The sequence below is a fragment of the Myotis nattereri genome (assembly GCF_964212035.1).
Source record: "Myotis nattereri genome assembly, chromosome: 1".
NCBI classification, from domain to species: domain Eukaryota; kingdom Metazoa; phylum Chordata; class Mammalia; order Chiroptera; family Vespertilionidae; genus Myotis; species Myotis nattereri.
The window spans coordinates 176,626,941-176,747,883 of NC_138075.1; the positions used below are offsets into that span (position 1 = coordinate 176,626,941).

General features: G+C 41.1%; 1 protein-coding gene and 1 pseudogene across 2 annotated transcripts; one reads left to right on the plus strand and one right to left on the minus strand.

Annotated features, from left to right (window-relative positions):
- Window positions 1-35,198: 35,198 nt before the first annotated feature.
- GPAT3 (glycerol-3-phosphate acyltransferase 3) lies at window positions 35,199-107,547 on the minus strand. Its single transcript, XM_081090751.1, has 12 exons — window positions 107,258-107,547; window positions 89,372-89,438; window positions 53,201-53,471; window positions 49,068-49,142; window positions 48,471-48,560; window positions 46,664-46,757; window positions 43,044-43,159; window positions 41,799-41,854; window positions 41,248-41,333; window positions 40,548-40,676; window positions 39,704-39,783; window positions 35,199-36,445 (listed from the first exon to the last, which is right to left on the minus strand). The coding sequence occupies exons 1-12, from the start codon at window positions 107,396-107,398 to the stop codon at window positions 36,334-36,336; spliced, it is 1,317 nt and encodes a 438-aa protein (XP_080946877.1). The 5' UTR covers window positions 107,399-107,547; the 3' UTR covers window positions 35,199-36,333.
- LOC308529765 (protein-tyrosine sulfotransferase 2-like) lies at window positions 62,748-64,034 on the plus strand (annotated as a pseudogene). Its single transcript has one exon. The product of its transcript is annotated as a protein-tyrosine sulfotransferase 2-like (transcript).
- Window positions 107,548-120,943: the final 13,396 nt, after the last annotated feature.

Genomic DNA, 120,943 nt, shown 5'->3' on the forward strand with positions numbered 1-120,943 from the left:
CACCTTGCTGCTCATTTTGATACTTGGACCTTTGTACTTGTGCCCTGCCTGGATTACTCTTTCCCTTTACATCACTGTCTGCTTAAACATCAGTACTTGTTACATTCAACTTGACCTGCTTTATTTGTTTTCATTCCAATGTCCACAACCTTGCATCATATTTATTATACTTACATACATTTGTATTATATGTCTTCTTACTAGAAGGTAAGTTCTGTGAAAGCAGGGATTTTGTCTGTTTTGTTCTCTGCTGTATTTCCAGCAACTGAAACAGTGCCTGGCATATAGCAAGTATGCAAAAATAATTCTGGAATGGTTAGATGATGAAATAATCCCTGATCTGCTTACCTAGTAATTTATCACATTCTTTCAAGGACATAAATGAAACACCATAAGAAAAGACTGCTTGTAACTCATGTCTTTGCTCCTAAAAGAAGTCCCATATGTAGAGAAAGAATTTGACTTTATAATGATACTAGAGGCCCGGTGCATGGATTCGTGCACTGGTGGGGTCCCTTACCTGGCCTGTGCCCTCTCACAACCAGGACTGCTCAGGGGATGTCAGATAGTCAGTTTCGGCCAGATCCCCGCAGGCCCAATCCAGACAGAAGGGAGCCTGATCCTGTGCATTGAGCATCTGTCCCCTCGTGGTCAGTGCACGTCATAGCAACCGGTTGACTGGTCATTCAGTTGTTCACTCACTTAGGCTTTTATATATATAGATTGCAGCTTGGAAATATCTGTTGTGGAACACTATTCTGAATCTTTCATTGCAAAATCACTGGGGGAAATAATTTGTAGATTATCTACAAAAGAAAATCTTGCTTTGCCCACTGTTCTTTGCAAAGGTCAAAAAGGACAGCATTGATCAGGGTTCAGGAGGGGTAAGAAATTCTGAATAAACAGTCATTCTGGGTTGAATTATTAAATCTAGGAAAGCATGAGAGCATGCTAAATACTGAAGAGAAAGCTACAGCAAGGATGCTACTGGGAGAATGTGTTTCTTCTCTGTGTCCACACCTACATCTTCCAGGGAATGAAAAACCCAAATTATAATCATACTGTGAATTTTGTTTAACATAGGGTCTGAGCTGGAATAAAAGCTTAAGGGAGAAAAAACTGTCTATGATATGCATGCACTGTTTTCGTAAGGAGACATATATAATACTCTTTGTAATACTTTAAGCAATAAAACAATTTTAAAAAGCGGTAAAATAAATGTGGCAAACTCTAAAAAAAAAAATTCTTGTTTAAAAAAAACTCAACTGTTAAGTCAAAAATGCATTTTTTCCAAATGTTTCACCACCATTAAAAATCAAGATGGGATCTATTTAGCAATCAATCATACATACATTCCATTATTCATTTAAAAAATGATCAACAAATAGATGTTGCACACTTACTATGTCCTGGTACTGGAGAAATAGCATTCATGGCAGTGGGTATAGGGATAAGGAGAGGGTTGAAAGATGTAGTCTCTGTCCTCATGGAGATCACAGGCTGTCACATTGGTCTTTAGGCTTCAAGCATCCAAGAGTAGCCAAAGGGTCTAAAATAGAGAAACAATTTGGACACTTATTTGATCACGGCTGCTGGAGAAGTGATGGTTTCTCAGGTGTATTACAAAATAAACAGCTCCATTAAATTCGTGAATAAATATGCTTCTCTATGCTTGTCTATGTCTAATTATTTGGTCTCCAAATAATTCAGGTTCTGTGTTAAGGTTCATTGAAATTAGTCAGAGGATCACGATAAGGTGAATGTGTGGTTATGTTTACAAACACACATTCTATTCTTTCCATCAACATACAAAAACAAGTTTAACAGAGAAGAGAAAACTGCAGCCTTCCCAACTTTCCACCGTGTAAACCACTGCATGGGAAATAGATGGGTTAGCGCAACATTCACTCCAACCTCTGTCCATCATGCCTTCCTGCACTGCAGAAGCTGGAGAGATAAAAATATCTCCTGACTCCTTTGAAGATGTCCTTGGGCAAGATCCAGATTCAGCCCTGAGTGAAATGGGGAGAGAGAGATTTGTTTTGCTGGTGACAAGGTAGCAGGCAGATCATGCTCCAGAGCCTGTGTTGGAGCCGGCTTTCTGATTTCTAGATTTTTTGCCCAGGTGGTGTGTTTCTGAACCAACAGTGGAGGCAGTGGCGTCCTGCTCCCAGACTCACAGGTAAGGGAATGTGACCCTGGAAACAACAGCAAGCCCAGTGGCCTCCTGATTCCCTAATTTCCTGATTGTATGGAAGTCACAGTTCCTTTGCCAGGTGGGTTTGGTTTGTCCTTTTGGTGGCAGTCCCTGGAGGGCCAGCTGGAGCCTGTTCCTCCAATCCTCTCAACAATTTTGTAAGCACACTGTGTTAAATCACCTGCTTAAAGCAGCTTAAGTAGCTTCTCTGACATCCAGCAGAGCCCTAACTGATAGAACCCTGAACCGTAACTCTACCCAAGGGGTAAATTATTATAACCAGTAGCCTCTGCTTTTTCTGTCTACAGAAAACATGCTCTGAGTCTTATCTAAACACTACTTTGTGTGGTATTTTAAGGGTGTGTGTTTTTTTTTTACACTACTTTAATGACTCCTAAAAAAGAACATAAAATTCCTTTTATGTCTCCTTGTCCTCTCTCCTCCTCCATTTTTAGTCAGCCTCCATTTCCTGGGTCATGGTAAGCTCCTTGAAGTAGATCTGTTAATGCAAGTGTCATAAAAACAAGACGTGCCCTGAAAACATCGTACGGGGGCTGCGTGGGGCAGGTTGGATTCAAGAAACTCCGTTTTGCTTTAGTAAAAATTATTTTGTTAGAAAACTTTGCACCTGAGAAATATCAAAATCTGGGATTCCATGCTTAGGGTTAAGACAGAACACTAAAGACAATGTAGTCAGGCCTTCCCAAGCTGACTGAATGAGGCACTTACCATTAGTTCTTTACAAGTTTTAAATCAACCACCACCTTCCAGCAGGTGGAGCAAAAGCATCATCACCACCACCACCATCATCATCATCATCATCACAGCTCCTACCTGTTGAGAGCTTATGCTATGGCAGACTATATGCTAGATCAACAATTATTCCCAAACCTCATATCACCCCGGAGATATCATTTCCTTTCTATAGATGGGAAAAAAACTGAGGCACAGAGAATTTAAACTGCCCAGGGTTTTAACCCTAACTCTCAATACAATCACCCTTCCGGTATGTTCATTCAGTCCATCATTTAGTAAAACTTTTCTGAGCACCTCCGTGGGGCGCTGCTTCCCTGGCCCACGCTGCCCACAGGTAACACGGGCGATCACCTGCCACAGGTGGGACAGCTCCACAGCCCGCTCTCCTCTGGAAACCGGGAGGCCAGTCCTGCCCACTGCCCCGCCCGGAAACCTGACGCCACTTCTTTTCAAGAACGCCTTGCTCTGCTTCTGACCTTTTCAGTTGTGCTTGTCATGCCTGAGCTTGCAGCTCAGCACCGCCTCTCCTATGTAACTTGGAGCAAGCTATTTAAACCCTCGGAGCCTCCGTTTCCTCTTCCTTAAAATGCACAAAATAACACTACCTACCTCGTGGGGGTTTCATAAGGACTAACAGAGGATTGCATATGGGACACTTAGGAAAGTGCTGGCAAGCGCCGGAAGCAGCTGGTCACGCGAAGAGGCCCAAGGGCGGGCTCGAGGGTAGAGGGAATCGAAGCAGCTGGCCAGGTGTCCACCCCCGGGTGAGCGCACCCAGAAGCGGAAGCGGAAGCGCTGGAGAGCTTAGGGGAAGGGGCGGGGCAATGCCAGACCCTAAGCTGGCCGCTCAGGTCTCGATCTCGTGTGGGCATCTAGCAGAGCCTCTCAGCCCGCCAGCACCCACAGCCACCAAGATTGTCCTCTGGCTGCTCGGCTCCAGCTGGGAGCCCAGGATGCCCGGGAAAAGCTATTGCAGAACGATGCCCGGTTCCAGATCAAAGGGGACGTGCATGATTCCAGGGAACTCGCATGGCAGCCAGAAGCCTCCCCCCCCCCTCCCCCGCAGGTGTCTGATGCCGGGGAGAAGCTGTTCGAAGGGGTTTCCCTGCTGCCTTCCTGAGTCCTCCCAATGAGGACGGGGACCCCAGATCTGCAGCTCACTAACACCAGGTGCCACAGCAAAAGGCATGGCCCCACTTCATGCCCCTCGTGCAGGAACGAAGATCAATGTCAATAATCACCAGGCTAAACAATTTATACCACCTGGATGAAGACAATGGTGGTGAGCTGATGCTCACGTGGCTTGCCCTATCCACAGGATTTACACTTAACCTTATGTTGTCTTCTGGGAGGAATAAACATAAATATTTGCCTTCTGAGTACAGTATAGTCAAATTCAGCCCAGTTTGTAGCTGTAATTTTTAAAAGACTGAACAGTTCCTAGTTCCCCTTGAAGGCAAAAGAATCATCTTCGCAGCAGAATTCACCCGCGTGAGGATGAATTCAGGCCTGTGTAGTTTCCAATAAGGAGGGCATGACATAAATTTGCTTCACCCAGGGCAGGTGCGATAAACGTGTCTTTGTCCTCCTTGAGCACCAACCAGACCTTAGTTGTGTCTGCTTCCTGCTCTCCTCTCAGCCAGAGCACCTGAGGAAGATGAATCCTTGACACCAGGATGGCTTTCCTCCATGCAGAACGTCAGCGGAACTGCCACATGGAGAGGAGAAAAGCAAAACAAATTGGGTGCAGGGGTTTGTGTGGACAGAGTTGGTTTGCTGTTTCCACTGCTCCCGTTGCCAGTCACTTTCATGCTGTGTGGACAGCTATCCACCCTGTCCCTGCCGGACTGAGCAGACCCTTTTCCCTTCCATCCTGGTTTTCAGCCCAGGAGAGCAGGCTTCACATGGGGAGGATGAACCAAATGCAAGGAAACCCCAGACTTTCTCCCAAGAAGAAACTTGCTGCTTACTACTTCTGAAGAAATCTTCCATCAGACCTTTTTTAACATTGGTCAGATTTTAACTTAAAGGAATTTATCAAATGGATATTTTATGTTTTTAATAAGTGTATCAGCTAGAACATGGTCCTCATAGTACCTATCTATAAAAGGATGGTTTTAGTTCAGGAGGAAAAGAAGATTGCATAAACGGATAAGGAAGAACTACCATGTGCTAATGTATTATAGCAAATGAATTAAATGGCTCTCCTTTTATTAATAACTAGAGGCCAGGTGCACAAAATTCATGCACTTGGGGAGGGGAGGAGGGTCCCTCAGCCTGGCCTGCACCCTCTCACAGTCTGGGAGCCCTTGGGGGATGTCCAACTGACGGCTTAGGCCTGCTCCCCATGGGGCGTGGCCATAAGCTGGCAGTCAGACATCCTTAGCGCTGCTGCAGAAGCAGAAGAGGCTCCCACCATCACCGCTGCACTCGCCAGCTGTGAGCCCAGCTTCTGGCTGATCAGCGCTCCCCCTGTGGGAGTGCACTGACCACCAGGGGGGCAGCTCCTGCATTGAGTGTCTGCCCCCTGGTGGTCAGTGTGTATCATAGTGACCAGTTACACTGTTTGGTCAATTTGCATATTAGCCCTTTATTACATAGGACTAGAGGCCCCTCATTTGGGTCCCTTGGCCTGGCCTATGCCCTCTCCCAATCCAGGACCCTTGGGGGATGTTGGAGAGCCAGTTTTATCCCGACCCCCGCAGGCCAGGCCAGGAACCCCACCAGTGCACAAATCCATGCACCAGGTCTCTAGTATGCATATAAGATCTTTGGTTAATCTCTTCCTGCCCTTCCCCCTTCCCCCTTCCCCCTTCCCCCTTCCCCCTTCCCTCTGAGATTCATCAGTCTGTCCATGTTTCCTCCTGTGCATTGAGCATCTACCCTCTGGTAGTCAGTGTGCATCATAGCTAACAGTCAAACAGTCATTTAGGCTTTTCTATCCTATATAATAAAGAGCTAATATGCTAATTAGACCAAACAGCAGAATGACCTTCTGGACAAAGCTGGAGCTGTGAGGGCCAGCCAGGGCTGCGAGGGCTGGCCAAGGCAGTTGGGGCTGTGAGGGCCAAGACCATTGCATGAATTTCGTGCATCAGGCCTCTAGTATATAGATGATAACTGACATACCTACTGTTTGTTGAATACTAACTATATACCAGGAATCGTGCTAAATGAGGCTACATTACCTCCTTTTATCCTAATAACTATAGTGAAGGTGTTGTGTCCAATTTATAGATAAGGAAACGGAGGTTGCAGGGATTAAGTGGATTGACCCAGGTTACACAGCTAGAAAACAGTGAGAAAAGGGATTCCAGTAAAGGACTGTCTGACTCTGCCCTTAACCTTACTCATTGACCATTGGTCACTTTGGAGCAAAAACTAAGATAGGCATCCTGCACTCAGCCCTGCTTTCTCCTTCTTCTGTGTAATCTGTGCCAGGCCTGCCCGTCCTGAGACTCCACTAGTGCACTACGTGGCTCCATTCCCGAGGCCTCCTGAAGTCCCTCCCCTGACCAGCCTGGCTGCTCCACAGATAGGACACCTACCTGGCCAAGTGCACAGTTCCTTTCCCCTGCGTCCAAGGTCGCTGCAACCCGGACGCACTTCTCAGGCATAACAGTCATTTTCAGTAAAGCCCCATGCAGCTTTCAATAGAGCAGAGACTCATCTTAAATTGAAGACAAACTCTAAAGGGCTTACTTTAGACACACAGTAAACACTGAGTTATTTGCATGGCATTTCTGAACAACTACAGGTATTTTGCTTTTAATTGGAAAAGGACTACCTGAGCACAGATCTCCTCTCCTCAGAAGTGACCATTCCATCCTCGTACCTCGTGGCCTGTGGGAGGGCTCCTCGGCCTGCAGCATGGGGGAGCCTCTCCAGGCAGAGAGCCCATTGAGAACATATTTGTTTTGCTCATCTTCTGTCCTGAGAGGCCCTTTTTATACAGGAAGTTCTAAAAAAAAAAAAAATCTTGAATTTTACCTTTCTCTCTTACAGAAACAAAGTCCAGAGAAAACCTGTCCTCTAGAGTAACCACATCATCCTAGTTTACCAGAGACTTCCCTGGTTTGGGCAATGGAAGTCACATGTCCTGGGAACTTCCTCAACTTGAGATCACCATATTGTCCTCTCTGGCATTTGTATGCGTACTTAAAGGGCAGTACTCCCTGCCCATCTCAGGGAATACTCCAAGGAAAAGACAAGATTATCATACACACACATTTGAACTATTCCAAAACATGAAATGGAATCTAACATGACAGTTGTAGAAACATAATTACCTACAAGATAAACTTAAAAAGAAAAGAATTTTTAGCCCTAAAGATATTTCTCTTCTACTTTCTTTTTTAAAGAACCTAATAGTTACATCATAACTATGGAAAGATACAATGGGGGTAGGGAGGTGACATGATGGTAGAAAGAAGCGAGACCCTCAACGTGTACTGTCATCTCTTCGAACACCAGTGTAATGTGAACTCAACTGCACCTGTGTCATTTTAGCAGCATACTGTGCACATGTTTTTTAAAAAATCAATTTTTCTTAAGAGCCAAAGGGTTAAGGAGAGGTCGCAGGCACAATTGGAGAGCCTAAAAGCCAGATATTATTTTTGAGAGACTATAATAGCCTGGTGATCAGTTCAGGAAAATCACAGTCATTCAAGATGATGTCTTACATGTACTAGCTTCTCTGTAAAATGAATTTACCTTTTCATTATTATTTACTGAGTGAGCCAGTATTTCATTTGTATGGATTTTATCCAGCAACTAGGGAGAAAAAAACACAGAGAATCTAATAAAAAGATGAAGCTGCTCTATAATATTTTGAGTCTGTATCCTGCCTTTTGAGGTCACGTTTCTGTCTTTTTTATGATGTTCATTTTAGAAAATGAAAAAAAAATTTGTACATATGGAGTTATGCATGTTATGTGTTCCAACTGACAGCAAATTCAACCTGACAAGTATGGAGACATACCTACCAGGAATGACAGCCACAAAATAAAAAATAAAATCACAACCTCACAGCAGGTTGGTCACACTGGTTTATCATTTGAGTGATAATATAGAATCTTGTCTTTCTGGTCCAGGCATTTCAGTTCTGTCGTTTCAGGATGGTGGTGGGAACATGATACAGTTAGATTTGACACATGCCATTTTTGATGTGGAAAGTTGAACCTTTGGAAAGTGTGTTCACTAGCAAGTCCCCTCGTCTGTAAAGTGACTTCACTAAACCCCCAATCTTTCCATTTCTCATCATTCACTGTTAAGTCCTGGTGTGTAGGGAGCTTCATAATTAAACATCTTCTTTATAATATCATTGCACTGTGCTGCCGTCCAGGTTAAAGTTCATTAAAAAGTCTTTAAAAATTAAAATCTCATATGCGATGATTTTTCCAAGTGGCTACAGAGTCACAACTAAGAGTCTGTGGCTCTATTTTGTATTTTCCTAATTAATAGATACAAAAAAATCTGGTTACTGAAAGCAACCCAAGTGTCTATCAGCAGATGAATAGATAAGCAAAGTGTGGTGTATACATACAATGGAATATTATTCTGTCTTAAAAAGGAAGGAAATTCCAATACATGCTACAACATGGATAAACCTTGAAGATATTATGCTAAGTGAAAGTGAAATAAACCAATCACAAAATATAAATACTATGATTCCACTTATTGGAGGTAATTAGAGTACAGTAGTCAAATTCATAGAGACAAAAAGTAGAGTGGTGGTTGTCAAGGCTAGGAGGAGGGAGAATAAGGAGCTATTAGAGTTTCAGTTTTACAAGATGAAAAGAGTTATGGAAATAAATGATAGTGATGTTTGCATTTATCATGACTGTATTTAATACCATGGGACTGTACACTTAAAATGGTTAATATTATATATTTTATGTTATGTGTATTTTACCATACCAATTTAAAAATTCGAAAAAATATATATATAGCTACTATCATATAAGGGTTATTAAACTTTTTAACACAAAAACAGAGTCCTCATACTCAAAAGTTTAGGAACCTCCAGCCTAGTGGGGAAAGTATGGGTGGGAAACATAGAGCTTTGGTTTGTCTCCTATCTCAGACACTACCTTTTGGAGCTTAACTGAATCATTGGTCTTTTCTGTGCCTCGGTCTCTACAGTAAATAAATGAGAACAGGTGAAGGGAAGCTCATTGAGAAGCTTAAAAATAGCCTTCAAAGGAAATAGTTATGACTTATCCAATTTCCTGCCCCATTGCTACTAACCATGACCGAAAGTATCCAATTAACAATACTCATTTCTCAAGTAAATACCAAATCCACTTGAAACCATAACTATGAATCCCAGATTTATTAATTAGGGTTATTTATTTTAATCCTATCCCTGGTTGTCAATACTTGACCACATTGTGGTTGCCTAACTCTTCTGCTTTGTGAGTGGTAGAAAGCTTATCTGTCAAATGACATTGCTTACGGCATCCAAATACAGGAAGCAGTATTCCCTTCTAATCCACAAACCATCTGGGTGTCTGTATTAACCAGGTCCAGGGCCATGGAGGCAGTCCCAAACCTCCTGGGTCCATCAGGAGAGAGTCGACAATCACTGGGTCCTGGAGCCTGCCGCAGTAGAGGTGAAGGCTGGGCCATGTGTCGCTGGGGTGGGGATGTGAGAGCGGTGTTGGCTTCTTTTCCATGCCAGCCACTACAAAATACCCAAGCTCTTATAACTCATTGCTGATTTCCCTTAATTTTTAGAAGTCAGACTAAATCCTAAATCTTAGCTTGAGCTGAACATCAAAATTCAAGCTAAGAGCAACAGTAAAACTTGCAGTAATTCTGAACAATAGCCATCTTTGAAGCAACATAGCACCTGTCCACTTTAATTTAAAGATGCGCTTCAGAAATTCAATACTAAAAAACCTATTTGAAACCACAGCTCTGTGGCCCATCTTGATGGATATAAAATAACATTATTGTTCATATGAAATAACATTAAAGAGGAAAAATTGAATGTAAAATGATATTTTTAAGACAAAGTGATTGATTATAACTATGCAGAATGCTTATATGTACATTAGTAAAGATTGATTATTTTGAATAATAAAAATGGTTTAATACTTATTATTTCATTAAATATGTTTAAGTTTGGAAGCACATTAGCATGGAAGAAAAAGAGGCTCAGAAAGATTCAATGCAACTTAAATGGGACCAGTTTTAAAGAAGTGACCTGGAACACTAGCCCGTAAAAAGGCCCCCTTAGAAACCTCGGGCATTCTCAGGGTCAAAGGTTCATACTTCAGTGGCCATTTCATTATCTGAATCCAGTGGGTGCCATCCTAGCCTCATGCTCCACCATCACCTTCATTTCTGTTATTCCTCACTCTGTCCAGATGAGAAGCTGCAATTTGTTGAAGAAGCAAAAATGCAACCCCCCTGGAAATGGGTAAAGCCCCCAAATGTCTGGACAGGTAGTATCATCTCTCAGAGCCGGAGGGACACAAAGCCCGTCAGGAGGGAAGGGTCTTTGCTGTATGCTAATGCTGACCTTCTTGGAGCAGCATGCTCTCTTTAGCTCCTACACATGTCTAATCACTAGGGAGTCGTCTAGCTACACGAATTTTTCACATTTGTCAGCTAAATCAGCGCTCCAAATGCACAATGCAGCACTTAGAAACATTATGTGAATTTATTAAATTCTCTGGAGGACTTTGGGTCCATAAAGCAGTAAATTGATTACAGGGAACTGAGACCATAATATTTTCATCAGCAACAAAAGCCGTCATGCTCCCATATTGTCCATGGCATGTGAAGAGAAACTGTTCCTCACTTCACTCAAGCCAGCAGGCTGAGGATCACACAGCAAACGAGGAGAAAGCTCTGAGATGCGCTAACATAATCCATCATTTAATCAGTTTCTTTTAGAATGCCAGCTTTCCCATGCACCAGTTATAAGGAAACATGTGAGAAATAAAAATGACCTCTTTCTACTCTGGATTTGCCTATGAATGCTTCCAGAATTAGCCCTTGAGATTGATCTTCCCAGGAAATTCAGGGATGATGAGTGATAATATTTTTTTAAACCTATCACTTCATTTTAATAAAAATCTAAAATGACCATAGCTCTTCCCTCTGTGTTAAAAGGTCGTAGTACAAGGGGCATAATCAGAGGGTCAGCAATTCTTACTCCCCTGTAGCCTCCAGACTAGACAAGGTCTATGTATGAGGGAAGCAGGGACCATGCTGCAGAGAGAACCACAGATTTAGGGAGTATGACTCCTCTCCTCTCACCACAGCCCTTGAACCAAGACCCTTAGTTGTGATGGAGAAGTAGCAAGGTCTTCCTAAGGCCTGAAAACAGCTGGGCTAAAGGAAGGGCTCCGTTTTATTCATTTGTGGATTCCCAGTGCTTGGCAGGCTGCCTGGTACACAGTAGACCCCCCAACAAATGTTTATTAAATTCAAATGAAATATTAAGACAACTCAGCAGTTTGTCAAGTTGTATGAATTCAGAGTATTAAGAGTTACTTTGTGAGTTGTTTTTAAATGTAGTAATTTGCAAGCATCATTATATTTCATATGTGGTAATTCACAAAACTACATCCAGCACTTGCCAGTTCATTTTAAAGCTATACTAGTATATTCAAGCGACTCTTTTTTTTTCTTCTTTGTTTTATATTTTATTGATTTTTTTTTTTTTTATAGAGAGGCAGGGAGAGGGCTAGAGAGCTGGAAACATAGATGAGAGAGAAACATCGATCAGCTGCCTCCTGCATACCTCCTACTGGGGATGTGCCCATAATCAAGGTACATGCCCTTGACCAGAATCAAACTTGGGACCTTTCAGTCTGCAGACCGACGCTCTATCCACTGAGCCAAACCGGTTAGGGCTTGAAGCAACAACTATCTTGATCTTGATCTTGTAGCAACAACTATCCATTATATCCTCTTTTCTTCCACTAGCATATGTGCCCATCCAGAATAGTCTTCCAAAACTGGAATTTTCTAGGCCACACCAGGGCATAGAATCAAAACCGATCATCCATCGTTTTTTGTGTATTTCCTCTTCCCCACACTATTACCCGCAGTTGTCTGAATTGCAAAGACTGTATCTCCCTCTGACTTTTTTGCTTATGGAAGGGGTGGAGGTGGTTTATTTTTTCCCCTATTGTTTCTCTGATGCTTTAAAAAAAAAAAAAAGCCTATCAATCCTTCAGAAACTAATCTAATTCATTTTGAGATTTATGTTGTGAACTCCATTTACACAGCCAAACCCAAAAAGCTTCAATTGCTACATGAAACAGCACCACCTACTGGCACAGTCCCCACATTACACCCTCATATTCTCAGCCCTGGAATCCGTTTAAAATTACTGCTCCCTCCCTTTGGAAAACTTTGACAAGTAACCTCATAACAGAAAAGTTTAGAAAGACTTCAAACAATAAATTTCTTACTCTACCCTATACTCAAGGAAACTACTCCCTGCTCACAATATTTGTTTGTGGGTTTTTTTAAAGGGAAAATACCTGATCTCTACCTTTTTCTTGGACCATAAAATTGTAAAAGACAGACATTTCCTTCAAGTGTTTCACCAATATCAGATGGATTCAAAGCAAGTATCTCATGTGTTTGTGTTAAATGAGTTCGCCAGTACTATTTCATATGTAGTACATTTATTTCTTACAAAACACCAAAACTAGCTTTAGTGATAATCATGTAGTTGGTTTTTTCACTGTAAACATTTATTTACTAGAGGCCTGGTGCACAAAATTCATGCACAGGTAGGGTCCCTCGGCCTGGCCAGCAATCAGGGCCTTCCTTCCCCTGGCTGCCTGCTGCCAGCCAGGGCCTTCCTTCGTTCTGCACCATGCCCTGGTGGTCACCACACATCATAGCAAGCAGTGGAACGCCAGGTAGGTCAAACTCCCAAGGTGATAATTTGCATATTAGTCTTTTATTACATAGGATTTTTGATCAGATCATTCATTCAACAAAAATTTACTGATCACCTCGGCTTGGGATACCACAGTGAACAACATGGATCTTGCCCCTGCACACATAAAGATGATAACCTAGGGCAGTGGTCGGCAAACTCATTAGTCAACAGAGCCAAATACCAACAGTACAACAATTGAAATTTCTTTTGAGAGCCAAATTTTTTAAACTTAAACTATATAGGTAGGTACATTGTTATGAACTTATTTAGGGTACTCTTAAGGTTTAGGAAGAGCCACACTCAAGGGGCCAAAAAGCCACATGTGGCTCGCGAGCCGCAGTTTGCCAACCGCGGACCTAGGGGAAAGAGTACACAACCCACACTGTTTTCTAAGTTTTATAATGGAGGAAATTATAGGACCACAGAGCAAGGGCACCTGACATAGTCAAGGAGGATTCAAGAACAATGTTGTAGCAGGAACTGTTGTTGTACCACCCATATCCCTTCAATCCACACTGAAAGTCATTTGTATCTTCAGTAGTTTTAGTCACACTGTTGGTTTTCTACATCAAGCACCCGTGTCTCCACAAAATGAACCAGCTAAAAGTGCCAGGGAATTAATACCCCAAAACAACCCTCAACCAGTGAAGGATGGGAGTTGGTTGATAAATACCCCAGCTTCCTTGCCCCTCAATAGATAATTCTGAAGTGTATTCTACTCAGGCTCTTAAGAATTACCCAGTGGAACATATATAATTATTATGTTGCTAGTACTGTTGGGATTTCAATAGGTTCAATAAATAAATCCATCTTTCCCACACATGTTGTGAGATGATTAAGAAATAAGACCAAAGAATAAGACTGAATATCACATTGTTAATATTGAAGAATGTGGCTCATATCTTTAGGTAAGTGGATTCCATTATACTCAATCTAAGAATTAAAATATAGTTGTCCTCTCCTGCCCCTACCCAGTTTTGTGTTGTGTGGTTTCAGTTATTAGGGGCAACTTCACTTTGAAAATATTAAGTGGAAAATTTCAGAAATAAACAATTCTTAACTTTTAAGTTGCACACCCTTCTGAGTAGTGTGATGAAATCTCACAGGCCCGATCCTTCCCATCCGAGACATGAGTTACCCCTTTGTCCAGTATATCCACACTGCACACCCACCCATGAGTCACGTAGTAGCCTTCTCAGGTATCAGGTCAGTTATTAAAGAGAGACCGCAATCACATAACTGTGATTACACTATACATTATTGTAACTGTTTTATTTTATAGTTAGTTATTATTGTTAACTTATTATTATAATGTCTAAATTAAACTTTATCATAGGTATGGTGTATAGGAATAAACATAGTGTACACAGGGTTTGGTACTATCTGTGGTTTTGGGCATTCACAGGGGGTCTTGGAACATATCCCCCATGTATAAGGGGGAACTAGTACACTTATCTTCTGAATCACAAGCACCATTGTAGGGGGCAAGCCTCTGAGAGGCAGGGCCTGTCCCTGGCATATTTATGGCAAGGAGCTGAATAGAATGCACGCTTCCAGAAGACGGCCTCATTCCCAAGAAAAAAAGGGAGAGGCTGAGCCATACAGTACCAGTTCCTCCTCCCACATTCGCCAGGCAGATAAGTGACTCTTCCTTCAGAAAGGAACAGAAACGGCTGAAAGTGTTACACTAGCAGAGCTCCCTTCACATAGAACAAAACATCAACAACGGGAAGAGTGTCCCAACACCACTACCAATGCTGCATCACCTACCAGCAACACTTCGACATAGTCTAGTCAGTGATTCCTCCACAAACCCACTCAATATAACAAGTAAAAACAAAATCTTTTAATTTCCAAACTCTCAGTACTTTCTCCAAATAATATAGGCTCCCAATTAAGGCCACAATGATCAATTATATGAACAGGCAATGATCAGTGAATCAATGATTTCCAATAATTAATAAATGGGTTTTAGCCCTAGCCGGTTTGGTTCAGTGGGTAGAGCATCGGCCTGGGGACTGAAGGGTCCCAGGTTCGATTCTGATCAAAGGCATATGCCCGGGTTGCAGGCTCAATCCCCAGTAGGGGGCGTGCAGGAGGCAGCCAATCAATTTCTCTCTCATCATTGATGTTTCTATCTCTCTATCCCTCTCTCTTTCTCTTTGAAATCAATAAAAATAAATAAAGTAAAATAAATGGATTTCAGTGAGGTGAATACTGATATTATCCCCACTGCTCAGATCAGAAAACTGAGACTTAGAAAGTTGCTGAAGGGCACACAGCTAGTAAGAGTGGAGCTAGGATTCAAACCTTGGCCAACCTTATGCCAAAACCCACGCTCTTAAGCACTACCCTATTTTCCCCCTGTAACCATTAAGCTAATTGTGCCTTAAAATAAGTCAGTCACGGAGAAGGACAAGAACCATATGATTTCACTCATATGTGGAATATTAAAGAGAAAGCGACAAACAATCAAACAAACTCACAGACACGGACAGCAGTGGGGTGGTTACCAGAGGGAAAGGGAAGTAGGAGGAGGTCGCAGAGGGTAAAGAGGACCAAATATATGGTGGCAGGAAAAGACCTGACCTTGTGTGGTAAGCACACAATACATTATACAGATGATGTATTATAGAATTGTACGCTTGAAATTTATATAATCTTATTAACCAATGTCACATCAATAAATTTAATAAAACAAAAAAGAGAGGAAGAAAAAATAAGCCATTCAATTTGGTTTAGATTAGAAATGCCAACTGAATGGTGTAAATTGATTCTGCTTCCATCTTTTTAGACAAACCATTACCAACTGTCTTCCAATCTAAAATTAATCAAAAGTCAGTAATATCTCTAATTTTTTTGAGATTCTATTTATCCTTATTCTCTATATCAATGAAGTTCCCTAATTTCAGCACCACTTTTGAAACATATGCAATTGTGGAGAATGCTACAAATGAAACATATACACAATTCATACTGCAATTACAGCTCCTTAGTACTTAGTGCTGTAATTGTTTTTTATGTCTTTAAATTCACAGAATACAGTGACATATCCCTAGCACCTAAACCGATACCTGAAAAAATATTAGAGGCCCAAATAAGTGTTGATTTGAATAAATGAATGAATGTCTCTGAAGTGTATGACTCACTAAAATAAGTTTCTCACATAAGTTTTCTCTTTTGGGAATTTTCAAAGGTATGTGAAGTGAACCCAAAGTTGATCAACACAAGTGAACTAACTGACTGTATTGTCAAGCTTTTTTTCTAATGGAAATAGACCGTTGGACCAAGAGTAGCCACAGTATCTGGACCTCTGAGGAATGCACATTATCCAGAAATCCTAAGCTTGTATCTTTGAGTTGTCTCCTCTTGAGGAGGGGTTGAGTCTGAGCTGTTGTATCAGAAACAAGTCGGAATTGCATACATGGGGAAAAGGTATGGATGTGTGCTGGTGTCCAAGTAGTGGAATAGAGTGGGTTGTGGTTGCTCTTCCAGTTTGCTTATTTGCCCAGCAAGCATCCTACATATCCTGTCACTAAGGAAGCATATTCATGTCACTAAGTTCCCTTCTCCTCTGCCCCCCAAATACAGTGGATGATCACCAGACTCATGCTGGCTGTTCATGGTGCCTCATTCCCCTTATCACCTGCTTGGTGCAAGGCTTGGCATGTCATCTAAATCAGGCCAGTCCTTCCTGGAGATCCCTCTATTATACCTGAATTGGAATGCAGAAATGTGGACTTCTAGCAACAATCATCCTTGAAACAAGAAGGAATAAAACCAAACAGAACTGAGAAAGAGAGGAAGCAGGTCTTGGTGACACTGAGTCTGGATCTAGCTTCCGTGGCCTTGACTCCCACAGCAACTCCTTCAGTTCTGTGAGATAGGTTCCTATCCCCTGAGGCTGAAAGAGACCTGATGAGCATACCAAGGCTTTGCCCTAGCCAGATAATGTAACCTCCCTTTATGACGTTGATTCTATTGGGAAGCATTTTTAAATCCAAACAGCCCAAAAGCCCTCATCAAGGTTTTAAACACAATCTTTCTGGCAAGTTGAGGAGTCCTCGAATTCAATACATTCATAATGCTGGCCACAAGATGGCACCTAAAGCATTCTTTCAAAGATTTAACCAGACACTCAGGATGGTTACCAATTTCTAATGTCTTATTCATGCCTCACATAGGTCCTACCAGGTTGAAAATCATTCCATTCTGGTCATTCTGTTTGCGTTCTGATAGTTACAGTGCGCCTCAAAGAGCATCTTATACTTAATGGTCTCAGGGAAATCAAGTCACTAAAACGTTGGACAACTGTTAAAAGGTGAGGTTTGATCATTTCAGGATAACAGCTCTATCTGCAAAGTGTTCAAAGCATTTAGTCTTATCAACAGGTTGGATGACTGCTGAGATCACCAAACCTTATTATACAGCCATGATATTAGCATGATTATTGGCTCTTTCTTCATGGCCAAACACACTTTATATTATTTTTAAATTGTTTTCTTTGTTTTTTACTTAGAGTCACAAGTTTATATCCCTGTCTTTAAACCAGATTTAGTGTCTAGCAATTGGCCCAAGAAGCCACAGGAGCTGCCCCCTGGTGGTCAGTGTGCTCCCACGGGGGGAGCACCACTCAGTCAGAAGCCAGGCTCATGGCTGGCGAGCGCAGCGGCAGTGGCAGTAACCTCTCCCACCTTCGCAGCAGTTAGACATACCCTGAAGGCTCCCAAACTGCGAGAGGGCACAGGCTGGGCTGAGGGTAGCCCCCCCACAGTGCACAAATTTTGTGCACCGGGCCTCTAGTATAGATATAAAAGCCTAAGCGACCGGCTGACTGGCCAACCAGCCAGCAGCTATGATGCACACTGACCACCAAGGGGCAGATGCTCAATGCAAGAGCTGCCAAACTGCCGAGCTTCCGAGCTGCAGTCAAGTGGCAGCAGTGGTTCTTGGGTGACACACCTGAAACCAGAGAGGAAGGAGCCCAATTCCAGGGTGCATCACCCGAGAACCACCCTCTCACAATCCAGAACCCCTCAGGGGATGTCAGAGAGCCAGTTTCAGCCAGGGGACCCCACCAGTGCACGAATCCATGCACTGAGCCTCTAGTAGATAAGAATATGAATACTGTATTAAGGGAAAAGTAGAGCTACAATAAATAAACCCCAAAACTCAGGGGCTTAAAACAATAATAATCCCCAATAATAATGCAGATTCCTGCATTAGGAGCTTTCCTGCCTGAGGTGATTGGAGAACCCAGGCTCCTTCTGCCTGTGGTTCCACCAGGCCCTAGGACCTTGGTGCCCTTTGCCTTCACCTGGCAGACAGGCAAAAAGAGAATGGAGAAACACACCCACTTCTTAGCAACCTCATCCTGTCAATGACCTAGGTTACTTCCATTTACATCTCATTGGTGAGAACCAATTAATGGCTTCATCTAGATGCAAGGGGGCACTAGGAAATGCAGCCCCTAGTTGGCCAGCCACTTCTCAGTGATAATGTTATTATGTGAAAGATGGAGCATAACTCTGTCGTCAACAGTTAATCATCTCTGCCACAACAGAGTGGTACTGTAGTTAACTCAATAGTACACAACTAGCAGATAAGTGTATTAGTTATCTATTTCCCTATAACATACTACCACAAACTCTTAAAGCAACACACATTTGTTTTCTCACAGTTAATCTGGGTCAGGGGCCTGGACATGGGTTAGCTGGTCCCTGCTTCACAGTCACACAAGGCTGCAGGTGAGGTGTTGACTGAGATGAGGTCTCATCTGAAGGGTCAATGAAGGAAGGATTCACGTTCCCACTCAGATGGCTCATGGCAGCATTTGGTTCCTTGCAGCTGTAGGGTTCATGGAAGCTTCCTTCTTCAAAGCCAGCAACGGAGAGTAAGCTAGCAAGAGAGCGTGAATATACAATGTAATATAACCTTTGCTATATTCTACTGGTTAGAAGCAAGTCGCAGGTCCACATATATTCAAGAGGTCCACATACACAAAAATATAAATGTCAGGAGAAGGATCATGGGGCCACCTCTAAAGTTTGTCTATCACAATAAGAAACTCAAACCCAGATCTCCTGACTATAAATCAGTGTTTCCTCCATTTAATCATTTGTCCAGCTATGGATTCCATAGTTCTTACCTGTAAAATAGGGATAACATTTCCATATAACATACTCAGTTGTTATATGAAGAACAAAGGAAATAGTGGATATTAAAGCACTCTGCAAGCTGTAAAGTACAATGTAAATTTAACGGGCAATTGCTATTATTGTTGTATCTCCTTGCTTCTGATGTTTCTTTACTCTTCTTGCCCACCTAAATCCTATTCTGCCGTCAAGAATCATCTTATTGTTGCCTTCTCCATGAGGTAACAAAAGTTTCTATTTCAGTGACAGTTGGGTGAACGAATGAATGAATGTCCCTATAGTCTTTGTTCAGAAAGTTGGGCTATAGAACAGGTGACTAATCCACAAAGTATTTTGAACTGATGCCAGAAGATCCACTTGCTTAATTTCATCCATAAGTATGATTATAGCAGAGCAAATCTCCTGAATTGGAAACTATTAAGAACAGTAATAAAGAAACTAAGACATGAGATAATTACTTAATTTTCCCAAGGACATACAGTTAATAAGTATTTTTTTTTTACTTACAGTATTCTCCTTAGAAACAAACAATAATAATAATAATAACAAAACCTCCACAAAGTTGTTGTGTTTATTTTTCTCTTACTATGCTTGCTAGGGGTTTTAGCAGCTGAAAATTTACTCAATCCTAGGAGCAACTACAGGATACTTTCACCTGTAACTATGAATTTTGTTTTCCTTTGTCGTCTTAATGAGAGGGTTAACTTGAAACGCAGGCAGATAAGGCAGGAGTCCAGTGGAAAGCAAAGGCAGAACAGCCTAACCACACGAACCAACCAAGGAGAAATAATCAAATGTTTCTGGACTCAAAGCGGGAGACATGGAAAACAGGGGAGGGCCTGCAGTCACAAGGTGTGTGAGCGCATAGAAGGAGAGAAAGTTCAGCACAGGGACCGAGAAAGGACACATAGAAACAGGGAAAGTTCAGGTCCGTTGCTGGGCGAGAACAATTGAGGGAATCAATCAGGTGAGGACACAGGTAGAGATAGAGCAGGCTTGTGGCAAATATATACCCCTGGACTACAGGGCTTTCACGGGCAGCCCATTATTGTGTGCCCCTCCCCTTGTGGGGAGTCTGAATCTGCTTGTAATAAATTTTCCACATTTTTGTTTAAATCTTCTGGTCCACAGAGCTCATTCTTCGGCGTCTGGAGACAAGACTCCCAGGAAAAACACCTCAGCTCACCTTTTCGGTTATCACTGATATTGCATTACATTTTGCATTTTCTTTGTTCCTGGGTGGATATATATAGGCATAAAAAATAAGGATGGGCAAAAGAATGAGATCTAGATAAAAGTGTCATTATGTATGCAATTGTTATATACTAAGCCAAGTACATTGTAACATTAAATCAATAAAAATAATTTCTGTATTTAATTAAAAGTTTAATGTAAGTTGAAAATAAATCAATTTTTTAAGTGTTTTTTTTTTAAAAAAAAAGAAGAGTAGACAATGGAGAGAAAGGAGACATATGTAATACTTTAAACAATAAAGAATTTTTTTAAAGAATTTATTAGCTTAAACAGTTGGGGGGGCGAGGGGCGTAGAGAGAAGGAATAAATTTAAACCCTGTATCCACATAGCAATTTCCCATTATTAAAAAAAAAACAACTGCTAATATGACATTATTTACTTTATTAATAGAAGATGAAGTTGAACTCTTGGTCTCAGACTTTGGCTTATGTCTGTGAATTTTCTTCTAATGATGTAAGCAATTATTTGATGAGACCACTTTAAAAGGAAATGAGATCAGTTCTAGGAAATAAATGGTTCTTGCTACAAAGCAAATCACATAAGAATTCACATATCCACTTAAAAATGCTTTTTAAAAAACTGAACACTTAGAAGAAAATTCTGATTTGGTCATCACTTCAGTAATTGCTATGCCTTTGTTAGCTGAATGGCTTATGCTGCCAAGACACATGATCCTGATCCAAAACCACCTCAAGAACGTGTTAAAAATAGCAAACCAAAACTGAACTGAGCACAGGCAACCAAAGCCAGCCCAGGGCTGAAGGAGCCACGCTATTAATAGAAGAGAAGATCGAGAGAAAACAAGGTCAAAAAAAACAACCAAAATGTTTTCTTTAACACAGACTAATGTTTTCTTCAATACAGTTAGGAAGTGGGTTACTGCTTACCTTGTTTTATGCAAGGCTGCCGTGGTTTACACATTCTGAAATTCTGAGAGATGTTTTTCTAGAAAGCAGCATTCTCTCCCAAAACGTGAGTGTGTTTACAGAAGAAATACACTGCTACCTGCCTGCTCCTGCTCCTGCTCCTCCTAAAAATGGGGCTACAGCATTGTGAAACCTCTACTTCCCCTTTGAGAGTCTGTTAAATAATCTCTTTTATATTCAGCTGTGAGAATGAATGGTGTGTTCTATGATGAAATTTACCACTTTATTTTGTGTGTTTAGCCTTGAATATGGGTACTTCTCTCAGACTGCAGAGGGTAGAATCAAGTGTAGATTAACAGTGAAAGATATTCAGGGCTTCAAATGCATTTTTTCTCTATCTCACTCCAAAATGGTGAATGGAGACTTCTGAAAGGTCTCCCTCCACTTCCCATGAGCTTGCCAGAACTTGCCCTGCCCCAGACTGTTTAACTGTCTGTCCTGGCACTGACCAGAGATTTTGAGCTCTACAGCTGCTGAAAGGTTCATGTATCCGCAGGCCCCATTGTCTCTGCCTCAGACAGGAGTTCTGCACCAGGCAGGAAGCTACCAGAAGGTAATAGGCACAATTACCTGTCTCAGCTAGACTCAGGTATAATTACATTAATATTAATTAAATTTAATGGTTGATACTGTCCAGAAACCTACTCTGTGGAAAATATTTAGATTCTATCAACATTCAAGAAGGTCTGCTGCAGATATATTGTGCTTAAACCATTAAAATTAGGTGTTACAATTGAGGGAGGGGAAATCTCTATTGGGATGATTGGCATCATCCGCTAAGGTTTCCAGTTCAATCCCCTGGTCAGAGCATAGTCAAGAAGCAACCAATGAGTGCATAAATAAGTGGAACAAGAAATCTATGTTTCTCTCTCCCCCTCCCCCCATCTCTTTCTTTCTTTCTCAAATTAATAATTTTTTAAAAACACACTAAATCTAAACTAAATTATAACATGGATCTCTATTTTTCTCTCTGCTTTCCTCTGTTCTTACTTCATTCTCAGAAGGGACTTTGATTAGGGCAGCAAAGACGACCCCCGGGAGCTCTAGAGTTTTTTCTATGTGCAATCTCAGAAAAAAATTAGAAATTATCTCTCTGTGACCCTGTTGTTCAAAATAATTGCTTGACACTCTTAGGTCACGTGTCCACCCTTAGACCAGAAGTCCTCTGACTGGCCAGCATGTGGCAGAAGTCGCTTGTCCAATACTAGAACATGGCAATAAAAGGAAAGACTATGGGAGTAAGAAAAGATAACATTTACCCATTGCGTCATAGCAATATCAGACCTTAGTTTGTTTCATAGTAATATCAAGCCTCAGTTTTCAAAATGAAATTTAAAACATTGACCTAAAACATGTAAATTTTTTTTTATTAAAACTCATCCAGGAAAGTGACCTGGTTATTAAAAGACTATATTTTAAATATGTGTACAGTCATCTTTCAGTATCTGCAGGAGATTCTCTCCAGGACCCCCATGGATACCAACATTCAAGCATGCTCAAGTCCTTTAGTTGACCGTTCATATCCATGGGTTCTGCATCTGTGGATTCACCTAACACCCAACCCATGGTTAGTTATTTTTGACCAACGGTTGGTTGAATCTGCAGATGGGGCACCCATGAGTACTAAGAAGGGCCAGCTGTACTTATCTATGTGTAATGTAAGTGTAAAATTAGAAGTAAAGATGTGGTGAGTCCAGTCTCCACTTGGATTCCAGAAGGTGAAATCTAATCTGTTCCATCACACTTTGCCCATCAGTTATTGGTAATTTTCAAAGAATAATTATTTGTCTGCTATCATTATTCTATATCTTGGTGGAAAGTTTATAACAAAAAGTAATGTCTTTCTTAAGTCATGAAATGAGCTTAGTGTGATTATTTAATTAAAATCTATTTAAGGACAAAAAAAAAAGAAACTAAAGGTTGATCCCTGGCCAGCATTCTCAGTGGTTAGAGCAGCAGCCCATGCACCAAAGGGCCCAGGGTTCAATTCCCAGTCAAGAGCATGTACCTGGGTTGCAGGTTCTATCCCAGGTCCCAGTTGGGCCTGTGTGGGAGGCAACCAATCGACGTGTCTCTCTCACATTGATGTTTTTCTCCTCTCTCCCTCCCCCTCCACTGTCTGTAAAAGTCAAGGGGAAAAATATCCTCTGTTGAGGATAAACAAAAACAAAAAAAGTAAAGGTTAAAAATGCTCTGCAATGAAGAAGAAGAAGAACAACAACAACAACAACAACAACAACAACAACAAAGGAATAGCTCTTCTCCTTTTATCTTCCTGAACAATTCAGTCCTAAAGCCACAGGTGAGGGGTGGGGTGTAGTAAGGCGAGCCGCCACACTGGTAGTGGGAAGTCCACAGTGGACCAGAACAGGTGTCAGAGCCTGTGCAGGATGAGGAGGACATCCATATTGGGAAGGAATAGCCTCGTGTGGGGGGGTCAAGGCTCACAGGATGAAGGGGCATCCACATGAGGGAGTGGCCCCACCTGAGCAGGTTAAGAAAAACATTGGTAGAAGGGGATGGTCCGGCATGAGCTGACAGAGACTGACTGGGAAGAAAAAGCATTCCTGTGAAGCAGTGGTGACAAAGGCAGTGAGGGATTGGTTACAAATAAGTAAATATATCAAAGACAGGGATTCAGATGTCTCACTGTCTGAGAAGGGACTTACAAAGATAGAAAGGGAGAAAACTAAAATGAACCCTATGGCATTGGTTTGGAAATGGAGATGTTGGAGAGAATTCATGGTTTTTCAGACAAACAGATATAGCTGATGATGGTGGTGGTAATGATGATGCTATATAGATAGACAAAAATAAATACAGATGTGTGTATGTGTGCATACATATATCTCTAGCTCTGTCCACTGAGAAGGTCTGCGAGCAGCAACACCCCAAGAATAATATGCATGCCTAGCACTTTGATCTTGGCTTCAAAATGCCATTCTCCCCAGAAAGAAACCAGGGCTCCCTTGAGAAATGATTGATTTTAGGGTTGGGGCAGGGAATGTAAAAGTTGAGTCTGAAACAACTTGTGCTTATAAGCAAGGACCTAAAATGATAGGGATGTGTCAAAAGGACATTGTAGCCAGCCAGAAAGTGTTCCCACAGACCAAATCTGGGACAAATTCATAATTTTTAAAAAAAATAATCATAATCATGGTAATAGATTTTAATTCATTAAATGAAATAGAAAGCCCTGAGTCTATACTATTACAAATAAATAAATGAATAAAAGTTTGATAAGCAATGGGATCCTTACCTAGTTTCAAATTACCTCCCTCCAAATGACTCATTAATCGACAATGAAAAAGCCTAGCAGACACCATGTATTATGGACGAATTGTGTCTTCTCAAGATTAGTACGTTGAAGTCCTAACACACGGTAGCTCAGAATGTGACTGTACTTAGAGAGGGGGCCTTTAAAGAGGTGATTAATGTAAAATGACATCATACGGGTGGGCTCTAACCCAATATGGCTGGTGTCCTCATGAAAGGAGTTTGGAACACAGAAGGCAGAGAGACAAGGCTATGAGGATGCAGAAGATGGCCATCTGTGAGCTGAAGAGAGAGGCCTCAGAAGAAACCAACTCTGCCAACACCTTTATTTTGGTCTCTAGCTTCCAGTGCTGTGAGAGAATAAAGTTCTGTAGTTTAAGCAACCCAGTCTGTGGGAGATTGTCATAGCAGCCCTAACATAGCAACTAATCTATCACCTTAAGTACCCAAACTGAAGATCCTCAGTAATGAGAGAAATCAAAAGAATGTGCCACCTAATAGGATGCAATGAAAGGACCACAGTGTATCACTTCTTATTCCTGACCAAACTGCATAACCCAGATCTAATCATGAAAAAAACATCAGTGCCATCCAAATTAAAGGACATGCTCCTAAATAACTGGCCTGTTATTTTCAAAATTGTCACGGTCATGAACATCAAGAAAGGACTGGGGAATGATCAAAAATTCACCCACTCATTTGACAAATATTCTTCAAACTTACAGTGTAGTGGGGAGTGCATAAAACAAACAAGTATATAATGTCTATTAGGTAGGATGGCCAGGGAGAGCTTCAAAAGAGGGGATATTTGAGCCAACAAATAAAACAGAAAGGAGCCTCACAAATACCTAGATCTTTCTAAGCTTAAGTAACAAGTGTCAAGACCCCGCAGCAGGAATATTCTTGTTGGTTTCAAAAAAGAACAAAACAGCCAGTGTGTTTGGGGTGGTTGTGGGAGGGAAGAATGACAGAAATTAGCCTGAAGGGGTGACCAGTGGCCAGATCTCATCAAGGCCTTGGACATTGAGGTAAGGACTTTGGATTTCATTCTCAGCGTGATGGGATGCCACTGGAGGGTTTTGAAGGTGGAAGTGACATGATTCAGTTATAAAATAATCACATGAGCAGAAGTGGCAGAACAGTTGGAAGATTCTTATGGTAGCCCAGGTAAGAGAGGATGGCTTGGGCTCAGGTAGTAATGGTGGAGGAAGAGTAAATGGCTCTGAAAAGAAGAACAGGCAAATTTCAGAAGCAAACAGTTCTGATGATAAAGAACCCTCTCCTGTTTGGGGTTTTTGTTGTTTTCTTTGGGGATGTTGGGTGCCCGTGCAGGTACAAGGAATTCATTCACCTGCATTTTCCCTAATTCACCAGAGAGCGCTTACTTGTCCTCCACAGCTCACTCAGATGTCCTCCTTTCCACACACTGTTCCACGCACAGCTTTGGTCACTTGTCCAGACTCCCACAGCACTTTGATCCTGGGCCAAAAAAAGGCCTTGCCACTTCCTCTTGTGGTTAGTGGTGTTTATCTCCACTTCCAGATTCTAAGCTTCTACAGTGCAGATTCCTGTCTTGGGCAGCATAGGGCTTCAGAACTGAGAGAGCCTGAATCATCACACACATTTCATAAAATATGTGTTAAATGTCTAAAGAAAAGCAGTCGAATAGATTCACCATTGGTTAATCAAATGACTGCAGAACCCGCTGGAGTGGACAAGGTGTTCCTCTGCCCCATCCTGAACACAATTCTGGCTTTTCAGAACCTGCCTTACAACCAACCAGCACTGAACACTTTTCCCAGTTAGGAAATTTGGAACTCTTTCACTTGAGCCTGATTTAGCAACAACCAGATGTCAGGGCTGCTTCTATCAAAAGGTGGTTGCTATAATAAACAGGCCTAACCAAGGTCAAGCGCTCCTTCAGCTCAGCAATAAGCATTGTCAGGTGTGCATTCCATGGAGCTTAGACTCCACCTTCTCCCAGTCACAGGCTTGATTCCATTGATGTAAGGGGGGTATGCTTTTTTGTAAACTCTTCCTAAAGAAGGCTTAGGTATTTACTATCCCAAGCTTTATAAAAATAAAAATAAAAATAACGGCCATTCTGAATCCCTTGTGATGATTCTGTCCAAACATGTTTCCTGATTTCCCCCCCCCATTTGCTTCAAAGGGCTTCCACAAGCCCAGCTACTTTGTCATTGCTGTGTCCTCGGACTCAGAGTAGTAATGGGCACGTAGCAGGCACCAAATGTATATATTTGCTTTATAAAGCTAGAAAAAGAGTAACCTGAAAACGTATCCAACTCTAACCTGTGATTCCCAATTGGTTTTTATAATTGGCAAGTATGTGTATTAATTATATTAAAGGATACAATTTTCAAAGCTTCTAAAAAATTTTAAATTCCCTTTTTAAAAAAATATGTATTGTATTTCACCTTGAGAAAAGACTAACTCATTGGTCCCACTCTTCCAGGCACTACACTCCCTAATTATAGCTTAAAACTCAAAGGGATCTGAAATAGTTTAGTTCACCAAGATAGAGCATACATATTCTATTTTCAAAGCTATCCTGGGCATCTTATCCACAAATAGACAAGAGGCTATCAAGTAGTCAGAATTGCTATATTCTTCCTACAGCTGCAAGAGGTACCCAATCATCACAGGGATTTTTGACCCCAGGGAGCACCATCAAAAGCCTTAATGGGACCTCAGCCCAGGCTGATACATGGGCAGCCAGAAGACTTGCCACTCACCTACAATGCGAATACCATTGAACTTGTAGTTGCTTTCAGCTGCCCTCATTCTGTTAGGTTATTGCATTCTTCACCAATACTAAGAATTTCATAGCTTTCCCTGCATCAGTTGTTATCTTCCTGTATCACTCTTTTTATAAAAAATCTTCAGCAGGGTATTTAGTTTGCATATTAAGTTACTAGTGGCCTGTTGCATGGATTCGTGCACATGGAAAGGAAATTAATTAGAATATTTTAATGTCGCTATTCACCCTTTCTCGATAATAGAAGTGTCAACCAAATTCACGATCAACAATGACAGATGGAAATACATACGTGTGATTGGTGCCAGCAAGAGCTTTATATATATCATGCATGTGCGAGTCAACTTAGCCTTTTATAGATACAGAATAAACTTGCTTAATGAGATCTGCTTTCTGATTTAGCTAAACTTTTTCCTGGCCAGTGAAGCACCCCAACTTCTCTTTCAGGTAATTGTCAGCAACACAGCAGTAAATATCAACATGAAGCAGATTATTATTATAGCTCATACAAGGAAAACAAAGGGTAAAATATTTCATTGCAGCAGTGTTTGGCTATATTCTGCTCAGTGAGAAAACCTAAAGTCATTTTTAAGGTCCACCATTCCTTACTTCTTTTCAGTTGGGTCAAGTTTCTAAGCTTTCAAAATCTCCATTTTCTGGCTAATGAAAATAAAATAGGGGAGAGGAAACCAAGATGGCGGCATAGGTTAACGCCGGAGATTGCTGCCTCGAACAACCACTTCAAAAAACAACTAAAAGACGGAACGGACATCATCCAGAACCACAGAAAGGCTGGCTGAGTAGAAATTCTACAACTAGGAGGAAAGAGAATATCATACCCAGACTCAGAGGAGGCGCAGTGCTGAAGTGAAATACTAAGGTGCAGAGTGCACGCAGGAGGTGGAGGGCGCGGTTGTTGTTTTCAATCGGGAGGGAGTTTCAGACTCTGAGCTCCAGATCCAGGCGAGTCTCTAGGGACCCAGACTCAAACGGGAGAAGCGGGACTGTCTGGCTTTGGTCAGAACTCGAAGGCAGCTTTCTCTCCGAGGTTTGCAGCAGTTTCAGGGACTCTATGAGGCAGAGCCCCTAGGGACGGGACTGAGAGCAGCCATAACTGCTCACTCCGGCCCGCACTGTAGATCCCCTGGGACCCGCCCCGCCCAAGCCCTGCGCAGAGCCATTTGCTGGATAGCCTCAGGCAAACGCTAGATTAGCACCGCCCTAGAGATCCAGCACAGAAGCTCTCCCACTGCAGACACAGCGGACTCTCATAGACAGTTAGCCTGGAGGTCAAATCACCCCCGGTATTGCCGACAACAATCAAGGCTTAACTACAACAAGACTGCGCACAAAGACCACTAGGGGGTGCACCGAGAAAGCATAAAAAATGTGGAGACAAAGAAACAGGACAAAACTGTCAATGGAGGCTATTGAGTTCAGAACCACACTTTTAAGGTCTCTTAAGAACTGTCTAGAAGCCGCCGATAAATGTAGTGAGATCCTCAAGAAATCTAATGAGACCCTCGATGTTGTGATAAAGAACCAACTAGAAATTAAGCATACACGGACTGAAATAACGAATACTATACAGACTCTCAACAGCAGACCAGAGGAGCGCAAGAATCAAAGATTTGAAATGCTGCTGGGGTCCAGCCCCAGCAGGTCCAGGGGTCCCCAAAGGTGTGGATGGAGTCGGCGAAGAAGGAATGACACGGAGACAGTGTTCAGTTGATCAGCAGCCTAGCCAGGATCTCTAGCCAGGATCTCCAGCCAAGTTCTGGTCTGGATCTCCAGCGAAGTTCTGGTTAGGATCTCCAGCCAGGTTCTGGATCTCCAGGTTCTCCAGCCAGGTTCTGTAGCCATTTTCCCTTGCTAGGTTCTCCAGCCAGGTTCTGTGTCCATGTTCTCTTGCTAGGTTCTCCAGGTTCTCCAGCCAGGTTCTGTAGCCATGTTCCCTCGCTAGGTTCTCCAGCCAGGTTCTGTCCAGGTTCTCCAGCCAGGTTCAGTCACCAGGTTCTTGTCAGGTTCTCTTGCCAATTTCTGTAGTCAGGTTCAGTCCAGGATCTTTTGCCATGTTCTCTCCAGCGAAGTTCTTCTGTCTCTAGGTTCTGTGTAGGTTCTGTCTTCTTTCTGTCTCCTAAGTTCTGACTTGTTACATCTGTATTTATACCAGTTGATTCCAATCCTATCAATCTCTATTCCAAAGGTTAGGGCGTTTCTTATCTCCATTCCAGGAAGTAAAGATTATGTAGCTTAAGCATGATTGTTCATAGTTAAAGTGATTAATTACCCGCCTGGCACTTAGTTAAGAGGTTTTATTCCCTCCCTAACTTCAGGGGAAAATCCCTACCTGGGGAAACAACCTTCCTCAGAGACCTTGGTTAAAACACATAGTGCCAAGAAGGTGAGCAAACATATTAAGAACAGTATGCCATATATGCCAGGTCCCTTGAAACAGCAAGCATGGACCGACTCCCGGCAAAATGCGAAGAAGCAAAAAACACCCAACCTGAAAAGCAAAATGAAAAAAGAATCCGAAAATACGAAGATAGTGTAAGGAGCCTCTGGGACAGCTTCAAGCGTACCAACATCAGAATTATAGGGGTGCCAGAAGATGAGAGAGAGCAAGATATTGAAAACCTATTTGAAGAAATAATGACAGAAAACTTCCCCCACCTGGTGAAAGAAATAGACTTACAGGTCCAGGAAGTGCAGAGAACCCCAAACAAAAGGAATCCAAAGAGGACCACACCAAGACACATCATAATTAAAATGCCAAGAGCAAAAGACAAAGAGAGAATCTTAAAAGCAGCAAGAGAAAGAAACTCAGTTACCTACAAGGGAAGACTCATATGACTGTCAGCTGATTTCTCAACAGAAACTTTGCAGGCCAGAAGGGAATGGCAAGAAATATTCAAAGTAATGAATACCAAGAACCTACAACCAAGATTACTTTATCCAGCAAAGCTATCATTCAAAACTGAAGGTCAGATAAAGAGCTTCACAGATAAGGAAAAGCTAAAGGAGTTCATCACCACCAAACCAGTATTATGTGAAATGCTGAAAGGTATCCTTTAAGAAGAGGAAGAAGAAGAAAAAGGTAAAGATACAAATTATGAACAACAAACATGCATCTATCAACAAGTGAATCTAAGAATCAAGTGAATAAATAATCTGGTGATCATAATAGAATCAGGGACATAGAAAGGGAATGGACTGACTATTCTTGTGGGGGAAAGGGGTGTGGGAGATGCGGGTAGAGACTGGACAAAAATCGTGCACCTACGGATGAGGACAGTGGGTGGGGAGTGAGGGCGGAGGGTGGGGCGGGAACTGGGAGGAGGGGAGTTATGGGGGGAAAAAAGAGGAACAAATGTAATAATCTGAACAATAAAGATTTAATTAAAAAAAATAAAATAAAATAGGATTCCACCAACTCTTCTATCTACCTACTCCAGGGCTTCTGTGAGGATCAAATGAGATGAGGCATGGGGAAATGCTTCACATTTGGTTAAAGTGTGAAATGTTTGCACCTGTCTATAAAGCAAATCGTGTTTCTGGGCTGAAGAAACTGCAAGGAGGCTAGGTGTTGCTAGGGAGAGGAAGTCAGGCGTTGCTGGTGATGTCATTACCTGGCACCCACAGCAACTGGTTCTGGGCGGGGCTGGGCTGTGGGCTGCATTTTGCACCATAGAATCTTAGCAGCATTGGCTACAATTTGGTGGGCTGTCACTCAGGGGTGGTGGAAGGGCCTGTGTCCCACTTGGGGGAAGCTGAGTGTTGCTTTGTGGGTGCCAGATCCATGGTGCCGTTTCTCTGTGCGTGTCATGGCAGCTCCTGCATTAAGTGTCTGCCCCCTGTGGTCAGTGCACATCATAGTGACCAGTTGGACACTTAGCATATTAGCCTTTTATATATATAGACTAGAGGCCGGGTGCACAAAAATGTGTGCACTCGGGGGGTGGGGGGTCCCTCAGCCTGTGCCCTCTCGCAGTCTGGGACCCCCTCGGGGGATGACTAGCTGCTGGCTTAGGCCTGCTCCCTGGGGGATTGGGCCTAAGGTGGCAGTCAGACATCCCTCTGGCAGCCCAGGAGCCCTCAGGGGATGTGCACTTGCCAGCAGGGAACCGGTCTAAGCTGCAGTCGGACATTCTTAGCGCTGCTGAGGAGGCGGGAGAGGCTCCCACCACCACCGCTGTACTGGCAGCCGTCAGCCTGGCTTGTGGCTGAGAAGAGCTCCCAATGTGGGAGTGCACTGACCACCAGGGGGCAGCTCCTGCATTGAACATCTGCCCTCTGGTGGTCAGTGTGTGTCATAGTGACCAGTCATTCCCAGTTGTTCTGCTGTTAGGGTCAATTTGCATATTACCCTTTTATTATATAGGAGTGCCTGGCCAGCCTGGGTGAGGGGCTGATGGTTGTTTGCAGGCTGGCCACAGCCCCCAGCCACCCAAGCTCCCAGTGGAGGCTGGCTAGAAGCAGATATCTAGGATTTATTTTTCTTCTATAATTGAAACTTTGTTGCCATGAGCAGAGGCCACAGCTGGCTCAGGGCAGGCAGGAAGCTTGGCTTCCTTCATCGCCCGGGCAACCAAGCCTCCTGCTTGCTCCAGCTCTGTGTCTGCTGGCTGCCATCTTGTTTGGGTTAATTTGCATATAGTCGCTCTGACTGTTTGGTGGGCATGGCTTAGGGCATAGCGAAGGTATGGTCAATTAGCATCTTTGTCTTTTATTAGTGTAGATAGATGATTCTAAAGGAGTTTTTGCTCTTTACATTAAAATGGCTCAGAGGACAGGTGTGTGTATTTTTTAAGTTAGAGTTGTTGCTTTCTAGAATTTTTATTTCTACTAGCATGTACTCACCCTCTTTCTATAATAATAATAATAATAATAATAATAATAATAATAATAAAAAGATTGGAATGCTTCCATTTACTAGCAAGACTGTTATGACTATTCAGACCAAAGATCAAAGGAGGCTAGGTTATCCTGGATAGATAAGCAGGACAGCAGGCCAGCTGTGGGGCCTTCACCTTGAGGGCACTGGCTGAACCACACTTGAGCAGCAGTTTCCAGAACCTCAAAGGACAATAGATAAAGTTGAAGGCTGGACCAAGGTGGGAAGTCTAACTAGAGACTTCCATTGAAGGTGGGATCTCAAAGGGCAACATCCTTTTAGAAGAAAGTAAAAATCATTCATCTCCAACTGCCAGATACCAGCCAGGTAAATTGTCTGTGTCAAACCTTAATACCCTAGTGCTAAGTGGAAAGGGGGGAAAAAAAACAAAAAACACTTTCTCCTAAGGATTTAAAGCCACTAGGCAATAAGAAGGAACAAACTACTTATAAACACAATGTAGATGAATTTCAAAAACATTATGCAGAGAATTCAAAACCACAAGATGGCCTTCACTGGGCTTTACAAGCTAAAGTCTCACTATTTGCATGCCTCAGTAAACCTCAAGCCAATAATGCAGTTTAAAGTTGTCCCAGGTTGATAGTGCCCGTGACCAGAGGTAAGCAAACTATTTCAGGTGAAAGGTCAGAGTAAATAATTTAGACTTTGAGGGCATCCAGTCACTGTGACATCTACTCAGCTCCACTGTCGTGGTGCAAAGCCAAACAGACCATGTGCTAACAAAGGCATGTGGCTGTCTTCCAGCATAGTTTTGTTTACAAAAACAGGCAGAGGGCAGGAATCAGCAATCTGTGATTGGCCCAAATGAAGATAAAATTCTTTGGATGACAGATCATTATGAAAATTCTCTAAACACACAAAGAAATAAAACTCCATCAATGAGAAGCCACAGGAGGGAAAAAAGACCCTGAAAAGGTGTAAGATTTTGGAATAGGTGGGGAAAATACCAAATCAATAAGCATAAGATGCTTCAAAACTTATTTAAGAGTAAGCACATTTGAAAAAGAATCAGATATAACTCATATAAATGAGCAATATAAAAATTGAAATTAAAAACTCAATGAAGAGATGTAGCAGCAGATTAGATAGAACTAAAGAGAGAATTAGTGAAATGGTAAGACTGAAATTTATCTAGAAAGAAGTCTAGAGGATCGAAGAAATGAAGACGGGAGGCTGGGCAGGGGGCAGTGAAGGGATTGAGCAACAAAGAAAAAACTCCTGGACACAGACCACAGTGTGGTGATTGCCAGGGGGAGGGAGGTTTGGGGGAATGGAGAGGGGTATGGGGGGGATACATGGTGATGAACGGAGACTTCACTTGGGGTGGTGAACACACAATGCAGTGTACAGATTATGTGTTGTAGAATTGTGCACCTGAAACCTGTATAATTGTTAACCAGTGTCACCCCAATCAATTCAATAAAAAGGAAAGAAAAGATATCAACAGAATGACCAAAGTACAACATGTGCACTGAAGGTATAATGGCGAATCACCAAGTTGGATATGCTTTGGCAAGTCTGCTTATACAGAAAAACTTTCCTCAGACTGTTTTTTGCACCAGACTGTGATCCAGGACTATTTCCCTGTGCTCTGAATATATTTACTGTTTCATACATGGCTGCTCATCTGATCTCAGAATGTGCCAGGACATTTCATAAGCCCTGGGAATTCCTAAAACCAGTATCTGTAAACAGCACGAGGACAAAGAATCGAGATTTTAAAAAGGCCATCTCATAGTTCAATAAACGAATCTGTGCAAAGGGTTAGATGAAAGGTCTTACCTAATAGGATTTTTCTACCCAATCCTGCCTACCCTTGATATCCCATTACAGTTACAGAAGACTCAGGAATACTAAACTCTGGAACAATATTTCTAAAGTGGGTATAAATAATATAAGGAAAGGCAAATGCAAAAAAAAAAAAAAAAAAAAAAAAAAAAAAAAAAAAAAAAGGAGTTCCGAGCATAAGCTAAATCTAAACAGTATGTATTTACTAAAAACATGTTTTCAGTAATATAGCAATTCCTCAAACAACTTGAAAACTAGCTATGTAAGCAAAGACCTACAAAAGTTCTGATTGAGCCCAGCTGGCTGACTCAGTGGTTGAGCATCAACCTATGAACCAGGAGGTCACGGTTCGATTCCCAGTCAGGGCACATGCCCGGGTTGCGGGCTCGATTTCCAATGTGGGGTGTGCAGGAAGCAGCTGCTCAATGATTCTCTCTCATCATTGATGTTTCTGTCTCTCTCTCCCTTTCCCTTCTTCTCTGAAATTAATACAAATATATATGAAAAGAAAAAAAGTTCTGACTGAGATAGCATGAGATTTTCCAGTGACTACACAATAGCATTATTGCTTTCACGGTGCTCTTGGAACGATATGTTTTATCAGTGTCCAAACAAGACAGACTTGCCACAGCATATTCAACTTGGGGCTTTGCCATTATCCACTGAAGCTCTCTTGGAGAAAATAACAAAAAAGGCACTCTTCTTTCTGAGAAAAAATAAATAAGACAATGAGTTACCATGGATTTGCTGATGTTCAGTCAAGATCACCCCGGGTACAGTTTGGGGGGCAAAACTTAAAGCAAGAAGGAAAAGATGAGGGTTGGGGGGGATGAGAATAGCAGAGTAACTAACCAGGAAGGTAGCCTGTTTGCAAATTTTCCTTTGGGATCAAATCCGTGTATCTAGATAAGACTCTATACCGATAACACTGTGCCAGGCCAACCAATAGTCAATTAAGAGATAGTTGCCTGAGTTCACCAGCGAAATAACTGAAGTCTGTGACTCTGCTCAAGACAGAGTCCACAGGGTCAGAGTCCAGAAAACCAGGCCAGACAAAAAGAAGAAAACAACCTAAAACCAGCAGCTCATGCTCTCATTTCCCAGATGTTCCAGTCCGATGAAATCTAACTATGTCATTGAAATGAAAAACAATCATTGGTTGTAAGAAAAAAAACCTAATTTACTCAAAACCAAAAGATGATAGAGGTGAGGGGAAAATAATACAAAACACACTTAGAAATATAGAATTTATTTATATTCACCATAAGGTAGTTTCACATTCTGTACATGGTGACCAGGAGAGATATAATACTCTCCGAGTTTAAGATGGCATTATATTGCTATCAAACATTGCTTATGCTGTGCGTCAAAAAACACTTATTTTCCCCTTTACAAAATTTAAGGCTCAGTTTCCAAAAGATCATTTTACCACTTTATTTTTCTGTTTAAGAAACTGGAAAAATTCTGAAACAAACTATAAAGTGGTGGAGGGTGAGGGGCAGTGCCACACACATCACTCATTCATACTCCTGCTGAAGACACTAAATGTGATTTTTGTTGTTATTATAAAAGGTTCCTCCTATTTGAAATGTGTTTGGTTATAGTAGATGGGAGAGGTGCTAGATGCATATCTTTAGCATACAAACCAGGAAAACTAAAAACGTTATCACCAGTTTCTGGCTAAATGTATTTATTGGCAACGTGCCTACATATAAACCCACTCACACAGTAACTTGGACTCACTTCTCTTTGGTGAAGCTCACCAAATGGTATTTCTCTCCAAACACACTAGTAAAAAATATTAACATTGTCATTCGGCTTTCAGGTCAGATGGCCACGGAGTTGTCCTTTCTCCTAAATACTGCCCTCCATTTTTCTTTTCAGGCTTGCAGGAGAACATAGCCATGATGCTAACCTCACCCCACTGTTTAAGAGACTGAAGGAAGAGGTTAAAAAATGGCATGAGAAAGCTAATCAGGAAAAAAAGAGTTTGGGATACTTTTTGAGAATGACCATATCAATGACTCCAAACACAAAGAGTTCCAAAAATGTTTTCAAGTACTTTTTCCTGTAAAGTATTCATTCAATGACATAATCATCGTACAGAAGGCAGAATCTGTTTAAACTCAGTCAACTACCTTACAATCCAGGAGGCTAATGCTCCAACAACAACAAAAGGACACCAAAGGGTTTTGCCTCTGGCATAAAAAGGTAGAGACAACCATCCATAGAAAATATTTACAATAAAAAAACAAACAATAAAACAAAACAATGCCCCCCAAAATACACACACACACACACACACACACACACACACACTCCATTCTAAGGGCTAGTCTGGGAAGCCAAGCTTTATCTCCAGGGTGGCAGTCAGTCCGATTCAGAGTTGAGAGATCCATTGCCAACAATCATCTTGCTGTAGTTCTTCTGCTGCTCTTCCTTAAAAGTGTTCTTCACCTTATCTCTCTTCAACCCACCATCCCTGGGAATAGAAAGGCAAACAAATAAAAGATACTCCTACCAATGATGTAAAAGGGTTACCTATTAATACTTGCTGCATGGTTTGCCATGACGCTTATGCAGCTGGTCAGCAATGGGACAAAGAACACAATTTTAGAAGCAGAATGACCCAGATTCTAGTCTCTGCTTTACCACTGACCAGAGATGTGTTCCTATGAGGAAGGAACAATCGCTCTGAGGCATGGTTAAAACAAAGAACAATATATCCACTCAGTTTCTTCTTTAGGGCTGGTGAATTCAATATGCAGACTCTATATTAAAACTAGAATTGTTTACCTATCTTTTTCCCCAAGGAAATCAAAATATTGTTGTTGTTCTTATCTAATTGATCCCTGTCTTACTAGAAAAACCATATAGATAATCTATAATAATAAAAGTGTAATATGCTAATTAGACCGGGCGTCCTTCCAGACGACTTTTCAGACGAAGCCAGGCCTGTGAGGGAAGCCCTGGTCCCAGGTACCTGCCAGCGATCAGAGGGAAGCCCAGGTCCCGGGTATGGGAGGGAAGCCAGTGCCGGCAGTCAGGGGAAGGAAGGCCTACTCTTGCACGAATTTCGTGCACTGGGCCTCTAGTTTAAAATATACACGTAAGAAATGGTGAGGGTACTGAATATGTACAAGTAAATTCCTTAAAGATAAATCATTACTCAAATCTAAGCCTATGTCTACCAAGTTGTATTTTCATTCACAGCACTATGTTTCAAGCATGTAAAATATAATCTTCTGTATTCCAAAACAGACTCAGAATAAAACAAAATAATAATAAGTTGCATTCAACTGGTAGGTAGTGCCTACATAAGCAGCATTCCTTAGCTCAGAGCCTGTGAATCTTTGAACTCTCTCCAGAGTGGTGAAAACACAGACCTGCCTGGGTTATGAGGACTCCGTGCGTGCCTTTCCTTCTTTGGAGAACACAAAGGAACAACAAACTGTAAGAGTTGGGAGGAGACTGGAGTATCAGGGGCCACTCTCCCTCCTAATCAAATGTTTTTCATTTCAACTCTTGGGAGGGCATCAACTGAGAACTTGCTTACTTTATACTGTGCCTGTTTAACTTTAACCCAGTTAAGCACAAATGCTTACCAAGTAAGTGCTCCCTGGTAATGATGAATAAATCACAGGTTAGCCAGTGAACTTAATGCCGTGAAGACAGAACCTGACCTAAAGCAGACGCTGTCTGAGCCCAGGGCAATGCTCTCTAGAGCAGCAGTTCTCAACCTGTGGGTCGCGACCCCTTTGGCGGTTGAACGACCCTTTCACAGGGGTCGCCTAAGACCATCCTGCATATCAGATATTTACATTACGATTCATAACAGTAGCAACATTACAGTTATGAAGTAGCAACAAAAATAATTTTATGGTTGGGTCACAACATGAGGAACTGTATCTAAAGGGCCAGAAGGTTGAGAACCACTGCAGAGTCAAACCTAAGCCAGCACACAAGTAAGTCCTCAACTTAAAAATACACAATGGGCCACAAACCCTCCAGGGATCAGTTGTAAAAATATTTCCATGGAAAAAAAGTTATAAAGCGTCTTTAAGTCCCCAAAATTGCCCACAAAAGCCTCTTTTATCCAATGAGCTGCCGCGAACAACCACATTTATGTGAACGCTGCACGGTAAGAACTGAGGAAGGGAGAGGGAGACCAAAAGAAAGGCCATTCCTTCCTTCCTGAGGTCCAGGCCAGAAATGGCAAAATATGAGGTGAGCAATGTTTGCCCTTAAGCATCCTGACATTATTTTTATGTAATTCTCCTTCCCAAGCATCCAGTAAACCTCACACTGCCCTAAGCGCCCCAGCTCTTACTTGCCACCCCTATAGACTTCGAAGTTGTGCCCAGTTCCCCTTTGCAATGACAGCAGATCTTGGTTCTTAAGGCAGGCAGCAGCCATATTTAAAAGCCAGTTTAAGATGATATAACTAAGTTTTCATTTAATCTAGGAGATAACTGATCCAGATATGCTAATTGAGGCCTAATAAGTAGATGACAAATACATCTGGAAATGTAGTGAGTCTATTTTCTTGTCAAAGAAGAGGCTATGTAATTAAAATAACCTTTTAGTATAAAATTGCATATAGCCTGATAAAAGGAAATTGAAAAATTCTAAGAATCATTTCCAACAGATTTCATTTAAGCCAATGTGATGGGAGTCTGTCCTGTGGCTGACAACCCTTGGCTGTTTTTTTCTCTCACAGCTTGCTTGCTTTCTTTCCTTTCTGAGGCTATTGAGTTAAAGCTCTAAGCTTTTCATAATGGCTTCAGGACAGGAGCAGGGCTGGGATGTCAGGTAAGAGGAAAGGAGAAAAGTTCAGAAAACAATGAACAAGGAAGCCAGTTAGTTATACAATGAACATGAACCCCTAGGGCATTTGTAAATTAAGTCATTGTAAACTAGGGCATTGGGAAGCCTGTCCCTTCATGATGTTTCATTTATTCCAGCTTAGACAGCATAATACAAATGTTAGTCTTAACCCATCTTAGCCCTAGGGCCAGTCAGTTGCCTTGAATCAAGAAATCAAACTCTGGCCCAGCTGGTGAGGCTCAGTGGTTGAGCGTCCACCCATGAACCAGGAGGTCACGGTTTGATTCCCAGCTGGGACACATGCCTGGATTTCAGGCTCCAACCCCAGGGGGGGCATGCGGATGCAGCTGATTGATGTGTGTCTCTTATCATTGATGCTTCCATCTCTCTTTCCCTCTCCCTAAAATCAATAAAAACAGTAAAAAACAAACAAACAAAAAACCTCATACTCTGGGGTGGTCAGCCAGGCATTTAATCAGAAACCACCATAAGGCTTCAGCTATCTTGATCTCCCATCAACCTCCCAAGCTTTGTCAATCAGCATAATGAATTTTCACCGTAAAAATTAGTGGCTTGTTAATTAGCATAATTAGTGGCATGTCCAACTTCTAGCCTGTGCTCTAAGGACATGGATGTGTCATGTCCTTCTTGCTTTACTTCCTCCTGGCTAGCCATCTGCTGAACACACTGAGCAGAGCTGGGCAGCCATAAAGTAAAGTGCAGTGAGGATGGTAGAGTAACACAGCATGAGCTGGAAGGAAAGGGAGAAACTTCTATCTTATTTAAGCCACTGTTATGTTGTCTGAACCCCTGTCACTGTCAGCTAACCCTCCAGCTGACTAGCATAATAAATAACATTAATAAAGTGTTTTTAATTTTTAAAAAGTGGTAGTACTTCTGAAAAATTTCTTACCAGGGAAGCTCAGTCAATCCTCCTTGTCTAGCAATAGCAGACTTAACCCTGTTAGCAAACTGGACTGCATCTTCTCCTTCCTGGGGGGGAAAAAATTACAAGTATATCCTGGGTACACAATTTTCAAATCATGCCTTAAAATGTCTCAAAATAATTTAGATTTATTTTAAAATATAAGACTCACATTTTAGCTCAAATATGTTTGAGTCTCAATCATAGCAAGTATCATTCATTTTATTAAGAAAATGCAGTGCTGTGTTGTTTCATTTTTTTTAACCAGGGGTACATATTTATTATGCTCTCTATTAGTCTTATCCAAGATACAACTTTCCACAATACCTGTAGGCCCAATAAACTAACAGCAATTATAAAAATTATTATGGAAAAAAGAGTCTCTGAATATAAAATGGCCTGATTTGAAGAGAACTACATTTTTTTTTAAAGAAAGACTTTTGCAATTTATTTATATACATATATCTCATCAATTTTTAGAGAAAGATGAAGGAAGAGGGAGAGGGGTGGAGAGAAAGAGAGAAAAACATTGATCTGCTGCCTCCTGCACACCCACTACTGGGGATTAAGCCAGCAACGTGGGCATGTGCCCTGACTGGAATCTAGCCGGCAACCTCTTGCTGCACAGATGATGCCCAACCAATTGAGCCACACCCGCCAGGGCCAAAAAAACTACATTTTTTAAAAAATGACTCCTTTTCCTGAGAAAGCAGAAAGGCAGTCCAGGTCTAGCTGATGTGAGGAAGGGAGACATCCACGTTTTCAGGTAAAGGTTTTCTCATTTTTATCTGATTAAAGCCCCAAAGTCCAGCTACTGTTTTCTATGGCCTACCTCTCTTGTCATGGGAGGCAAGTACCACACATCACAGACGATGGCCCAGCTGGTCATCATTCGAAGCAGGTAGCTCACCATGTTGTATTTACTGCTGTTCCAAAAGGCATCACCAAACTGAGGGTTATACTGAGAAAAGAAAAGAAAACACAGTTATGAATTAAGTGCTGGCTTCTCCTATCCAAGTCAATGCTTTCAAGGTGGCAGGCCCAACCTCTCTATGAGATTCAAAAAAAGAGAGAAGTTTCTTTGCTTGACAGAAATGATCAAGGAAGCAAACCAGTCCAGCAAACTCCTCTGACCGCAGCCCAGAGCACTGCAACGAGAGGCTGATTGACTCTTTTTCTCTTTTATTTTTAAGAGTTTATTTGAGCCAGACTGGTGACATACTAATAATGGTGGGTACATGACCCTTAAATGTCTGTCGCCCCACTTAACTGGAAGGTGGGTGAAAATAGGGACAATATCTGTTCTGCTCATCACTGACTATGTGCCCAGTGTTCAGGCTTTGGCCTGGCTTGAAGTTCCTGGTATATATCCTATCCATATCCATAGGGAGAGAATGATCAAGCAAATGGGCAAAATGTAAGCAGCTGGTGAATCTGAGTAATGTATATACAACTGCTCCTTATTCTCACAAATGTTTAATTATCAAGTAACTAAGCGCCCTTTTCTGGAGGGAGGAGGGAATCTGTTTTACCTTAATTGCAACTGGATATATGGTTCCTCCAATTTCAAAGCTTCCCTTTTTAAACATCATGACTGAAGTATTATTGATGCAAGTTCCTGCAAGAACATGGCGGGGGGGCGGGGGGGGTTGGCGGTGGGGTGTGAAGAGGTGTTAAGAGGAATTACTATGATATAAAATAATTTAAATTACTCAAATCATATCAAAATTACAGACATTTTACTACCATTTCACAAATTGATTCCTGCTTAAGTAGTAATTTGATAGTTCCAAGCAGTTCTAATGAGAAACTTTTACTTTATTATTGAATACTTTAGAGATACAACTTCTTCACAACAGGTAATAATTTCAACACATTTAAAATAAGGACCTTGGAAAAGTTATGGACAATATCTTTCTAAGTTCATTACCCAGAAATAACTTTTAAGATTAAAAAGGTAAGACTTCCATGCCCATAGGACAGCAGATGTAGGCTAAAAATGCCAATTCCAGAACAATCCAAATCCTCATACACTTTTGGTGCTTGTTATCAACTATAACTTGGTAGACAGTCTTTCTCTTACCTTCAGGAAAGATTAATATGGGTAATTTTTTCTTATCAGCAATGTGTTCTCGTAGTCTGTGAAGAAAAATAAAGGATCAAAATCCTATCTTTAAACAGAGAGAGATGGAAATCATCTTTGGTATTCTCTACACTCTACTATCACAAATAAATGGAAAAGCAATAAGGAGAAAAGAAACAAGATATAAGTCAAGAAAATAAACTCAGGTGGGTCCCTTTATAAAGAAGTGTAAGGACAGCTGCACTAGTTCAATTTCTCTCATCTCAAAGTGAGTGATTGGCAGTGTCTTCTGCCCACAAATGTTAGGCAGTCAGATGACAGGAGCTCTGGAGTCACTGTCATGAGCTTTGTGCCCTTTCTTCTGTATCTTTATTACTCCATCTGAAAAATGGGGATATTGATTGCTTGACCTGTCTGCCTATGGCCATTACGTGTAAAACATTCCTTAAATGGGTCAGGCTGAACTTTCCTAGGAAATACGCACCATAATAAAGCCTGTATTCTTCCAGGCTTAGGTTCTGTCCTCCCTGCAGCCAGCCCTGAATTCCAACTGCTCATCAGCAGCTAGTAAGGCTGAGACAGGGAGATTACAGCCCCCAGAGTGGCCCACTGCTAAATAATCTCCCACTACTATCCCCATCTAGGGGGTAGTTATTCTAACAGATTTCAATAAATATACTTTTCATTTTATCCTTAAGAGCATGGCTCACCTTCATGCTTATAGAAACAATGACCAGAGTGCCTTCAGTTAAAGGCCTCAGGCAAAAAAGGGTTTCCCAAAAAAGGTTTCTGGTAGCTCATCTCTATCCCAAGTCCCAGAGGGACTTATCCTGTTTCATAGAGATTAGCTCTGTCTGTCTCCAGGTAGATTGAAGTGGTAATAGTCTTTCAGCAAACATCAACCTATTAATTGATTGATATAATCTATTAATTCACCAAACAGTTACAAATTATTTAACTTTCTAGGTAGTAATTTTAACTTTGAAAATTCAGTAACTGGACTATACCTAAATCACCACAACATAAACTGATGGGCTTTCTAATCTCATCATATGCTCCACTATTCCTGCAGAATTAAAACTTTGTAAAATCTAGCTAAGACAGGTGATGTAACCAGAAAAAGCCTACCACAAATAGAGCTCCATGTTTTAGCTTTAATCTTAGCACTGTTCTGCCCTCTTGGGCAGGAAGGCCAAGATTTATCACATTTTATGCTACACAAATGGGTAGTGAGTCACTGCTTACCTCTTAGTAACCAGGTGTCGATCCTTCATTTCTGAGCGTTCAAACCAGACATGTGGGCAAGCCTTAACCATAGCTCTCTGAATAATTCCCATCAATCCACCATGAACCTGGCCAACCTAGAAATACCATCAGAAAGAGAAAAAATGTAAATGTAAAGGCACAGTTCAAAGAAAGCGTGTGTGTGTGTGTGTGTGTGTGTGTGTGTTTAAGTAGGAGTAAGTTCTTATTCCCCAGTAGAAAAGATCAATCTACTTCTACTGACTAAAGTTATTAGCCTATACAAAGGACATGAATGGCCAAATATAAGCAAAAGGTATTCTTTAGTAGCACCTTTGAATTTTAAGCTATGTTGATATAATAGCTATACTATAGGTTTAAAAAGTAGAGTAGTCAAGAGAAATTCAAATTAAAACTACACTGAAATACCATCCCTCATCTATCAGATTGAAAAAGAACCAAAGCTTAACAATGTACTCTAAACCAAGGCTATGGGACATGGGCACTGTTGTACATTTCTTGGAATGGGGGAGATTATAATCCCCATGGAAGGAAATTTTGCAATACCTTTTCAAAACTGCATATATATTTATCCTTCAACTCAATAATTCTACTTCTAGAAACTTATCCTGAAGATAGACCACTTCACTCCAACAAAATGAAAATACATGTGCACAAGGTTGAAGTGGCTTCCTTCAAATGACTCCCTAGAAAAGTACACCCATGGAGTACTACTATGCATCGGTGAAAGGAGCAAGGTTGAACTCTATGACTGATTAATGATTTCCAAGAGACATTATTAAATGTGGAAAAAGCAACCTGCAGAGAGCAAATATAGTATAATGCTTTTTGTATGAGACAGGAGGGGAAATATACATATATATTTGTTTACCTCTACAAAAATAAAGAATAACCAAAAACAATGAAATTGGAATCTTACAAGGGTAGAAAAGAATGCAGTAGAATGGAAGGAATGGGATAATATGCCTTTAAACAAAAAATGTTTTGACATTTGGAAACATATTAATGTCCTACATATTCAAAAATTAAATCAACAAGGATGGGACTGGCAAACTGAAAGCAAATGAACCCAGCTGGATTTCAAATGAGTACAAGGACAACACTGAAGCAAGGTGGAGGGAAGGGGGCACGGGAATCCAAGAAATTTATAAAGACAGTATTTGAGCACACACCGTCATCTTGGATGGGTTACTGAGAACTGCAAAATACCCTGAATTATTCTTATATTTGTTTCTCGTAGTAAAGCAGGTGAAGCAATCCTGAGACAATTTTGGATGTATTATAGAATTGAGAAAATGAGTTGATATTGTTGGGAAACAGGACACTCACTGCAAAAAAAAGGAAGATAAAATATGGATTGGGGAAAGCAAGAAAGAACCCTATAAATTTGTGTAGACTCATATATCTAATATTATATCAGTATTAACAATAACATTAGGGCCCTAATTGGTTTGCTCAGTGGATAGAGTGTCGGCCTGCGGACTGAAGGGTCCCAGGTTCGATTCCGGTCAAGGGCATGTACCTTGGTTGCGGGCACATACCCAGTGGGGAGTGTGCAGGAGGCAGCTGATCGATGTTTCTAACTCTCTATCTCTCTCCCTTCCTCTCTGTAAAAAAGTCAATAAAATATATTTTTTTAAAAAAAGAATAACATTAGGAATTTTAAATATAAATATATTAAAATATAAGTAGTTTACATGAATTTTTATAAAGAAAGCCAATATATGAGAATGCAAATAATAAAGCAAATGGGCCAAATATTACCAATAGGTAAATGTGGATAAAGGGCACATGGATGTTGTAACATTTTTATTATTTCAACTTCTATGTAAGTTGTAAAATACTACTAAATTTAAAAAAAAAAAAAAGTAGAGATCTTTGCTTAGGAGGGAAAAAACTTTGAAAAGCCACTGAGATGGGATCTTGAACATTCTTCAAATATATAGTCTAGGTTTAGCCAAAAGAAACCAAATATGACCTCTGGAGGGTAGCAATAGTTTCCTCCCTCCATTTCTGCCCCCTGCCTCTGATTGAAATTCAAATGGCTTTAGGTTTCTATCGCTCAACACATTAGAAAGTTCATAAGTACTATGCTTTCATAACCTTGACTAATATTGTAATTGCAACTATACATGATCAAAAAGCACAGAAAATGCCAACAAAATCCTGAGACCTTCAGTCACAAATGAGCTATGCTCAACTCTTGTTGACAAGGACACTAAATGAATACGGTCTCAAGGACACTAAATGAATATGGTCTCAGAAACACAAAACGATGATTAGGTAAGTTGGTTAAAATGCCTGAACCTCTGTTTTCTTATCTATAACAAAATCTCAACTCTAACTTCTCTGAATTACAGGGAAGGTCAAATATAATGGATGTGAAAGTGCCTATCCACATAAATGCAAGGAATTATTATAGACTCCCAGGACTACGCTGGGGTAGGGGGACTATCAAGGGTTGTGAACTTGAGGCTCCTTGGAAGGGCTTTCTGGAGATCCATAGACACATTGAAATTAGACACAGAATTATGTTTGTATGATGCACAAGTATGTTGTTGTGATTTGTTTATTTTCCTTAAAAAAATTACATCACTATTAACTGATTCCTAACCTAAAAAAGGTTAAGAAGTACCAATTCCCAAAAGTCTTTGCAGAAAGTTGGTTAATGCTCCCTTAGATTCAGAGAGAACCCAATGACTTATTAGTACAGTAATTTAGCAATGTGTTAAAATGTGTTACATATCTGAATTCCTATTTTAGGCAGATTAAATACCTAGCAATAAGTTAGGAGTTTTCACAAAGGCCTTCAAAACCCCCTCAGTGATTGCATAACCTGTGTACAGTCAAATACCACAATGTGCCAGAACTCCCACTCTCCTACCTACAGCAGACAATGAATAGTGGCTTCCTTCAAATGCCTCCCCAGAAAAGTACATCAACCATGACTGTCAGTCACTGGAGCTGAGAAGTGAGAAAAAAAAATCCATCTGGTCTTCCTGAAGCCCAAGCCACCACCACTAAGGGATGTGAAAAGAGGATCCCCCAAGACTGTGGATTATGGGTTTGGGTAGGGTTTTCTTTTTTATTTTAGGGTTATAGACAAGAATTGAAAAAGACAATGTGGTATAAATATTTGCCTTTCTTGTTTAATCTTTATTAAAGGGATAGTTTGTTTGTTTGTTTGTTTGTTTGTTTGTTTGTTTTAAATTGCTTGTGACTCCCTGAAGGAAGGCAGAACTAACTTGGCTGGTAAGGGATTTTCACAGATCTAAGGAGGAAGACATTAATCTCTGAAAGTGTTATTAAACATCACAGGGATTTTAGAAGCAAGATGGAATCAACTTGATAAAGTCCTATTAAACTCAAGTGTGTCTGCATTTTAGTAAGTTAAATTTTTATTACCTTAAATATAATGTTTTTTTTTCTTTCTTTTTCTTACACTATATGTTCATGTAATTATATTACATAACATATAGCTACAGTAGTATAACCCAATCACTTTGTAATATAAAACTTTATGATTTATGCCCAAATAAATTTAAAATTTGAGCAAGCCACAAAACATGGAACTACTTGAAATATCAATAAGCTGCTCTTACCATAGCATAGCATCCATCCGTTGTTAAGATCAAAACATCTATTGGGGAAGTATGGTTAGCAACACAAATGCCTCCCTTCTGGGGTTTGTACTGCCTGCAATCACAAACAATGGTAAATACTAAACATTGAAAAATGGCGACTATTTAGCAGAACAGCATGTAGAGATTCATCCTATTTTGTTTTAAAAAGTTCAGTAAAAAAATGAAGTTAGTAGTATATGAGCCCACCTTAAAAAGGTTGTCTCTGGGGGGTCTATCTGATTTAAACAGTGGTGAATCAGATTGGGGTAAGAGTATAGGAAAAGGAACCCCTGACTTTCCCTTTATATATTTTTTGTAATGACCAGATTTTCCTTTTATGATGAAAATATAATTTTAAAATATTAGACTGAGTTATAATGATTCTATAATTTTAATAAATTTTGTGATAAGTTTCATTCATTTTACCATAAGCATTTTCCTGTTATTTTCATCTTCATAGCATCACTTTTAGAGCCTTCACGGTGATCCACAGAGTAAAATTCCTATTGATTCCTTTCTCCCTTCTATCCCCCTAAAACAGAAGTTGGCAAACTTTTCCTGTCACAGGCCAGAGAGTAAATACTTTAAGCTTTGCAAGCCAGCCAATCTGTCAAAACTATAGGACTCTGCTGTTTTGGCACAAGGCAACCACAGAAAATATGTAAATGAATGAGCATGGCTGTGTTCCACTAAAACTTTATTTACAGAAAACAGATGGTGGGACACATGTGGCCGGCGGGCCCATAGTTTAGTTTGCTGACCTCTGTCTTAGAGTTCAACCAGTACTGGACACTAATGAAGCAAAGCAATTTTCTTTGGTTCTCTGCTGAGAAGAAAGGAAACCAAATGCACAGCTTTAGCATGTTTTCCTTAAAATGAGAGGCAATTCTATAAAAAGTTATGAATTCCTCTCTATGTAATTAAAGCACCTTTCCTGTGGAAGGTATCTCCTCTGCTCACATTTCTTCCGAAGCATTTTCTTCTACTCCTCACCCCAAAACTCACAGCCCAATTACAAAATCATATAATTTTAGAAATTGAAGGGGCCTTTTATGTTGGTGTCACATGGGAAAGCCAAATAATAAACTGTTTCCCTTCCACAAATGAAATAGAAGGACCCAGACACTGAAAAATTAGAGGCTTGTCCCAGAACTTTTAAAACAGTGATGTTAAATGTAAGAAAAAATAAAGTTGAGTTAATAGAAAAGTTAGAAATCAAAACTCCTCTCATTTAGCTTATAGCTTCACTTAGCTACCATTACCCTCTACAACTAAGGGTAAGGGAAGCCGAATGTCGGGGTCCGTATTAAGGCTCAGTTATGGAATTTTAGGAGGGGCAGGAATGAGACCAGAGACTAGGCCTCCAGATTCCAAGTCCGGTCCTCCTTCAACCACACTGAAGGCCTGTCACCTTCACCACTGTTTAAGTCAGGCGGATCTCATTCAAAATCTCACTGCCACTTACTATGCAATCCCAGACAACCAATCCCAGAGCCCCCGTTTCTTCCCCTGCCAAACAGGAAAACAGCGCCTCTTAGAGGGAAGACCTGGAGAAGCACAGGCCTGCCCTGCACACCACAAATGCCCAATGACCAAGTGTCATTACATGTTTATTGGTATGTTCCTTCTGCAAACGGACTGCTTTTTTAAAGAGGTTTTGTGTGTGGTTATGTCTCTGGCACTCTAAGAGGTAGGGATGAACACACAGGAAGTCCTCTCATTTCACCTGTCCACACGCACTGACCTGACCTAGAGAAAGCCAGGCCCGAAGCCAGCAGACACTCACCTGTTGTGATAATGAATGGTGCCAGAGAGGGCGCGCACACAGATCCGGCAGCAGGTCAGGTGGACCAGCTCACTTAGCCAGGTTTTTAAACTGAAGGAAAGAAAAAACATTTTATTGTGCCGTTCTAGGCACTCTTAGGAAATAATACAATAAAAGCTTTAATGTGCTTCTTCACAGCAGCAGCCTGTGCTCTGAAACACAAGCACAGTTCAATTCTCATAGTCCCACTGAGGCACTTAGGACAACATGCTGAAGGAAAATAGCTCCCTCCCGACTCGACTCTCCCGATAAGTTCCTCATCAAGAGAAGCTGAAGCTTCTTTGGTCTCAGCCTTATGAGGCTGACAATAGTATAAGACTTTCGCTTTCCTTAAGTTCTTCAGTCATTTCCTTTCTTCTCTTTCTTTTCCCTTTGAAAATACAACTTCTTGGGACTTACATGAAAGTATGTTTGAGAATATGAAGTAAGCAGGATGTTAACAAATGTGTTGAGGCCATAGATTTGATACTGTACATTGGAATTCATCAAATATTCTCTTTGTGGATATAGCTAAGAAAAGGACAATCCTATTTGCGGCTGTGAAAGGAAACATGTCACCTGCTGTCTGGAAGCTGCCCAACCAGTGTCGTTCCAATAACCAACAAGCTGATCCCAATGAAAGCCAAGGTAACCCTGTAAAAGGAAAGGGGATGCAAATGTTTAGTTGAATAGTAGGGGTAAAGGAAAATAACCTGAAACTTCACAAGTAACAAAATTGTGGATAAGTTGTGGGGCATCCATGCTATGGGATATGGTGCAGCCATAAAAACTGGATAAATCTATAGGTTCTGACATGGAAGAACAGTCCTTGGTACATTTTGAGAGCAAAAAAAAGCAAAGTCTCAAGACAATGTATGGAAAATGATGACATTTTCAAAATAACAGCAGGCACATGAATCGTCCATAATACACAGAGAAGGCCTGGAAATTGATTCACAAACCATCAAGTTCAATCTACATAATCATCAGAATGTTAAGTGGGCTAGGGAAGGGAACAAATGAAAAGTCTTGACCATCTGCTTTATTATTTTAATTTTTAAATTATCCTGAATTGCTTAAATTAATACATAGTAACTTCTATACAAAATAGATTTATGTTGTATAAAGGAGTCATTTCAGGTTGAAAGTAGTCATCGTGTTTTGTTCAGGGTACTTTGGTGTGGTGTGATAAGGTTGTAAAAGAAAATATCTTGCAAAGGTCTGAAAATCACTTGGTTTTCCTGGGTTTTTTTAATGACAGGTAAGCAAAAGGGTACAATTCAAAATTTTCTTAAGTATATTTAAAATTTATAGCAGATGGCAAAATAAGCTGTACTTACAGGCTCATTCATAATAAGAACTCCAAATTATATATTACTCAATGCAAACCTAATGGTTGTTCCTTTGGACAGTTCAAGATAACTTGAAAGTTAGCAAACAAGATGACTGACAATATTTTAAATCTCCACACAGACATTTTCTCATTTTTGAAAAGTGCTTTTAATATATATTTCAATAACTTCAAAAATAACATCACTTTAGAAATTAAATAGAATTACTCAAAAAGAAAAAGTTGAGTTTTATAATCTTTCAGAATAAATGGATTTCGTCATCAACACCTCATACGGGTATTAAAGTCTTGGTTTAACACCTTTTTGTTTTGTTGTTGTTGTTGCTGTTAATCTTCACCTGAGGATATTTTTCCATTAAAGAGAGTGGAGCCCAGCCATGTGGCTCAGTGGTTGAGCATTGACCTATGAAACAGAAGGTCACAATTCGATTCTCAGTCAAGGCAAATGCCTGGATTGCTGCCTTGATCCCTAGTGTGGGGCGCACAGGAGGCAGCCAATCAATGATTCTCTCTCATCATTGATGTTTCTATCTCTCTCCCCCTTTCCCTTCTTCTCTGAAATCAATAAAAATATATTTTAAAAAAATTAAAAAATAAAGAGAATGGAAGGGAGGGGGAGAGACAGACAGAGAAACATTGAGATGCATTAATTGGTTGCCTCACGCACAAGCCCCCGGGATGAGCCTGCAACCAATGTAACATGCCCTTGATCAGGAATCGAACCTGGGACTCTCCGGTCCACAGGCCAAGCTCTACCCACTCAAACTGGCTAGGGCGGTTTAACACGTTTTGACACAGCAATTAGAAGGTCAAATTAAGCTTCCTTTAGTTGCCATACTTTCATGTCAGTCACTGATGATAACTAAATAGCTGTTTTAATCTTAACCATCAATTATGCAAAAGTTTTAAAATGTTTTGCCATCTTGCTCTAAGGAGAATCACTTGTTCCTACACACTAAATCAGAAGGGGTGACAGTTCAACATGTCTAACAATTATGTTCCAAACCATTGAAGGTTTTTGTCTGCTAGACCAACAAGCCAGAAAATTTTGTTTTCTAGTTGAAGTAAACAAACAGAAGAATTCTCTTAGATGACACAAAGTTTTCAGCCACAATCTGTTTATGAGGTTTTTTTTTTTTGAGCTTTCTGGAGCTACAATTCACATATCATAAAATTCACCCATTTAAAATGTACAATCCAATTGTTTTTGGCATATTCACAGAGTTGTACGACCACCAACACAATCATTTTTAGCACAACCTGGGGGTTTTTTATGCTTACTTTATAGCAATTCCTTCTCTTAAACACCAGTTTTAAAGCAATTCTTTCATAATGAAGAGTTTGTAGTAAGAGTCGGAATCTTAATTTTGCCATTTCTTGCCCTAACCAGTTTGGCTCAGTGGATAGAGCGTCGGCCTGTGGACTGAAAGATCCCAGGTTCGATTCCGGTCAAGGGCATGTACCTTGGTTATGGGCACATCCCCAGTAGGGGGTGTGCAGGAGGCAGCTGATCGATGTTTCTCTCATCGATGTTTCTAACTCTCTATCCCTCTCCCTTCCTCTCTGTAAAAAATCAATAAAATACATTAAAAAAAATTTGCCATTTCTTCTTGTTCTTGGATGCTTACATTGCAGGATTATCTTAAACCTGGTTTCTTTGCAAGAATCTTTTATGTCACATCTATTTTATGTGCATTAATTTAATTTAAACTAGATAATAAAATCATAACACTATTTGCTGGACACCCACAGCAGGTGAAAGCTAACCAACAAATGAGGGAATCTCAAGACTCTGTTGTGAAATCCTCATTGTTCTCAATGGCTGCCTGGAATATGGTGCCTGATCAATGGACCAAGTAAAGATGGAAGAGCTTATATTCAGCTTCCTTGAGGTTTCATTTCTTTTTAAGAATAAAAACAATAAATGGAAGCTCTAATTATAATAAACTAGAAACTTCCAATAAATAAAAGCTCGAATATTGCCTTCCATAGCATGCAATTAGGTAGTCTTGGGCATCCCCGAGTACATGAACCTTACACGGGCTTAAGGTTCAAACAAAAGTGTATATAAAGCCCTGCTGGAGTGTGGAGTGTCTCAGCTGGTTGAGTGTCATCCTGTGCACCAAAACACTGCTGGATCGATTCCTGGTCAGGGAACATACCTGAGTTTGATTCCTGAGCTCGATTCCTGATTGGGGCACATACAAAAGACAACCGATCAATGTTCTCTTTCACATGAATATCTCTCTCTCTCTCTCTCTCTCTCTCTCTCTCTCTCTCTCTCTCTCTCCCCCCCCCCCTTTTCTTAGTATGTCCTCAGATGAGGATTTAAAACAAAAACAGAAGTGTATGTGAAACCTTGAATTTCACTTTGTTATTAGAGCTGAAATGATTCCCAAAAGACATAACATGCCCCCAATATCTAGTCACTGGCAACATGAGCACAGGAAAGCAGAAAGAGTTGCTTAGAAATGTGCCTTTGCTTATACTTAAGCAATCTTCTCCCCTGTAATAAATCTGAATGAGGCAAGTATAGGCCACCCTAGGGATGGTAAAGAGGTTTCAAGTTATGTACCAATTTTTGTTGGCTGATAGCGACTGCCTGGAACGCTCTATTGAGAGGATATGTCCAAGGGAAATGTCCAAGGCCATGTCCAAGGGAAACGAAGCAAGACAATAAACAGGAATGTTATGACTGATACACATGCATGCTGCCTGCCACCACCATACTAAACAAGCCTTAGTCACCTGCACTACATCCCAATGCCCAGTGTTCCCTCTTCTACTCTAGTTCCACACTATGGTTCCAGTCAGTAGAGCTTGAGGATACCTCCTCATCAGGTGGCACTCAAACTCAGAACCAGAAGGGGACCCAGATGTGGAACTTTTAATAAGAAAAGTGAGTGATCATAAATGGATGTGGATGGAACACATTCACTCTACTGAATGGCTCTCTCCCATGTGGTAACCACTCTCGGGAATGTTTCCTCTCCTAGGCAGCTATGAACCACTACAGACCAGCAGAGAGACAGTTATAGTTTGTTTGACACACAGTGAGTGTGAAACTGTAAAACCTCTTCTTTTTTCTCATTTCCCTTTTCTATCCATCAAATTATCTATGACGGAAAGTGTAACGTGGATCCAGACTAATATATAATAGATTCTGAATACACACCTTAATTTGGGGGGGAAGAGAAAGAGATGTGAAAGGAGAATAGATACTTAATACATTCCTGATGGTGTTTTCTTAAGTGGGAAGGAGTGAGACTAGTACCATAATACTCACATGTGGCCATTACATACATGATTTAAAAGAAAGTTGAACCAATTATACCATCAAACCCCCGGGGCAGGAACCTACCTCAGAGGCAATAGGACACAGTAGCGTATTATGACGCCCAGCACCCACACCATGGTGAGCCGCAGACTGATGTACTGGAAATTTATATTTGTCCTTGTGAGGAGATTCCATGACACTAGCTCCTCTGAGGAGAATCTCTGGGTCACTTCATCTTCCACAATGGCTTCCAATCCCTTCTTGGAGAAATAAAACGCATCAGACAGCTCAAAGTCCCTTCCTCGCAGACCAGAGAGCCCTTTTTCCATTGGTGACTTATCTCTTTGGATAATACCTTAAAAGAAAGCATCAGGACATGAGGAAATGCTATAGGACATATTTAAGAAATGGCCAAAGGGCCAACTGTGCACAAAACAAATAAATTTAACAGATCATATGGCATATATACAAGACAAGTAACTGCAGTGAGAGAAGAGGTAAAATCACCAAGTCTGCATGAAATGGCCCCTACCCAAGGATTTCGATTTACAAAGAGGAATTTTGGTCCTCAAAGGCCTTCTTGCTTGCATTTCCTCCTTTCACACCATTAGTGAAATAACTCACAGAAGCAAACTCTCCCCATGTATAGATCTAGACTATAAAAATAAAGACTTCTGTTCTCTCCTGATAAAAACCATAAAGCAAAAAACAAAGCAAAATGGTAAAAGGTATTTATCACAAAAGGCAAAGGTTGATGTTTTTAATATGTGAAAATTATTTTACAAGAAAAGCACAGATTGCTACAGAAAAGTAAGCAAAATTCATGAACTGAATTTACAGAAACAACATAAATAGTTAATATGTAAAAACTTATAGTAATCAAAGAAAGGTGACTTAGACTGGCCTATTTATATTGTTAAATCAGCAACATTTTTAGTGATAAATTTCAAAGATAGAAATAATACAGTTACTCTCATACTCAATTTGTATTGCGTATGGAACTGGTAACAACTTTGCCAAAATCTGTTTGGCATGAAGAGACTAAAAAAAAAATAGTTTTGCTGATAATTCAATAATTCCAATTCTAAGAATCTGCCATAAAAAATAATCAGAATTGTAGGCCGGAGTATTCACTGTAGCATTTTCCATTATAATCTTTCCAGACGATGAAATAGAGTGCATCCATTAATAAATATTCTAACATTAAGTGAAAAAAAAGGGCAAGATCTCTATGAAACATATATACATTGAAAAAATGTTAAGAAGGACATTAAGTAGTTATCTCTGGACAATAGAATTAGAGTTTTCCTCTTTATACTGTTACTAGAGGTCCGGTGCACAAAATTCATGTACCAGGGCTGATCGGGGCCTTCCGGATGCCAGCTTGGGCCTATCTTCCCCAGTTACCAGCTGCCAGGTGCCAGCCGAAGCCTTCCTTCATTCTGCGCCACCCCCAAGTGGTCAGTGCGTGTCATAGTGAGTAATTGAACTCCCGGTCTCCCGGTTGAATCCCCAAGGGGACACTTTTCATATTAGCCTTTTATATGTATAGATTGTATTTTCCATAAAGAAAATAATTCAAAGGTTTTTCAAGTAGCAGAAGTTTGTAAATTGAAAAATGACTACTACTACTCAGTTCTAACTACAAAAAAAGAAAAATTGATGAGAAGGTCTTTGAAGAATAAAGAGTAGCCATAACCAGTTTGGCTCAGTGGATAGAGCGTTGGCCTTTGGACTGAAGGGTCCCGGGTTCAATTCCGGTCAAGGGCATGTACCTTGGTTGCGGGCATATACCCAGTAGGGGGTGTGCAGGAGGCAGCTGATCGATGTTTCTCTCTCATCGATGTTTCTGACTCTCTATCCCTCTCCTTTCCTCTCTGTGGAAAAATCAATAAAATGTATTTTACAAAAAAAGAATAAAGAGTAACTATGTACACAATGATATAACTATCCATTTGTCTCTCTGAGGTGTGTCACAAAGAAAAAAAATGTATTTCCTACATCAGAAAAGTCTCTTTTTTTTTTAGGTGAAGATTAAAGTGTTGAATTCCCTGAAAAAGACCTCCTTTGATTTTCTCACTTTCCAGTTCCCTAGGAAATCAATGAGGAAAGTGAAAAGTACTATATTACCTAGCCTCTGGAGAACTTGTATATCGAGGGAACTGTAATGTATCGGGTTTTTTGAAGGAACAACAGCATAACGCACTGGAGTAGAAAGTAATGAAGACCTGGATTCCAAAGTCAAGTGCTGTTTAGGACAACAACCAGCTCTATGACTGTGATTGATAGATAAATCCCCTAACCTGGGTGTCCTCCTTTATAAAATGGGGGGATGGTTCTCTAGTTTCCTTACAGGGTCAAAGTTTTGTAACTTTACTTTTGAGTTTTTGGGGTGGTTTTGGTTTGTTTGTTTTTGCCTACTTGTAAAGCTAATACCTTCATCTTAAGAATTAGCATAATAGCCCTAGCTGGTTTGGCTCAGTGGATAGAGCGTTGGACTTCGGACTGAAGGGTCCCAGGTTCTATTCCAGTCAAGGGCACATGCCTGGGTTGTGGGCTCGGTCTCCACTGTGGGGGTAGGGGGGGGGGGCAGGAGCTAGCTGACCAATGGTTCTCATCATTGATGTTTCTATCTCTCTCTCCCTCTCCCTTCCTCTCTGAAATCAATAAAAATACATATATAAAAAAGATATATTATTTTAAAAAAGAATTAGCATAATAAACCAAGTTCTTGAATGATTATTAGACTATCTTTTTCAGCAGTCAACTCTTAAGTGATTTAACCTTTCTCCACCATCTCTGAAAATTAGTATCAGAGAATGACCCAAGACAGTGTCACTACTGAACTACCCTCTTATTCTTGGGCACTGCAATACAAAAAGCAGGTTACTCAATCCAACTATTAACCTAAAGTTAGAAGTGCAAGAGTTTCATTATTTAGCAATATATAGAATTTTTTTAAGTCTAGAGGAGGAAGGAAGAACAAGTTATTCAGCAAATCTCTAAATGAAACACACTAGAGACAGTGGACAGCCCTTCTAAAAATAACCTTTTCCAGAGGGGCCAAAGATAAGAAAGCAAGTTCAAGGTGGCTCATATTATTAAGCTGAGCCAGGAAAGATCTGAAGCCAGGTCCCTAGTCCCTAGCCTTGATGTACAATATTTTCTCTGCCCCCTGACCTACTTTATTCTGTGAAACTCAAATAAAATATAACTCAATTTTATATTTTCATTAAGCCTCTTTCAAAAGTATGTGGGTAACTGCAATGCATCTAATTGCAATGGATTGAATTCCAAAATATATTAAGACATACAATAAATTAAAAAGAAAAAGTCAAAGAACCCAGTAAAAATTTTAGCTAAGAATACAGCAAGTAAATCACAAAAACAGTAAGCTTCAATGACTAAACATTTCAAAGATGTTCAACTTCACTATGATTAGAGAAATGCAAACTAAAACCACAATTTTATGCCCATAAGGATTGATAAAAAAAAAATTAAATTGAATAATTTTAAGTGTTTGTGAAGACTTGGGACAATGGGAATGTAATTAGTACAACCACGCTGAAAAATGATTTGGCACCATCTGGTAAATTTAAAGATATTCATAGCCTAAGAGCCAGCAATTACACTCCCAGGAAGATTTTTGTTTAATAATTTCAAATATACAGAAAAGTTGCAACAATAGTGCACTTCATCCAGCATTATTAATTGCCAACATTTTGACACATTTGCCTTATTGTTCTGTCTCTATAAGTATAAAAAGATACTTTTTCCTGAACCATGTGAGAATGAATTGCAGGCATTATACCCTTTACCCTCAAATAGTTCAGCACAGATTTCCTTTGCACATGGAGTTTCACTTATTTAACCATAGTATACTTATCAAAATCAGGAAAATGCCAGTAATTAACATTACTGCAATACTAGTAGTATCTGTGCTATAGCCCTTATTCAAATTTTGACAATTATCCCAGTAATAAATATCACTCATTAGATTGTTTTCATTTCTGGCCCAGGATTCAACCCAGGACCATACATTATATTTACAGGTCAAGTCTGCTTAGTCTCCTTTAATATGAAAAGGTTCATCAGCCTTTCTTTGTTTTTCAAAGGTGTTGATATTTTTAAGAGTACAAGCCACATTTTGTAGAATGTTTCTTAACTTGGGTTGATCCGATGTCTCTTCATAATTAGATACAGGCTGTGTACACTTTTGGCAGAAATACTATGTAAGTCATGTTACATCCTTCTCAGTGCATCACAGGGGAGGCATGTTATAGTTAGTCCCATAATGGAGATGTTTAACTTTGATCACTTGGTTTAAGATAGTTAGTGCTTACCAGATTTTTCCACTGTAAAGTTAACTGTTTTTCTCTTTTTGATTAATAAGTATATACTTATTATCAATAACTATCTATAAAGGGAAGATACTTTGAGACTATAGAAATATTCTACTCCTCAAACTTCCTCCCAGTGGTAATTAACATCTATTGATGGTTCCACCTTAAGGAAGATTTTCCGCCCCCCCTTATACTCTGGAGAGATTCTTGCAAAACTGTGCACAAGTAGACATCTGTAAGAACATTTTGCTACATTACTTGTAACAGCAAAATAGTGAATCAAGCCAAAGGTCCATTAGATAGATGGACATACAGCAATATATACAAATATCGAATTTTTTTTATTATGTTGTACACCTGAAACTAACATGTTATATGTCAATTATATCTCATTCAAATCTATTCTATATATTAGTGGTTCTCAACCTTCCTAATGCAGCGACCCTTTAATACAGTTCCTCATATTATGGTGACCCCCAATTTCATTGTTACAAATTGACCATAATTAAAGCAGAGTGATTAATCACAAAAACAATATGTAATTATGTATGTGTTTTCCAGTGATCGTAGGCGACCCCTGTGAAAGGGTCGTTCGACCCCCAAAGGGGTCGCGACTCACAGGTTGAGAACCGCTGCTATATATATATAAAAACCTAAGCAACCCTTACGACCAGTCAACCAGTCGCTATGACCCGCACTGACCACCAGGGGCCGGCGCTCAATGCAGGAGCTGCCCACTGGTGGTCAGTGCTCTCCACAGCAGGAGCACTGCTCAGCCAGAAGCTGGACTCATGGCTGGTGAGCACAGCTGCAGGGGCAGGAGCCTCTCCCGCCTTCGTGGCAGTGCTACCTAGCAGCAGCAGCAGGCGCAGCGGCGCCAGGATGAGCAGGAGCAGCTGCGGTGCTCAGACCCAGCTTGGTCTCCTACCCGGCTGCCTGCTGCTTCACACACTGCACATCTCTCGGGGGATGTCGGACTGCCAGTTTAAGTCCGATCCCGCAGGAATCAGGCCAAACCCAGCAGTCCGACATCCCCCAAGGGGTCCTGGATTGTGAGAGGGTGCAGGCCAGGCTGAGGGACCCCACCAGTGCATGGAGCACTGGGCCTCCAGTGAATAAATAAATGGCAGCTCATATTAAAGATGGATACATACATTGCATACTACATAGGAATTAAAAGAAATTAACTAGAACAGTTACCAATTTAGATAATTTGTAAACATCAGGATAAACAAACAACTCAGAATGATATATGCAAGGTGGCACTTTTATAGAGTTTGAATAATGCAAAACAAAAATATACTATGTCTTGTTTAAGAAACACACATAAATAAGGGAAATATGACAATATGCATAAAAATAATAAATATCCAAAGTAGAGTAGTAGTTTCAGGGGTTGGTGGAGTAATTAAATCAGGGAGGGATACACAGGAGAATTTGACTATTTCTATAAAGTTTTATTTATTAAATTAAGTGTTAGGTACATATGTGTTATTGCCAAAAAAAAAAAGTTACATGGAACTAACAGTTGTTCCTAAATGAAGATCTCTATTATAAGAGAGCATGTACCAGCTTAGGAGTTTTGTTGTTGTTGTTGTTGTTGTTGTTTAATATTTTATTGATTTTTACAGAGAGGGAGAGGGATAGAGAGTTAGAACCATCGATGAGAGAGAAACATTGACCAGCTGCCTCCTGCACAACCCCCACTGGGGATCAAGCCTGAAACCAAGGTACATGCCCTTGACCCTTCAGACCTCGGGCCAACACTCTATCCACTGAGCCCAACCAGTTAGGATAGGAGTTCTTTAATAAGGCACACAAATATCTGAAAATTATAAAAACAGATTTTAAAAGAAGCACTACTGAATATGTAATTTTACTTCCTTCCTGACATGTATTGACTACTGAGAATCAGAATGACTGATTCAATTCATGCTAAATGTAAACTATGACAGAAAAAAATATTCAATTCAATCAACATATAGTGGACACTCACCATGTATCAGGCATCAAAGAACGGTTAGAAAGAGAGGAATTATTTCTTTTGGCACCAAGAAATATTCAGAAGTGGACTGACAGTCTTCAAAATATAGACATACCCCCGCCGGTGTGGCTCAGTGGTTGAGAGTTGATGTATGAACCAGGAGGTCACAGCTCAATTCCCAGTTGGGGTGCATGCCCAGGTTTTGGGCTCGATCCCTGGTGGGGAGCATGCAGGAGGCAGCCGATCAATGATTCTCTCTCATCATTGATGTTTCTATCTCTCTTTCCTTCTCCCTTCTTCTCTGAAATCAATAAAAATATTTTTTTAAAAATAATAATTGGCCAAAACCGGTTTGGCTCAGTGGATGGAGCATCGGCCTGTGGACTGAAGGGTCCCAGGTTCGATTCCGGTCAAGGGCATGTCCCTGGGTTGCGGGCACATCCCCAGTGGGAGATGTGCAGGAGGCAGCTGATCGATGTTTCTCTCTCATCGATGTTTCTAACTCTCTATCTCTCTCCCTTCCTCTCTGTAAAAAATCAATAAAATATATTTTAAAAATAATAATAATAATAATAATAATTGAGTTTCCTAAATGATAGTACAAACCAATATCAAAATTGTGTCTGCTAGTTAAATCTGATATGTATTTATGTCTATATATATATGTATATATATATATACATATATATATACATATATATTGATTTCAGAGAGGAAGGGGGGGAGAGAGAGAGAGAGAGAGAGAGAGAGAGAGAGAGAGAGAAACATCAATGATGGGAAAGAATATTGATAAGCTGCCTCCCGCATACCCCCTACTGGGGATTGAGCCCATAACCTAGGCATGTGCCCTTGACCAGAATCACACCCGGGGCCCTTTAGTCCACAGGCCCATGCTCTATCCACTGAGCCAAATCAGCTAGGGCAGGGAAATCAATTATTATTAAGAAATTAATCCTGATTCTTCAGAACAATCCATAGTTCTTAAATTGGTAAAACACTGATTCTAGGAAATATTTCTTTTTGTTACACCGTCAGCTTTAAAAAAGTAAAGCTATAAACATTTGAACTTTGTCCTTATACCAAATGCTTTGGCAGAGGTCCATGCTTCAATGGACATAAAATTAGAACAACTACTTCTATGTAATGCAAGAGATTAATTGCACAAGCTGCCCTATGTCCCTGTGCCTTTAGCAAGTCACTGGTACATAAATAATACCAGCTATGAAAGGCCTTTTAGAAGAAATGGAGGCTGAAGTTAAAATCATCAAGTATAATTAACTCTAAATTAGCTGAGTGTACTCTTAGAATAACTGCCCATTTATAAATCATACTAGTTTTCCATCCTCCAGTTATTCAGCATGCTTTCTAGGTTAGCAGTTAGGGGAAAAAATCAGACCAGAAGGGGATATGATAGGTTTATATAAAGAAGCTGATTCATAACTTATTAATGGGCTATATTCCAAAAGTCAGAGGCTCAGAGTTCAAAACCCTCTCTCTCATGGAAACTATTTGACTTCATCTATTTGAGCTAGAATCCTGTCCACTCATATGCCTAACTAACCCCCAAAACATATGAGATTACATAGTAGCAGTACCATGAACCAGAAATCTCCTTTATCACTGTTTCAATAAAGAATATTTAAATTAAATCTAATTTGGAACTAACAAAAATATACTTCCTCATCCCGCAGTGACTTAGAGAGGGCACTGGGGAAACTTTCTGGGGTATTGATCTATTCTATTTCTTGATCTAGATGAGAGGTACATGAGTACTTTGGGAAATTCATCTAGCTGTACATTTATAATTTTACATTCTTGCCTATCTATATTATGCTTCAATTTTTCAAGAAGATTTACCTGACATCTGCTGTACAACATTGTACACAGTTAACAATACTGTACTGCACACTTAAAAATTTGTTAAGAGGGTAGATCTCATGTTAAGTGGTCTTGCCACAATTTTTTTTAAAAGAATTGAAGGAAAGGAGACATATGTAATACTCTTTGCAATACTTTAAGCAATAAAACAAAATTTAAAAAAAAAAGAATTGACGGAGACACTATTTGTGAATCCTATCTCAATGATTTACTATTTCCCTTTTTTTAAAAAGTTTACTTTACATGCCTCCACCCAATTATTAAGCAATTGGTCAGGGAAGAGTTCACCTGTCCCAGAACCTACTATTTGGTAGTGAGGTCCTTTTCCTGGAAGGAGAAGCTCGACGGAGGGGTCTGGTCCTGGGCAAGGAAGCCAGGCCTACAGACTTCCCTCCCAGGCCCCAATTTCCTTTCTGATTCATAAATGTGATTGGCCTGATGAAAGAAGAGAACGGTAAAGTAGTTGTAAAGATGAACTTTATGTGGTTACGGTTGGGCAGGGGGCGAACCAGTGCTGCTGGGATTAAAGAACAGAAACATTCAATGCCAAACTCCAGAGAGACAAGACCCATATTTAAGCAATCACTTAGATGTAATTAAAGATCAAAAGGTCTTTATGCATTTCTGGCCAGTGTGCATGGTCCCCTGGCCAATGTGCGTGGTCCAAAGGTCACAGGTTGGGCTCCCCACATGTGCACATGCCCAAGTTGCAAGCTCCATCCCAGTGGGGAACATGCGGGAAGCAGCCGATGATGTTTCTCTTTCCCAGTGATGTTCCTCTCTCTCTCTCCCTCCCTCTCTCTCTAAAAATCAATTTTAAAATCTCTTAAATAAATAAATAAAATAAAAAGGCCCAAAACACCCAAGTGTTGAAGAGGCTATAGAGCAAATGGATGGAACTCACATGCATTGCTCTGAGAGTATGAACCAATTTGGAATATCATTTAGCAGTGTCGAATAAAGTTAAGCATACACTTGCTTAGCCTATGAAGTTATGTACTCCAGGAAAACAAGTAAATAGGTTCACAAGAACCTGTTCAACAATGGTCACAGCAGCTTTACTCCTAATATCTAATCACTGAAAATAACTCAAATGTCAATCAACATAATAATGGATAAACAAATTATGATGTATCTGTAAAAGGAATACTCCAGAGCAAGTTTGTTAAGTCTATTGATCTATTAAACAACAGAGAGACCTCAAACATACTGAGTGGGGAAAATACAAAAGAGCACATATTGTATGATTCCATTTATGTGAATTTCAAAGATTGAAAAAGCTAACTGATCATGACAGAAATCAGACAAGAAATTATAACAGGGCTCCCCCCGCCCCCTACCTCCTACCCCCGAGTCTGGGGCAGCTGGCCCAGGCCGGGTGGCTTCGCTGTGCCTCCACACGATGTGGAGCAGGCCTCTGGCTGACCTGTCGCTAAAGCAGGCCCTGCAGCCCAGGCCCAGCATGCGGCCATTGGTGCGGAGGGCGCTGCTGGCAGTCGGCTCGTGCCCTGGCCCTGGTCCTGGCGTTCCAGCTGGGGCAGCAGGTGCTGGCGTGCCGGGTGGTGCTGAAGGGCCTGCAGAGCCGCTGGCCAGAGCAGGAGGACCTGGTGATGGTGGGCATGGACCACATGGAGTATCACTACGGCAAGGCCATGCCTCTCATCTTTGTGGGAGGCACGCCCCGCAGTGGCACCACTCTGATGCGCGCCATGCTGGACGCCCACCCCGAGGTGCGTCCACCTGGAGGTGCACTCCTGCGGGGAGGAGAAGACCCGCATCATCCCGGTGTGCTGGCCATGCGCCAGGCCTGGTCCAAGTCTCGCTGGGAGAAGCTGTGGCTGGAGGAGGCAGGCGTGACAGAAGAGGTGCTGGACGCCGCCATGCAGGCCTTCAACCTGGAGGTGGTAGCCAAGCACGGCCAGCCGGCCCGCCTGCTCCGCAACAAGGACCCCTTCACACTCAAGTCCTCCCTCTACCTGTCATGCCTCCTCCCCAACTCCAAGTTTCTGCTGATGGTGCGGGCAGCAGCGCCTCCTTGCACTCCATTATCACTCGCAAGATCTCCATCGCAGGCTTAGACCTCAGCAGCTACCTCGACTGCCTCACCAAGTGGCACAAGGCCATCAAGGTGATGCAGGCGCAGTGCATGGAGGTGGGCAGGGACAAGTGCCTGCCAGTGTACAAGGAGCAGCTGGCGCTGCACACACACACACACACACACACACACACACACACATACACACCCGCTCCCTCAGGCTCATTCTGGACTTCCTCGGCATCGCCTGGAGTGACTCCCTGGAGGACCTCATTGGCAAACCTGGTGGCGTCTCCCTGTCCAAAATCGCGATCCACAGGCCAGGTCATCAAGCCCCTGAATCTGGAAGCACTCTCCAAGTGGACCGGCACATCCCTGGGGACGTGGTGAGGGGCATGGCCCAGATCGTCCCCAGGCTGGCTGGCTATGACCCTTATGCAAACCCTCCCAAGTATGGCAACCCTGACCTGGTCTTAAAGGAGACTATAAAACACCAGCCAATCTGAAAGGATATTTTCAGGGGACCAGAACAGCACTGCCTCCCACTTAGGAAGCTCCAATTTCCTGATCTCCCCAAGGGGCTCTGTTGCCAAGAAGGGGAGAAACTATCTTCGAGTGGAAATCGGACCTCTAATGCAAGCATATTGCTTGCTATTTACTGCCAAATGGGACTGCTAACAGGGAATGTATTTGCATGTGTTTGCAAAGCCTTGGTCATTGAAAACTTTCCTTGAAACAGGCTACCTTCGGACCCTCTGGGATAGGGGACAGAGAGTGCAGACAAAGTCCAGCTTTTGAAACTTGGGTTTTTATATTTTTCCCCTTGAGAACTTTTTTTTAAGAAGTGGACTTGCCGTCTCCCTCCAGTGCAGGATGCCTTGGTGGCTTTGTTGGCTGGGATAAGGCCCAAACCTGTGCCTCTCCTATGACCTGTTTTTTTAAAATATATTTTTATTGATTTCAGAGGGGAAAGGAGAGGGAGATAGAGATAGAATCATCAATAATGAGAGATCAATCATTGACTGGCTGCCTCCTGCATGCCCCCACTGGGGATCAAGCCCGCAACTCAGGCATGTGCCCTTGATCAGAATCGAACCCAGGACCCTTCAGTTCACAGGCTGACGCTTTATCCATTGAGCCAAACCAGCTAGAGCTGACCACTATTTTTGAATTCAAAGAATCTATTTAAAAATGTAATATATGAGGCTTTCTTTGATTCCTCCTCATTCTTAAATTGATGAAGAAAATAGATATATTATTTGAATAAAATGACCAGGGACTTGTTAAAAAAAAAGTTATAACAGGGACTGAGGGATGCATGATATACACTGGGCAAGGGCTTGAAAACTTTGAAGTCATAGATATGTTCTTTAGATGGATCTGGGTGGTAGTTACATAGGTCTACAAATATGCAAAAAACCACCTAGCTGAACACTTGATATTTGTGCATTTTAATATATGTAAATTATGCCTCAATAGTTTTAATCAGAAAAAATGTTACTTTTTATTATTATTGTTGTTTAAACATGTCTCCTTTTTCCCCAATTGACACCCCCTCACACATCCACCCTCCAGGACAAGCCCCCACCACCCCAGTGTCTGTGTCCATTGGTTATACTAATATGCATGCATACAAGTCCTTTGGTTGATCTCTTACCCTCTCCTCCCCTGTCTTCTCTCTGAGGTTAGACAGTCTGTTAAGTGTTTCTTAGTCTCTGGATCTATTTTTGTTCATCAGTTTATGTCGTTCATTATAACCCACATATGAGTGAGATCATGTGATATTTATCTTTCTCTGCCTGGCTTATTTCACTTAGCATAATGTTCTCAAGTTCTGTTCATGCTGTTGTAAACGGTAAAAGTTCCTTCTTTTTTATAGCAGAGGAGTATTCCATTGTGTAGATGTACAACAGTTTTTTAATCCACTCATCTGCTGGTGGGCACTTAGACTTTTTTAGTCTCCCCACTTTCTAGCTGAAATTGTACCTATCCTATGAGTATTTTTAAATCTTCCTTCCTAAACTAGAAGGTAGATGGCATTTACTGAATGTTTCTTGACACCAGACTGTGCTAAGCCTTTGACACATATACCTATGTAATCCTCATTATCCATGAGCTTTATCTATTATTCCATTATAAGGATAAGGAAACAGGCTCTGAGGGTTTGAGTAATTTGCCTGGGGCCACAAAGGGAATAGACAACAAAACCAAGATTTGAAACCAAGTCTGTCTGTGACTCCAAAACTAAATTCTTCCTCATATCCGAAGCCTCAAATTCCATGTCACTATGTCCAACAACCTCAAATATGTAAGATCTTCTCCATCAATTACACATCAGCCCCCATTCTTCCTTACTAAATAGAAAGCCCTGTGTAGCAGTTCTTTCTAGCATTTCTCCTATCTTTGAGGGAAGAAATAGGATTCTAACTGATACAGGAAAACTTATACGTGGCCTCCATCTATCATTAATCTGGATATGTACTTGTAAAACTGTAACTCAAGTCACTTTCTACATATATTTAAACTGGGGCAGGAATCTCTTTTTTTCCAGTTTTATTGATATATAATAGCCATATAACACTATATTAGTTTTAGGTGTACAACATGATTTGCTATACATCTATATTACCCAATGATTACCACAGTAAGTTTAGTTAACATCCATCACCTCACATAATTACAATATTCTCCTGTGTTAAGAACTTTTAAGATCTACTCACTCAGCAACTTCTAAATATACAAAACAAATGTTAACTGTAACCACCATGCTGTACATTACATCCCCGGATTTATTAAACCTTATGACTGGAAGTTTGTACCTTTTGATCACTTTCACCTATTTCCCCACCCCTGCCTCTGGCAACCACCAATCTGTTCTCTGTTTCTATGAGTTCCGCATTTTTTAGATTCCATATCTGATGAGATCCTATAATACTTGCCTGTCTCTTTCTGACTAACGTCACTTCACATAATGTAGGGCAGGAATCTTTTACAGCCTGGAGCACATCTGATTTCTGGGCCTTTTCATGCTAAGCCCAACAAAAAAAACAGCCCCTGAGCAGTAGTTCACTTAATGCTCCCCCAGTTCTGTATTTCAGACAAATTCGAGTTGTCCAAGGAGGCTGTTCTATCCAATTTATGACTCTATAACCTCAGCACACAGATGTCCTGTCAGGACCTTACTTTTCAAATCCTCTCCAAGACATAAGCAGCTTCTCCATGCATCTTGCAGGTTAGTCAAGGTTTAGAAAGGATAATCACCTTGATGCTTTTTGTTATTGCTGTTCAGATATAGTCTAACACCATGAATTCATCTTCATTAAGCTGGCCTATCAATCAGCCAAGGTTTGTAGAAAACTGCCTCTATCTCTTTTGGACCCAACAGCTGAGGAACCCTACTACATCCTGACCATGGCTCTAGGTTTGAGTTCAAGGAGCCTGAGCCAAAGATACACTGACCACGAAGCTAATAGGTTTTCTAGTAAATTAGAATTTTTGTCCTTTTTGTCCTCCTCAACCGCACAGCTTCTCCCAAAATCCCGCACCAATTTTGTTTATGCTTTTACTTAAAGAGGGCCTCCAAACTGTATAAGCTTCAGGCTCCCACAAAACCTGGATTTGCCCCACTGAGATAGACAGGCTGCTCCCTGGGCTCAGCTGGCAGGAAGTCAAGACTTGTTTACCCCTAGCGCCTTCTCCAGGCCTTAGGACAAACAGCCAATCAGGACGCTGCTGTGAAAGGATTTAAGGTCTTTCCCTTCACTCATGCATGGGTGCTAGCAAGAAAGACTGCCCTTTTGGTGACTTTCCCTCACTTAAATGCTAAAAAACACACCCCCGAGTGGCAAGTGAACACACTGATGAGACATGCGGCCCAGGAAGAAGTATGTAGTCACACGCACAAGAGCCAAGAAAACCCCACCTCTACATACTTAGAGAACCAAGTTATTACCAATAAGTATTAGAACACTGGTAGTTCACAGACACCATTAACATCTTCCTGCTTAATTTCACCTATTATTAATAATACTCTATCTATTTGATGGCCAAATTAGCAATGGACTAGTGCAGGGGTGGGCAAACTTTTTGACTCGAGGGCCACAATGGATTCTTAAACTGGACCGGAGGGCCGGAACAAAAGCATGGATGGAGTGTTTGTGTGAACTAATATAAATTCAAAGTAAACATCATTACATAAAAGGGTACGGTCTTTTTTTTTTTTTTTTAGTTTTATTCATTTCAAACGGGCCGTAGTTTGCCCACAGCTGTACTAGTAAGAGGAGTTGCTGATGGTTAGGTCAATTATTTGTTGTTGTTTTAAAGTTGAAGTTTTTCTATTCTTGGAAGTGGAGGAATTGGAGAGGATGAAAACAAACAAAATGTGAATACAAGGCAAAATTTTAAAACTCACTACATAAATGTTTCATGAGTGTCCCTGCAGTGGCAAAACTGCTTTAGAAAACTAGATTTGATATACTGTATAACAGAGCCATAAAAAGAAAAGGGGACGAAATCAGCACAATGATCATGACCTGTCATACAAAATGTGCTCAAAGTAAATGCTGACTTAGCATCTCCCCTGGTTTACCTAAGAGCTTCTCAACCATCTGCCTAGTTTTTAAAGAAGCACTAGAGTTATGAAACTACTCCTGCTCCCTACCCCACCAGCAATGTTTCCCCAGTTGGCACATATTAAGAGTTACAATCAACTTTTTTTTTTTATAAGAAAAGGGGTAAAGTTTACTTCAAACACCTATCTATCCCACAACAGTCAACTCTCCATATCAGTGGGTTCCTCATCTACAGATTTCACCAACCTCAGATCAAAAATATTTGGGGGGTGGGAGGGCTGGGAATGTTACATTGCTGCTGACGTGTACTATGCAGTTAGACCTACAAATGGTTCTTGTACTGAACATGTACAGACTTTTTCCTTGCCATTATTCCCTAAACAATACAACTACTTACATTGCATTTACATTGTATTCAGTATTATAAGTAATTTAGAGATTATTTAAAGTATACAGGAGGATGGGCAAATACTACATCATTTTATGTAAGGGACTTAAACATCTGAGGAAGACTTAGGGGGTTCCTAGAACCCATTCCCTGGGGATACTGAGAGATTGTATAATCCAATTAAGAAAACATAAGGGTGGGGAGAAAGCACACATATAGTAAAAATTTAAATTTACAAAAAAGGCCCTGGCTGGTTTGGCTCAGTGGATAGAGCATCAGCCTTCGGACTCAAGGGTCCTAGGTTCGATTCTGGTCAAGGGCATGTACCTTGGTTGCGGGCACATCCCCAGTGGAGAGTGTGCAGGAGGCGGCTGATCGATGTTTCTCTCTCATCGATGTTTCTAACTCTCTAACCCTCTCCCTTCCTCTCTGTAAAAAATCAATAAAATATATTTTTTAAAATAAATTTACAAAAAAGAAATAACATAAATAGAAAACTATAAAACGTATAAGAAATAAGTGTGCACAAAGTCCTATACAAATAAATTTAATAAAAATCTGGGGAAACCATTTTCTACTAAAATAACTTTACCAATACTGACACCAAGAGATGAATACTCTAAAAAGACATATTTGCACAAATGAAATAATGCTATAGGGAGTAAAAAAGAACTTTACCCACTCCCAATAAGCACCAAATCGAGACCATTTTACAAGGAATTCCAAACCTTTAAATCTGAGAAAAAAGAAAGGGAAGAAAGTAGGTAGCTAGGTAATAGACTAATTGCAAGTAAAAGGACCAACTGGAAAAATCCTATCTCCAATTTTGGCAGATGGTTTCCAGCACCATGTTATGACCAGGCAATGTTTAGTCCATAAATGCAAAGATAACTCAAATATTAAGCTATTCATGTAATTTATCATAATATTCCTAAAAGGAAAATATATATTCACCACCCAAGATGCTGAAAATGCATGAAAAATTCAATATTCATTCTTGGTTTAAAATAACAGAACAAGAATCAACAATTACTTCACGTAAGATGCAGAGTTACAGCAAAGCAAACACAATGCTTACTGGGAAGATCCCGAAGGCACTGCAGTCTGTACCCAACAGGAACAACAACTAGCACCACAGTCACTCAACAATGTAGCAGCCAACACAATTAGACAAGCGAGAGGAATGCAGTACTAACTAGGAAAGAAATAAAATACAGACGAAAGTTGAAGAAGTAGTCACTATCACTATGTGAAATAAAATAACTGCATACCTGAAAAAAAAAAAGAGCTAAGCCTATCTGAAAACCTTCATACAGTATGAGAATTCTTACTTGTATGTCCTGCTACCTTACCAAGTCAAATACTTTCCAACATATGAACAACCAGCAGTTAGATAAGATGATGGAAGAAGATACTCCATTTATAAGAGCAACCAGAAATATAAGCTTAACAGGAAATGTACAAAACCTGAGAAAAACTTTGAGACATCCCTGGAGAATAAGAAAGAACGCCTAAACAAAAAGATAGAATTTCCTTGGAGAGTAAGACTCAACATAGATGATGTCAAGCCTTCCTTTATAAATTTAATACAACTCTAATAAAAATAAATAGTTCTATTTCCTCTAGCTCATAAACAAACTGAATCTAAAGGTCACATAGAAAAATAATCAAGCAAGAACAAACAGGAATATTCTCTAAAGGAAAAGCAGCAAGAACAACTATCCCTACCAGATATGAAACCAGTGTATTAAAACATCAATAATTAAAATAAGAAACCAGTGCATGAGAAGACAAGTGAAAACACAGAACAGAATAGAAAGTTCAGAAATAAATTCAAACATATACTAGGATTCAGAAGGTTATTAAAGATGCACCACAAATAAGTGTGGTGGAGATGGACATTTTAATAGAGTGTTATGACAACTGGATAGCTGGATATAAATCAAAACCAAAATAAATCAATCAAAGACTTAAATTTAAAAAATAAAACTATAAAGTAATCAAAGAAAACATTGGCAAATTCTCTTAAAACTTGTCCAAAGGAGAAATCCTGATACTAAAAAAACTCAAAACCAGGAGCTATAAAAAGAAAATACTGTATTGATTGATTTAACAACATAAAAATGAAAGTTATCTGCATAATAACAAATATGGTAAACAAAGGGAAAAATACAATCACAAAATGAAAAATATTTGTATCTCAATAAGCTAATTTGTATCTCAAATAAAAGCTAATTAATTTAATATAGAAAAAAATGGTCTAAAGACATGAGTAGATAATTCCACTCCTGGGGGAAAAAATACTAATGGCCCTTAGGAGTGGACTGGCTATTCTTGGGGGGGAAAGGGGTGAGGGGGATGCGGGAAGAGACTGGACAAAAATCGTGCACCTATGGATGAGGACAGTGGGTGGGGAGTGAGGGAGGAGGGTGGGGTGGGAACTGGTGGAGGGGAGTTATGGGGGGGGGGGGAAGAGGAACAAATGTAATAATCTGAACAATAAAGATTTAATTAAAAAACAAAGAACAAAAAAACAAAAACAAATGGCCCTTAAACATGAAATGTGTACAAAGTCCCACTCTTTTTAAGAGAAACACAAATTAAGACTAAACTGAGTTTTGACTTCTCACCTCAGACTGGCACAAATCCAAAAGTTTGATATATATTTATACCTTTGGTGACGCTGTGGGAACTTACATACACACCTAATGGAAGTGCAAATAGTACAACCATTCATGAAGGGCAATATGGCAATATCAATCAAAATTACAAATGGTCTTTTGACAGAGCAACCCCAGGTTCATGTTACATGTAACTCATGTTGCAGGTATATATATTCCAGCTTTTTTTAACAGCAAAAGGCCAAGGTCTACAGGTAAAAATAACCATTCACATTCATAGAATGGAATTCCTTATTAGCTGTTAAAAATGAAGAAACTTTCTAAGTAATAATTTGGAAAGGACAACAGGACGTAAGTGAAAAACACAAGGCTCAGAATAGTATTTAGTATACATCACCTCTGATGTTAGCAAGTCTAGAAAATAATAAACATTTGCATCATGATAGCACATTTGTAATATCGAACCCAGGACCCTTCAGGCTGCAGGCTGATGCTCTCTGTTCACCAAACCAAACCAGCTAGGGCAAAGCCTGTTTTTAAATTGCTATAACTGTTGAATCACTTAAATGCACTACTTACCCCGGCTGGTATGGCTCAGTGGTTGAGTAGCAACCCATGAACCAAGAGGTCACTGGTTTGATTCCTGGTCAGGGCATATTCCCAGGTTTAGGATCAATCCCCAGTGAGGGGACATGCAGGAGGCAGCCGATCAATGATGCTTCTCTCTCATCAATGATTCTATGTCTCTATCCCTATCCCTATCTCTCTCTCTAAAAATCAATAAAAACATATTTTAAAAATAAAACAAACAAATAAATAAATGCATTACTTATGCAAAAACTAAATATATTTTTTATCCCTGGCCAGTACGGCTCAATTGGTTGGGCAGCATCCTGTGCACCAGAAGGTTGCCAGTCCAATTCCCAGTCAAGGGCAGCGTCCTGTACACCAGGAGGTTGCGGGCTCGAACCTCAGTAGGGCCGTGTAGGAAGCAGCCAATAGATGTTTCTCTCTCCATCTCCCTTCCTCTCTCTTTAAAAAAATCAATAAACTATTCTTTAAAAAGTTAATATGTTTACACAAAAACTTGCACACACATTTCCTTTGTGTATTCATCTGCTAGTTCTCCCAGAATCACAATCTGATGGCTCAGTATGTCCTCAAAATTATAAAGATGACACAAGGTAAAACTGCATTAGGATCACATTCCACATAACCAGTGATTCCCTTACATTTCAAATCTTACCCAAAAATACTTTATTTCTGGGTTACCTTTAGAAGACCCTAATAATCTCTAATCATATGTGTATTGGAAAAGCAGTTTACAGATAAGGCAGTCTATGTTTTAATTCTGAAAAGGAGTTGATAGTCAACATCTATTATTCTTGGGGGTAACATATAGCACAAAGGAATATCAGTGGGCAGAGGAATAAGAAGAAAGAAAATATAAAGTTAGAACTGTCTCTTCTTGGTTTCCATTCCCTCAGCTCGTATTCTCTTTCCTGGTTGATCTTTCTCTGGTTTGTTTATCTCTTCCTGACCCTTTTCTTTTTTTTTTTCTTTTTTTTTTTTAAATATATTTTATTGATGTTTTACAGAGAGGAAGGTAGAGGGATAGAGAGTTAGAAACATCGATGAGAGAGAAACATCGATCAGCTGCCTCCTGCACACCCCCCACTGGGGATGTGCCCGCAACCAAGGTACATGCCCTTGACCGGAGTCGAACCTGGGACCCTTCAGTCCGCAGGCCGACGCTCTATCCACTGAACCAAACCGGTTACAGCACCTGACCCTTTTCTATGATGTCTTTTCTCTAGCCTTGGTAAATGTTCTTCACTCTCTGGGAGTTCACTAAACCCACCATTTCAACTTTCACACTCTGAATAACTCCCAAATGTGCATCTATTGTCCTGACTTCTCCAAGGCTCACATTTTTATGTGGCTGCCTAAACACTCCACTTCTCCACCAACCCCACTGCTCTGGTTCAAGGTCCATTGCCTTCCAGAATGGCTTCCTGTCTACTGTCTCTCCTATCTCCACTTCCCCCAGCCCCTGGCTGTCTAATCCCACTTCCACAAAGCTACCAGATGTGTCTTCCCAAAACTTTGAGATCCCTTCATCTTAAGAAGTAATGTCTTAGCATAGCATTCAAGGCCTTTTAGGATCTGACTTCAGACTAAATATCCAATCTCAACTCCTTCCACCGCCACTTGGCTTCTCTCATCCTGGCTCCAGCCACACTAAATCAATTCTAATATCTTCTAGGCACTTCTGCCCTCCTGCTTTTGCTTTGTTTTCTTCCACATGATACCCCTTTTCTTAAAAAGTATTCAAAATTTTACACATCAGCAGAACTCCATGGTTTCCTGGGTTTTTGCCTCGAGCTTATGAACCACCAATTCCATGTATTATATGATGAAAGGGTTGTCTTAACAGAGTACAAGCACAGACAAAAAAAAAAAAAGACCAAGTTACATCAAACTTACGAAATTCTAAGTTGCTAAAATTAAATCAGGTTTGTACTAAAGGGCATAATAGGTGGCTCTCCTATGGGGCAATACCCTCCCCCTCCTTTTTTTTTTAAGCCCAAAAGGAAAACAAGGGGGTAGAAGGATGTTAGTTCTTTTTGTTGATTACAAAATGCCTGTTCTCTCTTTCTTTGCGTACATACCCTTACACAAATGCTTCATTGACTGGCAGTCCTGGGCACACGCTTATCATACAGAATGCAGGAGCAGCAGAGGCTGGACCCGGTCACACTCTGGCGTTTCACAATGCCGGAGGCATCACACACTCGCTATCTGTTGTGGAGGCGTCATGTGGGTAACCCACTGACTGGCGAGGAAACTTCATTTGAACACATGAGTCATTGAAAATGAGGATGTTCATTTACTTGAGAACAGCTGTGGCATCATGCAGACGCAGGAAGAGGAAGGGATATGTATGCATGATACACTAACAGAATCCAGCTTAAAGCTTATTGTGCTTGGGGAAATGGAAGACGCACTTATCCTTTGCCATGACATTAAGTACGTTACATAGTCTACCAGGCAGTTAAAGGGTGTCAATCACACATAGCCAGAGGGATGGTCTGTGGAATTGATTATCAGTTTCCCCTCTGCTTAAACCAAGAGAATGCCACTAGTTGCAAAGGGGATACCACTGCCCGGAACCACTGTTTTCTAACTTGAAGAAAGGTACTATTCACTAAGCATATGCACTGTCTCCAAAGTACTTCAACTTTTTGAAAAGACGTGGAGCAGATCTTCCTCCAAGTTCCTATTCTCTACATAGGGTGCGTTTTCCCAGACATTCAAAGGAAAGTGTCAAATTATCCCGCCCGCCAAGTGTGTCTGTGGTGTTCCCTGCATCCTCCGGCTCCAGGGTCCCACCTTCTTTCCCAGGTGAAGTGAGCAGGTGCGGCTGCCCAGCACTCAGCACCAGAGAAGCGCAGAGGCAGGGCCGATCAACTCCCAAGAAAAACATTGAGGCCAGACAGGGCGAAGGCTGTGACAGAAAAGCAGGCCACAATCCCTCTTTCCCTCTGTTCACCTGGTATCTCCCAGAAGTTACAGGAGACATGCGGGATCTCCTGGCTCTGTTCCTGAGGAACCTTCAGAAAGTGAACAGGACTTCAGGGAATTAAATATCTTCTCTAGACAGCCTAAGCTTCGGGGAAACAGAGCTTTGAGGGAGAGAAGCGGGAAACCAAGCCCTGACATAGAAGAGTTAGTGCAGGGGGTACAGAGCAGAGCTCCCGCCACTCTGTCTGAGGTTGGCACACAAGCCTGGCTATTCTATCCCCTTTCAGAGCATCCTCCTGGGGTATAGGATCTTGGCTGTCATCTCTCCCTCTCTAATGGCTCATTTATCAAAACCATCATGATTACTTTAAATTCTAATCCTATTTCCTAGGTCGTTTAAAACCCTGACTAATTTCAAAGCATTTAATTAACTATACTGTACTTTCAATTACATCAACGTCATCAATACAATCTCAAACAATAAAATCAAATCTATGCCAAAACCCAATTACTCAGCAGGTTGCCTTCCTTTCAGTAAGTGATCCTCATGTACAAAGCATGAGAACCCTCCCTACTCTCCAAGTCAGAGGCGGTGACAAGCTTTCATCAGTTTGCAGTGAACAGCTCTCTGCAGGACTGTGTTCAGCAGAACTTTGAAAGCCACATATCAGTTCAGTGACAAAGACTTCATAACTAGTGATGTCTGCCAGGGCCATGGAAGGGGTAACATGTAGAATGGATTTATTGACTCTGTTATTTGGGATTAGAATATAATCAAAAGCTTTACTGAAATAAAGACACCTTCTAGTTTCCAGTTTTCTACATGGTTTATACATTTGTAATAGAATTATGTGCCCCTTTTTTTTTATCCTGAGTAATTTTCTATTAATGTCTCTTTCAGCTATCAAGACTAAAAATACTAAGCTAGAAGTACTGGAGATATACTTTTATTCTCTTGAGAAAGCAGATAAGAAAATCTACCCCCTTTTTTCAAATCTCCTCCCTTATTGGATCTATTCCAAGTATATCCCCTGAAACTTATAAAGTAATCAATGCTGATTATAAAATGGGAAGATTTTAATCCAAGGTATATAAATACTAATAATGGAATTGACCACCTATGGTTCAAAATTTACTTATTTTGAATCATAAGTGGGGTAAAAGTGTGGACACTGTAATCAGTTGTCAGTCAACATTTCAGAGAAACCAATAGGCATCTACACTAATAAAAGAGAAACATGGTAATTGGCGTACGACCGCTACCCTTTTCATTGGCTAATCAGCGAGATATGCAAATTAACTGCCAGCCAAGATGGCGCTGACAGCCAGGCAGCTTGAAACTAACATGAGGCTTGCTTGCTTCAGTGACGGAGGAAACCAATGTTCCCCACCTGCCGCTGCAGGCCTCTGAGCGGGCAGTTTAAGAAACATTGTAACAAATACCGCGGGACTTCAGCCAGCAGATTGGCAACATTGTAAGCAAAGGCCAGAAACCTACTTTCAGCTGCGAGGAGGCCTAAGAGCTGGAGCCAAGCCTCAAGGTAAAGCTGGCCCAGAATAAAAAATAAATAAATAAATAAAGGAGCTGTTGGGAACTTCAGTCACTCCCAGCCTGAAAACAGCCCTCAGCCCCTCACCCAGGCTGGCCAGGCACCCCAGTGGGGACCCCCACCCTGATCCAGGACACCCTTCAGGGCAAACCAGCCGGCCCCACCCATGCACCAGGCCTCTACCCTATATAGTAAAAGGGTAATATGCCTCCCGGCACCGGGATCAGCGTGACAGGGGGCAGCGCCCAAACCCCCTGATCGCCCTGCAGCTCTGTGTGTGACAGGGGGCGGGGCCCTAACCCCCTGAGCAGCCCTGCTCTGTGTTTGATAGGGGGGAGCTCCCCAACTCCCCCCCCCCCCACGGGCCCTGCTCTGTGTGTGATGGGGTAGAGCCATAACCTCCCCATCGGCCCTGCCCTGAGTGTGAGAGTGGCGGCACCCCAACCCCCTGATGGGCCCTGCTCTGTGTGTGACAGGGGGCAGCGCCCCAACCCCCTGATTGGCCCTGCTCTGTGCATGACAGGGGGTGGCGCCGCAACCTCCCCATCGACCCTGCCTTGAGTGTGACAGGGGCGGTGCCCCAACCCCCCAATTGGCCCTACCCTGAGCGTGACTGAGGGTGGCATCACAACCTCCCAATCCGCCCTGCCCTGTGCATGACAGGGGGCGGCGCCCCAACTCCCCAATCGGCCCTGCTCTGAGCCCGACCAGGGGCTGCATCTAGGGATTGGGCCTGCCCTCTGCCACCCGGGAGCAGGCCTAAGCCAGCAGGTCGTTATCTCCCAAGGGGTCCCAGACTGCGAGAGGGCACAGCCCAGGCTGAGAGACCCCCCCTCCCCCCCGAGTGCACAAATTTTTGTGCACCGGGCCTCTAGTTTAGAATAACAGGCAAAGTTTCATTTTTAATAAGTAACATTTTAACACTACATTCAATATACTGTTGACCCATGTCTTGACCGACAACCTGCATTAGTCTTGTTGATTTGGACATAACCAACTTAATTAAACAAGAAATCCCACAGCATTGCCCTAACCAGTTTGGCTCAGTGGATAGAGCAATGGCCTGTGGACTCAAGGGTCCCAGGTTCGATTCCGGTCAAGGGCACGTACCTTGGTTGTGGGCACATCCCCAGTGGGGAGTATGCAGGAGGCAGCTGATTGATGTTTCTCTCTCATCAATGTTTCTCTCTCATCGATGTTTCTAACTCTCTCTCCCTCTCCCTTCCTCTCTGTAAAAAATCAATAAAATATATTAAAAAAGAAAAAAAAAAAGAAATCCCACAGCATAGAAACATCCATTTAACTCCATCATCAAATGAGCCATCAGTTTAACTAAGATGTTAACCTTATGGTTTGACATTTATGTATTGTATCTTTTATTGTAATGCTAAATGCTCTTACAAGATTCATTTCTTCAAATATTTTGTTGGTGATTTGAGATTTAAATGTTATGTGTTTCCTAGTATGCAACAAAGCCAACACTCACCAGAAACAGTTCCATTTGTGGAAGAGTCACCTTGACCTTCAAAGGGAGTATTAGAAAGCATTGACCAGAGAGGCTGGTAAGGAAGGCATGTCTTGCAGGGGGCACGGGGGGGGGGGGGGGGACAGCGGCGGGGGGTGGGGGGGCATGGGATTTTGAGTAAAAAAGATAAGTTGGGATTCCTTTTCAGGCTGCCTTTGACTATAGCAAGATGACCTGAAACAAGTTACTTCACCTTTTTCACCTGCATGTAATTAATTTTCCATGGTGGCACCAGTGTTTAACAAATGGGTGATGATGATTGTTACTATTGATAGGTTTTTATTTATAAGGTAGAAGCAAAATTAAGAAGCTTTGGAGTTTTGATTGGGGTTTTCTCTGGGCGGCAGAATGGCCAGAAGGGGTGTGTTGGTGGGACAGTTGGTTTGGGGAACACTTCTAAAATGACAAGCAGGTGGAGCCCGTGTGGCTCAGCAGTTGAGTGTCAACCCATGAACCTGGAGGTCATGGTTCAATTCCCCGATCAGGGCTCGATTCCCAGTAGGGGTGTGCAAGAGGCAGCCAATCAATGATTCTCTCATCATTGATGTTTCTATCTCTTTCCCTCTTCCATCCTCTCTCTGAAATAAATAAAAACATATTTCTTTTAAATAACAAGCTAGATTTTGAATTTGATGGGTACCTGATGAGATATCATCATCCTCCCAACAGTACTAGTAAATAGAATTCTAAACAACTAGGGGATGTATTGGTGAGTTGACTATCCTGTCACCTAATCCTATTATCTTCTCAAAATCAAAGAATTCTTGAGTCTTAGTTCTCACCCAGTTTTTTCAAACCTCGACAATTCTGAGATTCAGGTACTCTTCTAAACTGCTCAGGGCTTTGGGACTAAGACCTAAACCACAAGATCTCCATCAGCTAATTAGTGCTAGGGACAAAAAGGGTAAAGAGCTGCTTATATTAAAATGTTTTAAAAAAACTAATTTCACAGAAAATAGGGATAGGGCACTGGGCATATCATCCACTTTGTTACTACCCCACAAGAAAGAAAAACAATCTGAAAAATAATAGAAACTAAACTTCCTAATGGGTTTCTTAGAATAGGAACCTTCTTTTCTGTGATTTGGGGTTTAAATCATTCACTTCCCACCCATCACTTCACAACAGTTAAGACCATCAGTCTGATCTGACCTACCTTCTCCTTTCCTGCCAGAACCACTCCATCCTGCTTACTCATTGTTGGCCAGAATTAAATGCTAAGTCATCTGCTTTCAAAAGTCAGAGCACATAGTTATATGCAGGTCTCTAAACCACTTTAAAGTAAATCTCCCTCCAAAACAGTTTCATTGGATTGTGAGGTGAAATTTGAAGGAAGATGCCCTTGTCTCACCTCTACCTTGCCTTATGTAATGTGCCTCCTCTCCCACCATCCAGGCTTCTACACTAACCCTGCTATTCACATGCCTTATCTTGCATTCCACCTTTCTCCAAACCAGAAATTGCTCTTTCAAGGGCCTATTTGTTAGGAAACTAAAATAAGTTATGCTAATGAAATGGATGCCAACGAATGCATTATTCTCCAAGAGGAGTGGTTCACAAAAGACTGAAGGACAAAAGGGAAAGGAGAGTGAAGGATTTTGCTCCCCCCCCCCCCCCGCCCCCCACCCCCAAGCCAGGGAACATTTGGCATTGTCTGCTAGTGGTTCTCAACCTTCCTAATGCCGCGACCCTTTAATACAGTTCCTCGTGTTGTGATGGCCCCCAACCATAAAATTATTTTCATTGCTACTTCATAACTGTAAATTTGCTACTGTTATGAATCGTAATGTAGCTATCTGATATGCAGGATGTATTTTCAGGGGTCACGACCCACAGGTTGAGAACCGCTGGAGACCAATCGGGAGGCATTTGGCATTGTCTAGAGACAATGGTTGTCACATTAGTAGTATGCTACTGTCATCTAATAGGTAGGAGCGTGGAATACTGTTAAACATCTTACAATGCATACGACTACTCCCCATGACAAAGAATTATTCAGTGCAAAATGTCAGTAATGCTGAGGTTGAGAAACCAGCTCTAAGAGGTAATAGTATTTCGATTAATAACTCCCTTGTTCCATAGGTTTAAATTTAAATTCTAGGCATTGGTCAGGCTGAATGGAGATGTGTTTTGGAGCAAGTAACCATCAATCACATCTCTAAGACAGGAACCTATTTTCTGTTCATATAAAACTAGTCCCATCCATCAGACTAAAGACTCTCTAGCTGAATGATTATTCAGTTCCTTTTTAAAAATTTTTATGTTTAAAATATAAGGTTAACAAAAATGAGTTCAACAGAGAAAAGATACCCATTATTATATTTGCTTCAGATATTTTTTAAAGAAAAAATATTATACACAGTTAAAGTCTACCTGTTCCCGCCCTTCCCCCCCCCCTTTTCCTCTCTCTCCTAAAAGATAACTACGATGGTCAGCCAACGTGGCTCAATACTTGAGCATTAGCCTATGAACCAGGAGGTCATGGTTCCATTCCTGGGTTGTGGGCTCGATCACCAGTGTGGGGCATGCAGGAGGCAGCCGACCAATGCTTCTCTCATCACTGATGTTTCTACCTCTCTCTCCCTCTCCCTTCCTCTCTGAAATCAATAAAATATATTTTTTAAAAAGATTACCGAGAAGCCAAGATGGCGGCATAGGTAAACACCGGAGTTAGCTGCCTCGAACAACCACTTCAAAAATACAACTAAAAGACGGAACGGACATCGCCCAGAACCACAGGAAGACTGGCTGAGGGGAAATTCTTCAACTAGAAGGAAAGAGAATAGCATACGAGACTCAGAGGAGGCGCAGTGCGGAAAATACAAAGGTGCGGAGGTACGTGTGGAGCAGGCTGGTGGCTGAGGGTGCGGTTGTCTGTTTCAATCGGGAGGAAGTCACAGATTCTGAGCTCCAGTTCTGGGAGAGTCTCTAGGGACCCAGACTCAAACAGGAGAAGCGGGACTGTCTGGCATCAGTCGGAACGAGAGGGCAGCTTTCTCTCCGAGGTTTGCAGTGGTTGCTGGGACTCTGAGAGGCAGAGCCTCTGGGGACCGGACTGAGAGCAGCCATAACTGCTCCCTCCACCCGCTCTGTTGATCCGTACGACCCGCCCCGCCCAAGCCCTGCGCAGAGCCATTTGCCAGATAGCCTCAGGCAAAGGCTAGATTAGCACCTCCCCAGAGGACAGAAGTTTTCCCACTGCAGACACAGCTGATTCTCACAGCCAGTTGGCCTGGAGGTCAAATCCCCCTAGTATTAACTACAACAATCAAGGTTTAACTACAACAAGACTGCGCACAAAGACCACTAGGGGGTGCACCAAGAAAGCATAAAAAATGAGGAGACAAAGAAACAGGACAAAACTGTCAATGGAGGATATTGAGTTCAGAACCACACTTTTAAGGTCTCTCAAGAACTGTCTAGAAGCCGCCGATAAAGTTATTGAGATCTACAAGAAATCTAATGAGACCCTCGATGTTATGATAAAGAACCAACTAGAAATTAAGCATACACAGACTGAAATAACGAATATTATACAGACTCCCAATAGCAGACCAGAGGAGCGCAAGAATCAAGTCAAAGATTTGAAATACGAAGAAGCAAAAAACACCCAACCAGAAAAGCAAAATCAAAAAAGAATCCGAAAATACGAAGATAGTGTAAGGAGCCTCTGGGACAGCTTCAAGCGTACCAACATCAGAATTATAGGGGTGCCAGAAGATGAGAGAGAGCAAGATATTGAAAACCTATTTGAAGAAATAATGACAGAAAACTTCCCCTACCTGGTGAAAGAAATAGACTTACAAGTCCAGGAAGTGCAGAGAACCCCAAACAAAAGGAATCCAAAGAGGACCACACCAAGACACATCATAATTAAAATGCCAAGAGCAAAAGACAAAGAGAGAATCTTAAAAGCAGCAAGAGAAAGAAACTCAGTTACCTACAAGGGAATACCTATACGAATGTCAGCTGATTTCTCAACAGAAACTTTGCAGGCCAGAAGGGAGTGGCAAGAAATATTCAAAGTGATGAATGCCAAGAACCTACAACCAAGATTACTTTATCCAGCAAAGCTATCATTCAGAATTTAAAGTCAGTTAAAGAGCTTCACAGATAAAGAAAAGCTAAAGGAGTTCATCACCACCAAACCAGTATTATATGAAATGCTGAAAGGTATCCTTTAAGAAGAGGAAGAAGAAGAAAAAGGTAAAGATACTAATTATGAACAACAAATATGCATCTATCAACAAGTGAATCTAAGAATCAAGTGAATAAATAATCTGATGAACAGAATGAACTGGTGATTATAATAGAATCAGGGACATAGAAAGGGAATGGACTCACTATTCTTGGTGGGGAAAGGGGTGTTGGAGATGTGGGAAGAGACTGGACAAAAATTGTGCACCTATGGATGAGGACAGTGGGGGGGGGGGGTAATGGCAGAGGGTGGGGTGGGAACTGGGTGGAGGGGAGCTATGGGGGAAAAAAGAGGAACAAATGTAATAATCTGGACAATAAAGATTTAATAAAATAACATAAAAAAATAAAATAAAAAAGATAAGCACTATATAGTAGTATATGTCATTTTCACATATTTTATACTTATCTACATATATCCACGTAAATATATAGTGTCTATTTTGGGTACTAAACATTAAATAAATATAATTATACTATATATCTTCTTTGCTCTCAACATTGTTTGAGATTTGTCTACTCTATTCTCATGTAAATCCAGTTAATTCATTTTAACAGCTGTAGAATATAAATAAACCAGCTTACATATTAACATTCCTATGGTTGAGTGACTGGGTTGTCCTACACTTACACTGTATACACTTGTAACATGTCTCCTATATGCTAAGACTTTAGGTAGGTTCAATATCTTAGAATAGCAATTCTCAACCTTTTTCATCTCATCGCATACATAAACACTAATTACTAAAATTTTGCAGCACACCAAAAAATAAATATTTTTGCCAATCTGATTTTTAAAAACAGGTATAATTTTGATTCAGTCACACCAGACAGCTATTGTTGTGTTGGCTGTTGTAAGTTTTTTATTTGACAATCTAAGGGAAAAATAAGTCAGTGCATGTTTTAAAATTGCTGAAAATCGCTATCTTAGAAGAAGTGGAATTGTGGGATTATGATGTAACTATAGGCCTGATGCACAAAAATCTGTGCACTTGGAGGGGTACCTCAGCCCGGCCTGTGCCCTCTCACAGTCTGGGACCCCTCAAGGGATGTTGGTTTAGGCCCGCTCCCTGGGGGATTAGGCCTAAGCTGGCAGTCAGACATCCCTCTGGCAGCCCGGGAGCCCTCAGGGGATATGCACTTGCCAGCGGGGAGCAGGCCTAAGCTGCAGTCGGACATCCTTAGCGCTGCTGAAGAGGTGGGAGAGGCTGCCACCACCACCGCTGTACTGGCAGCCATCAGCCTGGTTTGTAGCGGAGCAGAGCTCCCCCTGTGGGAGCACACTGACCACCAGGGGGCAGCTCCTGCATTGAGCATCTGCCTCCTGGTGTTCAGTGTGTGTCATAGTGACCAGTCATTCCCAGTAGTTCTGCTGTTAGGGTCAATTTGCATATTACGCTTTTATTATATAGGAGTGCCTGGCCAGCCTGGGTGAGGGGCTAATGGCTATTTGCAGGCTGGCCACAGAACCTTTAGTGTGGGGGTCCCCACTGGGGTGCCTGGCCAGCCTGGGTGAGGGGCTGAGGGCCGTTTTCAGGCTGGCTAAGCCCTCCAGCAGGGACCCTCACCCCATGAGGGTGTGGCCATCCTGGGTGAGGGGCTGATGACTGTTTGCAGGCTGGCCACAACCCCCAGCCAACCAAGCTCCCAGTGGAGGCTGGCTGGAAGCAGATATCTGGGATTTATTTATCTTCCATAATTGAAACTTTGTTGCCATGAGCGGAGGCCACAGCCAGCTCAGCATAGGCGGGAAGCTTGGCTTCCTCTATTGCCTGAGCAACCAAGCCTTCTGCTTGCTCCAGCTCCGTGGTTGCCAGCCTCCATCTTAGTTGGGTTAATTTGCATATAGTCACTCTGATTGGCTGGTGGGCATGGCTTTGGCATAGCGAAGGTATGGTCAATTAGCATCTTTGTCTTTTATTAGTGTAGATAGGTCTTCAACTTTGTTACAAATTGCCAAATTATTCTTCAAAGTGGCTGAACTAAGTTTTCATGATATTGTACTTAGAAATATAGATGACTAATCTTGTGGCTTTCAAACAAACAAGCAAAATAATCAAATCTTTGTCTTCTACAGAGTTATATTAAGATGTAAAGATAAAAAGGTATGGTATGTTTGTAAATTTTTCCAGAATCATCTACTTTCTATTAAGTAATTTTTATTCTGAGAACAAAAACCATACTCCATATGTCCAATAAATCAGTGTCAGTAAATAAACAAATAAACATATTTGTGGGCCAATCTTGATTCAAACAAAACCATTATAAACACTTTGAAACTTTTAGGAAAATTTATATATAGGCTGTGTATTAGATGATATTATGAAACCATTCAGTTTGTTGGAGGGATAATAGCATTATTGTTATTTTTAAAGTCCTTTTTTAAAAAAATCCATGGAAAGACATGTCTGCATTGAATCCTTCAGCAGAAAATAAGAAGTGATAGATGAATCAAGTGTGGCAAAATCTTGACAAACTTTGGAGTTCATTATACTATTCTCTGTTTTGGTGTATGTTTGAAAATTGTTATCATCATCATGACCATCATCAGGAGTAAGAATTGCTAAGAGGCAGACTGGTAAAGGCAGGGTTAGACAATTGGCCATGATAAAGAAAATCTCAACCTCTAACCTTTCCATCTCATAACCGGATTATTTTATTATTATTATTATTATTATTAGTTAAGGTATTACAAATGTGTCCTCATCCCCCCCATTAACCCCCAACCTCCCCCCCCCCCGCCCCCCGCCCTGCACACATAACCGGATTATTTATCTCTCTCAGGTAGTTAGACAAGTTCCAATATTTTAAAAGTGAAATAACCCTGTTTTTTCAGGGCTTGATCCCCAGTAGGGGGCATGCAAGAGACAGCTGATCAATGATTCTCTCTCATCATTGATATTTCTAATCTCTCCCCCTCTTCCTTCTTCTCTAAAATTAATAAAAGCACAGTTTTTAAATGGCCTGCCCAAGACTACACTGAGTATAAAAATTATATTCCTCAAATGTCTGTCACAAACTATTATCCCACATTTTGTGTGAATTCAAAAGATTTGATTAATGTCAGTGTAACCAATGTTATACAGGTATCAATATTGTGAGTCAAGTCTCACAGAAAGAATTCCAAAAATAAAATTACTGCAGAGGGAAATGTTAGGCACCCTGTTTTCTCTCTGAATAGGTATAACTTCAGAAGTTTCACTATAGCATTTTCTCCTTTGTGTGTGCTTGGGGGGGGGGGGGGGGGGAAAGCAGGGACTCGGGGACAATAGATACAGAGCAGAATAGAAATTTAGCATAGGGGCTTAATTAACAGTAGGTCACATGACCCAAAATCTTTAGGGTGCAGTGGCTGCTGGAGTAGGGTACAGTGGAGGACCTGAGGAGGTGGCATGCATTTCTCACTGCCCACAGTGCTGAGTCAGACCAGCAACACATTCCAGAGAACACTGCCAAAATGACTAAGCCACAGCCCCATTTATTTGTATTGTTTGTGACTCATACAACCCCAGGCAAGGGCAAAGAGAGGCCTTGATTCCTGACTGTTGACTTTTGGTTGGTAATCATTCAAAATGTCCTAGTGTCATAGTGTAATTATAGTGGAATTAATCTTGAGCATATAAAGGACATAATTAATTACATTCATTACAAGTGTGGTAGGCAGCTAGACAGGCATGAGCAGAGCAAGGACGGTGGGCAGGTATAGAAGGTCACCAGGATGAAAAGCCCCAGGTGCCTAGCAACGAACAATTATGGGGTTGTAGGGTTGGACAACCCAGGATGACTTTTCCTCCCCCATAGCATATAGCTGGTCTTGAGGTTTGGACCCCAACCCTGACCTTTCCTTAGAAATAACATCTAGGTCTCAGTAGTATTTCAGCACCAGACCCAAAAGAGCAACAAAACCAGCCACAGCTGACCTCAGGACCAGCTGCATTGAAATAATGACCCCCTGCCCTGGCGCCAAGCAATCAATCAGTGGAGACCCCGACCCTGAAAGGACTCACCTGGAAAGCTGCTGAATATTAAGATCTCCCCCAGGGACCTCCACGCAAATCTCCACCCTTAGAACCCTTAGGACAGAGGACCCAGTGCACTCTCCCTCCTGCGAGCCCACCCACGCCCTTTCTTTTCCTACCTCCTGCCCCCTCCCCACAAGCACTTTACCTTCAGCTTCCTCACTCCCAAGCTCCAAGGACCCTTCCTTTACCTATATAACTTGTTTCCTAAGCCCACTTCTAGGAATTACTTTTTCTACACCTGTGATTTATAAATAAATGTTCTCTTATAGTTTGGATCTTGGCTCTGAATTCTTTCCTGGCCAGAAACCAAGTCCCAAGGTTGCTGAACTCAGGGCTGGTCTGACCCCATGGATCTAACACCCAGTGCCATTCCCACTGCCTTCAACACAAGTACAATCAAAACTACTAACTGTTTCAAGTTTGATAGCATAAGTCCTGGAAATCAGGCAGGCACCCAAAGAGTGAGGCTTGTGGCTATTCAGAGTCAAATGGTCCCTGGCACTGTTCACAACAGAGTAAAATAAAAGTTGCTAAAATCTCTGTCAGACCATGTCTCAGGGTCTGAAGAGATGCATCTGTCTTTTGGCTGAAGTGGTGAAAGCTCAGCTGATGCAAGGAAGCAAAGGAACTTTCTCTCATGTTAGCCTTCTAGCACATCAGCTCTCTGAGAACAAAAATTAGGATAGAGGATAAATCTATATTCCCTACCAGAGCTGACTGTTACTTGAAGGGAGTAAAAACATTGAACCTCATCCTTGTATCAACAATGAGGAAAAGTCCTAACCCTAGAAGAGGAAGGTGTAATAATATTCTTAAAGAGATCTTACCATCATATCTGAAGCTTAATAACTTAGAAAGTTGTAATAGAAGACACAATAGAATATGGCTAAAGACAGAGAGGATTATTTAATCAGATAACATTTCCATAGGTTCACTTTTCAGTTGAGTTATTCAATAAAAGCGCAGATGAAATATAATGCAAGGGGAGGGAGACCTTAGTCAGTGGTTCTCAACCTTCCTAATGCCGCGACCCTTTAATACAATTCCTCATGTTGTGGTGACCCCCAATTTCATTGTTACAAATTCAAGATAATTAAAGCATAGTGATTACTCACAAAAACAATATGTAATTATATATGTGTTTTCCGATGGTCTTAGGCGACCCCTGTGAAAGGGTCATTCGACCCCCAAAGGGGTCGCAACCCACAGGTTGAGAACCACTGCCTTAAGTGTTTCCAAAAATGTGCTTCACCAAGTAAAAGAGCAGCAGAAGGAATTTGTTGGTGCAGAAAATAAATATAACTATTTCCCTGTTTAGTTCATCTCTTCTCAGTTGCACAAAGCTATCATCGGCGCAGTATCATTTAGATAGACACCTCAAAATTGCTTCCGTGAAATCACGGAAATCTCTCCTGGGAGAGAGCCTTGGTCTGCCTATGACCCTGGACTAAACTTTAACCGGCTCATCTCAGCCTTGTGCGGTTGTTGGCTGCAGTACAGAGACATGATGCTCCAAAGGCAGAAGATTGCACCAGCCAGGCCAGTGCTGTGTGTTTCATCATCCTCCGCCAGTCATCTAGGATTGAAATAATCAGGCTGACTCCAAACACCAGGATGTACACACCCTGGAACAGTGCTACCTAAGCAGGACGTAAGTCAGGGATGGTAGCAAAGCTGCATACCATGAACAGTTGTGGGATTAACAGAGATGAAGCTGCAGGTGTCAGAGCCTAAGTCAGATCTCACATTGTCTTTTGCTGATGCACCTATTTTAGCATTTATCACAGTGGCTTCTTGGATGCCTGTCTCCCCATAAGAACCATGCCTTAATCACCTTTGGATCCCCAAGTAATTCTAGAAGGATCCCCTGAACAACTGCCACTCTTTCACTTCCACTTCCACTCTTTCCTGGAGGTACCTTGGGAAAAATAAGGACCAAAAATAGAAAAGCCAGATGTATAACAACAACAAATTCCAACATGTGAAAGTATTCACTTTCATATAGGCTAAAGAAACTAAACCAAGGTTACTCGCCACCCTCACCTAGTGATTTTTTTGAGCCTCTTAACCTACCAAATTGAAACACCTTGCGCCCTTTTAAATTCATAACCCAAGAGATGAACCACCACTGCCACCACCTCAATACATAGGGCCCCATAAACGGTCACTCAAGATCAATGAAAGCCCAAATTCTCACCAACCAAAGACAACAGAAAACCAGCAATAAAGTTTGTCCTCTCCTTAAAACATAAGGACACACATGAAAAAATGTACCCAACCCAGAAAAACAAAAAATTAGCAGATCTGCTCTGAGAAAAAGGTATCTGGCACTACAAAGAGGATATCCAATCTTAGTATAAATATTTTCAGTAATAATACTTTGGTATTTAAGTAGATATCACAAAACTACTAGTCGCTTCACTCATTTGAACATAACAATAAATTATACAGAAATAGACAGATGTTTTCATTCAAATAAGTTATTTTTTTTTAAATATATTTTATTGATTTTTCACAGAGGAAGGGAGAGAGATAGAGAGAGTTAGAAACATCGATGAGAGAGAAACATCGATCAGCTGCCTCTTGCACATCCCCCACCGGGGATGTGCCTGCAACCCAGGTACATGCCCTTGACCGGAATCGAACCCGGGACCTCTCAGTCCGCAGGCTGACGCTCTATCCACTGAGCCAAACCGGTTTCGGCTAAATAAGTTATTTTTTTAATAAAATTTCTACAACTCCTCTTAGACAAGCCTCCAGAAGATAAACTCCTTCTAGTAAAGTGTTTAACATTTTGACCTTCTTTAATCCCAAATTAGATGGGCACAAAATGGTTTCAACAATTATTTTTGAAAAATGCATAAAGACTTAATCTTTTAATTAACTCTAGTGATTCATTTCTTACTAATCTGTAGCCACTACGCCCATAGAATTCTACTCCCCTACGAACCTGTTGTCTTTAATAATTCTTAAAATTCTTTTAAACAGTTTTCTTGGGGACAGAAGCAGGGACTGGTTAAATCAGTTGATTTGTTAATTCACTTCTAACAAAAATTAAACAAGTTTCATTACTTGCAGGACTTTTCTGAGCCTTTGTTACTGTGCAACACTACTCTCCAACAGGAAGGTGTAGTATGTGGTGATTCCCACGCTGATTTCACAGAAGAGATTTTTGTTTTGGGGTTTTTTTTTCCATGTATCATCAATTAGCTTTTAGCAGGAAAGAGTATTCTGAGGAACAGAATACTTTGAAAGCCACATAATTAGAATAGTGTTAATAAAACCTCAAAAATAGGTTTAATTCCCAGTTTAGTCCAATTACTTTTATTTGTAAGCCATTGACTACATCTTTAAAACCATGAACAACCACCTTTAAATGCATGCCTTTACAAATACCCTGTAAGAACACACAGGTAAACTAGCAAACGTTACCTCCTTTACAGTAACAACTCATTCAACACTTAAGCAGCTACTATTTTGAAAAGAATCATGAACAATCCTACAGAATGCACTACTCTATGCATATTACAAGTTCAATTTGAGTAGATATAAATGGGACATTTTATATCATCATATATTTGATATTTTAACCATCAAAATGAAAAGAAAGACTCACCAACAGAAGCTGAGTTTTTAAGAACTGACTCCTTTGGGACTCCTTTTTCAATTCGTAACGTGGCCCACTGTTCAAAAACAAGAAGCATTAATTTAAACTGTTCCATAGACACAGTACAGCATACTTAATCATGCTTATTCAGAAGTGGAATTAAACAGTAAGACTTGGTGTTACTTGAATTAAAGAGATCCCCCAGTGAATCTCTGATGTAGCACTATTCCACGTCCCAGGTATACTCTTGTATTAGTTCTGATAATGCCTTAATGATAGGAGGAACAGATCACGTTTACCCCATTTAAATCACCCGCACACAATCTGGTACCACAATAAATTACTCCTTGAAAAGGTGGTGAAGCATGTTGGGCAAGGACGCAGGTTATTGCCTTAAGACTACCAGGGTTTGCCCTGCCAATGTAGCTCAGTTGTTTGAGCATCGTCCAGTCACCAAAAAGTCACCAAATTCCTGGTTAGGGCACATGCCCAGGTTGCAGGTTTGGTCCCCAGGTGGGTACAGTAGACAACTGATCAATGTTTCTCTCTCACATCAAAGTTCCTCTCAGTCTCTCTCTAAAAAAATCAATAAAAATGTAATTAATTAGAAAAAAAAAAAAAAGACTACCTGGGTTTCAAGCTACTTAATCCTTCTAGGCCTCAGTCTCTTCATATGGAAAGTGAAGATAAAAGTTCCTATCCCATAGGATTTGCTATGAGGATTAGATGAAATTAACACATGTAAAAACTCAGGGCCCAAAGAATAGCTATTATTTTCATGGTAAATTAGGCATTCCAGGGTGAGATGCACTCAAGCCTAATTGCCTGCATCAATGATAAGCTTGACAAGGAAGACAGAGTGAGACTTGGAAAGCTGGAAAGCAATCAGTGAAGTCGGTAACTAAAGAAATCATATGCCCAGATGGTCACTTATGTTTTAAGATACATAGGGAAAATGTTATAATTAGGAGTAACCAGGGGTTTGAGAGAAGTTAAGAACAGGGAAAATCAACTCCCATTTTGCTTTGAATGTACATAGGAGTGTAAAGAAATATACCAGGATGTGACTTGCTATTTTTTTTACACTTTTTTTAATGCACTTTCAACATCATCTACCATTAACATCATAGTTCATGATGTTACAAAATGGCCCTGGACAGCGTGGTTCAGTTGATTGGAGCATCATCCTGTGCACCAAAAGGTGGCGAGTTCTATTTCTGGTTAGGATCAGGACACATAGCCAGGTTGCAGGTTCGATCCCCAGTCGATTGATGTTTCTATCTGTTTCTATCTTTCCCTTCCTCTCTCTAAAATCAATAAAAATTTGGGGTTTTTTATTGTGCTTTAAAAACAACAACAACAAGTACAAGTTAACCTTGTTGACAGCATTCCAGAAAATCACAATGGTTATTTTTTCTAGTTTAGAAAAGGAGCCATTAAAATATTATTTAGATTATTACAATTCCAGAAGGTAACCCTGACTAAATTGACTGTTTGGGGGGGAAGAGAGGGGGATGGGAGCTGAGGAGGGAGAGGTGAAATGCATTGTAATAATTATAATTAGAACTTAAGCACCTTCAAGGAACAAAAAGAATTTATTAAATATGGCAAGACATATCAATTATTGATAAGCTCAGAGGGATAATTCAGAGAGATGAAAATAAAATTTCAAATAAATAAGAAAACAAACTGATAGAAAATAAACAACCTAAAACATGTACATGAAGGTCAAAGAGTAAGGCATGATCTGACTACGTCAGGACCCCTGCACAACATTCCAAAGAGCCAAGTAGGAACATGCCATTTGTGCTTAGAGTACAGCCTATAAATAGAAGCTAATCTTCCAGGCTTCAAATGTCAAATCACAAATTATAATAAGACTCAGTCTTAATCTGGTTACATCTTTTTCTCTTCCTTGAAAACTTAAACTCTAGACCTCCCACGTTTTCTCAATAGAGGTAAAGGTTTATTCCTATGTTTTTACTTTTTAATTTTTTACTTATTGATTTTTAGAGGAGGGGGGAGAACAATTTATTGTTCCACTTATTTATGCATTCACTGGTTGATTCTTGTATGTGCCCTGACCTGGGATCAAACCCACAGCCTTAGCACATAAGGATGACGCTCTAATCAACTGACCTATCTGGCCAGGGCTCTATGGTTTTTCACTTTAAAGCTTTATACCTATTATCATTGTAAGTAGACCACAAATATAATAAAAACAAAATATTGTAAACAATCAATCATTATCAGTCTTCGAGCTCAGTTTTCTTTTATGGTAGGCATCTGATTTTATATTTTATATCAATAGTAATTACCTTCAACTAGGACAATTATTTCATGCTCATCTGATGGAAAATATTGATATTTTGTGGTTGTTATAGACTAACTTGTGTGCCCCCCCCCCAAATTCATATGTTAAAGCCCTAACCTCCAGTACATCAGAATGTAACTGTATTTGGACATATCATCTTTAAAAAGGTGATTATGTTAAAGTGAGGTCTTTAGGGTGGACCCTAATACAATCTGCCCCGTGTCCTTATAAAATGAGAAAATTTGGCCAAAAAAGGAGATACCGGGGATGCACACACACAGAAGAAGGGCCATGAGGACACAGCAAAAGGCAGCCATCTGCAAGACAAGGAGACAGGCCTCAGAAGAAAGCAACCTGCCAACACCTTGATCTTGGACTTCCAGCCTTCATAACTGGGAAGAAATAAATTTCTGTTGTTTAAGTCACCCAGTCTGTGGTACTTTGCTATGGCAACCCTAGCAAACTAACACAGAGGCATTGCTTAAATAGTATGATTTGCTACAAAGAGTTCTATGTTCTGTCACCAGACAAGGTTCAGAACACATAACATCTCCTGAAATGGTAACACCAAAGGCCTGTCCTACCAAATGCAATTATGGTGTTCAAGACTAGCAAACTTTAAGGTGGGAGAAGTTATTTAATGTAACAGGGAATTTATACTGGAAAAACATTTTCTTCTTTGGGCTTCTTCTCCAGTGAATGTGAAAATGTACCTGCTCTGCAGTCAGACATACAAGCATATGAATCGCAGTTCTGCCACTTCCAGGCTGTCACCATCTCAGACAAAATACTTTAACCTCTTGGAGCCTCATTATCATCATCACTAAACCTGGGACAATTACCAAGCATTGTTATAAAGATTGAAAAAAATAATCTATCTGTCCAGGGATGCAAAGCTGGTACAATATTCACAAATCAATAAACATGATACATCACATAAGCAAAATGAAGGATAAAAATCACATGATCATATCAATAGATGCAGAAAAAGCATTTGACAAAATCCAGCACTCTTTTTTGATAAAAACTCTCAGTAAAGTGGGAATAGAGGGATCATACCTCAACATAATAAAGGCCAAATATGACAAACCTAGAGCCAACATTATACTCAATGGGCAAAAACTAAAAGTGTTCCCCTTAAGATCAGGAACAAGACACTCTTATTCAGCATAGCACTGGAAGTCCTAGCCACAGCAATTAGACAAGAAGAAGAAATAAAAGGCATTCAATTTGGAAAGGAAGAGGTTAAACTCATTATTTGCAGATGACATGATATTGTACATAGAAAACTCTAAACACTGTACCAAAACACTAGCCATGTGGTTCAGTTGGTTGGAGCATCACCCCATACACCAAAGGGTGGCAGGTTCGACTCCCAATCAGGTATTAAAAAGAAGAAAAAGACTCCACCCAAATACTGCTAAATTTAACAAAGTAGCAGGATAAAAAATTAACATCCAGAAATTGATGGCGTTTCTAAACACTAATAATGAACTCTCAGAAAGAGAAATTTTAAAAAAGAATCCCACTTACCATTGCAACGAAAAAAATAAAATATCTAGGGATAAACTGAACCAAGGAGGAAAAAGACCTGTATTCGGAAAACTATAGGACATTAAAAAAAAAGAAATATGCCGAAACCGGTTTGGCTCAGTAGATAGAGCGTCGGCCTGCGGACTGAAAGGTCCCAGTTTTGATTCCGGTCAAGGGCATGTACCTGGGTTGCGGGCACATCCCCAGTAGGAGATGTGCAGGAGGCAGCTGATCGATGTTTCTCTCTCATCGATGTTTCTAACTCTCTATCTCTCTCCCTTCCTCTCTGTAAAAAATCAATAAAATATATTTTAAAAAAAGAAATAGAGGAAGACATAAACAAATGGAAGGATATTCCATGTTCATAGATTGAAAAAATTAATATAAATAAAATCTTCAAATATAGCCAAAGTAATCTACAGAGTCAACGCAATCCCTATTAAAACACCAAATGCATATTTCACAGATCTAAAACAAATGTTTCAAAACTTTATATGGAACTAAATAAGACCGTGAATAGCCTCAGCAATCTTGAAAAAGAAGAACAAAGTTGGAGGATCACAATCCCAGATATCAAACTATACAAACTATACATATATCAAACTATACTACATGGACATTGTAATCAAAACAGCCTTGTACTGGCCCAAGAACAGACATATGGATCAATGGAACAAAACAGAGACCCCCAAAATTGACCCAAGCCATTACTCTCAATTAATATTTGACAAAGAAGCAAGAGCATACAATGGAGTCAAGACAGTCTCTTCAATAAATGGTGTTGGGAAAATTGGACAGGTACATGCAAAATAAAATGAAACTAGACCACCAACTTACACCATACACAAGAATAAACTCAAAATGAATAAAAGACTTAAATGTAAGTTGTGAAACCATAAAAAATCCTAGAAGAAAACTAGGCAGTAAAATCTCAGACATCTCGCTGGGAAAAATGGCGGAGGTATAAGCGGACATGTCCTGTGCCTTGTCCTGGAGCAGATAAGGGTGAGCAGCTGAAACGGGTAACATTCAGCCCGAATAGGTAGAGGATTTTCAGCAGAGAGATTGTCTGCAGCTAGGAAAGACTGAGAACCCCCCAGGGGAAAAAAAAGGACGGTTGGAGACTGCGGCTGAAGCCTCTCCTGGTGCGCCAGCTAAGCAGCGGAGACTGCGCCATCTTGGGTGATTGTTGCCGGCATCCAGAGACCAGCTACTAACCTGGAAACAAGGGATCTCAAGCAGCGTGATTGCGTGATCTCAGACGAGCACTGCTTCTTCTCACGGAAAGGTTGGACATCCCCTAAAGGTGCGGTTTGCAGTTCGGGTTGGAGGGAGGACCGAACTCGCGCGCGCGCGCGGGGCGGAATCTGCGCCCCACAGAGTCCGCAGCCACTGGGACCAGCGTGACCCGAGAGTGGGGAAGGGGCCCCACAGGGCTGCTGGCAGAAGGGAACGCGAAAAATGAGCCCATAGCTGGACTGGATGTAAAGGAGCAGCCTTGGACTTTGCCAATCTGCTGGCTGCTTGGTGCCAGGGGCGAGTGGGCGCGCGGAGACTGCGCGCGCGGAGACTGTGCGCAGACCTGGAAGGTGGAGGCTTGCGAATTCGCACAACTATCAGGCTCTTGTTACAGTTCCCCTTAGATCCGTGCATTTGATTATTAAACCCAGCGCATGGGATTCCCCAGTTGGGGTCATTCGCAGAGCCTGTAGGGGAAAGTTCTTTTTGGGGAGCCTGGGAAACAGCGGACAGTGGCAAGGAACCAGCTCTGGGCAGTGGTCTTTCCCGAATCAGTTTCAAATACCATAGAGGACAAAACCCTACTGATAGAGAGGACTTAGAGCCTCGGTGGTAAATCCAGACACACTGCCACCCAGAGGCAGAGCCACGAACTGTCTCTTTTGCGATCACAAATAAAGGCAGTCTGGTAAAAAAATACAACCTGCCTTAAAATCAGGTCTGTGGTTTACTGCACGGAGGGACAGTGTATCGCAGGGAAGTTCAACACTCCCCTGAATGCCTGGCAGGACTGAGGCGTGCCAAAAAGAAGAGTGGAAGATCTGAAGCACCTTCACTTCCGAATATTTTTATATATATATTTTTTTTAATTCTTTTTTCACCATTTCATTAAGAACCTATTTTATTTTTTTTTATTTTTTTTTCATCACCTGATTTTACCTTTTTAATTACTACATTTTTTTAACCAGTATTACTGCTATCCTTTTACCATTTTTTCAAGTGTCATTTTATTTTTTATTATTTTTTTTTATTTTTCTTTATTTTATTTTGGGATTAGTGTTCTACACTCTATTTTCATCGTTCCTTTAGCATCATTTCTCTCTATTTCACATTTACCCTTAAGCCAAAACTCTCTTCCTCACTTTTCCCCTTTTGTTGTCCTGTTTCTCTTACCCTATTCCTGCTTTGGATTTTACCTATTCCTTCTTTCTACCCACTGTCTAAATTTCACCCTACTTATATATCTAATTTCCAATCCCTCGCTCTCCCCATACAAATAGCCTCTTCCCCACCTCTATTTCATTCTCTTAATTTTTTTTTTGTTTTGTTTTTGTTGTTGGTTGTTTTTTTTGGTTTTTTTTTTTTTTGTGGTCTTTTTGTGGTTTTTTTTTTTTTTTCTCTCCCTTTTCCCAATCTCATTTCAGCACTCCTTTTTGGTTTTTATTTTTCTCTCTAATATTTTTCTCTTTTTTCTTCTTTATCCCCTAATTCTCTTCGCTCGGGGGGGGTCACCTTTATTTGGGGTTATTAATATTGTGAATGCATTTAGTTCGGTGCCTTGTACGTTGTGCCTTGTTGTGTTGTATTTTGTGCCTTTGAATCAGCGCAACAGAGAGAGATCTACATAACCAAACACCTTGAGAAGAGAAATCATGGTGAAACAAAGAACCAACCCAAATATGAAAGAAAAACAGGCATCATCAGAAAAGGAAGTAAACGAAATAGAGGCAATGGAGGCAAGCAACCTGTCAGAGAAAGAATTCAGAGTAATGGTCATAAGGTGGATGAAAAGAATGGAAGACCAATTCAACAATATGTGTAGGAACCAAGAGGAAATGAAGAAGAACCAAGAGGAAATGAAGAGAAACCAAGAAGAAATGAAAAACGACATCACTGCCATAAAGAACTCAATAGAAAGCATCAACAGTAGACTAGAAGAAGCAGAGGACCGTATCAGCGAGCTAGAAGACAAGGTAGAAAAAAATACCCAAACACAACAGCTTCTAGAAAAAAAAATTAAAAAGCAGGAAGAGAGCCTAAGAGAACTCTGGGACAATGCTAAACGAAACAACATCCGAATAATAGGGGTGCCAGAAGGAGAGGAAACTGAGCAAGGAATAGAAAACCTGTTTGAAAAAATAGTAACAGAAAATTTCCCTGATATAGGGAGGAAAAAACTCACACAAATCCAAGAAGCTCACAGAGTCCCAAACAAAATGAACCCGAAAAGACCGACACCAAGGCACATAATAATTAAATTGGCAAACACCAACGACAAAGCAAGAATCTTAAAAGCAGCCAGAGAGAGACAGAAAGTTACCTACAAAGGATCCCCCATCAGACTAGCGACCGATTTCTCAACAGAAACACATCAGGCAAGAAGGGAATGGAATGAAATATACAAAGTCATGCAAAGGAAGGGTCTGAATCCAAGAATACTATACCCAGCGAGGCTATCAATCAAAATTGAGGGTCAAATCAGGAGCTTCACAGACAAAAATGGTCTACGGGAGTTTATTACAACCAAACCAGCAATGCAAGAAATGCTAAAGGGTCTGCTGTAAATAGAAAAAACAGGAAACAAAGAAGGAACGCAGCGGTAAAGAACAAAAATGGCGACTAACAAGTTTCTATCAATAATAACTTTAAATGTAAATGGATTAAATTCCCCAGTCAAAAGGCATAGGGTAAATGAGTGGATAAGAAAACATGACCCATATATCTGCTGTCTACAGGAAACCCACCTCAGAAAAAAAGACGCACACAGACTGATGGTGAAGGGATGGAAAAAGGTTTTTCAGGCCAATGGAACTGAAAAAAAAGCCGGGGTAGCAATACTTATATCTGACAAATTAGATCTCAAAGTGAAGGACATAAAAAGAGATCAAGAAGGCCACTTCATAATACTAAAGGGAGCAGTCCAACAAGAAGAAATAACTCTGGTAAATATATATGCACCCAATATAGGAGCACCCAAATACGTAAGAAAGCTTCTGGAGAAGATCAAGGGAGAGATTGACAGCAATACAATCATAGTAGGGGACCTTAACACCCCATTATCGCCACTGGACAAATCCTCTAAACAGAAACTCAGCAAAGAAACATCAATTCTAAATGACTCACTAGATCAGATGGAATTAATTGACATCTTCAGAACATTTCACCCCAAAGCCACAGAATATACATTCTCCTCAGGTGCACATTTGTCATCTTCAAAGATAGACCATATATTGGGTCACAGACAAAGTCTCTTCAAATTCAAGAAAATTGAAATCATATCAAGTATCTTCTCAGACCACAAAGGCATAAAACTGGAAATCAACTACAACAAAAATAATCCAAAAAAATCAAACACATGGAGACTAAATAGCATGCTATTAAACAACGACTGGGTCACCAGTGAGATCAAAGAAGAAATAAAAAACATCATGGCAACGAATGACAATGAAAACACAACAATCCAAAACCTATGGGACACAGCAAAAGCAGTCTTGAGAGGGAAGTTCATAGCTCTACAAGCCTACTGCAAGAAACAAGAAACAATGAGAATAAATGACCTAACTCTACAACTCGAAGAATTAGAAAGAGAGCAACAAAAAAAGCCCACTGTAAGCAGAAGGAAGGAAATAACAAAGATCAGAGCGGAGATAAACGACATAGAGACCAAAAAAACAATACAAAAGATCAACAAAACCAAGAGCTGGTTCTTTGAAAGGATAAACAAGATTGATACACCTCTAGCCAGGCTCACCAAGAAACAAAGAGAGAGGACCCAAATAAACAAAATCAGAAATGAAAGAGGAGAAATAACAACAGACCCCATAGAAATACAAAGGATTGTTAGAAAATACTATGAACAACTCTACTCCAACACACTAGACAACCTGGAGGAAATGGACATATTCCTAGATAAATACAACCTTCCAAAACTTAACCAGGAAGAATCTAAAAATCTCAATAGGCCAATAACTATGGAGGAAATCGAAGCAGTAATCAAAAAGCTTCCAGCAAACAAAAGCCCGGGGCCAGATGGCTTCACAGGGGAGTTTTACCAAACATTCAAGGAAGACCTAAAACCTATCCTCCTCAGACTATGTCGAAAGATCCAAGAGGAAGGAACACTTCCCAGCTCATTCTATGAAGCCAACATCACCCTAATCCCAAAACCAGATAAAGACAATACAATGAAAGAGAATTATAGGCCAATATCCCTCATGAACATAGATGCCAAAATCCTCAACAAAATCCTAGCAAATCGGATCCAGCAGTACATCAAAAAGATCATACACCATGACCAAGTAGGATTTATCCCAGGGATGCAAGGATGGTACAATATCCGCAAATCAATAAACGTGATACATCACATAAACAAATTGAGAGAAAAAAACCACATAGTCATATCAATTGATGCGGAAAAAGCATTTGACAAAATCCAACACCCTTTCTTGATAAAAACTCTCAGCAAGATAGGAATTGAGGGAGCATACCTCAACATAATAAAAGCCATATATGACAAACCCACAGCCAACATCATAATCAATGGGCAAAAACTAAAACCATTCCCCCTAAAAACAGGAACAAGACAGGGATGCCCCCTCTCACCACTCCTGTTCAACATAGTACTGGAAGTACTAGCCATTGCGATCAGACACGAAGAAGAAATAAAAGGCATCCAGATTGGAAAAGAAGAAGTAAAACTGTCCTTATTTGCAGATGACATGATACTGTACATACAGAACCCTAAAGACTCCATCAAAAAATTATTAGACTTAATAAATGAATTCGGCAATGTAGCAGGATACAAAATTAATGCTAAGAAATCCATGGCATTTCTTTACACCAATAGTGAACCTACAGAAAGTGAAACTACAGAAGCAATCCCATTTACCATTGCACCAAAAAAATTAAAATACCTAGGAATAAACTTAACTAAGGAGGTAAAAGACTTATATGCTGAAAACTACAGGACACTGAAAAAAGAGATAGAGGAAGACATAAACAGATGGAAGAATATACCGTGTTCATGGATTGGTAGAATCAACATCATCAAAATGTCCATACTACCCAAAGCAATTTATAGATTCAATGCAATCCCCATTAAATTACCTATGGCATATTTCACAAATCTAGAACAAACGTTCCAAAAATTCATCTGGAATAAAAAAAGACCCCGAATAGCTGCAGCAATCCTGAGAAAACACAAAGTAGGTGGGATCTCAATACCAGATATCAAACTGTATTACAAAGCCACTGTTCTTAAAACAGCTTGGTACTGGCACAAGAACAGACATATAGATCAATGGAATAGAATAGAGACCCCAGAAATTGACCCAATCCACTATGCCCAATTAATATTCGACAAAGGAGGCAAGAGCATACAATGGAGTCAAGACAGTCTTTTCAATAAATGGTGTTGGGAAAATTGGACAGATACATGCAAAAGGATGAAACTAGATCACCAACTCACACCATACACAAAAATAAACTCAAAATGGATAAAAGATTTAAACGTAAGACGGGAAACCATAAAAATACTAGAGGAATCCACAGGCAGCGAAATCGCAAACATATGCCGAAGAAATTTCTTCTCTGATAATGCTCCTAGGGCAATGGAAACTAAAGAGAAAATAAACAAATGGGACTACATCAAAATAAAAAGCTTTTGCACAGCAAAGGAAACCATCAAAAAAACAACAAGAAGACCCACTACATGGGAGAACATATTTACCAATGATACCACCGATAAGGGTTTAATTTCCAACATATACAGGGATCTCATGAAACTTAACAAAAGGAAGATAAACAATCCAATAAAAAAATGGGCAACGGACCTAGATAGACACTTTTCGAAAGAGGACATACAGAAGGCAGAAAGACATATGAAAACCTGCTCAAAGTCACTAATTATACGAGAGATGCAAATCAAAACGACAATGCGTTATCATCTCACACCTGTCAGAATGGCTATCATCAACAAATCAACAAACAACAAGTGTTGGAGAGGATGTGGAGAAAAAGGAACCCTTCTGCACTGCTGGTGGGAATGCAGACTGGTGCAGCCACTGTGGAGAACAGTATGGAGCTACCTCAGAAGACTAAAAATGGAACTCCCATTTGACCCTGTGATCCCACTCCTAGGAATATATCCCAAGAAACCAGAAACGCCAATTAGAAAGGATATATGCACCCCTATGTTCATAGCAGCACAATTCACCATAGCTAAGATTTGGAAACAGCCTAAGTGCCCATCAGCAGATGAGTGGATTAGAAAACTGTGGTACATATACACAATGGAATACTATGCTGCGGTAAAAAAAAAGGAACTCTTGCCTTTTGCAACAGCATGGATGGAACTGGAGAGCATTATGCTAAGTGAAATAAGCCAGTCAGAGAAAGATAAATACCACATGATCTCACTCATTTGTGGATTATAGAGAACAACATAGATTGATGAAAAAGGACAGACCCAAAGACTGAGAAACAGCGATCAGGCTATCAATCCCTAGAAGGAAAGTAGGGGAGGGTGGGGGTAAGGGGAAGAGATCAACAGAAGGACTTGTATACATGTATATAAGCCAAACCAATGGACATGGACAACGGGGGGATGGGAGCACGAGTTTGTGTGTGGGGGGGAGGTTGGGGGTTAAAGGGGGGGATGAGGACACATTTGTAATTCCTTAACTAATAATAATTAAAAAAAAAAATATCAAAAAAAAAAAAAAAAAAATCTCAGACATCTCATATAGCAGAATTTTCAGATACGTCTCCTACGGCAAGAGAAACAAAGGAAAAAACAAACAAGTGGGACTACATCAAACTAAAAAGCTTCTGCACAGCAAAAGAAACCAAAAAAAAAAAAAGGGAACCCACTGAATGGGAAAACATATTAGCCAATGATACATCTGCTAAGCAGTTAATTTCCAAAATACATAAAGAAAGTATACAACTCAACACCAGGAAGACAAACAATCAAATTAAAAAATGGGCAAAAGACCTAAATAGACACTTCTCCAAAGTGACTCTTGGACATACAGAAGGCCAAGAGACATATGAAAAAATGCTCAAAGTCACTGATCACCAGAGAGATGCAAATGAAAACAACAATGAGGTATCATCTCATACCTGTCATAATAGCTACATCAACAAATCAACAAATGACAAATGCTGGCAAGGACGTGGAGAAAAGGGAACCCTAGTACACTGCTAGTGGGAATACTGATTGGTGCAGCCACTGTAGAAAACATTGAATTTTCTTAAAAAATTAAAAATGGGGCTGCCATTTGACCAAGTAATCCCACTTCTGGAAATATAGCCTAAGAATCCCTATCTGAAACACAAATCAGAAAGAGTATATGCATCCCTATGTTCATAGCAGTATTATTTACAATAGCTAAGATCTGGAAACAGTCCAAGTGCCCATTAGCAGATGAGTGCATAAAAAAGCTGTGGTACATTTATACAATGGAATACTACATGACCATAAAAAAGAAGAATCTCTTACCCTTTTGACAGCAAGGACCTGGATATTATTATGCTAAGTGAAATAAGTCTGACAGAGAAAGACAAATGCCACATGATCTCACTTACATGTAAAATCTAATGAACAATATAAACATGAACAAAATAGGTCCAGAGGCATTAATGCATGGGACAGACTGTCAGATCTCAGAGGGGAGGGGTGATGGGCAGAGATTAACCAAAGAACATATACACATATATGCATAGCCAATGGACAGAGGCAATAGTATGGTGAAGGCCTGGGTGGGGCAGGGACTGGGTAGAAGGGGGCAAAAGTGGCAGGGCAGGGGGGGGGGGGGCGAGATGGGGAACATCTGTAATACTAACAATAAAGAAATAAGCAAATAAATAAATAAATAGATAGATAATCTATCCAATGACCACCACATCACATGCCTTTTTAAAATGATGGAAACTAATTGGTGGACAGAAAAGAGGGTAAAGGGAAGAATGAGAATTAAAATAAAAGGCAGGAATTATCTGCTCTGAGCACATATGCTAACCTATCAAAGATCTGAAGGTAGGTTAAAATTTAGCCACATAGAAGAAAACAAAAAAAAAAAGACCAAAGAGTTTTTTAATTCAAACTCCAAGAATTGAGCGCCTACTATGCATCAAGTGCTTTTATTCACCTCTCCTCATAGAATCTTCACAATAACTCTTAGAGGCATATTCCTATATACACAAGTAGAAACTAAGGTCAAGATGATTAGGTAACCTGTCTACGGTTACAAGGCCAGAAATTTCAAAGAACTTGTTCATGCTTCCATCTTATTCCTCAAAAATTGAGGGGGAATTAAAAAAGAAACAAATAACATTTTAAAAATCTATAATAATAAAAGTGTAATATGCTAATTAGACCGGATATCCTTCCAGACCATCTTCTGGATGGAGCCGGGGCTGCGAGGGAAGCTCAAGTCCCAGGTGCCTGCTGGCGGTCGGAGGGAAGCCCAGATCCCAGGTGCCAGAGGGAAGCTGGTGCTGGCAACCAGGGGAAAGAAGGCCTACTCTTGCAAGAATTGTGTGCATCAGGCCTCTAGTAAATAAATTAAAAACTTGAGGGGAAAATTTAATAACATTCCCCTACCTTCTTCCTCTCCATTAATCCTTTATTCTCTTCCCATTCTTTATTCCCCTCTAATCTTAGGCCAATGAATTGCAACTTTTTAACTTTTTCACCTCCATCATTAACCTTACAATTAACTTACCTGGTTGACAACAGCATTTTTCAAACTTTAATCCATGTTCCTCTCTGATAAACATGAAAACTTCACACACCCTCTAGAGATTCAGATACATACACCCCACCATCCAGATGGGTCACTCTCTACACACCATTTTCTCAGCCAAAATTTTACTTTTCATAGTTTACATTCCTAAAACAATTTTCCCAATATAATTGTGATATTCCTTAGAAATTATTATGTAGCCCTTGAAAATTAGTAGTTTAGAGAATCACTAAGAATTCAAGCCTTGTCAAGTGGCTTGCCATCTCAGGAGCTTATGCACACATCTATATATATAAAAGGCTAAGTGACCGTCTGACCATCTGACCATCCGACCAGCCAGTACATATGACATGCACTGACCATTAGGGGCCAGACGCTCAACGCAGAAGCTGCCGAACTGTGGTGACTTGGCAGCTGCAGTTCTCAGGTGATGCGCCCCAGAACCAGAGAGGAGGGAACCCAATTCCTCCTGGGGCTGCTCCATTCAACCTTCAGCAGTGGGTTATGTTGTTGCTGGGGCACTGTCAGCCCTGAATCTGGTTTACTGCCGAGCTGCCGTTCTTCTAATTAATTTCCTTTCGATGTGCACAAATCCATGCCCCAGGCCACTAGTATAGAGATATTCAGCAATGCGCAAGGCAACATGCAGTAAGTTCTCAATAAAAAATTATTACCTGAAATGATAAGCAGCTAAGAAGGAGTTAGAGAAGAGCTGGGTCAGTTCCTTGACAAACAGCAGTTACTACAATCAGCTATTCAGAAGGCACCCCACACACATTTAAAATTCCAGAATTTGAGTTTATGGTCATGAAAAAGCCATCCATTGTCAATAAAACTTAGAAAAGTAAATATATAGTGTACAAAACTAAATGACCTTTTAAACAGTATGTAGGTTGTAACCAGGGAAACTTGAGATTTTTCAACTTTCAATCAAAGAGCCCACAGAATGTTCTTGGGACTGGAACGCAAAAGAAACAACCAAATCAGCTGCAAACATACTAAGGAATAATGAGTAACAGGAAAGGCTGGACCTTGAATGGAATCTACAAAAAGGAAGGGTATTTGTCCAGAACTCAAGATGTTCTAATACTGAACACTAACAAAGATGTTCTAATTCTAAACAACCAGTACAATTTTTAAGGGAACTATTCCTATAGTCAGAAAAAGTAATCCCCTATACTAATCCCCGCCTAATAGAAATGTCTTTGACACAACTATTGCTGTTCTAGTGGGAGGATGGGGAGCGCTGGGTTGCCACTTTCATCCCCTTCGCCTAAAGCAGATATCACTGTGGGATCGCAACTCTTTCCTGATAAGCCCAGCTTCTGCCTAACACAGATGCTCCAGGCAACTACAAACAAGTCAGAGTTGGCTCACACAATGAATCCCCATATATGCCAAGCATCTCACTGACCTAATAACTTAGTCTTGGCAAAGAGGATGGTTCCTTATGCCACCTCTACCTGGTTTCCAAGCCAAGTGATGGGTCTCCCACAACAATTCGAAATTGTTCTTGATAGTTTGATTAACAAAGAGTCCATTTCTGAAAGTCTCTTCAACTCTAGATGGACAAAAATGAAAACTTAAGGTGTTGCCAAACTGAAGGCCAGATCCTAGACCGGTGATATCTCTTCAAAGTATAGTAGTTATTTGCCAGGCTGACAGCAATTACTGTTCTCTCTCCAGGACATAGCTTTAGCTGTACCTTGAATTATGGTATTAAAGCAAGAAACACAGGAGTTGGCACCTGGAAGTCAGTCTGTGTGATTTACCCTCACTCCATCCTTACTTCGGTATAAATTCCAACAGACATTGCTGTATGGAAGAACACCTCAATTATTTCAGCGTTCTGAGAAAGAGTGAACACCAGCTGAAGAGGATCCTGTGCTATAAGGAGAATATCCTGAAGAAGTCAAACAGTAGGAGGCAGCTTGATGTGACCATGTTCAGAGTGTGAAGTCAGTAAGAAAACCCTGTCTGGTGTGGTTTGGTTGGTTGGAGTGTTGTCCCCTACACCAAAGGTGGCAGGTTTGATTCCTGGTCAGGGCACATATCCAGATTGCTGGTTTGATCAGGGTCAGGGCCCATGTGGGAGGCAACTGATAGCCAGAGGCAACTGATAGATGTTTCCTTCTCATAGCGTTCTCGTTCTCTCTCTCTCTCTCTCTCTCTCTCTCTCTCTCTCTCACACACACACACACACACACACACACACAAAAGCATATTCTCCAGTGAGGATTTAAAAAAGAAAAACACTGAGAAATATCCCCCATGTACAAATAACAGAATCTCCTGTTATCAGCAGGTAGAAAAGATTTGCAGGAGATTAATAGGTGAAAGATTAGCAAACCATCTCCAGGTATGAAACCAGCAGATTGGAGATGATAGATAGATAGATAGATGATAGATAGATAGATAGATAGATAGATAGATAGATAGATTAGATAGATAAATAGATAGATGATAGATAGATAGATGATAGATAGTTGCTAGATGCCGAGGTCCAGCCCCAGTGGTCCAGGAGTTCCCAAAGGTGTGGACGGAGTCGGCAAAGAATGAAGGACACGGAGACAGCGTTCAGTTGATCAGCATAGCCAGGTTCTCTAGCCAGGTTCTCCCTTTATTCTCCTGTTACATCTGTATTTATACCATTTGATTTTAATCCTATCCATTCTATTCCAAAGGTTAGGGTGTTTGTTACCTCCATTCTAAGGTCACTACTCTACTGTTCTGTTAAGCTACAAGGCAGTAACTGAAGGAGATTATCCTAAATAAAGATTATGTAGCTTAAGCATGATTGTTCGTAGTTAAGGTGATTAACTACCCGCCTGGCACTTAGTTAAGGGGTTTAGATAGATAAATGTAGGCAGATAGATGATGAAAGAAAGAAAGAAAGAAAGAAAGAAAGAAAGAAAGAAAGATAGATAGATGGATGTAGGAGCCACCGTGCAGGCTGGGTTTCATCCTGAGATAGGAAATAAGGACAGAAAAATGAGAACCCACATTAAAAGTTAGAGAAATGAGGATGCTAGACCCTAAATAATATTATTATTCTTTGAATAGCAGCAAACACTTACATAACATGTCTCAGCACCCGTCTGAGATGTTTGATATATTTTAACATACTTAAACAAGCCTATGGAAATTGGCGTTATTGTTCCTCCTGTTGGATAGATGAGAAAAATGAGGCTTCCTTAAAGCCTGGTATTAAGAAGCAGAGCTGGGAGTTTGGTACCACATCTAAGAAAATCTGTACCCAAAGGCTGTACTCCTGACCGCTAGGCAAACACACCCTCTCCTTAGTTATGGCCACTTCATTCAAACTACTGAACTGAGTCTCAGTTTCCTTATCTGTATAAAAGGGGACGAGTGCCCCCCTGCCTTCCAAGGCTTTGGGGAGTAGATGCGGAGACAGTGAGCAGGGGAGCCCTTGTGATTGAATGACGCCACAGATAGATGAAGCTGCAGCCTTCCCCACTGGGCCCGCCTGCACCACACACCTTTCTTTGCAGGATTTGGAAAGAGGAATATAAGGAGAACAGAGGTCAAAGACACATGTTCGATGACATTTCAAGTGCCACCAATTAGATAAAATTTCCATGACTTCATTAAAATATTATCAGATTTTTTTTCCTACCATTCAGCAATTGGTTTCTTATCTTGAGCATAAACATGATGCCTTAGTACAGGAAAGGACCTCTGAAACCAGGGGCCGTAAAAACTTGGAGAGGGAAGCGACAGCACACTGCGTGACGGATAGAAAGACAGAGAATGCTATAAAAGGCGGCCGCACTGTTAATCTGTCAGTAAAAATAATAATAACGGAGCACCGGGTCGGGTAGCTCTGCCTCCAAGAAGAGGAACAATAGAGTGGTCCAGGGGTCCCAGCCCCGATCTCTCCAGCTCTGCAGAAGCTGTCTGGGCGCTACTGCGGAGGATAAACCGAAACGCACACCCTGCGGACCACTGACCTTCAGAACTGGTCCCCCCTAAACTGGGCTCTACCCTCGGTCCGCACCCCCAAACTCTCCCTGAAGCCCTCCGAGGTGCGGGGACACTCACCTCTAAAGTTTTCACCAGGATCTTCATGTACATCTCGGAGATGCCCAGAGACACCCCGAAGGCCGAAGGCAGGAGGATGAGGCCGAGCACCAGCGTCAGCCAGGTGAAAAGGATCTTCCCCACCAGCTCTGCGCCCTCCATGGCTGTGCGCACCCTGTCGGAAGGGGTCGCGGCGGAGGTCCGAGCGCGACGGCTGTCCCTGTCCCCCGGCACTCGGGCCGCAGCTCCTGGAGCAGAGGCGCGGAGCCCGGCCCGGGAGAATCAGCGCCGCCGCCTCCCGGCACTCACCTCTGCAGGGGGAAAAAGAGAGGAAGGAAAAACTTTCAGAACGACGGCAATTTCCTTCCTTCCTTTTGGGGCTCCTCCTGCGGTGGCCAGTTAACTCTTTTTCGGCTGGAGACCCAGACCAGCGCGGAAGCCACCGCGGCGCTCGCAGAGCCGGTGGCACCAGCCAGGAGAGGCGAGCTGGGGTGACCCCGCGGCGCCCGGAACGCGCCCCACCCGGTGCCTGATTTCCTCTGGGTTGCGATCGCGACAACTCAGCGGGTGACTCACCGAGGCCCTTGGGGAGTAAGGATCCCTGCGAGCGTCCGCACTGCACCACCCCAGCCTCCGTGGGAACTGGCTCCGGGCAGGAGACTGTACTGGTGGCTGGCGGCGCTCCGCCGCCCGAAGCCCTATTTCTGAGCGCCGCCCTGGCCCCACCTCCTCCGCCACCCAACCCGGAGCACCCAAGCAGGACCGGCTCCCAGAGCATTGCAGTCTCCAGGGCGTCCTCGTTTCGTCCCCTTGCCCCGCCTCCCCCAGCACTCTCAGCGGGAATCCCTTCAGGAGCAGAATTTTCACCTACAAAATATTAGCATTCTCTCCACCACCTCCAAACGAACTACTACGTGCCCGGGATGCTTGAGAAGGTCTTGTTTATGTGGGCGCACAACAACTTCTCGCAAGGACTTTCGGGGAGAGCAAAATGCTCAGAGCGCTGCGAGCTGTCCCGCTCTCAGGTCCCCCACACCTTCCCCTCCGTCCCCCACCGAGCTGAGCTTTCTAGGGCGGGGTGAAAACTCTCTCCGCGAGTCGCCTACACACTCAGCTGCTGTCTCCCTGGCACAGAAATTTTTCAGCTGAGGCTCGCTCTCTTCCTGGGGTAAGAATCCAACCACAGATTCCCTTACTGTTCACGCAACACTCAAGCTCACTGAGAGCTGCAGAAGAACGCCGGGCTGGCGCAAGCCTTCGCCAGGCTGACAGCGCCTCCTGGATAGTGTCGCCGCACTACTGCCTTGCTAGCGCTGATGGGAAGGAGGGCTGCAAATGCCTGTGGGTATTTATTTTCTTCACTTCATGCTTCCTAGAGAGGTGATCTGATTTTAAGACTGAGCAGGAGAACCCGGATTCTGGGAGTGCAGTAGATAAGAAAATCCGGCTGCCCCGGTTTTCCGGACCATCACTGATAGTCTCTTTCCGGTGTTAACTGAACCTGGAAAAAACTAGGAGAGCCAGCAAACTGAATGGAAACTGTTGATAGCAAATACTGTAGAGAAAATGGCCCTTCCTCAGGGCGTGGAGGAAGTGGGAAGCAGAAGGGAGGAGGCCAAGGAGGGGAGAAGTTCAATTGCCAAGAATGTTCATGTTTGTCCTCTGCACCTCCTGCCAGTTAGTTATCATAAACCCCCTTTCCCACTGAGAAGGGGAAAAATGACAACTTGGTCATAAAAAAACAAGTTATGAATGAAGACATCCAAGCACTTGGTTTCTCAAAATTAAACGTGGTCTGCCAGTTTACAAAAACAAGGACAACACAACTGCTGGAATCTCTGAAAACCAAAGTGCTCCCCACATACACACACAAACACATACAGTATAGAACCAAAGGATCAGATCATAACTTTAGCATCCGAACCTTTTCAGAAGCCAAGGGTCTATTGTCTAGAAAGATCTGGAGTTGGTGCCCCTTACCATAAATGGCCAAGTTCCGAGATCCACCAATTAAATCTTGCCCCACCAGCACTTCTGTATATCTGTTCCCTCTAACTCTTTCAAGTCCCTTAACCTAGTCCAGTGAGCAAGATGGATTTGAGGCACCATTAGATCTCCCACCCTCTGTGTTGGCACCTTCTCAATCAATAAATCTCTCCTTACTCCAAACTCTTGACATTTTGAGTTTTGGCCTTCTGAAGCATTGGGCTTATAAACTTTGGTTAGGTAACACACTGAAAATAAAAAATCTCATTATCCTGGATTAGGGAGGGCCCTAAATCTAAGATGGTGTCTTTAAAGAGACAGGAAGAAAAGACATAGGCAGAAGGTCATGTGAAGACTGAGGCAGTGAGTAGAGTAATGCAGGCCCAAGCCCAGGAACCCTGGGGCCCTTGGAGGGAGCATGACTCAGCAGACACCTTGATTTTGATAGGGGGTTGGGGGGGGGGGGGGACCTATAACCTAAAAGATAGAGCACCTGAATTAATCTGAAACGTAATATTAAAAGTTTTCTTAAAGTTTCCTTTTCAAGGCCTGTGCAAAGCGATTGAGGAGGTGACTCAGCTGTGAATCCAGCAAGCAGAACTGAAAAGCATGGCCAGACCTACCCACCAGGAGTCAAAACATTATCTCATGGCCTAATGACTCATTACAATACCCCATAGCTGCATTCCTTCCCAGCCTCACTCACCCTAGCCCAGCCATGGGCAAACTACGGCCCGCGGGCCTTTGAAATGAATAAAACTAACAAAAAAAAAAGACCGTACCCTTTTATGTAATGATGTTTACTTTGAATTTATATTAGTTCACACAAACACTCCATCCATGCTTTTGTTCCGGCCCTCGGTCCAGTTTAAGAACTCATTGTGGCCCTCGAGTCAAAAAGTTTGCCCACCCCTGCCCTAGCCCCTTCCCCTATATAATCCTGTCCCCTGCACCTTGCTGGAAGACAGGATTTGATGCTTGTAAGCACCCTGTCTTCTTGGTTGGCTAGCCTTCTCAATAAACGCCTAATATGTTTCAACCCTGCCTTCATTATTGGACACAGCGACAGGCAGCCCAAGCCCAACTGAGGGTTTCCCTGTAACAATTTCAGACTGGGCTTCAGAAGTGAGAGAATAAATTCCTGTGGTTTTAATTCACCACGTTTGTGGTCATTTGTTTAGGCACCCCATACAGTACGTGAAGGGAGTTCTAACTGCAAGGAGAATCCCACCTAGGTTTACTGGGAAGAGCCTAAAGGAGAGCAGGAGAGGAGAGAGGTGAAATGAGTGAAGGAGAGCAGAGGGGCTCCCACCATTTCTTCTCTTCCCCCTCCCTCTTCACTGCAAAAGTGAGCTTATCTTGGCTGTCCTGTGTTTCAGGCAAGAAGAAAATGGTGAGCTTTGCACTTGTACCAGGCTGCCATCTGCTCTCTGCATAGAGCTTTGTCATTCACAAAGCAGTTTAAAACAATCACATTTGACCCTAAAAAGAATCCATTTTACTGATGAGAAAGCTGAAACACAGAAGGACTAAATCAATTGCTCACATTTGTGTGTCTGTACTGGAGTCAATCTAAGACTCCAAATTCCACATTATTACCATTCCACCATTTTATGGATGGTCTGAAATTAAAACTTCTTGACTAAAACCAAGTCATGATCCCCAACTGGTATGGCTCAGTGGATTGAGTGTCGTCCCATGGACCAGGAGGTCACGGTTCAATTTCAGGTCAGGGCACATGCCCTGGGTATGGGCTCCATCTCCAGTAGGGGGCATGCAGGAGGCAGCCAAAGGATGTGTCTCTCCCATTGATGTTTCTATCATCCTCTCCCTCTTCCTTCCTCTCTGTCTAAAAATCAATGAAAACATTGAAAAATAAAAAAATTAAAAAAAATAAAAGCAAGTCATGGTGAGGAGTCTGTTTTGACAAAAGTCAATCTTCACTTTAACTGAGCCTGTCTATTGTCTATTTGCAGGCACTATAACAAACCTTTGAAATGTCAGAGTCATTTCCTTTTGCCAGACCCCTCTGGGCACAGTCACTACACCAGAGCAAGAGACCACTGAACCCCTCATTGTTCTTATCAGGTCAATTGTTAGCTGTCAACTTTCCTATTCTCACCTTGCAAAAGAAGTGTATCTCTATCCCTTTTACTTTTTATCCAATCCCAGAGATGATCCCCACCACCACCACCCTGCCCCGCTTTGCCTTCCTATGACAGCAGTCCCTTTGAGAAAGGCTGGGACACAGATTAGTGTTTGATTGAGTAACTGAGGACTGTACCCTGGCCAGGTACAGGCATCAGAAAAACCATCAGTCACATGTGTGAGAGAATAGGGTGAAAAAAGAAAGTAACATCTTAGTATTACTATAAAATTAGTTGCAACTTCATGCATCAGCTGAAAGGGTCTTGGGACCTCCAGGAGTCTCTGAGCTATACTTTGAGAACTACTGACCTATATAAAAGGTCTGCATAAAAGCATTTATCCAACAAAAAAATAATTGGGTATGGAGACACATTATTTATAGTAGATTGCCTCATACTCATGCCTCATTTGACTTATGTGAATAAAATTATATGCCTAGAAAATTAAAAGAGCAGAAATGAAATGGTGGCCATTCTACTCATGTAGCATTTTGAGATGGGAAACATAAATCAGCGTTTCCTTGAGATATCTCAGTTCTTGGGAGGAGGGGGGCGGGTCTCTCAAAGTGTGACTATTTCCCCTGCTGAGGGTGATATATTTAAAGCTAGAGTGCATATTTCAAACTGCTTACCCCTTCAAGTCAAGCAACTACATCATCTATGCTCAGTCCAAAAGCAATAAATCTATTCCAATACTGGCGGGAAAACTGTGAGAGGTTGCCTATTGGTCTCCATGATGGAAAGTTCCTAGAGAACTTTTTAAACATGACTTTGACACACCCAAGTTTTTCTTTATGGATGGGCTTAGATACTATCTCTTGGATCCAAGATGTGACAGAATCTGCAATCTGGCATAGGACCTGATATGTGAACCTACTCTATCAAGTCTCCAAAAATAGTAGTGAGAACTAATGGTGAAACTTTTTAATCCCAGAGAAAACTGTTATGATATAGTGATATAGTCTTTTTTTTCAAAAATTGAATTTATTGGGATAGCATCTACACTAATAAAAGACAAAGATGCTAATTGACCGTACCTTCGCCACACCCACCAGCCAATCAGAGTGACTACATGCAAATTAACCCAACCAAGATGGCGGTTAATTTGCATATACCAGCTGGGAGCGAAGACTGAAGACAACGTGGAAGCGAAGCCCTGCAGAAGGGAGCAAAGCAGAGGCGGCGGAGACAGGAACGGAGCCAAGGCGGCGGAGGTGGGAGGCGGGAGGGAAACCAGCTGGGCGGCGGGGCAGGGGCAAAGCCCGCCTCAGCGGGTTTCGCTCCCTTCTCTGCTTCGCTCCAGCCACAGGAAGCCCTATTGCAGGAATCTTCCCGCAACGGGCCTCTAGTCCTATATAATAAAAGCATGATATGTTGTGTCGACCACTCAACCAGTCGCTAGGACATGCAATGACCACAGGGGGCAGATGCTCCTACTGGTAGATTAGCTTGCTGGGGTCCGGCCGATAAGGACTGGGCGAGAGGGCCGGACATGCCCTGGAGCCCTCCTGCAGTCCCTCCGTGGCCAGCTGACCCCCATTGGCCCCAATTGCAGGCCAAGCTGAGGGACTCCACCCATGCATGAATTTGTGCATCAGGCCTCTAGTTGGTTAATAAGTTTATATAGGTTTCAGGTATACAATTCTATAACACATCATCTGTATATTATATTGTGTGTTCACCATCTCAAGTTAAGTCTCCTTTCATCACCATTTATCCCCCTTTACCTTCTTCTACCTCACCTAATATAGTGATATATTCAATGCACACTTGCTGAATTGAACAGACTGTCCCAAAAGGGCAAGAATGCATCTTCAAGAAGGGCATACACAGGGAAAGGAAGTCTCTGACCAGAAAGTCCAGACTGTTCTCTTCCCAACCTATTTATTCATTGATTATATGTAAATCAGTAGTCATAAATGAGAGGACCTTTATAAGGACCCATACAATGTTTTTTAGAAAATTTGAACAGATTACCCACATATTAAATAGTCAAACTAAAATTAGGATTTCTGGGTTCTCCTATAATCAGGCAAAACTGAGCTCAAATTCCTATAAGACAGTGATGGTGAACCTATGACAAGCGTGTCAGAGGTGACACACAAACTCATTTTTTTGGTTGATTTTTCTTTGTTAAATGGCATTTAAATATATAAAATAAATAACAAAAATAGAAGTCTTTGTTTTACTATGGTTGTAAATATCAAAAACTTTCTATATGTGACACGGCACCAGAGTTAAGTTAGGGTTTTTCAAAATGCTGACACGCCAAGCTCAAAAGGTTCACCATCACTGTTATAAGACATAACCTTTCCAGTATTATATTCTCTCCATTCCTCTCAAGGTATTTTGTCATCATTGATGTATTCCTTATAGTAGAATAGAGTTGAGAGGAAAATGACCTGTACTTTGTACTTAAGTACTTATCAAAATTTTTTGCCCTGGACAGTGTTCTCAGTGGTTAGAGCAGCGGCTTTCCCACTGAAGGGTCTCAGGTTAGATTCCCAGTCAAGGCCAATCAATGTGTCTCTCTTACATCGACGTTTCTCTCCCTCTCTCTCTCTCTCTCTCTCTCTCTCTCTCTCTCTCCCCCTCCCTCTCTCTCTCCTTTCACCCCTCCCTCCCTTCCACTCTATCTTATTTTTTTTTAATATATTTCATTGATTTTTTTACAGAGAGGAAGGGAGAGGGATAGAGAGTTAGAAACATCAATGAGAGAGAAACATCCATCAGCTGCCTCCTGCACACTCCCCACTGGGGATGTGCCCACAACCAAGGTACATGCCCTTGACTGGAATCGTACCTGGGACCCTTGAGTCTGCAGGCTGACGCTCTATCCACTGAGCCAAACCGGTTAGGGCTCTATTCTATCTAAAAGCAATGGAAACAGATCCTCAAGTGAGAATTAACAACAAACAAAAAAATAAAGAGAGAACAGTCAAATTTATCCCAGGATTAGTCTTGGAGTCTTTCTTTCTGCAAGTTCAGAAGTTAAAAATTTTTTCAAATCATGAGTGTTGCCTTTTATTAATGGGTTGCTGTCACCACCCTGTATTATATGGTGCTAAAGTTCACTTCTGCGTTTTGAGCAGAGAGCAACTAGCTGACAACAACAATTAAAGAGAAAACAACTTGGTGACTAACCAGTAGCTTCAGTGTACTCTGGCCTCTGTTAAAAATACAATCTCTTCAATACATTTCTATTATTTATGTTGCTTCTCCCATTACTCTTATTTGTCCCCTCCTGGTATCTCCTCCCTGGAGTCCTGGGGAAAAACACTCCCTTAATCAAACCAGAGTTTAGTTGAGCAAAGCTTAAGATAGATAATGGTGTCAAGCACTTCCCAGCGTCATTTCTATGCTTCAGTTATTTCCACTATTATTATTATTCTTTTTTTTAACAAATGATAACTTTTTTGTTTAACTGACATTTAAATCCACCAGGTATTGTTCTCCGTAGAAGAGTAACAACATTTGAGGCAGGACCTCAACATAAATGCAAAGAAAACTGGTAACCAACCATATCCATGAGTAAACAATCAAGTGAAGGGAGTCTTCTCCCCAGTGCTTCTCAAAGTGGAGTCCCTGGAACCATGGGGGACACAGACATATTTCAAGAGTCCCTAAGTCCTCTGTGAGTAAGTAGTGACCATCCACTCTTTAAATTCAATATTTCTTTTTTTAAAAATATATTTTATTGATTTTTTACAGAGAGGAAGGAGAGGGATAGATAGTTAGAAACATCGATGAGAAAGAAAAATCAATCAGCTGCCTCCTGCACGCCCCCCACTGGGGATGTTCCCGCAACCCAGGTACATGCCCTTGGCCAGAATCGAACCTGGGACCCTTCAGTCCGCAGGCTGACCCTCTCTCCACTGAGCCAAACCGGTTATGGCTAAATTCAATATTTCTTAAGTTAGGGTATATAATCATCTTCTTCAAGGTCTGAGAATTCTCTGGGTTGAGCATCCCAGGAAAGTGGTGATATGGTTTTGAATATGATGAATTTAATACTAGTGGAAATGTTCTTTGGAACCAGGAAAATCCCAGCCTGAGTCTATCACTAAAGACCTTACAAACCAAATGGTCCACCTACACATGTGCATTGAATGAATTAAGGAGAACATCAGCTTGCTTACTGTTGACCGAAGTCTCAGCCTCTTAGATTTTCCTATTGACCTGCCTTTACAAAAGTGTGTCTAGGGAGCATTTTACATGGGACTCCTACCTGGACTATACCATGACCCCATTTCCACAGCACCCCCAAAGCCAAAGTCATGCAGAGATTCTGCAAGATTGCCTAGGAATGAGCTACCCCGATGAGGCAAATCCCTCCTGTAAAGTTCCTATGGGGTTAGAGAGGGTGAGATAATATAAAAAATGGAGATGGACCCACCATTTCCTTAGTGTGATCATCTCCATTTCAGATAGCTAAAATGGCCCGTGGTTTTAAGATTAAAAAACCTGACTTGGTCAAGCTTTTGTTGCCAGTTCATACTAATCAAATTTACAGGAGACGGAGCTATAAATCAGAATGCTAAGTGCCATGTGTAATATTGTATATATTTTGCTGTTGGCCCGAACATCTTCAAAATATAGTGCTTCCTCCTTCACTGTGTGAAAGGGATGGAAGGCCAAAGTCACAGTCAAAAGAAATGAGAGCAAGAGAACGGTATTCGCACCCAGGATTCTCGCATCCAGAGCCAGCAGAAACCAGGAGCAGATGACGGCCGTGTGGCTAAAGGATTACTGATCACCACCTGGCCCCTCCTGGTGTTACGTGGTATCCACGCACACCAGCCTCTCTGCTTTCTCTCTCTTTCCTGATTCCACCTGGAGTCCCTGCCTTCCTGCTTTAAACAGGTTTCTCCACAGTCCGCGAGGTCACAGGTTTCTTTCATATTAGTCATATTCTGATCATTCTTCTGAGAAATTTACTCTAGTCACCTTCCTGGGTGTTCCTCACATCTCTTTGGTACATTTACTAGTCTTTTTAAGATTTTTTTTTTTTTTCAGAAAAATGACTCATTATGCAGTTTAATTCATCCCTTAAATCAGCTTGGGGGTGGGGGGTAAGGAGTGAGAATAAATTATCAAGAAAAAAAAATAATGAGTAAAGAAATAAATATATAGCCCTAACCGGTTTGGCTCAGTGGATAGAGCATCGGCCTGCAGACTGAAAGGTCCCAGGTTTGATTCCAGTCAAGGGCTTCTACCTTGGTTGCGGGCACATCCCCAGTGGGGGATGTGCAGGAGGCAGCTGATTGATGTTTCTCTCTCATCGATGTTTCTAACTCTCTATCCATCTCCCTTCCTCTCTGTAAAAAATCAATAAAATATATTTTTAAAAAATAAATAAATAAAAAGTAAAAATAAAAGAAATAAATATATACATTATTTTCATTCTCAAAGGATGTTCTTATTTCCAAATTCTGGTCTTACTCTATACTCTGTATAATGACCTTTTAAAAATAATCTTAAAAAGCCCATTTATTCAATAAGCAAATGAGGGAATACTATGTATATACTATGCATGTAGATATTATGATAAATCTTGGAGATTTAAAGAAGAATTAAATGATCTTCTGCTAGAACAGCGGTCGCCAAACTGTCAGACCTCACGGACCACCTGCTCCAAAGGTTTCCTTAAACCAGCGGTCGCCAACCTTTTGGACCTCACAGACCACCAGTGGTCCGGGGACCACCGGTTGGCGACCGCTGGTAAGCAACACAAATTCATCTCACAGTTCTGGAGGCTGGAAGTCGGAACGCAGCAGGGCCGGGCTGGTTCCTTCTGAGGGCTGTGAGGAAATCTGTTCTGGCCTCTTTCCCAGCTTACGGTGGTTTGCCTGCAGTCTGGCGTTCCATGGCTGTAGACGGATCGCCCATCTCTGCCTTCACCTTCACATAGCGCTCTCCCTGTGTGCATATGTCTCTTTACATGGCATTCTTTTTTAAGAACAATCATACTGGGGTAGGAGCCCACCCTATGAGGTAACTTCCGTTTCCTCATCTCTAAAATAAAAGCACTTACTTTATGATCTCCTATAAAGCAGTGGTTTACAAACCTGAAGACTATCAGGAACCACTTTTATCAAAAAAGGTAATGCCTACCCTGGCCGGTGTGGCTCAGTTGGCTGGAGCATCGTTACATATACCAAAAGGTTGGGGTTTTGATTCCTGATCAGGAAACATACCTAGACTGAGGGTTCTGTCCCCAGTAGGGAAGCATAGGGGAGGCAACCAATCAATGTTTCTTTCTCACATCCATGTATCTCTCTCTTCTCTCTCTCTTCTTCTTCCTCTCTCTAAACATATCCTCAGGTGAGGATTTAAAAAAAAAAAAAAGGCAATGCCTGGGCTTCATCGTTGGTGATGCCCATTCACTAGCTCTGTCCTGAAGCCTAGGAAGCAACTTTTTAAAGGTGCTCAAGGGGTATCAGGTGTCAACCGATGAGCGTTTGTGCCAATTCAATGCCAACAGTAATCCCCAGTTGGGGTGTGGTGAAGAAGAAAACCTTATCCGTGCAAACAGCTCAATTGTGATATAGCACAGCTATGGACCAGCTGGTTTAATTTATTGCTTTGGGCTTCAGATGCTGCATCAGTAAAATGAGGGAGATGCTTGGAGACTTTTCACTGCTTTAATTAATGTCTGGCTTTGTTTATCTCTGATACATTCTAACTTCTAATTAAGTTATAAGTTAAAGGCTAGAAGAAAATGATGAATTAAAATAAATAATGTTACTAATGTTAAATAGCGTAGGTTCTTACAAAGCCTGATTCCTCCACACTTAAGCTCCCTAGGGATTGCACTTGAAGTCTTAACTCCTTTAGTGGACCGAAGTTCTGACCAGCCTCCCTAGCATTTCAGAAAATTTCCCAATGCTTCATATATTTCCCATGTATAAGGCTGCTTCTCTCTCAATCACCTCTTGATTCTTTTTGGTTTACTGGAAAGGGTATAGTGCTGGGAGTCAGGACAGGGTTAACAATTCATTGCTGTATTATTCACATTAGTCAAGTTATGGAAATAACCTAAGTGTCCCATCAAAGGATGAAAGGATTTAAAAAGTGTGAGACTCTATGATTTTCTAACCACATTGTTGTATATCTGAAACTAGTACAGAATAATATTGAATGTAAACTATAATTGAAAAATAAATTTTAAAAATGTGACCTACACAAACACACACAATGGAATATTATTTAGCCTTTAAAAAGAAGGAAATCCTGCCATTTGTGACTACATGGATGAAACTGAAGGACATTATGGTAAATAAAATAAGTCAGACACAAAAAGACAAATACTGCATAATCTAAGTAGTTGAACTCAAGGAAGCAGAGTAGAATGGTGATTGACAGTGGTAGGGGAGTAGAAAAAATGGGGAGATGTTAGTCAAAAGGTATAAACTTATATTTATACAAGGTGAGTAGGTTCTGGAGATCTAATGTACAACATGGATCCTACAGTTAATAATACTGTATCATATACTTGAAATTTGCTAAGAAGGTAGATCTTTTTTTAAAAAAAGTATTTTTTTCAGAGAGGAAGAGAGAAAGAGAGAAAGAAACATCAATGATGAGAGAGAATCATTGATTGGCTGCCTCCTGTGTGGCCCCTGCTGGGGATCAAGCCCACAACCCAGGCATGTGTCCTTGACTGGAATCAAACCTGGGACCCTTCAGTCCACAGGCTGATGCTCTGTCCACTGAGCCAAACCAGCTAGGGCAAGAAGTAGATCTTAAGTATTCTCACCACACATACACCTATGTGGGTTGATGGATATTTTGACTAGCTTGATTGGGATGATCATTTCCCAATGCATTCATATATCAAAACCTCAGGTTATATACCATAAATATATACAATTGCTATTTGTCAGTCATGCTCCAATAAAGCTGAAAAAGAAGGCAAAAATGGGTAGATGTAAATAAATATGAACTATATAAAATATATTTTAAAAATTACTATTTACAAACTTGGGTGGTTTAATTTATTGCTCTGGGCTTCGGTTTCTGCATCAGCAAAATGAGGGAGATACTTGGAGACTATATAGATTGCCTGTTACTCAAACTTTACCCACTAGTTTTAGTATCCTTTAATAATAATTGCCAAAAGAGATTTTCTAATTTCAAATTTCATGATTTCTTCTATATTTATTAGTTGGTATTCTACTGTAAGCAAGAACTTTAAAAAAATTTTTTCCCATTTATTTATTCATTCATTTATCCATTCATTTATATCAGTGTGGACTCAAAGATTCCTGTTTTATTCAATGGGACATAATCCATTACTATATTATTTTTTTTATACCTAGACTAGAGGCCCAGTGCACAGATTCATGCACCAGTAGGGTCCCTTGGCCTGGTCTTTGGGGATCAGGCCAAAACCGGCAGTCTGACACCCCCTGAGGGGTCCCGGAGTGCGAGAGGGCACTCTGCAAAGTTGCTGTCGCTCAGCAGCTCCTGCATTGAGCGTCTGCCCCCTGGTGGTCATTGCTCATCATAGTTACTGTTCGATTGACCAGCCGGTTGCCAGTCGGCCAGTTGCTTAGACTTTTATACATATAGATTGCCTCAGAATAGATTAGTATCAGCCCTTTCCATCTGAGTCCTATGTCAGGTTATGTTTACATCATTCTTTGAACCCACCTAGTTTCTTTAGTGAATAAAGGAACAAATCATCATTTTAAAAAAGTCTTCTTAAAACAATTCTATTGTTTGTATGGGTCCAGTGTTCAGGCTTTTAATAATCGATCTCTGTCTGTTATGATTCCATTCAGCCAATGGCATGATTCCGTTCAGCCAATGGCATTAGTCCACTGGTCCTTTTTTTAACTTTTTGTTCTTGTTTATTTATTCATTTTTATTGAATTTATTGAGATGACATTGGTTAATAAAATTATACAGGTTTCAGATATACAATTCTACAATGCATCATCTGTATACTATATTGTGTGTTTACCACCCCAAGTCAAGTCTCCTTCCATCTCCATTTATCCCCTCTTTACCTTCTTCTACCTCCCCCCAATCCACTGGTCTTAATTAATAATTGTTTCCTATTGAAGAATAATGTCATAAGACAGGAAAGTCTTCCTAAATATGATACATTAGACAGAAAGATTAAGGGCATGAATAAAAGTTAAAACACAAGGTTTTAAAGCTTCTGTATTAAAAATAATTACCTTAAACACAATTAAAGTTAAAAACCATCTAAGAAAAAAACCACTTTCAGTATTTGACAGACAAAAAGATAATACTTTTAATATATATTGATTTAACCCTGTTAAATCAATAAGATATAAAGAGCAATAGAAAATGGGCAAATATATATATTGAGATAATTCATAAGAGAACAAACATGTCTCAGCCTCATGAGCAAAGCAGTACCAATTACATCAATTGAAATTATATAAGAGAAAATTTGTGACTCATAACATTGGCAGAGATTCCATTTAATGCCATTTCATTTTTTCAAGGCACTCATTTTTATGGAATTGTAAATTAGAACAGCTTTACTATAGGACAATTGGATGATATAAATTAAAAGTTTTGATTGGTTTTGGTTTTA

What these genes read in the sequence shown, in the direction of transcription:
- GPAT3 (XM_081090751.1), bottom strand. Translation starts at nt 107,398, where the DNA reads ATGGAGGGCGCAGAGCTGGTGGGGAAGATCCTTTTCACCTGGCTGACG. An exon ending in ACCATTCATTATCACAACAG is followed by an intron (nt 46,758 to 48,470) that starts GTGAGTGTCTGC and finishes TTGTGATTGCAG; the next exon opens with GCAGTACAAACCCCAGAAGG. An exon ending in CATATTAATCTTTCCTGAAG is followed by an intron (nt 41,334 to 41,798) that starts GTAAGAGAAAGA and finishes ATGTTCTTGCAG; the next exon opens with GAACTTGCATCAATAATACT.